Genomic DNA, 144,179 nt, shown 5'->3' on the forward strand with positions numbered 1-144,179 from the left:
CAGGACCTCCTACCACCCTGACAGCCTGCTACCTGCATACAGGACCTCATACCACCCTGACAGCCTGCTACCTGCATACAGGACCTGCTACCACCCTGACCGCCTGCTACCTGCATACAGGACCTCATACCACCCTGACCGCCTGCTACCTGCATACAGGACCTCATACCACCCTGACCGCCTGCTACCTGCATACAGGACCTCATACCACCCTGACCGCCTGCTACCAGCATACAGGACCTCATACCACCCTGACCGCCTGCTACCTGCATACAGGACCTCATACCACCCTGACAGCCTGCTACCTGCATACAGGACCTCATACCACCCTGACAGCCTGCTACCTGCATACAGGACCTCATACCACCCTGACAGCCTGCTACCTGCATACAGGACCTCATACCACCCTGACAGCCTGCTACCTGCATACAGGACCTCATACCACCCTGACAGCCTGCTACCTGCATACAGGACCTCATACCACCCTGACAGCCTGCTACCTGCATACAGGACCTCATACCACCCTGACAGCCTGCTACCTGCATACAGGACCTCATACCACCCTGACAGCCTGCTACCTGCATACAGGACCTCATACCACCCTGACAGCCTGCTACCTGCATACAGGACCTCATACCACCCTGACAGCCTGCTACCTGCATACAGGACCTCATACCACCCTGACAGCCTGCTACCTGCATACAGGACCTCATACCACCCTGACAGCCTGCTACCTGCATACAGGACCTCATACCACCCTGACAGCCTGCGTCCTGCATACAGGACCTCATACCACCCTGACAGCCTGCTACCTGCATACAGGACCTCATACCACCCTGACAGCCTGCTACCTGCATACAGGACCTCATACCACCCTGACCGCCTGCTACCAGCATACAGGACCTCATACCACCCTGACCGCCTGCTACCTGCATACAGGACCTCATACCACCCTGACAGCCTGCTACCTGCATACAGGACCTCATACCACCCTGACAGCCTGCTACCTGCATACAGGACCTCATACCACCCTGACAGCCTGCGTCCTGCATACAGGACCTCATACCACCCTGACAGCCTGCTACCTGCATACAGGACCTCATACCACCCTGACAGCCTGCTACCTGCATACAGGACCTCATACCACCCTGACAGCCTGCTACCTGCATACAGGACCTCATACCACCCTGACAGCCTGCTACCTGCATACAGGACTTCATACCACCCTGACCGCCTGCTACCTGCATACAGGACCTCATACCACCCTGACAGCCTGCTACCTGCATACAGGACCTCATACCACCCTGACAGCCTGCTACCTGCATACAGGACCTCATACCACCCTGACAGCCTGCTACCTGCATACAGGACCTAATACCACCCTGACAGCCTGCTACCTGCATACAGGACCTCATACCACCCTGACCGCCTGCTACCTGCATACAGGACCTCATACCACCCTGACAGCCTGTGTCCTGCATACAGGACCTCATACCACCCTGACAGCCTGTGTCCTGCATACAGGACCTCATACCACCCTGACAGCCTGCTACCTGCATACAGGACCTCATACCACCCTGACAGCCTGCTACCTGCATACAGGACCTCATACCACCCTGACAGCCTGCTACCTGCATACAGGACCTCATACCACCCTGACAGCCTGCTACCTGCATACAGGACCTCATACCACCCTGACAGCCTGCTACCTGCATACAGGACCTCATACCACCCTGACAGCCTGCTACCTGCATACAGGACCTCATACCACCCTGACAGCCTGCTACCTGCATACAGGACCTCATACCACTCTGACAGCCTGCTACCTGCATACAGGACCTCATACCACCCTGACAGCCTGCTACCTGCATACAGGACCTCATACCACCCTGACCGCCTGCTACCAGCATACAGGACCTCATACCACCCTGACAGCCTGCTACCTGCATACAGGACCTCATACCACCCTGACAGCCTGCTACCTGCATACAGGACCTCATACCACCCTGACTGCCTGCTACCTGCATACAGGACCCCCTACCACCCTGACAGCCTGCTACCTGCATACAGGACCTCATACCACCCTGACAGCCTGCTACCTGCATACAGGACCTCATACCACCCTGACAGCCTGCGTCCTGCATACAGGACCTCATACCACCCTGACCGCCTGCTACCTGCATACAGGACCTCATACCACCCTGACAGCCTGCTACCTGCATACAGGACCTCATACCACCCTGACAGCCTGCTACCTGCATACAGGACCCCCTACCACCCTGACAGCCTGCTACCTGCATACAGGACCTCATACCACCCTGACAGCCTGCTACCTGCATACAGGACCTCATACCACCCTGACAGCCTGCGTCCTGCATACAGGACCTCATACCACCCTGACAGCCTGCTACCTGCATACAGGACCTCATACCACCCTGACAGCCTGCTACCTGCATACAGGACCCCCTACCACCCTGACAGCCTGCTACCTGCATACAGGACCTCATACCACCCTGACAGCCTGCGTCCTGCATACAGGACCTCATACCACCCTGACAGCCTGCTACCTGCATACAGGACCTCATACCACCCTGACAGCCTGCTACCTGCATACAGGACCCCCTACCACCCTGGCAGCCTGCTACCTGCATACAGGACCTCATACCACCCTGACAGCCTGCTACCTGCATACAGGACCTCATACCACCCTGACAGCCTGCTACCTGCATACAGGACCTCATACCACCCTGACAGCCTGCTACCTGCATACAGGACCTCATACCACCCTGACAGCCTGCTACCTGCATACAGGACCTCATACCACCCTGACAGCCTGCTACCTGCATACAGGACCTCATACCACCCTGACCGCCTGCTACCTGCATACAGGACCTCATACCACCCTGACAGCCTGCTACCTGCATACAGGACCTCATACCACCCTGACAGCCTGCTACCTGCATACAGGACCTCATACCACCCTGACAGCCTGCGTCCTGCATACAGGACCTCATACCACCCTGACAGCCTGCTACCTGCATACAGGACCTCATACCACCCTGACAGCCTGCTACCTGCATACAGGACCCCTACCACCCTGACAGCCTGCTACCAGCATACAGGACCTCCTACCACCCTGACAGCCTGCTACCTGCATACAGGACCTCCTACCACCCTGACAGCCTGCTACCTGCATACAGGACCCCCTACCACCCTGACAGCCTGCTACCTGCATACAGGACCTCATACCACCCTGACAGCCTGCTACCTGCATACAGGACCTCATACCACCCTGACAGCCTGCTACCTGCATACAGGACCTCATACCACCCTGACAGCCTGCTACCTGCATACAGGACCTCATACCACCCTGACAGCCTGCTACCTGCATACAGGACCTCATACCACCCTGACAGCCTGCTACCTGCATACAGGACCTCATACCACCCTGACAGCCTGCTACCTGCATACAGGACCTCATACCACCCTGACAGCCTGCTACCTGCATACAGGACCTCATACCACCCTGACAGCCTGCTACCTGCATACAGGACCTCATACCACCCTGACAGCCTGCTACCTGCATACAGGACCTCATACCACCCTGACAGCCTGCTACCTGCATACAGGACCTCATACCACCCTGACAGCCTGCTACCTGCATACAGGACCTCATACCACCCTGACAGCCTGTTACCTGCATACAGGACCTCATACCACCCTGACAGCCTGCTACCTGCATACAGGACCTCATACCACCCTGACAGTTTGCTACCTGCATACAGGACCTCCTACCACCCTGACAGCCTGCTACCTGCATACAGGACCCCCTACCACCCTGACAGCCTGCTACCTGCATACAGGACCTCATACCACCCTGACAGCCTGCTACCTGCATACAGGACCTCATACCACCCTGACAGCCTGCTACCTGCATACAGGACCTCATACCACCCTGACAGCCTGCTACCTGCATACAGGACCTCATACCACCCTGACAGCCTGCTACCTGCATACAGGACCTCATACCACCCTGACAGCCTGCTACCTGCATACAGGACCTCATACCACCCTGACAGCCTGCTACCTGCATACAGGACCTCATACCACCCTGACAGCCTGCTACCTGCATAGAGGACCTAATACCACCCTGACAGCCTGCTACCTGCATACAGGACCTCATACCACCCTGACAGCCTGCTACCTGCATACAGGACCTCATACCACCCTGACAGCCTGCTACCTGCATACAGGACCTCATACCACCCTGACAGCCTGTGTCCTGCATACAGGACCTCATACCACCCTGACAGCCTGCTACCTGCATACAGGACCTCATACCACCCTGACAGCCTGCTACCTGCATACAGGACCTCATACCACCCTGACAGCCTGCTACCTGCATACAGGACCTCATACCACCCTGACAGCCTGCTACCTGCATACAGGACCTCATACCACCCTGACAGCCTGCGTCCTGCATACAGGACCTCATACCACCCTGACAGCCTGCTACCTGCATACAGGACCCCTACCACCCTGACAGCCTGCTACCTGCATACAGGACCTCCTACCACCCTGACAGCCTGCTACCTGCATACAGGACCCCCTACCACCCTGACAGCCTGCTACCTGCATACAGGACCTCATACCACCCTGACAGCCTGCTACCTGCATACAGGACCTCATACCACCCTGACAGCCTGCTACCTGCATACAGGACCTCATACCACCCTGACAGCCTGCTACCTGCATACAGGACCTCATACCACCCTGACAGCCTGCTACCTGCATACAGGACCTCATACCACCCTGACAGCCTGTGTCCTGCATACAGGACCTCATACCACCCTGACCGCCTGCTACCTGCATACAGGACCTCATACCACCCTGACAGCCTGCTACCTGCATACAGGACCTCATACCACCCTGACAGTTTGCTACCTGCATACAGGACCTCATACCACCCTGACAGCCTGCTACCTGCATACAGGACCTCATACCACCCTGACAGCCTGCTACCTGCATACAGGACCTCATACCACCCTGACAGCCTGCTACCTGCATACAGGACCTCATACCACCCTGACAGCCTGCTACCTGCATACAGGACCTCATACCACCCTGACAGCCTGCTACCTGCATACAGGACCTCATACCACCCTGACAGCCTGCTACCTGCATACAGGACCTCATACCACCCTGACAGCCTGCTACCTGCATACAGGACCTCATACCACCCTGACAGCCTGCTACCTGCATACAGGACCTCATACCACCCTGACAGCCTGCTACCTGCATACAGGACCTCATACCACCCTGACAGCCTGCTACCTGCATACAGGACCTCATACCACCCTGACAGCCTGCTACCTGCATACAGGACCTCATACCACCCTGACAGCCTGCTACCTGCATACAGGACCTCATACCACCCTGACAGCCTGCTACCTGCATACAGGACCTCATACCACCCTGACAGCCTGCTACCTGCATACAGGACCTCATACCACCCTGACAGCCTGCTACCTGCATACAGGACCTCATACCACCCTGACAGCCTGCTACCTGCATACAGGACCTCATACCACCCTGACAGCCTGCTACCTGCATACAGGACCTCATACCACCCTGACAGCCTGCTACCTGCATACAGGACCTCATACCACCCTGACAGCCTGCTACCTGCATACAGGACCTCATACCACCCTGACAGCCTGTGTCCTGCATACAGGACCTCATACCACCCTGACAGCCTGCTACCTGCATACAGGACCCCCTACCACCCTGACAGCCTGCTACCTGCATACAGGACCTCATACCACCCTGACAGCCTGCTACCTGCATACAGGACCTCATACCACCCTGACAGCCTGCTACCTGCATACAGGACCTCATACCACCCTGACAGCCTGCTACCTGCATACAGGACCTCATACCACCCTGACAGCCTGCTACCTGCATACAGGACCTCATACCACCCTGACAGCCTGTGTCCTGCATACAGGACCCCCTACCACCCTGACAGCCTGCTACCTGCATACAGGACCCCCTACCACCCTGACAGCCTGCTACCTGCATACAGGACCTCATACCACCCTGACAGCCTGCTACCTGCATACAGGACCTCATACCACCCTGACAGCCTGCTACCTGCATACAGGACCTCATACCACCCTGACAGCCTGCTACCAGCATACAGGACCTCATACCACCCTGACAGCCTGCTACCTGCATACAGGACCTCATACCACCCTGACAGCCTGCTACCTGCATACAGGACCTCATACCACCCTGACAGCCTGCTACCTGCATACAGGACCTCATACCACCCTGACAGCCTGCTACCTGCATACAGGACCTCATACCACCCTGACAGCCTGCTACCTGCATACAGGACCTCATACCACCCTGACAGCCTGCTACCTGCATACAGGACCTCATACCACCCTGACAGCCTGTGTCCTGCATACAGGACCTCATACCACCCTGACAGCCTGCTACCTGCATACAGGACCTCATACCACCCTGACAGCCTGCTACCTGCATACAGGACCTCATACCACCCTGACAGCCTGCTACCTGCATACAGGACCTCATACCACCCTGACAGCCTGTGTCCTGCATACAGGACCTCATACCACCCTGACAGCCTGCTACCTGCATACAGGACCTCATACCACCCTGACAGCCTGCTACCTGCATACAGGACCTCATACCACCCTGACAGCCTGCTACCTGCATACAGGACCTCATACCACCCTGACAGCCTGCTACCTGCATACAGGACCTCATACCACCCTGACAGCCTGCTACCTGCATACAGGACCTCATACCACCCTGACAGCCTGCTACCAGCATACAGGACCTCATACCACCCTGACAGCCTGCTACCTGCATACAGGACCTCATACCACCCTGACAGCCTGTGTCCTGCATACAGGACCTCATACCACCCTGACAGCCTGCTACCTGCATACAGGACCCCCTACCACCCTGACCGCCTGCTACCTGCATACAGGACCTCATACCACCCTGACAGCCTGCTACCTGCATACAGGACCTCATACCACCCTGACAGCCTGCTACCAGCATACAGGACCTCATACCACCCTGACAGACACCACAGATGATAGAACAGGCCTGGAGCTATTAGCATCAGCCTTCCAAACACTACAGATGCAGGACCAAGCTTACTGTACAGATAAGGTAACAGGAAAGCTTAGTGTATAGTAATAACAGAGCCAAGCTTACTGTATCGATAAGGTAACAGGACTAAGCTTACTGTATAGGTAAGGTAACAGGACTAAGCTTACTGTATAGATAATGTAATAGGACTGAGCTTACTGTATACTGTAGTTTTAACAGGGATAAGCTTACTGTTAAGATAGGGTAACAGGACTAAGCTTACTGTGTAAAGAAGGTAACAGAACCAAGCTTACTGTATAGATAAGGTAACAGGAACAAGCTTACTGTATAGATAAGGTAACAGAATCAAGCTTACCGTATAGATAAGGTAACAGTACAAGCTTACTGTATAAATAAGGTAACAGGACCAAGCTTACTGTATAGATAAGGTAACAGGACAAGCTTACTGTATAGATAAGGTAACAGGACCAAGATTACTGTATAGACAAGGTATCAGGGCCAAGCTTAGTGTATAGATAAGGTAACAGGACTAAGCTTACTGTTTAGATAAGGTAATAGGACTGAGCTTACTGTATAGTAATAACAGGGCCGAACTTACTGTGTAGATAAGGTAATAGGACTAAGCTTACTGTATAGTTTTAACAGGGACAAGCTTACTGTATAGATAAGGTTACAGGGCCAGGCTTACAGTTTAGATAGGGTAACAGGACTAAGCTTACTGTGTAAAGAAGGTAACAGAGCCAAGCTTACTGTATAGAGAAGGTAACAGGACAAAGCTTACTGTATAGATAAGGTAACAGGACCAAGCATACTGTATAGATAAGGTGACAGGGCCAAGCTTACTGTATAGATAAGGTAACAGGACCAAGCTTACTGTATAAATAAGGTAATAGGACTGAGCTTACTGTATAGTAATAACAGGGCCGAACTTACTGTGTAGATAAGGTAACAGGACTAAGCTTACTGTATAGATAAGGTAATAGTACCAAGCTTACTGTATAATTTTAACAGGGACAAGCTTACTGTATAGATAAGGTTACAGGGCCAAGCTTACTGTTTAGATAGGGTAACAGGACTAAGCTTACTGTGTAAAGAAGGTAACAGAACCAAGCTTACTGTATAGAAAAGGTAACAGGACCAAGCTTACTGTATAGATAAGGTAACAGGACCAAGCATACTGTGTAGATAAGGTAACAGGGCCAAGCTTACTGTATAGATAAGGTTACAGGGCCGAGCTTACTGTTTACATAGGGTAACAGGACTAAGCTTACTGTGTAAAGAAGGTAACAGAACCAAGATTACTGTATAGATAAGGTAACAGGGCCAAGCTTACTGTATAAATAAGGTAACAGGACCAAGATTACTGTATAGATAAGGTTACAGGGCCAAGCTTACTGTATATGTAAGGTTACAGGGCCAAGCTTACTGTATAGAAAAGGTAACAGGGCCAAGCTTACTGTATAGATAAGGTAACAGGACTAAGCTTACTGTATAGATAAGGTAACAGGACCCAGTTTACTGTATAGATAAGGTAACAGGACTAAGCTTACTGTATAGATAAGGTAATAGGACCGAGCTTACTGTATAGTTTTAACAGGAACAAGCTTACAGTATAGATAAGGTTACAGGGCCAAGCTTACTATTTAGATAGGGTAACAGGACTAAGCTTACTGTACAGATAAGGTAACAGGGCCAAGCTTACTGTTTAGATAGGGTAACAGGACTAAGCTTACTGTATAGGTAAGGTTACAGGGCCAAGCTTACTGTATAGATAAGGTAACATGGCCAAGCTGCAGGTAGCAGGCTGTCAGGGTGGTATTATGTCCTGTATGCAGGTAGCAGGCTGTCAGGGTGGCCTTTGTAAAGAAGGTAACAGAACCAAGATTACTGTATAGATAAGGTAACAGGACCAAGCTTACTGTACAAATAAGGTATCACGACCTAGCTTACTGTATAGATAAGGTTACAGGGCCAAGCTTACTGTATACGTAAGGTTACAGGGCCAAGCTTACTGTATAGATAAGGTAACAGGGCCAAGCTTACTGTATAGATAAGGTAACCGGACTAAGCTTACTGTATAGATAAGGTAACATGACTAAGCTTACTGTATAGATAAGGTAACAGGACCCAGTTTACTGCATAGATAAGGTAACCGGACTAAGCTTACTGTATAGATAAGGTAACAGGACCAAGATTACTGTATAGATAAGGTATCAGGGCCAAGTTTAGTGTATAGATACGGTAACAGGACTAAGCTTACTGTATAGATAAGGTAATAGGACTGAGCTTACTGTATAGTAATAACAGGGCCAAGCTTACTGTGTAGATAAGGTAATAGTACCAAGCTTACTGTATAATTTTAACAGGGACAAGCTTACTGTATAGATAAGGTTACAGGGCCAAGCTTACTGTTTAGATAGGGTAACAGGACTAAGCTTACTGTGTAAAGAAGGTAACAGAACCAAGCTTACTGTATAGAAAAGGTAACAGGACCAAGCTTACTGTATAGATAAGGTAACAGGACCAAGCATACTGTGTAGAATAGGTAACAGGGCCAAGCTTACTGTATAGATAAGGTTACAGGGCCGAGCTTACTCTTTAGATAGGGTAACAGGACTAAGCTTACTGTGTAAAGAAGGTAACAGAACCAAGATTACTGTATAGATAAGGTAACAGGGCCAAGCTTTCTGTACAAATAAGGTAACAGGACCAAGATTACTGTATAGATAAGGTTACAGGGCCAAGCTTACTGTATAGATAAGGTAACAGGGCCAAGCTTACTGTATAGATAAGGTAACAGGACTAAGCTTACTGTATAGATAAGGTAACAGGACCCAGTTTACTGTATAGATAAGGTAACAGGACTAAGCTTACTGTATAGATAAGGTAATAGGACCGAGCTTACTGTATAGTTTTAACAGGAACAAGCTTACAGTATAGACAAGGTTACAGGGCCAAGCTTACTGTTTAGATATGGTAACAGGACTAAGCTTACTGTACAGATAAGGTAACAGGGCCAAGCTTACTGTATAGATACGGTAACAGGGTCAAACTTACTGTATGGAAATGGCAACGGAAACAAATGTATAATCTAGATATAACAGAAGTAAGCTTTCTGTATAGATAAGGTAATAGGACTGAGCTTACTGTATAGTAATAACAGGGCCAAGCTTACTGTGTAGATAAGGTAACAGGACTAAGCTTACTCTATAGATAAGGTAATAGTACCAAGCTTACTGTATAGTTTTAACAGGGACAAGCTTACTGTATAGATAAGGTTACAGGGCCAAGCTTACTGTTTAGATAGGGTAACAGGACTAAGCTTACTGAGTAAAGAAGGTAACAGAACCAAGCTTACTGTTTAGAAAAGGTAACAGGACCAAGCTTACTGTATAGATAAGGTAACAGGACCAAGCATACTGTATAGATAAGGTAACAGGGCCAAGCTTACTGCATAGATAAGGTTACAGGGCCAAGCTTACTGTTTAGATAGGGTAACAGGACTAAGCTTACTGTATAGGTAAGATTACAGGGCCAAGCTTACTGTATAGATAAGGTAACAGGGCCAAGCTGCAGGTAGCAGGCTGTCTGGGTGGTATTAGCTCCTGTATGCAGGTAGCAGGCTGTCAGGGTGGCCTTTGTAAAGAAGGTAACAGAACCAAGATTACTGTATAGATAAGGTAACAGGACCAAGCTTACTGTACAAATAAGGTAACAGGACCTAGCTTACTGTATAGATAAGGTTACAGGGCCAAGCTTACTGTATAGGTAAGGTTACAGGGCCCAACTTACTGTATAGATAAGGTAACAGGGCCAAGCTTACTGTATAGATAAGGTAACAGGACTAAGCTTACTGTATAGATAAGGTAACAGGACTAATCATACTGTATAGATAAGGTAACATGACTAAGCTTACTGTATAGATAAGGTAACAGGACCCAGTTTACTGTATAGATAAAGTAACCGGACTAAGCTTACTGTATAGATAAGGTAACAGGACTATGCTTACTGTATAGATAAGGTAATAGGACCGAGCTTACTGTATAGTTTTAACAGGAACAAGCTTACTGTATAGATAAGGTTACAGGGCCAAGCTTACTGTTTAGATAGGGTAACAGGACTAAGCTTACTGTGTAAAGAAGGTAACAGAAACAAGCTTACTGTAAAGAAAAGGTAACAAGACCAAGCTTACTGTATAGAATAGTTAACAGGACTAAGCTTACTGTACAGATAAGATAACAGGACCAAGCTTACTGTATAGATAGGGTAACAGGGCCCAACTTACTGTATGGGAACGGCAACGGAACCAAATTTATAATCTAGATATAACAGAACTAAGCTTACTGTATAAATAAGGTAACAGGGCCAAGCTTACTGTATAGATAAGGTAACAGGGCCAAGCTTACTGTATAGAAACGGTAACAGGACCAAGCTTACTGTATAGATATAACAGGGACAAGCTTACTGTATAGATATAACAGGGACAAGCTTACTGTATAGATAAGGTTACAGGGCCAAGCTTACTGTTTAGATTGGGTAACAGGACTAAGCTTACTGTATAGGTAAGATTACAGGGCCAAGCTTACTGTGTAAAGAAGGTAACATAACCAAGCTTACTGTATAGAAAAGGTAACAGGGCCAAGCTTACTGTATAGATAAGGTAACAGGACTAAGCTTACTGTATAGATAAGGTAATAGGACCGAGCTTACTGTATAGTTTTAACAGGAACAAGCTTACTGTATAGATAAGGTTACAGGGCCAAGCTTACTGTTTAGATAGGGAACCCGGACTAAGCTTACTGTGTAAAGAAGGTAACAGAACCAAGCTTACTGTATAGCAAAGGTAACAGGACCATGCTTACTGTATAGATAATGTAACAGGACCAAGCATACTGTATAGATAAGGTTACAGGGCCAAGCTTACTGTATCGATAAGGTAACAGGGCCAAGCTTACTGTTTAGATAGGGTAACAGGACTAAGCTTACTGTGTAAAGAAGGTAACAGAACCAAGATTACTGTATAGATAAGGTAACAGGACCAAGCTTACTGTATAAATAAGGTAACAGGACCTAGCTTACTGTATAGATAAGGTTACAGGGCCAAGCTTACTGTATACGTAAGGTTACAGGGCCCAGCTTACTGTATAGATAAGGTAACAGGGCCAAGCTTACTGTATAGATAAGGTAACAGGACTAAGCTTACTGTATAGATAAGGTAACATGACTAAGCTTACTGTATAGATAAGGTGACAGGGCCAAGCTTACTGTATAGATAAGGTAACAGGACCCAGTTTACTGTATAGATGAGGTAACAGGACTAAGCTTACTGTATAGATAAGGTAACAGGACTATGCTTACTGTATAGATAAGGTGACAGGGCCAAGCTTACTGTATAGATAAGGTAACAGGACCCAGTTTACTGTATAGATAAGGTAACAGGGCCAAGCTTACTGTATAGATAAGGTAACAGGACTAAGCTTACTGTATAGATAAGGTAACATGACTAAGCTTACTGTATAGATAAGGTGACAGGGCCAAGCTTACTGTATAGATAAGGTAACAGGACCCAGTTTACTGTATAGATAAGGTAGCAGGACTAAGCTTACTGTATAGATAAGGTAACAGGACTATGCTTACTGTATAGATAAGGTAATTGGACCGAGCTTACTGTATAGTTTTAGCAGGAACAAGCTTACTGTATAGAAATGGTAACAGGGCCAAGCTTACTGTTTAGATAGGGTAACAGGACTAAGCTTACTGTGTAAAGAAGGCAACAGAAACAAGCTTACTGTAAAGAAAAGGTAACAAGACCAAGCTTACTGTATAGATTAGTTAACAGGACTAAGCTTACTGTACAGATAAGATAACAGGACCAAGCTTACTGTATAGATAGGGTAACAGGGCCCAACTTACTGTATGGGAATGGCAACGGAACCAAATTTATAATCTAGATATAACAGAACTAAGCTTACTGTATAGATAAGGTAACAGGGCCAAGCTTACTGTATAGATAAGGTAACAGGGCCAAGCTTACTGTATAGAAACGGTAACAGGACCAAGCTTACTGTATAGATATAACAGGGACAAGCTTACTGTATAGATAAGGTTACAGGGCCAAGCTTACTGTTTAGATTGGGTAACAGGACTAAGCTTACTGTGTAAAGAAGGTAACATAACCAAGCTTACTGTATAGAAAAGGTAACAGGGCCAAGCTTACTGTGTAGATAAGGTATCAGGGCTAAGCTTACTGTATAGATAAGGTAATAGGACCAAGCTTATTGTATAGTTTTAACAGGAACAAGCTTACTGTATAGATAAGGTTACAGGGCCAAGCTTACTGTTTAGATAGGGTAACCAGACTGAGCTTTCTGTATAAATAAGGTAACAGGACCAAGATTACTGTTAGATAAGGTTACAGGGCCAAGCTTACTGTATAGGTAAAGTTACAGGGCCAAGCTTACTGTATAGATAAGGTAACAGGACTAAGCTTACTGTATAGATAAGGTAACAGGACCCAGTTTACTGTATAGATAAGGTAACAGGACTAAGCTTACTGTATAGATAAGGTAACAGGACTATGCTTACTGTATAGATAAGGTAACAGTACAAGCTTACTGTATAAATAAGGTAACAGGACCAAGCTTACTGTATAGATAAGGTAACAGGACTAAGCTTACTGTATAGATAAGGTAATAGGACCAAGCTTACTGTATAGTTTTAACAGGAACAAGCTTACTGTATAGTTTTAACAGGAACAAGCTTACTGTATAGATAAGGTTACAGGGCCAAGCTTACTGTTTAGATAGGGTAACAGGACTAAGCTTACTGTGTAAAGAAGGTAACAGAAACAAGCTGACTGTAAAGATAAGGTAACAAGACCAAGCTTACTGTATAGATTAGGTAACAGGACAAAGCTTACTGTACAGATAAGGAAACAGGGCCAAGCTTACTGTATAGATACGTTAAGAGGGCCAAGATTACTGTATAAATAAGGTAACAGGGCCAAACTTACTGTATGGATATAACAGGACAAAATTTACTGTATAGATAAGTTAACAGGACTAAGCTTATTGTAAAGGTAAGGTAACAGGACCTAGCTAACTGTATGGAAATGGTCACAGAACCAAATTTTTAATATATATATAACAGAACTCAGCTTACTGTACAGATAAAGTAACAGGACTAAGCTTATTGTATAGATAGGGTAACAGGGTCAAGCTTACTGCATGGAACTGGTTATAGAACCAAGCTTACTGTATAGAAATGGTAACAGGACCAAGCCTACTGTATAGATAAGGTAACAGGACTAAGCTTACTGTATAGGTAAGGTAACAGGACTAAGCTTACTGTATAGATAGGGTAACAGGGCCAAGCTTACTGCATGGAAATGGTTATAGAACCAAATTTATAATATAGAAATAACAGGACTAAGCTTACTGTATAGATAAGGTAACAGAACTAAGCTTACTGTATAGATAAGGTAACAGGACCAGGCGTATTGTTTAGATATACAGGGACCACACTTACTGTATAGATAAAGTAACAGGACTAAGCTTTCTGAAAGAATTCGATATGAAAATCGTAAATATGCCACCTCCATGCCATGTGGGTGTGGAGGGGGCGTATTGGGGCGCAGTGGCCAGTGTAGTGGGGGTGTAGTGGGGTGTTATCACCTCTGCAAAACTACGCCAGGTCGGACCTGTCGCAGTTTTGTGCACCAGCTCAGTCGCCCGCCAGATACATCTAGAGGGCTGAGCTACGAGGGGGAGCATGGCCGCTATCATATGTCGGTGCTGGGGCACCAGTGCATGAAAGATCTCCCTCATACAGTTCTAAACTCATGCACTCACTTTTATATACTTGTATACACTTATATGCTTACAATTATGCACTCAAACATATCGGGGCTTATTTACTAAGGGTCCGCGGAGCACATTTTCATCGGGTATCCAGACAATTTCGGGGGCAAGGCCGTCGGACAACCCGAAGGATTTAACATTCAAATTGTGTTGCAAGACACGCACTTACATGCACCGTCAAGGAGAAGGTGAACTCTGGCGGACCTCAGCGCAGAAGCGACGGATGCAGGAACTCGGGCGCACGAGCTACGTGAATCGTGCTGGACTTCATCTTCGTTGGCCCGTCCGGATCAGGGATCGCGACAGGACCAGGTAAGTAAACGTGCCCCATAATATACACAAACTCATACAGTATATACACATCCATACATTTATACACACATACAGTTATACACATCCATGCATTTATACACACATACAGTATGTACACATCAAATTTGGACAAATACTGTATACATACAATTATATACAGGTACACGTATACAGCACATCCCATGGACACATGTATACAGAACAGGCACATGGGGGGCTGAACTGGAGGGCTGAGCGCGACGGGACAGAACTGGAGGGATGGGCGGGACAGGACTGGAGGGATGGGCGGGGCGGGACTGGAGGGCTGGACGGGATGGGACGGGATGGGACTGGAGTGATGGGACTGGAGGGCTGGATGGGACGGGACTGGAGGGCTGGACCGGACAGGGCGGGACTGGAGGGCTGGACGGGACTGGAGGGCTGGACGGGACGGGACTGGAGGGCTGGACCGGATGGGATGGGACTGGAGGGCTGGACCGGACGGGATGGGACTGGAGGGCTGGACCAGACGGCATTGGACTGGAGGGCTGGACCGGACGGGATCGGACTGGAGGGCTGCCCGGACAGGACGGGACTGGAGGGCTGGACGGGACTGGAGGGCTGAACGGGACGGGACTGGAGGGCTGGACCGGATGGGATGGGACTGGAGGGCTGGACCGGACGGGATGGGACTGGAGGGCTGGACCAGACGGCATGGGACTGGAGGGCTGGACCGGACGGGATTGGACTGGAGGGCTGGACCGGACGGCATGGGACTGGAGGGCTGGACCAGACGGCATGGGACTGGAGGGCTGGACCGGACGGGATCGGACTGGAGGGCTGGACCGGACGGCATGGGACTGGAGGGCTGGACCGGATGGCATGGGACTGGAGGGATGGGACTGGAGTGATGGGCTGGATGGGTGGGCTGGGCGGGATGGGACTGGAGGGCTGGGCAGAAACGGGACCAGAAAGGAGGGCTGGATGGGACGGAAGGGCAGGGCGGGACAGGACAGGAGGGATGGGACTGGAGGGATGGGCTGGACTGGAGGGATGGGCTGGACTGGACTGAATGGATGGGCGGGACTGGAGGGATGGGGAGGACTGGAGGGATGGACTGGAGGGCTGGGCTGAACTGGAGGGCTGGGCTGAACTGGAGGACTGTACTGGAGGGATGGGTTGGACCGGAGGAATGGGCTGAACTGGAGGGCTGGACTGGAGGGCTGGGCTGAACTGGAGGGCTGGACTGGAGGGATGGGCTGGACTGGAGGGGTGGGATGGACTGGAGGGCTGGACTGGACTGGAGGGCTGGACTGGAGGGCTGGACTGGAGGGCTGGACTGGAGGGATGGGCTGGAGGGATGGGCTGAACTGGAGGATTGGACTGGACTGGAGGACTGGACTGGAGGACTGGACTGGACTGGAGGGCTGGACTGGAGGGCTGGACTGGAGGACTGGACTGGAGGGCATGCTAAATCTCTGTAGGAAACTAACTATCCACTGTGATCCATCAGTTTGTACATTACCCACCAGGCCTTTTGCTACCCATTGATACATTATGTTACACACACAGGTAATTCCTCTCCACACATACAGTTATACACATCCATACATTTATACACACATACAGTATTTACACATCAAATTTGTATACGACAAATACTGTATACATACAAATTATATACATGTATTTGGCGCAGGCGCATGTAGAATGTATACAGTGTATATAGAGCACAGGTACATGTATACAGCACATCCCATGGACACATGTATACAGAACAGGCGCATGGGGGGCTGAACTGGAGGGATGGGCGGGACAGGACTGGAGGGATGGGCGGGGAGGGACTGGAGGGCTGGACGGGATGGGACGGGACTGGGGGGATGGGACTGGAGGGCTGGACGGGACGGGACTGGAGGGCTGGGTGGGACGGGACGGGACTGGAGGGTGGGACGGGACGGGACTGTAGGGCGGGACAGGACAGGAGGGATGGGATTGGAGGGTTGGGCTGGACTGGAGGGATGGGCTGGACTGGACTGGAGGGATAGGCTGGACTGAACTGGACTGGAGGGATGGGCGGGACAGGAGGGATGGGCGGGATGGGAGGGCAGGGCGGGACAGGAGGGATGGGACTGGAGGGATGGGCTGGACTGGACTGGAGGAATGGGCTGGACTGGACTGGAGGGATGGGCTGGACTGGAGGGCTGGGCTAGACTGGACTGGAGGGATGGGTGGGACTGGACTGGAGGGATGGGCTGGACTGGAGGGCTGGGCTAGACTGGACTGGAGGGATGGGCTGGACTGGACTGGAGGGATGGGCTGGACTGGAGGGCTGGGCTAGACTGGACTGGAGGGATGGGTGGGACTGGAGGGATGGACTGGGGGCTAAGCTGAACTGGAGGACTGGACTGGAGGGATGGGCTGGACTGGAGGACTGGACTGGAGGGATAGGCTGGACTGGAGGGATGGGCTGGACTGGAGGGATGGGCTGAACTGGAGGACTGGACTGTACTGGAGGGGTGGACTGGAGGGCATGCTAAATCTCGGTAGGAAACTAACTATCCACTGTGATCCATCAGTTTGTACATTACCCACCAGGCCTTTCGCTACCCATTGATATATCCCTGTTATCCACTGCTCCCTGTGTTATGTTACACACACAGGTAATTCCACTTTTTTAAAATGTTTTGAAATAAAAATTCTTTGTTGCCTCTGTGGTGCTTGGGCTTCACTCTTCACATGATATCGGAGGGGGTGTCTGAGCCCATGCAGACCCCGTCCTACCCACCTGCAGCCGCACTTCTTTTAGATTTGATTAAATACAAAATATTAAAACAATATAATGGAAAAACATCATATGGACAAAAAATACAAGGGGAAGGGAGCGACTGCCTGCGGCGGTGAAGAGAGGCCGCAAGCCACCGGAGAGGAAACGGTAACAGGGGAGGGTTAATTTCGACCCATAGCACCTGCCCCATATTAAAGCGCTACACAGATTGTTCAATTAACTCTTTTTGTGCTTAAACAGACACCAGTCCAGGGGCGATAAGCCCACATTCTCGGGGTAGGTTGTGTATCATGGGGTGTATAATCTAGGGGTAGGTTTTATTTTATTTATTCTGGGGGTAGGTTCTGTATATTTGGGTGTATAAACTAGAGGTAGGTTGTGTATCTTAGGGTGTATATTGTATGGGTCGGTTGTTTATCATTCTGGGGGTAGGTAATGTGTCTTGGGTTGTTTATTCTGGGGGTAGATTATATAGTAATCTTTAGGTAGGTTATCTATCATTCCGGGGGTAGGTTGCGTATCTAGTTGTGTATATTCTAGGGGTAGGTTGTGTATTATTCTGGGGATAGGTTCTGTATCATGGGATGCATACTCTGAGGGTAGATTAAGAATTTATTCTGGGGATACGTTCTGTATCTTGGGGTGTATATTTTGGAGGTAGGTTGTGTATTAATCTGGGGATAGATTGTGTATTCTGGGAGTAGGTTGTGTTTCTTAGGGTGTGTATTATAGGGGTAGGCTGTGTATTATTCTGGGGTAGATTCTGTACCTTTGGGAGTAAATTCTGGAGGTAGGTTGATTTTTTTTTTTTTATTCTGGGGGTAGGTTTTGTATCTTGGGGTGTCTTTATTCTGGGGGTAGGTTTTGTATCTTGGGGTGTCTTTATTCTGGGGGTATGTTGTGTATTATGTTGAGGGTAGGTTCTGTATCTTTGGGTGTCTTTATTCTTGGCGTAGGTTGTGTATTATGCTGGGGGTAGGTTGTGTATATGCTGGGGGTGGGTTGTGTATTATGCTGGGGGTAGGATGTGTATTATGCTGGGGGGTAGGATGTGTATTATGCTGGGGGGTAGGTTGTGTATATGCTGGGGGTAGGTTGTGTATATATGCTGGGGGTAGGTTGTGTATTATGCTGGGGGTAGGTTGTGTATTATGCTGGGGGTAGGTTGTGTATTAATGCTGGGGGTAGGTTGTGTATATGCTGGGGGTGGGTTGTGTATATGCTGGGGGGTAGGTTGTGTATATGCTGGGGGGTAGGTTGTGTATATGCTGGGGGTAGGTTGTGTATATGCTGGAGGGTAGGTTGTGTATATGCTGGAGGGTAGGTTGTGTATATGCTGGGGGGTAGGTTGTGTATATGCTGGGGGTAGGTTGTGTGTATATGCTGGGGGTAGGCTGTGCGTATGCTGGGGGTAGGCTGTGCGTATGCTGGGGGTAGGCTGTGCGTATGCTGGGGGTAGGCTGTGCGTATGCTGGGGGTAGGCTGTGCGTATGATGGGGGTAGGCTGTGCGTATGCTGGGGGTAGGTTGTGTATTATGCTGGGGGTAGGTTGTGCATATGCTGGGGGTGGGTTGTGTATATGCTGGGGGTAGGTTGTGTATTATGCTGGGGGTAGGTTGTGCATATGCTTGGGGTAGGTGTCTTTATTCTGGGGGTATGTTGTGTATTATGTTGAGGGTAGGTTCTGTATCTTTGGGTGTCTTTATTCTTGGTGTAGGTTGTGTATTATGCTGGGGGGAAGGATGTGTATTATGCTGGGGGGTAGGTTGTGTATATGCTGGGGGGTAGGTTGTGTATATGCTGGGGGGTAGGTTGTGTATATGCTGGGGGTAGGTTGTGTATATGCTGGGGGTGGGTTGTGTATTATGCTGGGGGTAGGTTGTGTATTATGCTGGGGGTAGGTTGTGTATTATGCTGGGGGTAGGTTGTGTATTATGCTGGGGGTAGGTTGTGTATTATGCTGGGGGTAGGTTGTGTATTAATGCTGGGGGTGGGTTGTGTATATGCTGGGGGTGGGATGTGTATATGCTGGGGGTGGGTTGTGTATATCCTGGGGGGTAGGTTGTGTATATGCTGGGGGTAGGTTGTGTATATGCTGGGGGTGGGTTGTGTATTATGCTGGGGGTAGGTTGTGTATTATGCTGGGGGTAGGTTGTGTATATGCTGGGGGTAGGTTGTGTATATGCTGGGGGTAGGTTGTGTATTATGCTGGGGGTAGGTTGTGTATTAATGCTGGGGGTGGGTTGTGTATATGCTGGGGGTGGGTTGTGTATATGCTGGGGGTGGGTTGTGTATATCCTGGGGGGTAGGTTGTGTATATGCTGGGGGGTAGGTGTCTTTATTCTGGGGGTATGTTGTGTATTATGTTGAGGGTAGGTTCTGTATCTTTGGGTGTCTTTATTCTTGGCGTAGGTTGTGTATTATGCTGGGGGGTAGGATGTGTATTATGCTGGGGGGTAGGATGTGTATTATGCTGGGGGGTAGGTTGTGTATATGCCGGGGGGTAGGTTGTGTATATGCTGGGGGTAGGTTGTGTATATGCTGGGGGTAGGTTGTGTATATGCTGGGGGTAGGTTGTGTATATGCTGGGGGTAGGTTGTGTATATGCTTGGGGGTAGGTTGTGTATATGCTGGGGATAGGTTGTGTGTATGCTGGGGGTAGGTTGTGTATATGCTGGGGGTAGGTTGTGTATATGCTGGGGGGTAGGTTGTGTATATGCTGGGGATAGGTTGTGTATATGCTGGGGGTAGGCTGTGTGTATGCTGGGGGTAGGCTGTGCGTATGCTGGGGGTAGGCTGTGCGTATGCTGGGGGTAGGTTGTGTATTATGCTGGGGGTAGGTTGTGTATATGCTGGGGGTAGGTTGTGTATATGCTGGGGGTAGGTTGTGTGTATATGCTGGGGGTAGGCTGTGTATATGCTGGGGGTAGGCTGTGTGTATGCTGGAGGTAGGCTGTGCGTATGCTGGGGGTAGGTTGTGTATTATGCTGGGGGTAGGTTGTGCATAAGCTGGGGGTGGGTTGTGTATTATGCTGGGGGTAGGTTGTGCATATGCTGGGGGTAGGTTGTGCATATGCTGGGGGTAGGTTGTGTATTATGCTGGGGGTAGGTTGTTTATTATGCTGGGGGTAGGTTGTGCATATGCTGGGGGTAGGTTGTGTATATGCTGGGGGTGGGTTGTGTATATGCTGGGGGTAGGTTGTGTATTATGCTGGGGGTAGGTTGTGCATATGCTGGGGGTAGGTTGTGCATATGCTGGGGGTAGGTTGTGCATATGCTGGGGGTAGGTTGTGTATTATGCTGGGGGTAGGTTGTGTATTATGCTGGGGGTAGGTTGTGTATTATGCTGGGGGTAGGTTGTGTATTAATGCTGGGGGTGGGTTGTGTATATGCTGGGGGTGGGTTGTGTATATGCTGGGGGTGGGTTGTGTATATGCTGGGGGTGGGTTGTGTATATGCTGGGGGGTAGGTTGTGCATATGCTGGGGGTGGGTTGTGTATATGCTGGGGGTAGGTTGTGTATATGCTGGGGGTAGGTTGTGTATATCCTGGGGGGTAGGTTGTGTATATGCTGGGGGGTAGGTGTCTTTATTCTGGGGGTATGTTGTGTATTATGTTGAGGGTAGGTTCTGTATCTTTGGGTGTCTTTATTCTTGGCGTAGGTTGTGTATTATGCTGGGGGTAGGATGTGTATTATGCTGGGGGGTAGGATGTGTATTATGCTGGGGGGTAGGATGTGTATTATGCTGGGGGGTAGGTTGTGTATATGCTGGGGGTAGGTTGTGTGTATATGCTGGGGGTAGGTTGTGTATTAATGCTGGGGGTAGGTTGTGTATATGCTGGGGGGTAGGTTGTGTATATGCTGGGGGGTAGGTTGTGTATATGCTGGGGGTAGGTTGTGTATTAATGCTGGGGGTAGGTTGTGTATATGCTGGGGGGTAGGTTGTGTATATGCTGGGGGGTAGGTTGTGTATATGCTGGGGGGTAGGTTGTGTATATGCTGGGGGGTAGGTTGTGTATATGCTGGGGGTAGGTTGTGTATATGCTGGGGGTAGGTTGTGTATATGCTGGGGGTAGGTTGTGTATATGCTGGGGGGGTAGGTTGTGTATATGCTGGGGGTAGGTTGTGTATATGCTGGGGGTAGGTTGTGTATTATGCTGGGGGGTAGGTTGTGCATATGCTGGGGGTGGGTTGTGTATATGCTGGGGGTAGGTTGTGTATATGCTGGGGGTAGGTTGTGTATATCCTGGGGGGTAGGTTGTGTATATGCTGGGGGGTAGGTGTCTTTATTCTGGGGGTATGTTGTGTATTATGTTGAGGGTAGGTTCTGTATCTTTGGGTGTCTTTATTCTTGGCGTAGGTTGTGTATTATGCTGGGGGTAGGATGTGTATTATGCTGGGGGGTAGGATGTGTATTATGCTGGGGGGTAGGATGTGTATTATGCTGGGGGGTAGGTTGTGTATATGCTGGGGGTAGGTTGTGTGTATATGCTGGGGGTAGGTTGTGTATTAATGCTGGGGGTAGGTTGTGTATATGCTGGGGGGTAGGTTGTGTATATGCTGGGGGGTAGGTTGTGTATATGCTGGGGGTAGGTTGTGTATTATGCTGGGGGTAGGATGTGTATTATGCTGGGGGGTAGGATGTGTATTATGCTGGGGGGTAGGATGTGTATTATGCTGGGGGGTAGGTTGTGTATATGCTGGGGGTAGGTTGTGTGTATATGCTGGGGGTAGGTTGTGTATTAATGCTGGGGGTAGGTTGTGTATATGCTGGGGGGTAGGTTGTGTATATGCTGGGAGGTAGGTTGTGTATATGCTGGGGGTAGGTTGTGTATTAATGCTGGGGGTAGGTTGTGTATATGCTGGGGGGTAGGTTGTGTATATGCTGGGGGGTAGGTTGTGTATATGCTGGGGGTAGGTTGTGTATATGCTGGGGGTAGGTTGTGTATATGCTGGGGGTAGGTTGTGTATATGCTGGGGGTAGGTTGTGTATATGCTGGGGGGTAGGTTGTGTATTATGCTGGGGGTAGGTTGTGCATATGCTGGGGGTGGGTTGTGTATTATGCTGGGGGTAGGTTGTGCATATGCTGGGGGTAGGTTGTGTATTATGCTGGGGGTAGGTTGTTTATTATGCTGGGGGTAGGTTGTGCATATGCTGGGGGTAGGTTGTGTATATGCTGGGGGTGGGTTGTGTATATGCTGGGGGTAGGTTGTGTATTATGCTGGGGGTAGGTTGTGCATATGCTGGGGGTAGGTTGTGCATATGCTGGGGGTAGGTTGTGTATTATGCTGGGGGTAGGTTGTGTATTATGCTGGGGGTAGGTTGTGTATTATGCTGGGGGTAGGTTGTGCATATGCTGGGGGTAGGTTGTGTATTATGCTGGGGGTAGGTTGTTTATTATGCTGGGGGTAGGTTGTGCATATGCTGGGGGTAGGTTGTGTATTATGCTGGGGGTAGGTTGTGTATTATGCTGGGGGTGGGTTGTATATATGCTGGGGGTAGGTTGTGCATATGCTGGGGGTAGGTTGTGTATTATGCTGGGGGTAGGTTGTGCATATGCTGGGGGTAGGTTGTGTATATGCTGGGGGTAGGTTGTGTATTCTTCTGGGGGTAGGTTGTGCATATGCTGGGGGTAGGTTGTGTATATGCTGGGGGTAGGTTGTGTATATGCTGGGGGTAGGTTGTGTATTATGCTGGGGGTAGGTTGTGCATATGCTGGGGGTAGGTTGTGTATATGCTGGGGGTAGGTTGTGTATTCTTCTGGGGGTAGGTTGTGCATATGCTGGGGGTAGGTTGGGCATATGCTGGGGGTAGGTTGTGTATTATGCTGGGGGTAGGTTGTTTATTATGCTGGGGGGTAGGATGTGTATTATGCTGGGGGGTAGGATGTGTATTATGCTGGGGGTAGGTTGTTTATTATGCTGGGGGTAGGTTGTGCATATGCTGGGGGTAGGTTGTGTATATGCTGGGGGTAGGTTGTGTATATGCTGGGGGTAGGTTGTGTATTCTTCTGGGGGTAGGTTGTGCATATGCTGGGGGTAGGTTGGGCATATGCTGGGGGTAGGTTGTGTATTATGCTGGGGGTAGGTTGTTTATTATGCTGGGGGGTAGGATGTGTATTATGCTGGGGGGTAGGATGTGTATTATGCTGGGGGTAGGTTGTGTATATGCTGGGGGTAGGTTGTGCATATGCTGGGGGTAGGTTGTGTATATGCTGGGGGTAGGTTGTGTATATGCTGGGGGTGTGTATTCTGCTGTGTGTGATGTCAGGACTCTGTGATTGGAGGATGCATGATGTGGGTGTGGTGTATGTAAATCACCTCGGTGTCTCCCTGATGCATGAGTCGTGGGGTCAGGACCTGCCGGGGTATTTGGGTGCAGCAGTCCACGGAGTCTCCTCTCTGTTCTGTGATGTAACACCCTGAGATGATTGCACACAGTAACGACACTGGCGCTGTGACAAGTCCTTGCACAATGTTCTCCTCCCGCCCTGAGCTGCAGCAGCTACTCCCCAGATAATCACTTCCTCCAGGAGAAGCAAACACAGCGAGGCACAGTACAGAGGTAAGAGGCACAGTACAGAGGTAATACACACTATACAGGGGTAAGAGGCACTGTGCAGGGGTAATACACACTATACAGAGGTAAGAGGCACTGTGCAGGGGTAATACACACTATACAGGGGTAATACACACTATACAGGGGTAAGAGGCACTGTGCAGGGGTAATACACACTATACAGGGGTAAGAGGCACTGTGCAGGGGTAATACACACTATACAGGGGTAAGAGGCACTGTGCAGGGGTAATACACACTATACAGGGGTAAGAGGCACTGTGCAAGGGTAATACACACCATACAGGGATAAGAGGCACTGTGCAGGGGTAATACACACTATACAGGGGTAAGAGGCACTGTGCAGGGGTAATACACACTATACAGAGGTAAGAGGCACTGTGCAGGGGTAATACACACTATACAGAGGTAAGAGGCACTGTGCAGGGGTAATACACACTATACAGGGGTAAGAGGCACTGTGCAGGGGTAATACACACTATACAGAGGTAAGAGGCACTGTGCAGGGGTAATACACACTATACAGAGGTAAGAGGCACTGTGCAGGGGTAAGAGGCACAGTACAGAGGTAATACACACTATACAGGGGTAAGAGGCACTGTGCAGGGGTAATACACACTATACAGAGGTAAGAGGCACTGTGCAGGGGTAATACACACTATACAGAGGTAAGAGGCACTGTGCAGGGGTAATACACACTATACAGGGGTAAGAGGCACTGTGCAGGGGTAAGAGGCACTGTGCAGGGGTAATACACACTATACAGGGGTAAGAAGCACTGTGCAGGGGTAATACACACTATACAGGGGTAAGAGGCACTGTGCAGGGGTAATACACACTATACAGGGGTAAGAGGCACTGTGCAGGGGTAATACACACTATACAGGGGTAAGAGGCACTGTGCAGGGGTAATACACACTATACAGGGGTAAGAGGCACTGTGCAGGGGTAATACACACTATACAGGGGTAAGAGGCACTGTGCAGGGGTAATACACACTATACAGGGGTAAGAGGCACTGTGCAGGGGTAATACACACTATACAGGGGTAAGAGGCACTGTGCAAGGGTAATACACACCATACAGGGATAAGAGGCACTGTGCAGGGGTAAGAGGCACTGTGCAGGGGTAAGAGGCACTGTGCAGGGGTAAGAGGCACTGTGCAGGGGTAAGAGGCACTGTGCAGGGGTAAGAGGCACTGTGCAGGGGTAATACACACTATACAGGGGTAAGAGGCACTGTGCAGGGGTAATACACACTATACAGGGGTAATACACACTATACAGGGATAAGAGGCACTGTGCAGGGGTAAGAGGCACTGTGCAGGGGTAAGAGGCACTGTGCAGGGGTAAGAGGCACTGTGCAGGGGTAAGAGGCACTGTGCAGGGGTAAGAGGCACTGTGCAGGGGTAAGAGGCACTGTGCAGGGGTAAGAGGCACTGTGCAGGGGTAAGAGGCACTGTGCAGGGGTAAGAGGCACTGTGCAGGGGTAAGAGGCACTGTGCAGGGGTAAGAGGCACTGTGCAGGGGTAAGAGGCACTGTGCAGGGGTAATACACACTATACAGGGGTAAGAGGCACTGTGCAGGGGTAATACACACTATACAGGGGTAAGAGGCACTGTGCAGGGGTAATACACACTATACAGGGGTAAGAGGCACTGTGCAGGGGTAATACACACTATACAGGGGTAAGAGGCACTGTGCAGGGGTAATACACACTATACAGGGGTAAGAGGCACTGTGCAGGGGTAATACACACTATACAGGGGTAAGAGGCACTGTGCAGGGGTAATACACACTATACAGGGGTAAGGCAGGCACTGTGCAGGGGTAAGGCAGGCACTGTGCAGGGGTAAGGCAGGCACTGTGCAGGGGTAAGGCAGGCACTGTGCAGGGGTAAGGCAGGCACTGTGCAGGGGTAAGGCAGGCACTGTGCAGGGGTAAGGCAGGCACTGTGCAGGGGTAAGGCAGGCACTATACTGGGGTAAGAGGGGCACCGTGCAGGGGTAAGAGGGGCACCGTGCAGGGGTAAGAGGGGCACCGTGCAGGGGCAATACACACTATACAGGGGTAAGGGAGGCACTGTGCTGGGGGACGGGAGGCACCATACAAAGCTAAAACACGCTACACAGAAGAAAGAGGAGCTACAAAGTGGTAATGGAGGCACTATACAAGGGCAATAGACAACATACAGGGGTAAGAGAGGCCCTCTCTATACCTGCAGCCTCTCCCACTGCCTCTCCCTCTCTCTGATGTCCTCTATACCTGCAGCCTCTCCCACTGCCTCTCCCTCTCTGATGTCCTCTATACCTGCAGCCTCTCCCACTGCCTCTCCCTCTCTGATGTCCTCTATACCTGCAGCCTCTCCCACTGCCTCTCCCTCTCTCTGATGTCCTCTATACCTGCAGCCTCTCCCACTGCCTCTCCCTCTCTGATGTCCTCTATACCTACAGCCTCCCCCACTGCCTCTCCCTCTCTGATGTCCTCTATACCTGCAGCCTCTCCCACTGCCTCTCCCTCTCTGATGTCCTCTATACCTGCAGCCTCCCCCACTGCCTCTCCCTCTCTCTGATGTCCTCTATACCTACAGCCTCCCCCACTGCCTCTCCCTCTCTCTGATGCTCTCTATACCTGCAGCCTCTCCCACTGCCTCTCCCTCTCTGATGTCCTCTATACCTGCAGCCTCTCCAACTGCCTCTCCCTCTCTGATGTCCTCTATACCTGCAGCCTCTCCCACTGCCTCTCCCTCTCTCTGATGTCCTCTATACCTGCAGCCTCTCCCACTGCCTCTCCCTCTCTGATGTCCTCTATACCTACAGCCTCCCCCACTGCCTCTCCCTCTCTGATGTCCTCTATACCTGCAGCCTCTCCCACTGCCTCTCCCTCTCTGATGTCCTCTATACCTGCAGCCTCCCCCACTGCCTCTCCCTCTCTCTGATGTCCTCTATACCTACAGCCTCCCCCACTGCCTCTCCCTCTCTCTGATGTGCTCTATACCTGCAGCCTCCCCCACTGCCTCTCCATCTCTGATGTCCTCTATACCTGCAGCCTCTCCCACTGCCTCTCCCTCTCTGATGTCCTCTATACCTGCAGCCTCTCCCACTGCCTCTCCCTCTCTCTGATGCTCTCTATATCTGCAGCCTCTCCCACTGCCTCTCCCTCTCTGATGTCCTCTATACCTGCAGCCTCCCCCACTGCCTCTCCCTCTCTCTGATGTCCTCTATATCTGCAGCCTCTCCCACTGCCTCTCCCTCTCTGATGTCCTCTATACCTGCAGCCTCTCCCACTGCCTCTCCCTCTCTCTGATGTCCTCTATACCTGCAGCCTCTCCCACTGCCTCTCCCTCTCTGATGTCCTCTATACCTGCAGCCTCTCCCACTGCCTCTCCCTCTCTCTGATGCTCTCTATACCTGCAGCCTCCCCCACTGCCTCTCCCTCTCTGATGCTCTCTATACCTGCAGCCTCCCCCACTGCCTCTCCCTCTCTCTGATGTCCTCTATACCTGCAGCCTCCCCCACTGCCTCTCCCTCTCTCTGATGCTCTCTATACCTGCAGCCTCCCCCACTGCCTCTCCCTCTCTCTGATGTCCTCTATACCTGCTGCCTCTCCCACTGCCTCGCCCTCTCTGATGTCCTCTATACCTGCAGCCTCTCCCACTGCCTCTCCCTCTCTCTGATGTGCTCTATACCTGCAGCCTCCCCCACTGCCTCTCCCTCTCTCTGATGTCCTCTATACCTGCAGCCTCCCCCACTGCCTTTCCCTCTCTGATGTCCTCTATACCTGCAGCCTCCCCCACTGCCTCTCCCTCTCTCTGATGTCCTCTATACCTGCAGCCTCCCCCACTGCCTTTCCCTCTCTGATGTCCTCTAAACCTGCAGCCTCCCCCACTGCCTCGCCCTCTCTGATGTCCTCTATACCTGCAGCCTCTCACACTGCCTCTCCCTCTCTCTGATGTCCTCTATACCTGCAGCCTCTCTCTCTCTGATGTCCTCTATACCTACAGCCTCCCCCACTGCCTCTCCCTCTCTCTGATGTCCTCTATACCTGCAGCCTCCCCCACTGCCTCTCCCTCTCTCTGATGTCCTCTATACCTGCAGCCTCCCCCACTGCCTCTCCCTCTCTGATGTCCTCTATACCTGCAGCCTCTCCCACTGCCTCTCCCTCTCTCTGATGTCCTCTATACCAGCAGCCTCCCCCACTGCTTCTCCCTCTCTGATGTCCTCTATACCTGCAGCCTCTCCCACTGCCTCTCCCTCTCTCTGATGTCCTCTATATCTGCAGCCTCTCCCACTGCCTCTCCCTCTCTGATGTCCTCTATACCTGCAGCCTCTCCCACTGCCTCTCCCTCTCTCTGATGCTCTCTATACCTGCAGCCTCCCCCACTGCCTCTCCCTCTCTGATGCTCTCTATACCTGCAGCCTCCCCCACTGCCTCTCCCTCTCTCTGATGTCCTCTATACCTGCAGCCTCCCCCACTGCCTCTCCCTCTCTCTGATGCTCTCTATACCTGCAGCCTCCCCCACTGCCTCTCCCTCTCTCTGATGTCCTCTATACCTGCAGCCTCCCCCACTGCCTCTCCCCCTCTGATGTCCTCTATACCTACAGCCTCCCCCACTGCCTCTCCCTCTCTCTGATGTCCTCTATACCTGCAGCCTCTCCCACTGCCTCTCCCTCTCTCTGATGTGCTCTATACCTGCAGCCTCCCCCACTGCCTCTCCCTCTCTCTGATGTCCTCTATACCTGCAGCCTCCCCCACTGCCTTTCGCTCTCTGATGTCCTCTATACCTGCAGCCTCCCCCACTGCCTCTCCCTCTCTCTGATGTCCTCTATACCTGCAGCCTCTCCCACTGCCTCTCCCTCTCTCTGATGTCCTCTATACCTGCAGCCTCCCCCACTGCCTCTCCCTCTCTGATGTCCTCTATACCTACAGCCTCCCCCACTGCCTCTCCCTCTCTGATGTCCTCTATACCTGCAGCCTTCCCCACTGCCTCTCCCTCTCTGATGCTCTCTATACCTGCAGCCTCCCCCACTGCCTTTCCCTCTCTGATGTCCTCTAAACCTGCAGCCTCCCCCACTGCCTCGCCCTCTCTGATGTCCTCTATACCTGCAGCCTCCCCCACTGCCTCTCCCTCTCTCTGATGTCCTCTATACCTGCAGCCTCTCACACTGCCTCTCCCTCTCTCTGATGTCCTCTATACCTGCAGCCTCCCCCACTGCCTCTCCCTCTCTAATGTCCTCTATACCTGCAGCCTCTCCCACTGCCTCTCCCTCTCTCTGATGTCCTCTATACCTGCAGCCTCCCCCACTGCCTCTCCCTCTCTGATGTCCTTTATACCTGCAGCCTCTCCCACTGCCTCTCCCTCTCTCTGATGTCCTCTATATCTGCAGCCTCTCCCACTGCCTCTCCCTCTCTGATGTCCTCTATACCTGCAGCCTCCCCCACTGCCTCTCTCTCTGATGTCCTCTATACCTGCAGCCTCTCCCACTGCCTCTCCCTCTCTGATGTCCTCTATACCTGCAGCCTCCCCCACTGCCTCTCCCTCTGATGTCCTCTATACCTGCAGCCTCTCCCACTGCCTCTCCCTCTCTCTGATGTGCTCTATACCTGCAGCCTCCCCCACTGCCTCTCCCTCTCTGATGTCCTCTATACCTGCTGCCTCTCCCACTGCCTCTCCCTCTCTGATGTCCTCTATATCTGCAGCCTCTTCCACTGCCTCTCCCTTTCTCTGATGTCCTCTATACCTGCAGCCTCTCCCACTGCCTCTCCCTATCTGATGTCCTCTATACCTGCAGCCTCTCCCACTGCCTCTCCCTCTCTCTGATGTCCTCTATACCTGCACCCTCCCCCACTGCCTCTCCCTCTCTCTGATGTGCTCTATATCTGCAGCCTCCCCCTCTCTCTGATGTGCTCTATATCTGCAGCCTCCCCCACTGCCTCTCCCTCTCTTCTGTCCTCTATATCTGCAGCCTCCCCCACTGCCTCTCCCTCTCTTCTGTCCTCTATATCTGCAGCCTCCCCCACTGCCTCTCCCTCTCTTCTGTCCTCTATACCTGCAGCCTCCCCCACTGCCTCTCCCTCTCTGATGTCCTCTATACCTGCAGCCTCCCCCACTGCCTCTCCCTCTCTCTGATGTGCTCTATATCTGCAGCCTCCCCCACTGCCTCTCCCTCTCTGATGTCCTCTATACCTGCAGCCTCCCCCACTGCCTCTCCCTCTCTCTGATGTCCTCTATACCTGCAGCCTCCCCCACTGCCTCTCCCTCTCTCTGATGTCCTCTATACCTACAGCCTCCCCCACTGCCTCTCCCTCTCTCTGATGTGCTCTATACCTACAGCCTCCCCAACTGCCTCTCCCTCTCTCTGATGTGCTCTATACCTACAGCCTCTCCCTCTCTCTGATGTGCTCTATACCTGCAGCCTCTTCCACTGCCTCTCCCTCTCTGATGTCCTCTATACCTGCAGCCTCTTACACTGCCTCTCCCTCTCTGATGTCCTCTATACCTGCAGCCTCCCCCACTGCCTCTCCCTCTCTCTGATGTCCTCTATACCTGCAGCCTCCCCCACTGCCTCTCCCTCTCTCTGATGTCCTCTATACCTGCAGCCTCCCCCACTGCCTCTCCCTCTCTCTGATGTGCTCTATACCTGCAGCCTCCCCCACTGCCTCTCCCTCTCTCTGATGTCCTCTATACCTGCAGCCTCTCCCACTGCCTCTCCCTCTCTCTGATGTCCTCTATACCTGCAGCCTCCCCCACTGCCTCTCCCCCTCTTATGTCCTCTATACCTACAGCCTCCCCCACTGCCTCTCCCTCTCTCTGATGTCCTCTATACCTGCAGCCTCTCCCACTGCCTCTCCCTCTCTCTGATGTGCTCTATACCTGCAGCCTCCCCCACTGCCTCTCCCTCTCTGATGTCCTCTATACCTGCAGCCTCCCCCACTGCCTTTCCCTCTCTGATGTCCTCTATACCTGCAGCCTCCCCCACTGCCTCTCCCTCTCTCTGATGTCCTCTATACCTGCAGCCTCCCCCACTGCCTCTCCCTCTCTCTGATGTCCTCTATACCTGCAGCCTCTCCCACTGCCTCTCCCTCTCTCTGATGTCCTCTATACCTGCAGCCTCCCCCACTGCCTCTCCCTCTCTGATGTCCTCTATACCTACAGCCTCCCCCACTGCCTCTCCCTCTCTGATGTCCTCTATACCTGCAGCCTCCCCCACTGCCTCTCCCTCTCTGATGCTCTCTATACCTGCAGCCTCCCCCACTGCCTTTCCCTCTCTGATGTCCTCTAAACCTGCAGCCTCCCCCACTGCCTCGCCCTCTCTGATGTCCTCTATACCTGCAGCCTCTCACACTGCCTCTCCCTCTCTCTGATGTCCTCTATACCTGCAGCCTCTCACACTGCCTCTCCCTCTCTCTGATGTCCTCTATACCTGCAGCCTCCCCCACTGCCTCTCCCTCTCTAATGTCCTCTATACCTGCAGCCTCTCCCACTGCCTCTCTCTCTCTGATGTCCTCTATACCTGCAGCCTCTCCCACTGCCTCTCCCTCTCTCTGATGTCCTCTATACCTGCAGCCTCCCCCACTGCCTCTCCCTCTCTGATGTCCTTTATACCTGCAGCCTCTCCCACTGCCTCTCCCTCTCTCTGATGTCCTCTATATCTGCAGCCTCTCCCACTGCCTCTCCCTCTCTGATGTCCTCTATACCTGCAGCCTCCCCCACTGCCTCTCTCTCTGATGTCCTCTATACCTGCAGCCTCTCCCACTGCCTCTCCCTCTCTGATGTCCTCTATACCTGCAGCCTCCCCCACTGCCTCTCCCTCTCTGATGTCCTCTATACCTGCTGCCTCTCCCACTGCCTCTCCCTCTCTGATGTCCTCTATATCTGCAGCCTCTTCCACTGCCTCTCCCTTTCTCTGATGTCCTCTATACCTGCAGCCTCTCCCACTGCCTCTCCCTATCTGATGTCCTCTATACCTGCAGCCTCTCCCACTGCCTCTCCCTCTCTCTGATGTCCTCTATACCTGCACCCTCCCCCACTGCCTCTCCCTCTCTCTGATGTGCTCTATATCTGCAGCCTCCCCCTCTCTCTGATGTGCTCTATATCTGCAGCCTCCCCCACTGCCTCTCCATCTCTGATGTGCTCTATATCTGCAGCCTCCCCCACTGCCTCTCCCTCTCTTCTGTCCTCTATATCTGCAGCCTCCCCCACTGCCTCTCCCTCTCTTCTGTCCTCTATATCTGCAGCCTCCCCCACTGCCTCTCCCTCTCTTCTGTCCTCTATACCTGCAGCCTCCCCCACTGCCTCTCCCTCTCTGATGTCCTCTATACCTGCAGCCTCCCCCACTGCCTCTCCCTCTCTCTGATGTGCTCTATATCTGCAGCCTCCCCCACTGCCTCTCCCTCTCTGATGTCCTCTATACCTGCAGCCTCCCCCACTGCCTCTCCCTCTCTCTGATGTCCTCTATACCTGCAGCCTCCCCCACTGCCTCTCCCTCTCTCTGATGTCCTCTATACCTACAGCCTCCCCCACTGCCTCTCCCTCTCTCTGATGTGCTCTATACCTACAGCCTCCCCAACTGCCTCTCCCTCTCTCTGATGTGCTCTATACCTACAGCCTCTCCCTCTCTCTGATGTGCTCTATACCTGCAGCCTCTTCCACTGCCTCTCCCTCTCTGATGTCCTCTATACCTGCAGCCTCTTACACTGCCTCTCCCTCTCTGATGTCCTCTATACCTGCAGCCTCCCCCACTGCCTCTCCCTCTCTCTGATGTCCTCTATACCTGCAGCCTCCCCCACTGCCTCTCCCTCTCTCTGATGTCCTCTATACCTGCAGCCTCCCCCACTGCCTCTCCCTCTCTCTGATGTGCTCTATACCTGCAGCCTCCCCCACTGCCTCTCCCTCTCTCTGATGTCCTCTATACCTGCAGCCTCTCCCACTGCCTCTCCCTCTCTCTGATGTCCTCTATACCTGCAGCCTCCCCCACTGCCTCTCCCCCTCTTATGTCCTCTATACCTACAGCCTCCCCCACTGCCTCTCCCTCTCTCTGATGTCCTCTATACCTGCAGCCTCTCCCACTGCCTCTCCCTCTCTCTGATGTGCTCTATACCTGCAGCCTCCCCCACTGCCTCTCCCTCTCTGATGTCCTCTATACCTGCAGCCTCCCCCACTGCCTTTCCCTCTCTGATGTCCTCTATACCTGCAGCCTCCCCCACTGCCTCTCCCTCTCTCTGATGTCCTCTATACCTGCAGCCTCCCCCACTGCCTCTCCCTCTCTCTGATGTCCTCTATACCTGCAGCCTCTCCCACTGCCTCTCCCTCTCTCTGATGTCCTCTATACCTGCAGCCTCCCCCACTGCCTCTCCCTCTCTGATGTCCTCTATACCTACAGCCTCCCCCACTGCCTCTCCCTCTCTGATGTCCTCTATACCTGCAGCCTCCCCCACTGCCTCTCCCTCTCTGATGCTCTCTATACCTGCAGCCTCCCCCACTGCCTTTCCCTCTCTGATGTCCTCTAAACCTGCAGCCTCCCCCACTGCCTCGCCCTCTCTGATGTCCTCTATACCTGCAGCCTCTCACACTGCCTCTCCCTCTCTCTGATGTCCTCTATACCTGCAGCCTCTCACACTGCCTCTCCCTCTCTCTGATGTCCTCTATACCTGCAGCCTCCCCCACTGCCTCTCCCTCTCTAATGTCCTCTATACCTGCAGCCTCTCCCACTGCCTCTCTCTCTCTGATGTCCTCTATACCTGCAGCCTCTCCCACTGCCTCTCCCTCTCTCTGATGTCCTCTATACCTGCAGCCTCCCCCACTGCCTCTCCCTCTCTGATGTCCTTTATACCTGCAGCCTCTCCCACTGCCTCTCCCTCTCTCTGATGTCCTCTATATCTGCAGCCTCTCCCACTGCCTCTCCCTCTCTGATGTCCTCTATACCTGCAGCCTCCCCCACTGCCTCTCTCTCTGATGTCCTCTATACCTGCAGCCTCTCCCACTGCCTCTCCCTCTCTGATGTCCTCTATACCTGCAGCCTCCCCCACTGCCTCTCTCTCTCTGATGTCCTCTATACCTGCAGCCTCCCCCACTGCCTCTCCCTCTCTGATATCCCCTATACCTTCAGCCTCTCCCACTGCCTCTCTCTCTCTGATGCCCTCTATACCTGCAGCCTCCCCCACTGCCTCTCCCTCTGATGTCCTCTATACCTGCAGCCTCTCCCACTGCCTCTCCCTCTCTCTGATGTGCTCTATACCTGCAGCCTCCCCCACTGCCTCTCCCTCTCTGATGTCCTCTATACCTGCTGCCTCTCCCACTGCCTCTCCCTCTCTGATGTCCTCTATATCTGCAGCCTCTTCCATTGCCTCTCCCTTTCTCTGATGTCCTCTATACCTGCAGCCTCTCCCACTGCCTCTCCCTATCTGATGTCCTCTATACCTGCAGCCTCTCCCACTGCCTCTCCCTCTCTCTGATGTCCTCTATACCTGCACCCTCCCCCACTGCCTCTCCCTCTCTCTGATGTGCTCTATATCTGCAGCCTCCCCCACTGCCTCTCCATCTCTGATGTGCTCTATATCTGCAGCCTCCCCCACTGCCTCTCCCTCTCTTCTGTCCTCTATATCTGCAGCCTCCCCCACTGCCTCTCCCTCTCTTCTGTCCTCTATACCTGCAGCCTCCCCCACTGCCTCTCCCTCTCTGATGTCCTCTATACCTGCAGCCTCCCCCACTGCCTCTCCCTCTCTCTGATGTGCTCTATATCTGCAGCCTCTCCCTCTCTGATGTCCTCTATACCTGCAGCCTCCCCCACTGCCTCTCCCTCTCTCTGATGTCCTCTATACCTGCAGCCTCCCCCACTGCCTCTCCCTCTCTCTGATGTCCTCTATACCTACAGCCTCCCCCACTGCCTCTCCCTCTCTCTGATGTGCTCTATACCTACAGCCTCCCCCACTGCCTCTCCCTCTCTCTGATGTGCTCTATACCTACAGCCTCTCCCTCTCTCTGATGTGCTCTATACCTGCAGCCTCTTCCACTGCCTCTCCCTCTCTGATGTCCTCTATACCTGCAGCCTCTTACACTGCCTCTCCCTCTCTGATGTCCTCTATACCTGCAGCCTCCCCCACTGCCTCTCCCTCTCTCTGATGTCCTCTATACCTGCAGCCTCTCCCACTGCCTCTCCCTCTCTGATGTGCTCTATACCTGCAGCCCCCCCCCACTGTCTCTCCCTCTCTGATGTCCTCTATACCTGCAGCCTCCCCCACTGTCTCTCCCTCTCTGATGTCCTCTATACCTGCAGCCTCCCCCACTGCCTCTCCCTCTCTGATGTCCTCTATACCTGCAGCCTCCCCCACTGTCTCTCCCTCTCTGATGTCCTCTATACCTGCAGCCTCCCCCACTGCCTCTCCCTCTCTGATGTCCTCTATACCTGCAGCCTCCCCCACTGCCTCTCCTTCTCTGATGTGCTCTATCTGCAGCCTCCCCCACTGCCTCTCCCTCTCTTCTGTCCTCTATACCAGCAGCCTCTGCCTCTCTCTGATGTCCTTAATACCTGAAGACTCTCCTTCTCTGATGTGCTCTATACCTGCAGCCCCCCCCCCACTGCTGCTCACTCTTATTATGTTTTCTATACCTGCAGCCTCCCCCACTGCCTCTCCCTCTCTGATGTCCTCTATACCTGCACTCTCCCCCACTGCCTCTCCCTCTCTGATGTCCTCTAAACCTGCAGCCTCCCCCACTGCCTCTCCTTCTCTCTGATGTCCTCTATACCTGCAGCCTCCCCCACTGCCTTTCCCTCTCTGATGTCCTCTATACCTGCAGCCTCCCCCACTGCCTCTCCCTCTCTCTGATGTCCTCTATACCTGCAGCCTCCCCCACTGCCTCTCCCTCTCTCTGATGTCCTCTATACCTGCAGCCTCTCTCTCTCTGATGTCCTCTATACCTGCAGCCTCCCCCACTGCCTCTCCCTCTCTCTGATGTCCTCTATACCTGCAGCCTCTCCCACTGCCTCTCCCTCTCTGATCTCCTCTTTACCTGCAGTCTCTCCCACTGCCTCTCCCTCTCTGATGTCCTCTATACCTGCAGCCTCTCCCACTGCCTCTCTCTCTCTATGATATCCTCTAGGCCTGCAGCCTCTCCCACTGCCTCTCCTTCTCTGATGTCCTCTATATCTGCAGCCTCCCCCACTGCCTCTCCCTCTCTCTGATGTCTTCTATACCTGAAGCCTCTCCCGCTGCCTCTCCCTCTTATGATGTCCTCTATACCTGCAGCCTCTCCCACTGACTCGCCCTCTCTGATGTCCTCTATACCTGCAGCCTCTCCCAATGCCTCTCCCTCTCTGATGTCCTCTATACCCGCAGCCTCTCACACTGCCTCTCTCTTATGATGTCCTCTATACCTGTAGCCTCTCCCACTGCCTCTCCCTCTCTGATGTCCTCTATATCTGCAGCCTCTCCCACTGCCTCTCCCTCTCTCTGATGTCCTCTATATCTGCAGCCTCTCCCACTGCCTCTCCCTCTCTTCTGTCCTCTATACCAGCAGCTTCTGCCTCTCTCTGATGTCCTTAATACCTGAAGCCTCTCCCACTGCCTCTCCTTCTCTGATATCCTCTATACTTGCAGCCTCTCCCACTGCCCCTCCCTCTCTGATGTCCTCTATACCTGCAGCCTCTCCCACTGCCTCTCCCTCTCTGATGTCCTCTATACCTGCAGCCTCTCCCACTGCCTCTCGCTCTCTGATGTGCTCTATACCTGCAGCCTCTCCCGCTGCCTCTCCCTCTCTCAGATGTCCTCTATACCTGCAGCCTCCCCCACTGCCTCTTGCTCTCTCTGATGTCCTCTATACCTGCAGCCTCTCCCACTGCCTCTCCCTCTCTGATGTCCTCTATACCTAAAGCCTCTCCCACTGCCTCTCCCTCTCTCTGATGTGCTCTATACCTACAGCCTCCCCCACTGCCTCTCCCTCTCTCTGATGTGCTCTATACCTACAGCCTCCCCCACTGCCTCTCCCTCTCTCTGATGTGCTCTATACCTACAGCCTCTCCCTCTCTCTGATGTGCTCTATACCTACAGCCTCTCCCTCTCTCTGATGTGCTCTATACCTGCACCCTCCCCCACTGCCTCTCCCTCTCTCTGATGTGCTCTATACCTGCAGCCTCTCCCACTGCCTCTCCCTCTCTGATGTCCTCTATACCTGCAGCCTCCCCCACTGCCTCTCCCTCTCTGATGTGCTCTATACCTGCAGCCTCTTACACTGCCTCTCCCTCTCTCTGATGTGCTCTATATCTGCAGCCTCCCCCACTGCCTCTCCCTCTCTCTGATGTCCTCTATACCTGCAGCCTCTCCCACTGCCTCTCCCTCTCTCTGATGTCCTCTATACCTGCAGCCTCCCCCACTGCCTCTCCCTCTCTCTGATGTCTTCTATACCTGCAGCCTCCCCCACTGCCTCTCCCTCTCTGATGTCCTCTATACCTGCAGCCTCTCCCTCTCTATGATGACCTCAATACCTGCTGCCTCCTCCACTGCCTCTCCCTCTCTGATGTCCTCTATACCTGAAGCCTCTCTTGCTGCCTCTCCCTCTTATGATGTCCTCTATACCTGAAGCCTCTCCATTTCTCTGATGTCCTCTATACCTGCAGCCTCTCCCTGTCTCTGATTACCTCAATACCTGCTGCCTCCTCCACTGCCTCTCCCTCTCTGTAATGTCCTCTATACCTGCAGCCTCCCCCACTGCCTCTCCCTCTCTGATGTCCTCTATATCTGCAGCCTCTCCCACTGCCTCTCTCTTTCTGATGTCCTCTATACCTGCAGCCTCTCCCACTGCCTCTCCCTCTCTGATGTCCTCTATACCTGCAGCCTCTCCCACTGCCTCTCCCTCTGTGATGTCCTCTATTCCTGCAACCTCTCCCTCTCTCGGGTTAACCTCAATACCTGCTGCCTCTCCCACTGCCTCTCCCTCTCTGATGTCCTCTATATCTGCAGCCTCTCCCACTGCCTCTCCCTCTCTGATGTCCTCTATACCTGCAGCCTCTCCCACTGCCTCTCTCTCTCTATGATATCCTCTAGGCCTGCAGCCTCTCCTTCTCTGATGTCCTCTATATCTGCAGCCTCTCCCACTGCCTCTCTCTTTCTGATGTCCTCTATACCTGCAGCCTCTCCCACTGCCTCTCCCTCTCTATGATGTCCTCTATACCTGCAGCCTCTCCCACTGCCTCTCCCTCTCTATGATGTGCTCTATACCTGCTGCCTCTGCCACTGCTTCGCCCTCTCTATGATGTCCTCTATACCTGCAGCCTCCCCCACTGCCTCTCCCTCTCTGATATCCTCTATACCTGCATACTCTCCCAATGCCTCTCCGTCTCTCTGATGTCCTCTATACCTGCAGCCTCTCCCACTGCCTCTCCCTCTCTGATGTCCTCTATACCTGCAGCCTCTCCCAATGCCTCTCCGTCTCTCTGATGTCCTCTATACCTGCAGCCTCTCCCACTGCCTCTCCCTCTCTCTGATGCTCTCTATACCTGCAGCCTCTCCCACTGCCTCTCCCTCTCTGATGTCCTCTATACCTGCAGCCTCTCCCACTGCTGCTCACTCTTATTATGTTTTCTATACCTGCAGCCTCCCCCACTGCCTCGCCCTCTCTGATATCCTCTATACCTGCAGCCTCCCCCACTGCCTCTCCCTCTCTGATGTCCTCTATACCTGCAGCCTCTCCCACTGCCTCTCCCTCTCTGATGTCCTCTATACCTGCAGCCTCCCCCACTGCCTCTCCCTCTCTGATGTCCTCTATACCTGCAGCCTCTCCCACTGCCTCTCTCTCTGATGCCCTCTATACCTGCAGCCTCTCCCACTGCCTCTCCCTATCTCTGATGCCCTCTATACCTGCAGCCTTCCCCACTGCCTCTCCCTCTCTCTGATGTCCTCTATACCTGCAGCCTCCCCCACTGCCTCTCCCTTTCTCTGATGTCCTCTATACCTGCAGCCTCCCCCACTGCCTCTCCCTATCTGATGTCCTCTATACCTACAGCCTCCCCCACTGCCTCTCCCTCTCTCTGATGTCCTCTATACCTGCAGCCTCTCCCACTGCCTCTCCCTCTCTGATGTCCTCTATACCTGCAGCCTCTCCCACTGACTCGCCCTCTCTGATATCCTCTATACCTGCAGCCTCTCCCACTGCCTCTCCCTCTCTGATGTCCTCTATATCTGCAGCCTCTCCCACTGACTCACCCTCTCTGATATCCTCTATACCTGCAGCCTCTCCCACTGCCTCTCTTATGATGTCCTCTATACCTGCAGCCTCTCCCACTGCCTCGCCCTCTCTGATGTCCTCTATACCTGCAGCCTCTCCCACTGCCTCTCCCTCTCTGATGTCCTCTATACCTGCAGCCTCTCCCTCTGCCTCTCCCTCTCTGATGCCCTCTATACCTGCAGCCTTCCCCACTGCCTCTCCCTCTCTCTGATGCTCTCTATACCTGCAGCCTCTCCCACTGCCTCTCCCTCTCTCTGATGTCCTCTATACCTGCAGCCTCTCCCACTGCCTCTCCCTCTCTCTGATGTCCACTATACCTGCAGCCTCTCCCTCTGCCTCTCCCTCTCTCTGATATCCTCTATACCTGCAGCCTCTCCCACTTTCTATCCCTCTCTGATGCTCTCTATACCTGCAGCCTCTTCCACTGCCTCTCCCTCTCTGATGCTCTCTATACCTGCAGCCTCTCCCACTGCCTCTCCCTCTCTGATGTCCTCTATACCCGCAGCCTCTCCCACTGCCTCTCCCTCTCTCTGATGTCCTCTATACCTGCAGCCTCTCCCTCTGCCTCTCCCTCTCTCTGATATCCTCTATACCTGCAGCCTCTCCCACTTTCTATCCCTCTCTGATGCTCTCTATACCTGCAGCCTCTTCCACTGCCTCTCCCTCTCTGATGCTCTCTATACCTGCAGCCTCTCCCACTGCCTCTCCCTCTCTGATGTCCTCTATACCTGCAGCCTCTCCCGCTGCCTCTCCCTCTCTCTGATGTCCTCTATACCTGCAGCCTCTCCCACTGCCTCTCCCTCTCTGATGTCCTCTATACCTAAAGCCTCTCCCACTGCCTCTCCCTCTCTCTGATGTGCTCTATACCTACAGCCTCCCCCACTGCCTCTCCCTCTCTCTGATGTGCTCTATACCTACAGCCTCCCCCACTGCCTCTCCCTCTCTCTGATGTGCTCTATACCTACAGCCTCTCCCTCTCTCTGATGTGCTCTATACCTACAGCCTCTCCCTCTCTCTGATGTGCTCTATACCTGCACCCTCCCCCACTGCCTCTCCCTCTCTCTATGATGACCTCAATACCTGCTGCCTCCTCCACTGCCTCTCCCTCTCTGTAATGTCCTCTATACCTGCAGCCTCCCCCACTGCCTCTCCCTCTCTGATGTCCTCTATACCTGAAGCCTCTCTTGCTGCCTCTCCCTCTTATGATGTCCTCTATACCTGAAACCTCTCCATTTCTCTGATGTCCTCTATACCTGCAGCCTCTCCCACTGCTTCTCCCTCTCTGATGTCCTCTATACCTGCAGCCTCCCCCACTGCCTCTTGCTCTCTCTGATGTCCTCTATACCTGCAGCCTCTCCCACTGCCTCTCCCTCTCTGATGTCCTCTATACCTAAAGCCTCTCCCACTGCCTCTCCCTCTCTCTGATGTGCTCTATACCTACAGCCTCCCCCACTGCCTCTCCCTCTCTCTGATGTGCTCTATACCTACAGCCTCCCCCACTGCCTCTCCCTCTCTCTGATGTGCTCTATACCTACAGCCTCTCCCTCTCTCTGATGTGCTCTATACCTACAGCCTCTCCCTCTCTCTGATGTGCTCTATACCTGCACCCTCCCCCACTGCCTCTCCCTCTCTATGATGACCTCAATACCTGCTGCCTCCTCCACTGCCTCTCCCTCTCTGTAATGTCCTCTATACCTGCAGCCTCCCCCACTGCCTCTCCCTCTCTGATGTCCTCTATACCTGAAGCCTCTCCATTTCTCTGATGTCCTCTATACCTGCAGCCTCCCCCACTGCCTCTCCCTCTCTGATGTCCTCTATATCTGCAGCCTCTCCCACTGCCTCTCTCTTTCTGATGTCCTCTATACCTGCAGCCTCTTACACTGCCCCTCCCTCTCTGATGTCCTCTATACCTGCAGCCTCTCCCACTGCCTCTCCCTCTGTGATGTCCTCTATTCCTGCAACCTCTCCCTCTCTCGGGTTAACCTCAATACCTGCTGCCTCTCCCACTGCCTCTCCCTCTCTATGATGTCCTCTATACCTGCAGCCTCTCCCACTGCCTCTCCCTCTCTATGATGTGCTCTATACCTGCTGCCTCTGCCACTGCTTCGCCCTCTCTATGATGTCCTCTATACCTGCAGCCTCTCCCACTGCCTCTCCCTCTCTGATATCCTCTATACCTGCATACTCTCCCAATGCCTCTCCGTCTCTCTGATGTCCTCTATACCTGCAGCCTCTCCCACTGCCTCTCCCTCTCTGATGTCCTCTATACCTGCAGCCTCTCCCAATGCCTCTCCGTCTCTCTGATGTCCTCTATACCTGCAGCCTCTCCCACTGCCTCTCCCTCTCTCTGATGCTCTCTATACCTGCAGCCTCTCCCACTGCCTCTCCCTCTCTGATGTCCTCTATACCTGCAGCCTCCCCCACTGCCTCTCTCTCTCTGATATCCTCTATACCTGCAGCCTCTCCCACTGCTGCTCACTCTTATTATGTTTTCTATACCTGCAGCCTCCCCCACTGCCTCGCCCTCTCTGATATCCTCTATACCTGCAGCCTCCCCCACTGCCTCTCCCTCTCTGATGTCCTCTATACCTGCAGCCTCTCCCACTGCCTCTCCCTCTCTGATGTCCTCTATACCTGCAGCCTCCCCCACTGCCTCTCCCTCTCTGATGTCCTCTATACCTGCAGCCTCTCCCACTGCCTCTCTCTCTGATGCCCTCTATACCTGCAGCCTTCCCCACTGCCTCTCCCTTTCTCTGATGTCCTCTATACCTGCAGCCTCCCCCACTGCCTCTCCCTATCTGATGTCCTCTATACCTACAGCCTCCCCCACTGCCTCTCCCTCTCTCTGATGTCCTCTATACCTGCAGCCTCTCCCACTGCCTCTCCCTCTCTGATGTCCTCTATACCTGCAGCCTCTCCCACTGACTTGCCCTCTCTGATATCCTCTATACCTGCAGCCTCTCCCACTGCCTCTCCCTCTCTGATGTCCTCTATATCTGCAGCCTCTCCCACTGACTCGCCCTCTCTGATATCCTCTATACCTGCAGCCTCTCCCACTGCCTCTCTTATGATGTCCTCTATACCTGCAGCCTCTCCCACTGCCTCGCCCTCTCTGATATCCTCTATACCTGCAGCCTCTCCCACTGCCTCTCCCTCTCTCTGATGTCCTCTATACCTGCAGCCTCTCCCTCTGCCTCTCCCTCTCTCTGATATCCTCTATACCTGCAGCCTCTCCCACTTTCTATCCCTCTCTGATGCTCTCTATACCTGCAGCCTCTTCCACTGCCTCTCCCTCTCTGATGCTCTCTATACCTGCAGCCTCTCCCACTGCCTCTCCCTCTCTGATGTCCTCTATACCCGCAGCCTCTCCCACTGCCTCTCCCTCTCTCTGATGTCCTCTATACCTGCAGCCTCCCCCACTGCCTCTCCCTCTCTGATGTCCTCTATACCTGCAGCCTCTCCCTCTGCCTCTCCCTCTCTCTGATATCCTCTATACCTGCAGCCTCTCCCTCTGCCTCTCCCTCTCTCTGATATCCTCTATACCTGCAGCCTCTCCCACTGCCTCTCCCTCTCTGATGTCCTCTATACCTGCAGCCTCTCCCTCTGCCTCTCCCTCTCTCTGATATCCTCTATACCTGCAGCCTCTCCCACTTTCTATCCCTCTCTGATGCTCTCTATACCTGCAGCCTCTTCCACTGCCTCTCCCTCTCTGATGCTCTCTATACCTGCAGCCTCTCCCACTGCCTCTCCCTCTCTGATGTCCTCTATACCTGCAGCCTCTCCCACTGCCTCTCCCTCTCTGATGCTCTCTATACCTGCAGCCTCTCCCTCTCTGATGCCCTCTATACCTGCAGCCTCTCCCACTGCCTATCCCTCTCTCTGATGCCTTATATAACTGCAGCCTCTCCTCCTGCTTGTACTCCTGAGCATTGCTCCTTTCCTGCAGCCTTTTTCTCTGTTTGCAGTCCAAACCCATACAGGGGTGAGATATTATACACTAAACATGCGTAGATATACATATTACACAGAGATGTAGGACGAGCTACATGCATACATGTATACACATATCATACATAGATACAAAGGTAAGACGCTGCTTTTTGTCTGTGTTCCTCCACTCTCTCTTAACCCCCATCTTGTCCGCTGCCCTGATCTCTATTCGTGTCCTATGGATTGTCACAGTCACATCTTAGTGTCATTGTCTCCTATCCTACAGCCACACCATGGACTACAGCAGCACCATCACACGGCTGAGGCGCAGCTTCCGAGACGGGAAAACTCGGCCCCTGCAATTCCGCATCTCACAGCTGGAAGCTCTAGGAAAATTCTTGGAAGAGAATAAAATCCAGATTTTAGAAAGCCTGAAGAAAGATCTGAACAAGGTGAAAAGTCAGGAGGACACTGGGACCAGGAGGACTAAAAATGTCCTTATGTATACAGCCATGTGCGGCCCCCGTGTACATAGCCATGGCCCGCCCCCCCCCCCCCTGTGTGCACGGCGATGGGCTGTCCCGTCCCCCCCTGTGTGCACGGTGATGGGCTGTCCCGTCCCCCCCTGTGTGCACGGTGATGGGCTGTCCCGTCCCCCCCTGTGTGCACGGCGATGGGCTGTCCCGTCCCCCCCTGTGTGCACGGCGATGGGCTGTCCCGTCCCCCCCTGTGTGCACGGCGATGGGCTGTCCCGTTCCCCCCTGTGTGCACGGCGATGGGCTGTCCCGTCCCCCCCTGTGTGCACGGCGATGGGCTGTCCCGTCCCCCCCTGTGTGCACGGTGATGGGCTGTCCCGTTCCCCCCTGTGTGCACGGTGATGGGCTGTCCCGTCCCCCCCTGTGTGCACGGTGATGGGCTGTCCCGTCCCCCCCTGTGTGCACGGTGATGGGCTGTCCCGTCCCCCCCTGTGTGCACGGTGATGGGCTGTCCCGTCCCCCCCTGTGTGCACGGTGATGGGCTGTCCCGTCCCCCCCTGTGTGCACGGCGATGGGCTGTCCCGTTCCCCCCTGTGTGCACGGCCACGGGCCGCCCTCCCCCCTGTTAACCATAAAACAGAATATCATACATGCCGCCATGTAGCGCTGCCACACAGGACTGAAATCACCTGGTGGTGGAGGTGGTGTACAGTCAGGGGCTCCATTGGCAGGACAGACAGCACTTGCTGACCACTCTTTTGCATTTTGCAGCCTTCATTTGAGGCAGAGCTTTCTGAGCTGAGTCTGGTGAAAAGTGAGATCAACCTGGCGCTCAACAACCTGGGCTCCTGGATGAAGGACGAGCACGTGTCCCGGAATATGGTGAGTCTGAGCAGAGGCCACTACAATGCCCAGTGTGTGGGTGTCCTGAAGGCTTGTACCCTGGTCACAGCCGAGGAGACCATGGTCTATGTCCTTGTTACATGTGTGAGCGGAGGAGTTTATCTTGACCTGTTTGTTTGAGAGTGAGATCTGTTTTCTATATTTCGGTATTTTGATCTTGGCTTCAGTTTTTGACTATTCTCCTGTATCTCTGACTCTGTGCAGTTGAATTGTGGGTTTACCTGGATTCTGCTTCTTTCTGACTTGTTTTGTGTTTTCACTTACTGGCCACTGGTTAGGGTGGACCCAGTCAGTAGGCAGGGACAGTCTGGGGGCTCAGTTTTAGGACTCACTATCCTTGTCTGTGTCTGGTCATTAAAGTCTTTACCTCCAGTTCCCTAATAACAGGACACTAGGGACTAGGGGGGTTGGGAATAGAGAAATTCAGCACAAACAATGACAAAGCAATCCCCCTTTAACTTACACATAATATTCTATGACGGTAAGTTTCTAAAGTGGTAAATCTCACAGTGTATGGGGATTAGTCCCTTAGGACTAAGTAAGTGGACTCCCTGGACCACCGCGGGAGATAACAACCTTAGCCGCACCCGGGAGCGGAGTCTAAGTGAACTCCTGGTCTTCGCCAGAGCCCGCCGCAAAGCGGGATGGTCTTGCTGCAGCGGGAGTCACCAGGTCGCTCCGCGGGTGCAACTAGGCCCGCGGCGGCAGCCAAGGTAGGGACACGGGGACCTCTGAAGGACGGCTGGCAGGACCACCACAGGATTGCAGGACCACCATAGGAACACAGAGGCGTATGGAAACACTCAGGAAGGCTTTCACTCCAGTAGAATGACCTGAAGATCCGGCAGGGGATGCTGGGAGTCGCCAGGCTATATGGCCGAGCCAGGAATGCCAGAGCCAATAAGGAGGACGCTGGCCCTTTAAGGCTGGGAGAAGTCTGCGCGCGCCCCCTCTAGTGGCAGGAGCACGCGACTGCATGGAAGAAGCTTGCGGCCTGCAGGCCGGAGCCAGGAGAGGTAAGTGAGAGCTGGGGGAGCGGGGACCGCGGCAGCAAGCACGGGTACACCCTCAATCCGTACCGAGGATTGCGGGTGTAACCGTGACAGTAAACAAGTTTCCAGACATTACCTGTCATCTGGTCATCTCGGTTTGTACCAAACAAATCTGATGCTTCTCAGGGTTCATTAACCCTTTCTACAGTTTTAAACATACATTACAGATAAACCGGGTATATATCACATTGTGCAGTGTAAAATACAATAAGAAGCTACTAACAGTGTATAGAAGAAATAAGTCCACAAAATTCCCCCCTTCTCCAGGGCACTACACCACGTCCTGCCTAGGTACCCCATACGGGGTACGATGTGGGGGCGGGGTGTGATGTGGCCCCCTGGCCAGGGGACGGGGTAAGTTACCGGATACAACATGAGAAGAGGTGAGGTGTTACAGACGTTACATCTGTCATTCTGTCATTGTTGCTCCTGCTGATGGGTCTTTCTGGTTCCAGGTCACAATGATGGACACTGCATTTATCCGGAAGGAGCCATTTGGTGTTGCTCTTATCATTGCCCCCTGGAATTACCCGGTGCATCTGTCTCTGATCCCTCTGGTCGGGGCCATTGCTGCAGGTAAGTCTTCCTCAGTGTGTGGATTATTCCATCACCTACATGGTAACACAAATCCCATATTTCATTAACTTTATATAAAAATAGCATAAATAAAAGACACAAGACAATGTTTTTAATGGAGAAAAATGGCCGCAATGTTTTATTATTGGGTAACCAAGAATAAATATTAATAAATAATTTCCAACATTAAAATAATAATAATAAAACTGTTACTTTAAAACATTAAAACATTCAATCATATAATAAATATATATTAAACTGAGTCTCCCCAGCATGAGCTGGGAGACCGAACCCCCACAAGGCCTAGCCTAAGCAGGCAAGGCCCCCCCAAACAACGCAGCCAATACTCAATTGCGTTCTGCAGGCCGAGAATGAAAATATCTAAACCTACATCTGAAAGATGAACCCAATCTGGTCTATAAAGACCAAGAACAAAGCCTTCCAAATCCTCGTGCCTGTATGAAAACCCCCCTACACAAGGGACATATTTATGCAACACTCTATTAATCCTTTTTCTAATTTTTTCCATAAAATCATATTCCCCGCGCCACATGAGGTGTGGGATTATTTCTGAAAACACTAAAATTGTATCAGGAAGAAGGCATCTTAAAAGGGCAATATCTTTTTTCATCTCCCGTATTAAGTCCAATGTCTTGACCCTACCCAAGTCATTTCCACCTAGATGTATGATCAAAACATGTGGACTGGGACATATTTGCAATAATTTTTTAACTTCTGATATTAATCTTTTCCACCTTAAACCTCTAATACCAAACCATAACACATTAAATAATTCAGGATCAAAAGACAAGTTCTCCGAGTAGCGCCTTCTTCCAGCTCTTTTCTGAGCCCAAAAAATATAGGAGTGACCCACTATCCAAATAACTATCCTGGGACCTAAAAAACTAAATATTATTTGGGAAACAGTAGATTAGGTCTTACATAAGATTTAAAACGACGGGACTCCCATCTACCAATTCGCCTTATCATAGCATCATTAAGGCCTAAACGTGCTGCCTCAGTTGCTGCACCAATTCGATGAAAATTTTAAATCACCTAAACCCATACCCACCGTACATTTCCTTAATATCACATTAAATTGATACACCGTGACATGAGACAAATCCCTATCTAATAATAAAGGACCCTCTAACAGCAAGACAATTCTCCATATTATAAACAGGACATAACTTCTGATCATCTAACCTAAACAAAGTAACCATCTACCCTTACCTTGATGATCTGTCTTAGATTTTCTTAAAAGAAGAGACACAGCAGAAAGCTCCAAACTCACATCTTCAAACCTAAATCCTGAACAAACTGATTTGCTGCTACAAACTAGCTCACTAACACGTAAAGCTGCAAAGAAAGCCAAAACAATCTAAACAAAGTTACTTCAAAATCATCCCAGCACCCTAGGCAAAAATCCAATTAACTGCAACAAAAGGTCCACAGAGACGGGCCTCCTCTTACCTTTTACTATTGATATGCGGTGATGACCTTTTAACATCTGTTTGACTGTAAAATGCTCATTAGGACTTTTATCTACTAACTTAAAGAAAACCGATATACCAGCTAACAATAGAAGAGTATGCTAACTGTCTCACAAACAAATAATAAACTCAAGCACAGATCCTCTTGAAAATAATCAACCGTTAAAGAATTACAAAACGCCACCCATTCCTTCCATGCGGCTGAATAGCCACCACTGTATTAGGAGCTAAAGAACATTTCATTTTGTGGCTAATTAATCCCAGATCAAGCTCCACACATGCGTAGGACAAGGAATACCTTCCAACTCCGCCTCTGGCACCAGTTGATGAAACTTCGTGAACTGAAATCGAGATAATGAGTCAGCTATCACATTTGATACACCCGGCACATATTTTGCTTTCAACCAAATATTAAACTTAAGACAACACAAAACGAGGTGCAGCTTAACAGTCACGTCACATTTAGAAGATAAAGTGTTAACAGCATAAACCACACCTTGATTATCTGAGTGTAACAATATCCTGCCCCATATTACCATTGATACAATAACTGGAAATAATTCAAGTAATACAATATCCCTTACAACCTTATTATGAACCCACGAATCAGGCCATGTTTCTGCTGACCACTGACCATTCCCAAAAGCTGCATAGCCAATGCTCCCTGACGCAGCTGTAGACAAAGACAATGCGGAAGCATCCTCAAACTCATATTGCCAGCAGCTATGTCCATTGAATTTAGACAAAAATTCAGGCCACATGCTCAAATCTTCTTTCAAAGTACGAGACAATCTGATATGGGCATGTGGAGACTTTAAGCCCCGTGTAGAAAGTCTACTATTAAACACCCTGCCCATTGGAATAATTCTAGTGGCAACATTCAATAAACCCAGCAGCGACTGCATCTCCTGTACAGTCACTTTCTTCTTTGCTAAAAACAGAATCAACATTGATTTTATCTTTTCTAGAGATGAGCGAACATACTCGTCCGCGCTTGATGCTGGTTGGAGCATTAGGGTACTCGTAACTGCTCGTTGCTCGGACGAGTATTTCGCCCGCTCGAGAAAATGGCAGCTCCCGCCGTTTTGCTTTTTGGCGGCCAGAAACAGAGCCAATCACAAGCCAGGAGACTCTGCACTCCACCCAGCATGACGTGGTACCCTTACACGTCGATAGCAGTGGTTGGCTGGCCAGATCAGGTGACCCTGGAATAGACTAGCCCCTGCCCGCGCTGCTCGCATCATTCTCTGTCTGGATGCCGCTAGGGAGAGAGCTGCTGCTGGTCAGGGAAAGCGTTAGGGTGTTCTATTAGCTTACTGTTAGGCAGGAGTGATTCTACAAGAACCCAACAGTCCTTCTTAGGGCTACAATAACGTTATACTTTTTTTTTTATTATTTGCTTGTGGCTGGGCTTGCTGGCACTAGTAGTGCAGCTAGTACCATATTGTGAGGAATTAGCAGGGGGAGTTGCTACCGTTGTGTTTAGCTCTTAGTGACGCACATACAGGGGCGGACTGGCCATAAGACCCACCGGGAGAAATCCCGGTGGGCCGACTGGTTTAGGGCCGGTCCGGGGCCGGTCCTGTACTGGTGGGGCCGGTGGGAAAATAAAAACACATTAAACTCACCTCTCCGACGCTCTGACGCTGCTCCCCTGCTTGATTCCAGTCCGGCCGCGGTGACAACAATGTACGCCCCGGCGTCGCACAGACCATGACGTCGTCAAGCAGCTGACGTCATGGTCTGTGCGACGCCGGCTTGTACGGAGCTGTCACCGCGGCCGGACTGGGATCGAGCAAGGGAGCAGCGTCAGAGCGTCGGAGAGGTGAGTTTAATGTGTTTTTATTTTTATGTACTGGCGTGGGGGTGACATTATACCAGGGGCAGGAGCTGTATACCAGAGGCTGTTATTGTATACTGTGGCTATGGGCTGTATTACTGTGGCTGTGGGCTGTATTACTGTGGCTGTGGGCTGTATTACTGTGGCTATGGGCTGTATTACTGTGGCTGTGGGCTGTATTACTGTGGCTATGGGCTGTATTACTGTGGCTGTGGGCTGTATTACTGTGGCTATGGGCTGTATTACTGTGGCTGTGGGCTGTATTACTGTGGCTATGGGCTGTATTACTGTGGCTGTGGGCTGTATTGCTGTGGCTATGGGCTGTATTACTGTGGCTATGGGCTGTATTACTGTGGCTATGGGCTGTATTGCTGTGGCTATGGGCTGTATTACTGTGGCTGTGGGCTGTATTACTGTGGCTGTGGGCTGTATTACTGTGGCTATGGGCTGTATTGCTGTGGCTATGGGCTGTATTACTGTGGCTGTGGGCTGTATTACTGTGGCTGTGGGCTGTATTACTGTGGCTATGGGCTGTATTACTGTGGCTGTGGGCTGTATTACTGTGGCTATGGGCTGTATTACTGTGGCTGTGGGCTGTATTACTGTGGCTATGGGCTGTATTGCTGTGGCTATGGGCTGTATTACTGTGGCTGTGGGCTGTATTACTGTGGCTATGGGCTGTATTACTGTGGCTGTGGGCTGTATTACTGTGGCTATGGGCTGTATTACTGTGGCTGTGGGCTGTATTACTGTGGCTGTGGGCTGTATTACTGTGGCTGTGGGCTGTATTACTGTGGCTGTGGGCTGTATTACTGTGGCTATGGGCTGTATTACTGTGGCTGTGGGCTGTATTACTGTGGCTGTGGGCTGTATTACTGTGGCTGTGGGCTGTATTACTGTGGCTGTGGGCTGTATTACTGTGGCTGTGGGCTGTATTACTGTGGCTGTGAGCTGTATTACTGTGGCTATGGGCTGTATTACTGTGGCTATGGGCTGTATTACTGTGGCTATGGGCTGTATTACTGTGGCTATGGGCTGTATTACTGTGGCTATGGGCTGTATTACTGTGGCTGTGGGCTGTATTACTGTGGCTGTGGGCTGTATTACTGTGGCTGTGGGCTGTATTACTGTGGCTATGGGCTGTATACCAGGGGCTATGGGCTGTATACCAGGGGCTATGGGCTGTATACCAGGGGCTATGGGCTGTATACCTTGTATATTCTTGTACATAGGGGGCAGTATTGTAGTAGTTATATTCTTGTACGTAGGGGGCAGTATTATAGTAGTTATATTCTTGTACATAGGGGGCAGTATTATAGTAGTTATATTCTTGTACATAGGGGGCAGTATTATAGTAGTTATATTCCTGTACATAGGGGCAGTATTATAGTAGTTATATTCCTGTACATGGGGAGCAGTATTATAGTAGTTATATTCCTGTACATAGGGGGCAGTATTATAGTAGTTATATTCTTGTACATAGGGGGCAGTATTATAGTAGTTATATTCCTGTACATAGGGGACAGTATTATAGTAGTTATATTCTTGTACATAGGGGGCAGTATTATAGTAGTTATATTCTTGTACATAAGGGGCAGTATTATAGTAGTTATATTCTTGTCCGTAGGGGGCAGTATTATAGTAGTTATATTCTTGTACATAGGGGACAGTATTATAGTAGTTATATCCCTGTACATAGGGGGCAGTATTATAGTAGTTATATTCTTGTACATAGGAGGCAGTATTATAGTAGTTATATTCCTGTACATAGGGGGCAGTATTATAGTAGTTATATTCTTGTACATAGGGGGCAGTATTATAGTAGTTATATTCTTGTACATAGGGGCAGTATTATAGTAGTTATATTCCTGTACACAGGGGGCAGTATTATAGTAGTTATATACCTGTACATAGGGGGCAGTATTATAGCAGTTATATTCTTGTACATAGGGGGCAGTATTATAGTAGTTATATCCCTGTACATAGGGGGCAGTATTATAGTAGTTATATTCCTGTACATAGGGGGCAGTATTATAGTAGTTATATTCTTGTACATAGGAGGCAGTATTATAGTAGTTATATTCCTGTACATAGGAGGCAGTATTATAGTAGTTATATTCCTGTACATAGGGGCAGTATTATAGTAGTTATATTCCTGTACATAGGGGGCAGTATTATAGTAGTTATATTCTTGTACATAGGGGGCAGTATTATAGTAGTTATATTCTTGTACATAGGAGGCAGTATTATAGTAGTTATATTCCTGTACATAGGGGGCAGTATTATAGTAGTTATATTCTTGTACATAGGGGGCAGTATTATAGTAGTTATATTCTTGTACATAGGAGGCAGTATTATAGTAGTTATATTCCTGTACATAGGGGGCAGTATTATAGTAGTTATATTCCTGTACATAGGGGGCAGTATTATAGTAGTTATATTCTTGTACATAGGGGGCAGTATTGTAGTAGTTATATTCTTGTACATTGGGGGCAGTATTACAATATATTTTACTTAGGGGCAGTAGTATTATTATACTAGTTACATTCTTGTTTATTGGAGAAGGTATTGTAGTATGTTTTTAGTGTACATATATGGCAGTATTAAGTTGTGTGCTCTTAAAATAGAAGTGTTATTCCTTTACAAGGAGGCAGTATGAGTGTCTTTCTCTGTGGTGTACATGTTGATTTAGACCATCTACTAACAGTTTGCATGGAGTTTAGTAACTCCACCCACATAACAAGGCCACGCCTACTTGTTTTGACCCAGCCCACAGAATGGGGCCACTTTTACAGTTTTTTCCAGGGCCACTTTAAATTCCCAGTCCGCCCCTGCGCACATATCCACCTCAAACACCAAAGTGGGAAAATTTATTAGGGGTTTGATTTCAATTAGGCACAGTCTGGCAGTTTCTTTTTATTTTACGTTTATTTTTTTAATAACTCAGTGTCATCTCATCTGGCATAGCAGTGTGCTTTCATACTTGGCTAGAAAATAGCAATCGGAGAATCCAAACGGCTTACTTACGCATACAGTAGCGTTCTATATATTTGATTTCTGGTTGATCTGCTGGTGGCTGTACTTGCTGCAGTGCATCTACTAGCAAATTGTGAGCAATTTGGAGTGAGACTTGCGACCGCTGTGTTTTGCACTTAGTGACGCACATATCCATCGCAAAGACCGAAGTGGGAAAATTTATTAGGGCCCGGGGTTGGATTTCAATTAGGCACAGTCTGCCATTTCCTTTTTTATTTTACATTTATTTTTTCATAACTCAGCGTCATCTCATCTGGCATAGCAGTGTGCTTTCATACTTGGCTAGAAAATAGCCATAGCAATAGGATAGCATCGTTTGGTTTTAAAAACTAAAAAACACACAAAAAAAAAAAAACACAAAAAAAAGTTAAAAAAAAAATTAAAGTTATAACTCTCATTTTCAAAATGTTTAACCCGAGGGCTAGGGGTAGAGGACGAGGGCGGGGACGTGGGCGTCCAACTACTGCAGGGGTCAGAGGCCGTGGTCCTGGGCGGGGTGAGACACCACCTGCTTATGAGGGAGCAGGGGAACGCCGCAGAGCTACACTCCCTAGGTTCATCATGTCTGAAGTTACTGGGACTCGTGGTAGAGCACTGTTGAGGCCAGAACAGTGCGAACAGGTGATGTCGTGGATTGCCGACAATGCTTCGAGCAATTTGTCCACCAGTCAGTCTTCCACGCAGTCCACCCATGTCACCGAAATCGGCACTCCTCCAGCTCCTGCACCTCAGCCTCCTCCCCCCCAGTCTGCCCCCTCCCAGCAAAATTTGCCATTTGAACCGGCATACTCTGAGGAACTGTTTTCTGGACCCTTCCCACAGTCACAAACCACTTGTCCGGTTGCTGATGAGCAATTTTCCGATGCCCAGGTTTTCCACCGGTCGCAGTCTGTGGGTGATGATGACCTTGTTGACGTACTGGAAGAAGTGTGTAAAGAGGTGTCCGACGATGAGGAGACACGGTTGTCAGACAGTGGGGAAGTTGTTGTCAGGGCAGGAAGTCCGAGGGGGGAGCAGACTGAGGGATCGGAGGATGATGAGGTGACAGACCCAAGCTGGGTTGAGAGGCCGGGTGAACACAGTGCTTCTGTGACGGAGGAGAGTCCTCGACCAGAACAGGTTGGAAGAGGCAGTGGTGGGGCCAGACGGAGAGGCAGGGCCAGAGCTGGTGCATCAGCGCCAAATGTGTCAACTAGTGAAGCTCCCGTGGCGAGGGCTCCTGCGGCGAGGGCTAGATTTTCAGAAGTCTGGAGGTTCTTTAAGGAAACACCGGATGACCGACGGACTGTGGTGTGCCACATTTGCCAAACCAGGATCAGCAGGGGTTCCACCACTAATAGCTTAACTACCACCAGTATGCGCAGGCATATGAATGCTAAACACCCCACTCAGTGGCAACAAGCGCGTTCACCTCCGGCCGTACACACCACTGCTCCTTCCCCTGTGTCAGCTGATAGTCAGCCCCCTGCCCAGGACCCTGCCACAAAAACCCCATCGTCGCCTCCACGATCCTCCACAGCATCCACCAGCGTTCAGCTCTCCATACCCCAGACGCTGGAGCGGAAACGCAAATATAGTGCAACCCACCCGCACGCCCAAGCCCTTAATGTGCACATCTCCAGATTGCTAAGCCTGAAGATGCTGCCCTATAGGCTAGTAGAGACCGAGGCCTTTCGCAGCCTCATGGCGGCGGCCGCCCCTCGGTATTCGGTCCCCAGCCGCCACTACTTTTCCCGATGTGCCGTCCCAGCCCTGCACCAGCACGTGTCAGACAACATAATCCGTGCCCTGACCAACGGCGTTTCTGACAAGGTCCACCTGACCACGGACACGTGGACGAGTGCTGCCGGGCAGGGCCACTATATATCGCTGACGGCACATTGGGTTAACTTGGTGGAGGCTGGGACCGAGTCTGACCCTGCGGCTGGTCATATACTGCCGACGCCGAGGATTGCGGGGCCTACCTCGGTCCAGGTGTTTCAGGCCTACTATGCCTCCTCCTCCTCCCACCCCTCCTCCACCTCCTCCTCCGAACGACCATCCGTGGGCATGCCGCCATCAGTCGGTAGCTCTAGGCACAGCAGCAGTGCCGTCGCTAAGCGACAGCAGGCGGAGCTCAAACTGCTGAGCCTAGGTGATAAAAGGCACACCGCCCAAGAACTATTACAGGGCATCACGGCGCAGACTGATCTGTGGCTGGCACCGCTGAACCTGAAGCCAGGCATGGTTGTGTGTGACAACGGCCGTAACCTGGTGGCGGCTCTGCAACTCGGCAGACTGACACATGTGCCATGCCTGGCCCATGTGGTAAATCTGATAGTTCAGCGTTTCCTCAAGACATACCCCAATCTGTCTGATTTGCTCACGAAGGTGCGCCGCATCTGTGCGCATTTCAGGAAGTCCAGCACAGATGCTGCCACTCTCAGGGCAGCGCCGCCTCCAACTGCCCGCTCACCGACTGTTGTGCGACGTGCCCACGAGGTGGAATTCAACATTAACCATGTTATCCAGAGTTTACCAGCAGCGCAGAGCGATTGTAGACTGCCAGATGTCAACTTCCACCAGAACTGGTAGTCAGGTCAGTCACCTTCCTCAAGTCTACAATGAGGAGTGGACGTGGATGTCTGATATCTGTCAGGTGATGAGTAACTTTGAGGAGTCAACACAGATGGTCAGTGGCGATGCCGCCATCATCAGCCTCACCATCCCGCTGCTTGGCCTGTTGAAAAACTCTCTGGTCAGCATGAAGTCGGAAGCTTTGCGCTCCTCACAAGAGACGGGGGAAGAAGATTCCCTTGTTGATAGCCAAAGCACCCTCAGGTCTGTTTCTCAGCACATATCGGGGGAGGTGGAGGTGGAGGAGGATGAGGAGGAAGAGGAGGAGAATGTTGGCGAGACACAAGAGGGGACCATTGTTGAGTCCTTCACTGTTGAGCGTGTATGGGCAGAAGAAGAGGAGTTGGAGGAGTTGGAGGAGGAGGAAATGGACAGTCAGGCCAGTGAGGGGAGTGAATTCTTACGCGTTGGTACTCTGGCGCATATGGCAGATTTCATGCTAGGCTGCCTATCCCGTGACCCTCGCGTTCAAAGAATTTATTCCAGCACCGATTACTGGGTATTCACTCTCCTGGACCCACGGTACAAGCAAAATCTTTCCACTCTCATCCCTGGAGAGGAAAGGAGTGTGAGAATGCATGAATACCAGCAGGCCCTGGTGCACAAGCTGAAACAGTATTTCCCTTCTGACAGCGCTAGCGGCAGAGTGCATAGTTCTGCGGGACAAGTAGCGAGGGAGAGTAGGCGAGCAGGCAGCTTGTCCAGCACTGGCAAGGGTACGCTTTACAAGGCTTTTGCCAGCTTTATGTCACCCCAGCAAGACACTGTCACCTGTCCCCAGTCTCGGCAGAGTAGGGCTGATCTTTACAGAAAGATGGTGAGGGAGTACGTAGCTGACCATACCATCGTCCTAAATGATCACACAGCTCCCTACAACTACTGGGTTTCAAAGCTGGACATGTGGCACGAACTGGCGCTGTACGCCTTGGAGGTTCTTGCTTGCCCTGCCGCTAGCGTCTTGTCCGAGCGGGTTTTCAGTGCAGCTGGTGGCATCATCACCGATAAGCGTACACGCCTGTCGACTGACAGCGCTGACAGGCTGACGCTTATCAAGATGAATAAAGCATGGATTTCTCCTAATTTCCAATCTCCAGCAGGTGAAGGAAGCTCAACCTGAATAATTTATCCACTCCTCCTCCTCCTCATTTTCCTCCTTCTCCTGCTCTTTGTACAGTAAAGCAGAGGAAACTGGCTATTTTTTGACAGGACCCACTGGCTCTAGCTATAGTACTTTATGCATTTAATTTTTATGGAGGGCCACCGACCCGGTCCTCTGTTTTAAACAATTTTTGGGAGTGCCACATACAGGCACTCAATCTATTCAATTTTTCTGGAGGGCCACCTACCTGCTCCTCTGGTTTGAAAACTTTTTTGGACTGCCACATACAGGCACTCAATCTATTCCATTTTTCTGGAGGGCCACCTACCTGCTCCTCTGGTTTGAAAACTTTTTTGGACTGCCACATACAGGCACTCAATCTATTCCATTTTTCTGGAGGGCCACCTACCTGCTCCTCTGGTTTGAAAACTTTTTTGGACTGCCACATACAGGCACTATCCAAATTGAATTGTCTCCATAGCAGCCTCCACACGTTGTCTCCATTGCTACCTCCAAAAGTCGTCCATATAGCTGCCTCCATACATCGTCCCTTTATCAAACGAGGTGTGTCAGGCCGAAATTTGGGTTGTTTTCATGGATTCCACATCAAAGTTGTTAACTTTGTCGCCACCCTGCTGTGTTATCCACAAAATACACTGGCAAACTTTTACCATTTACGGATATTATTTCAGCGCTTCTTGCGCATCTGTTTACATTCCCCTCACCCGCCATATCCTAAACTTATAAGAACACTACTACACTTGATCTTATACAAAAGGTTCTTAGAAGTGCTGTTTGGGGAGTAGCCTAGAGACAGGGGTTTGGATTGGCGAAAGCTCGCCTGGCAGCGGAGCGCCAGCTCCATGCCAAGAACCAACTAACATAGTTTTAACTGCAGCACCTTTAATCTACTACTAGTTCACTGCCTCCATACATGGCCGCCTTATCAAACGTGCTGTGTCAGGCAGAATTTTGGGTTGTTTTCATGGCTTCCACAACAAACTTGTTAACTTTGTCGCCACCCTGCTGTGTAATCCTCAAAATATACTGGCAAACTTTTATCATTTACCAATATTATTTCAGCGCTTCTTGCGCATCTGTTTACATTCCCCTCACCCGTCATATCCCAAACTTATAAGAACGCTACTACACTTAACTTGGTGCAGGCTGGGACCGAGTCTGACCCTGGGGCTGGTCATATACTGCCGACGCAGAGGATTGCGGGGCCTACCTCGGTCCAGGTGTTTCAGGCCTACTATGCCTCCTCCTCCTCCCACCCCTCCTCCACCTCCTCCTCCTCCGAATTACCATCCGTGGGCATGGCGCCAGCAGTCGGTAGCTCTAGGCACAGCAGCAGTGCCGTTGCTAAGCGACAGCAGGCGGTGCTCAAACTGCTGAGCCTAGGTGATAAAAGGCACACCGCCCAAGAGCTATTACAGGGCATTCCACATCAAACTTGTTAACTTTGTCGCCACCCTGCTGTGTTATCCACAAAATATACTGGCAAACTTTTTTCATTTACGGATATTATTTCAGCGCTTCTTGCGCAGATGTTTACATTCCCCTCACCCGCCATATCCCAAACTTATAAGAACAGTCATATTTTAGAAAGAATGGGGAATAAATATAAAGGCATGAGTATCGTGTCACACATCTAAAAAACATTTGAAATAAGATGTAAGACAAGAGATGTGCAAAAAAGACACTGAAAATTTATTGAATATAACATTAAAACAAACTTAAAAAACCCAATGAAGGGTACAAACCACATAACAGTCCCCAGTACAATATAATATAAATAGATGCAGCTAAAAGGTAAGTAGTACAATATTAAAATGCACAATATATGTATCACATACGAGATCGGACCATGACAATAAATGTAGAGTAAACAATAAACATGCATAGGTAGCTGTCATGGACGGTAACACATATAGTGGGTCCAAACCTGAATAAAGTGCAGTGCATAGACATACAAACGGCTACATTACCATAAATAAGCAATTGAACCTGGGGATGGATGGCGTTCATCCATCCCCAGGTTCAATTGCTTATTTATGGTAATGTAGCCGTTTGTATGTCTATGCACTGCACTTTATTCAGGTTTGGACCCACTATATGTGTTACCGTCCATGACAGCTACCTATGCATGTTTATTGTTTACTCTACATTTATTGTCATGGTCCGATCTCGTATGTGATACATATATTGTGCATTTTAATATTGTACTACTTACCTTTTAGCTGCATCTATTTATATTATATTGTACTGGGGACTGTTATGTGGTTTGTACCCTTCATTGGGTTTTTTAAGTTTGTTTTAATGTTATATTCAATAAATTTTCAGTGTCTTTTTTGCACATCTCTTGTCTTACATCTTATTTCAAACTTATAAGAACGCTACTACACTTGATCTTATACAAAAGGTTCTTAGAAGTGCTGTTTGGGGAGTAGCCTAGAGACAGGGGCTTGGATTGGCGAAAGCTCGCCTGGCAGCGGAGCGCCAGCTCCATGCCAAGAACCAACTAACATAGTTTTAACTGCAGCACCTTTAATCTACTACTAGTTCACTGCCTCCATACATGGTCCCCTTATCAAACGAGCTGTGTCAGGCAGAATTTTGGATTGTTTTCATGGCTTCCATGTTAACTTTGTCGCCACCCTGCTGTGTAATCCACAAAATATACTGGCAAACTTTTATCATGTACCGATATTATTTGAGCGCTTCTTGCTCACCTCCTTTGGTTCCTCTCTGCCACCCATTGGTTTGAAGCCTGAGTCCATTTAGGGTATGTCGCCATGCCACTCTCTAGCCTGCCGCTGTTGCCGCTGCCTCTGCATGCCGTCCCCTATAGTGTCAGGGTCAATTATTGGATGTTTTAGATGCTATCTAGCCTCATTCTGTCACTCTGTCATGGCCATGCTATTGCCCATAATTTTGGCATAATGGTGCGATTAAGCAGCCTCAGAGGCATCCATGCATGCTGCCCCTGCTGTTTCCTGTCCATTTCCGCGGTGTTTCCATCCTTTTCTGAGGTTTCCCGGTGTTTGGCCAAGCTTCCCTGTGCAGAGCCTTGGTCGCCTTGAAAAATGCTCAAGTCTCCCATTGACTTCAATGGGGCTCGTTATTCGAGACGAGCACTCGAGCATCGGGAAAAGTTCGTCTCGAATAACGAGTACCCGAGCATTTTAGTGCTCGCTCATCTCTAATCTTTTCCAATTTACAAATTGTCAATCTAAATTCCATCTCAACTGTATCAATGACAATACCTAAAAATTCTAAAGTATGACAAGGAAAAACTCTTTTCATCTGCAATAGGGACACCGAACAACTTCATTAACTCATGAAACAGTAACTTATAACAAATAGATGATTCCGAAGGTCCAATGAACAGAAATCATCCAAGTAGTGTAACGTACTACCCAGAGAGACTTCCCGCTCGACAGACCACTGAAGGAAAGAAGAAAAAGTTTCAAAATAGCTGCAGGACATGGAGAAACCCATCGGCAAACACCGATTATTAAACTGAAATCCCAAAGAATTAAAACCATTAGGGTGAAAGTAACCTAAAAGCAGGTTTTATATCTGCCTTGGAGAGTAATGCCATCCTACCATGCATCATCAAATGAAGCGTATCCCACAGAGGCTCGTCCTTATTCTACTTGGTCATGTAAGACAAATGGTGTATCAATCTGAACTCACCAACTTCTTTTTTAGGTACCATCCCCAAAGGGGATAATCTAAAATTAGCAAAAGGAGAGGAAACAAAAGAAATTCACATTAATAGACTTCAAATTATCCACCCAACAACATCCATGTCCATTAAATTCTGGAACAGGAAAACCAGATGTAAACCCGTCAATAATAAACTTAGCTCTCTCCTGATCTGGATACATTTTTTCCCAGGGGAGCATTTTTTCAGCTTCCCTGGAGTCTATGCTTTGATAGAAGGCTGTTGCTGAGTGGACTGGTTATTCCTTTTATAACACCGGACATAGGGTGGGCGCCTCCACAAAAAGCACATTCATGTTTATATCTGCGATTCGTGAGCCATTTGCATAAAGGCGAAGCAAACCCCTTTTTTGATAGGAGACTGTGTGGAGCTTGTCTGCCTTGTGTGTGGAGCTTGTCTGCCTTGTGCGTGGAGCTTGTCTGCCTTGTGCGTGGAGCTTGTCTGCCTTGTGTGTGGAGCTTGTCTGCCTTGTGCGTGGAGCTTGTCTGCCTTGTGTGTGGAGCTTGTCTGCCTTGTGTGTGGAGCTTGTCTGCCTTGTGTGTGGAGCTTGTCTGCCTTGTGCGTGGAGCTTGTCTGCCTTGTGCGTGGAGCTTGTCTGCCTTGTGTGTGGAGCTTGTCTGCCTTGTGCGTGGAGCTTATCTGCCTTGTGTGTGGAGCTTGTCTGCCTTGTGTGTGGAGCTTGTCTGCCTTGTGTGTGGAGCTTGTCTGCCTTGTGTGTGGAGCTTGTCTGCCTTGTGCGTGGAGCTTGTCTGCCTTGTGCGTGGAGCTTGTCTGCCTTGTGCGTGGAGCTTGTCTGCCTTGTGCGTGGAGCTTGTCTGCCTTGTGCGTGGAGCTTGTCTGCCTTGTGCGTGGAGCTTGTCTGCCTTGTGCGTGGAGCTTGTCTGCCTTGTGTGTGGAGCTTGTCTGCCTTGTGTGTGGAGCTTGTCTGCCTTGTGTGTGGAGCTTGTCTGCCTTGTGTGTGGAGCTTGTCTGCCTTGTGTGTGGAGCTTGTCTGCCTTGTGCGTGGAGCTTGTCTGCCTTGAAGGAGTGGCCCGCTAACCCAAACACCTTTATCCTTTACCCCCCATTGAACTGAGGGATAGACTGCTAACTTTTGCCTAAAAGATTCATCATAACTATACCAAGCCGTACCGCCAAAATTGCGATATGCATCAAGTATAATATCTGCATGTTGGAAAAGACCCATTGCTTTACTTGGGAACTTCTCAGTGAGAATTGCTGAATATATGAAAAAAGCTTGCATCCAATTAAAAATGTTTCTAGGCAAAGTGCGTCTCCTTTCATCATCACTCTCCTTTTTATTATCGTGCTTTAAATGCTCCTTTGAGGATGGTAAGAGAGACATTAAATCCTTAATAGAAGCTGCAAGGTGGAAACCTAATGGAGACACTTCACAAGTTGTGACTTCTTTCAGAGATGTCTCAGCTGCTCCAAAACCATTCTCAACATCAGGCATAACTCCCGCTCCATTCATAGGAGAAGCATTGTGCGACCACACACCCGCTATGGATGCTGTAGCTGCCTGATTTCTCACCCACAGCTGCAGCCTCCTGGCTGGGCGCCCTCTGCTGGCCAGACCTCGCGCTGTTGCTGCTACCATCCAGATCTCCTACCTCAGTACATACCTCCAGCCTGGAGGCGCCCAGCTGAGGCTCCCTGCGTTGCTGTCGCTGTGGTGCCGCCTCCCTGCAGCCTGCTGATGTGGCTCTATGCTGGGTCACCTCCTCCGATGCTGAGGCCCACCTTCCGCCAGCTGGCTCCGCCCCCTCACGACTCTCAGTAGGCAGCCGGCTAGAGGTCCCCTTCTGGGTCCTCTCCCGCTCTTTTTCTATCAGGGGGCGGACTGTAAGCACTCCTGCTCCTCCGCAATCTCTTTGCCGGAAGTTCCGGCTCACCACTGCTTCCGCCTGCTGCCGCCCTCGGCCGCCTCTGTGATGGCCCCGCTTCATCCTCTTCTGGCGCCGGCTCCAAGAGCATTACATCTTCAATGGCTTCACCCGCTGGCGCTATGGAAGATCTTTGCAATGCGCCAGCAGGATCTTCCATTTCTGATGCCGAGCTCCGCAAGCAGGTCTGAGCCATTCTTCTCCTCCTCCTTCCAGGGCTTTCTTCTTCATCAGCTCCCGCAGAAAGTCGTCCATCCTGTCACCGCTGCTCTCTGAAGGTCTTGAAAAACTGGCCCAGAAACCCAGGTGACAGCTCCGTATACTCAGTAAGGGCGGCCAGCTACCAATCAGCTGACCGCCTACTAGATTTCACCTGGAGACAGGAATGCCATTGACCCGGCTGATTACCAATCACAGCTGATCTTGCCTAACCACCAATCAGGTGGCATTATTTTCATGAGGAGAATTGCAATAAACATCACACAAAAAAGAGCGGCAAAATTCAACTCATTAACCCTTTCATGAACAAAAAAACAATATCTCCAGGGATTGTGTTACCATGTATCCCCTTCAAAATAATTTCAGGGGCCCCTATGCATTACATGTGTGTAACCACAGTCATTCCTTCATCCGCCAGGATTGGGATCTGTAACATTAACTTTATTGATTGTGATTGAATAATGATTAGTCATCTGACCTGATCTTTCATTCGTTTCCACCTCCTCATAGTTGGGGCTTAATTTGCATAAAGGACGGTTCAGGTTCTGCCCCTCCCCCAGATTGTATGTTTGCCCATAGCCGCTCCACCTCTTGTTTGGCGTAGTGGTAGTAGTGGTGGTAGTAGTAGTGGTAGTAGTAGTGGTAGTAGTAGTGGTAGTAGTAGTGGTGGTGGTAGTAGTGGTGGTAGTAGTGGTGGTAGTAGTGGTGGTAGTAGTAGTGGTAGTAGTAGTGGTAGTAGTGGTAGTAGTAGTGGTAGTAGTGGTGGTAGTAGTGGTGGTAGTAGTGGTGGTAGTAGTGGTGGTAGTAGTGGTGGAAGTAGTGGTGGAAGTAGTAGTGGTAGTAGTAGGATCACTGACCTCCATATACACATATGGATCCACTTACTGTCCGGTGCCATTAGTGGTGGCTTTTCCTGCAAAGTTTAAGGATCAACAAAATCTTCATCCAATGTCCATCGACCAACGAGATGTCACCAGTCCAGTACAGGAAAACGGGTTACGGCACCGGATCACTAATGTCTAGAAATCCAGTCCTCGGGTAAAGATGTTAGAACTGCAAAATTTAAGACAAAGATCTGTGTTAACTAGCCGTATGGCACAGATGTGTGGGGGGGAGGTAAGTAGAGGGCTCACGGGCTGAGACCTCTTCATACACAGGTGGGGGTTGTTGCATATTGTAGCAAACGCCCACCACTAATAACCGTGATCGGTACTTGCACCAATCACATCTATTAACTCTTCCAGTGCCGCCGGCAGCAATAAAAAGATGGCGCCGCATGGATGCTGCCATCTTGGATCCGATTGTCGTTCCTCCGAACGTCATTGGAGGGGTGGCGATCGGTTTCCATGACGGTTTCTGAAGATTCATGAAGTTACCATAAGCCAGTGGCAAAAATACTGCAAAAATGGCATATACTTTTACTCCATTTTACATCACATAAAAAATGTAATAAAAAGTGACCAAAATGTCGCACAGACCTCACGATGGTAGAAATGAAAACATTGGGGGTCATTTACTAAGGGCCCGATTCGCGTTTTCCCAATGTGGTACCCGAATATTTCCGATTTGCGCCGATTTCCCCTGTATTGCCCTGGGATTTTGGCGCACGCAATCGGATTGTGGCGCATCGGCACCGGCATGCACGCGACGGAAATCAGGGGCGTGGCCGAACGAAAACCCGACGGATTCGGAAAAAGCGCCACATTTAAAAACGGAAAATGTGTCCGTCGGGACACAGTTACCTTCACTCAGCCGCCCTCGGTGATTTCCAGCGCGTTCAGATGCTTTTCAGCGCAGCAGCGCCACCTGGTGGACGGCGGAGGAACTACCTTATTAAATCCCGGCCGGACCCGAATCCAGCGCAGAGAACGGATCGCGAATGGACCGGGTAAGTAAATCTGCCCCATTGGCTCGTTTCACAAAAAATAACCCCTCCCCCAACTCCGTGCACTAAACTATGAAAAAGTTATTAGCGTCAAAATGTTTTTTTCTTTTTCGTACACAATTGTTTAACTTTGGAAAATGAATTAACTGGTTGGCGCCCGGGTCCCGCTGAATGGAGAGGGCTCACAGCAATGCCGCCGGCAGCCTCAAGAGACGACAGCGCATGGGCTCTGCCATCTTGCTTAGGATCGTCGCTCCCCGTGACGTCATCGGGGAGCAGCGATCCGTCTCCATGGACGGATGGGTTTCGTTTTAACCCATTCATTACAATGCGCTAATTGCACATTGTAATGAATGAGGAGGAAAATCCCCATATACTGCCATACTGTAGTATATGATGGGATCGTACAGACACCCTAGGGTTAAAGTCCCCTAGGGAGTCTGAAAAATAGTAATAATAAAAAAAAAAAGTTTAAAAAACCTAAAAATTCAAATCCCCCCCCCTAGAACTGATATTAATATAAATAAACAGTAAAAATCATACACACATTAGGTATCGCCGCGTCCGAAAATGCCCGATCTATCAAAATATATTAGCCTTTTTTCAATGCGTTTAACCCTGTAATGGAAAATGGCGCCCAAAGTCGAAAATGGCACTTTTTTGCCATTTTGAAAAATATTAAAAAATCTATAAAAATTGATCACAAGGTCGTACAGTCCTAAAAATGACATCATTGAAAATATTATCAAATGTCGCAAAAAAGGACACCACCCACAGCTCCGTACAACAAAGTATAAAAAAGTTATTAGCGCCAGAAGATGGCAAAATAAAAAAAAAAATTGTACAGGAGATTTAAATTTTTGTAAATGTATGAAAATATTATAAAACCTTTATACAAATTTGGTATCCCCTTAATCATACCGACCCAAAGAATAAAGCAGACGCGTCATGTGTGGCGCTCAGTGAAAGCCGTAATATCCAAGCCCACAAGAAAATGGCGCAAATGCGTTTTTTCACCATTTTCACTACATTTGGATTTTTTTTCCCGGTTCCCAGTACACGGCATGGAATATTTAATCCCATCACTATGAAGTGCAATTTGTTACGCAGAAAACAAGCCCTCGCACAGCTCTGTACATGGAAAAATAAAAAAGTTATAGATTTTTGAAGGTGGGGCGTGAAAAATGGAAATGAAAAAACAGGAAAGGGCCCGGTCCGGTTAAAACGCAATAAAACCGATAAATCCGGTATCACCGCGATCACACCGAACCACAGAATAAAGCAGATGTGTTATTTGTCGCGCAGAGTAAAAGCCATAACAACTGAGCCCACAAAGAATGTGACGCAAATGTTTTTTCCCAATTTTTCCATGTTTGGAATTTTTTTCCAGTTTCCCACTACATGGCATGGAATAATAAATAATGTGATGGAGAAGTAAAATTTACTTCCAGCACGTGGGCCACAAATGGGTGAGAGGGCGGGTCCAGCACGTGGGCCACAAATGGGTGAGAGGGCGGGTCCAGCACGTGGGCCACAAATGGGTGAGAGGGCGGGTCCAGCACGTGGGCCACAAATGGGTGAGAGGGCGGGTCCAGCACGTGGGCCACAAATGGGTGAGAGGGCGGGTCCAGCACGTGGGCCACAAATGGGTGAGAGGGCGGGTCCAGCACGTGGGCCAGAAATGGGTGAGAGGGTGGGTCCAGCACGTGGGCCACAAATGGGTGAGAGGGCGGGTCCAGCACATGGGCCACAAATGGGTGAGAGGGCGGGTCCAGCACGTGGGCCACAAATGGGTGAGAGGGCGGGTCCAGCACGTGGGCCACAAATGGGTGAGAGGGCGGGTCCAGCACGTGGGCCGCAAATGGGTGAGAGGGCGGGTCCAGCACGTGGGCCGCAAATGGGTGAGAGGGCGGGTCCAGCACGTGGGCCGCAAATGGGTGAGAGGGCGGGTCCAGCACGTGGGCCGCAAATGGGTGAGAGGGCGGGTCCAGCACGTGGGCCGCAAATGGGTGAGAGGGCGGGTCCAGCACGTGGGCCACAGATGGGTGAGAGGGCGGGTCCAGCACGTGGGCCACAGATGGGTGAGAGGGCGGGTCCAGCACGTGGGCCACAGATGGGTGAGAGGGCGGGTCCAGCACGTGGGCCAGAAATCGGCACATAAAAATCTGTCCCTCTCCTACTCAGGGAGAATGATGTGGGCGGAGTTTTATGGTTTATGATTAATATTATCACAATTATTATTCATGTACAGTTTTCTGCATGATTTGTTCTTCTCTATTATAAGACTATTCTTCCTACTTGCAGGGAACTGTGCGGTGCTGAAGCCGTCAGAGATCAGTCAGAACACGGAGAAGCTTCTTGCTGACGGTCTCCCTCGGTACCTGGATAAGGTTGTCTCTCCTGTGTCATTCATCATCTCACCAGAACATCGGGGGTTAATGAGTGAGGGGGTCACTAACCTCCCCCTATTATTATAATTAATAATTCTGTTATTTATATAGCGCACACAGATACCGCAGCGCTGCACAGAGCTTGTCACATCTCCCTGTCCCCAAAGGGTCACAATCTAATCACCTACCAGTATGTATGGAGTGTGGGAGGAAACCGGAGGACCCGGAGGAAACCCACGCAAACACCGAAAGAACATATAAAGTCTTTGCAGATGTTGACCTGGGTGGGATGTGAACCCAGGATCCCAGCAAGGCTGTAGTGCAGACCACTGAGCCACCGTGCTGCCCAATACTGTATAGTGGCAGCAAATCTAATCACTGCATTGTACAGGAACTTCTAATCCAGTCCTCCACAATAAAATATGTATTCAGAGTGTCCCTATATACACTGTATACACAGAGAGGCGTCCCTATAGACACTGTATACACAGAGAGGCGTCCCTATAGACACTGTATACACAGAGAGGTGCCCCTATAGACACTATATACACAGAGAGGCGCCCCTATAGACACTATATACACAGAGAGGCGTCCCTATAGACACTATATACACAGATAGAGGTGCCCCTATAGACGCTATATACACAGATAGAGGTGCCCCTATAGACACTATATACAGAGAGGGGCCCCTATAGACACTATATACAGAGAGGGGTCCCTATAGACACGATATGCACAGATAGAGGTGCCCCTATAGACACTATATACACAGAGAGTCGTCCCTATAGACACTATATACACAGATAGAGGTGCCCCTATAGACACTATATACACAGAGAGGTGTCCCTCTAGATACTAAATACACAGAGAGAGGTGTCCCTATAGACACTATATACACAGAGAGGTGTCCCTATAGACACTATATACACAGAGAGTCGTCCCTATAGACACTATATACACAGATAGAGGTGCCCCTATAGACGCTATATACACAGAGAGGTGTCCCTATAGACACTATATACACAGAGAGGTGTCCCTCTAGATACTAAATACACAGAGAGAGGTGTCCCTATAGACACTATATACACAGAGAGGTGTCCCTATAGACACTATATACACAGAGAGGCGTCCCTCTAGATACTAAATACACAGAGAGAGGCGTCCCTATAGACACTATATACACAGAGAGAGGCGTCCCTATAAACACTGTATACACAGAGAGGCGTCCCTATAGACACTATATACACAGAGAGGCGTCCCTATAGACACTATATACGCAGAGAGGGGCCCTATAGACACTATATGCACAGAGAGGCGCCCCTATAGACACTATTTACACAGAGAGGTGTCCCTATAAACACTGTATACACAGAGAGGCGCCCCTATGGACACTATATACACAGAGAGGTGTCCCTATAGACACTATATACGCAGAGAGGGGCCCTATAGACACTATATGCACAGAGAGAGGCGCCCCTATAGACACTATATACACAGAGAGGCGCCCCTATAGACACTATATACACAGAGAGGCGCCCCTATGGACACTATATACACAGAGAGGCGCCCCTATAGACACTATATACACAGAGAGGCGCCCCTATGGACACTATATACACAGAGAGGCGCCCCTATAGACACTATATACACAGAGAGGCGCCCCTATAGACACTATTTACACAGAGAGGTGTCCCTATGGACACTATATACACAGAGAGAGGCGCCCCTATAGACACTATATACACAGAGAGGCGCCCCTATAGACACTATATACACAGAGAGGCGCCCCTATGGACACTATATACACAGAGAGAGGCACCCCTATAGACTCTATATACACAGAGAGGCGTCCTTATAGACACTATATACACAGAGAGCCGCCCCTATAGACACTATATACACAGAGAGAGGTGTCCCTATAGACACTATATACACAGAGAGGCGTCCTTATAGACACTATATACACAGAGAGAGGCGTCCCTATAGACACTATATACACAGAGAGCTGCCCCTATAGACACTATATACACAGAGAGAGGCGTCCCTATAGGCACTATATACACAGAGAGGCGTCCCTATAGGCACTATATACACAGAGAGAGGCACCCCTATAGACTCTATATACACAGAGAGGCACCCCTATAGACTCTATATACACAGAGAGGCACCCCTATAGACTCTATATACACAGAGAGGCGTCCTTATAGACACTATATACACAGAGAGCCGCCCCTATAGACACTATATACACAGAGAGAGGTGTCCCTATAGACACTATATACACAGAGAGGCGTCCTTATAGACACTATATACACAGAGAGAGGCGTCCCTATAGACACTATATACACAGAGAGCTGCCCCTATAGACACTATATACACAGAGAGAGGCGTCCCTATAGGCACTATATACACAGAGAGGCGTCCCTATAGGCACTATATACACAGAGAGAGGCACCCCTATAGACTCTATATACACAGAGAGGCACCCCTATAGACTCTATATACACAGAGAGGCATCCCTATAGGCACTATATACACAGAGAGTCGTCCCTATAGACACTATATACACAGAGAGGTGTCACTAATTCAGAGGGTTGTGGTCATCCTTAAAGATCTGCATTCTGAGTAGAAGAACTGATTGTGTGGGGTGTCTTATGTCCTCTCTCTCTTCCCGTGACAGGACTGTTTCGCGGTGGTCCAGGCGGGGGTGGACGACACAACTCGTCTTCTGGAAAACAAATTTGATTTTATTTTCTTCACAGGTAAATGGTCAGCACTTGGGGACGTCTCGGGCGTCTTCTCCATGTCTTCCTGGTGCTTCCTGTCTCTAGAGTCCTCCTCGTCCCTTCTTCTACTCTTCAGACTTCTCACTACTTGGAGGCTCAAGGTCCTACATGCCACCAGCTTTCAAATGACCTCTGCCCCTCTTGTGTCATTCTGCAGGTAACCCCCATGTGGGGAAGATTATAATGACCGCAGCAGCAAAGCATCTGACCCCGGTGACCCTGGAACTTGGTGGGAAGAACCCGTGTTACGTCCATGATGAATGTGACATTCCCAACGCAGCGCGGCGCATTGCGTGGTCACGATTCTTCAATGCTGGTCAGACCTGCCTGGCTCCAGATTACGTACTGTGCTCCAACAACATCAAGGACAAGCTACTGAGCGCCCTGAAGACCACCATCCATGAGTTCTATGGGGAGGACCCAAAACTGTCTCCAGACTTTGGCCGAATCATCAGTGATCGTCATTTCAAGCGCGTGTCTGCTCTACTCGCATATGGAAAGATTGTAACGGGAGGACAGACAGATGAAGCTGACAAATACATTGGTAAGATGCAGCGGTTCTGTGTATCAACTGCTCCTCATGGAGGTACGGAGGTACTGAGTGATTGGATCAGTACTGTAGTCTACAGAGGAGATGCTCCTCATGGGGATATGGAGGGCCCTGAGTGATTGGATCAGTACTGTAGTCTACAGAGGAGATGCTCCTCATGGAGGTATGGAGGGCCCTGAGTGATTGGATCAGTACTGTAGTCTACAGAGGAGATGCTCCTCATGGAGGTACGGAGGGCCCTGAGTGATTGGATCAGTACTGCAGTCTACAGAGGAGATGCTCCTCATGGGGATATGGAGGGCCCTGAGTGATTGGATCAGTACTGTAGTCTACAGAGGAGATGCTCCTCATGGGGATATGGAGGGCCCTGAGTGATTGGATCAGTACTGTAGTCTACAGAGGAGATGCTCCTCATGGGGATATGGAGGGCCCTGAGTGATTGGATCAGTACTGTAGTCTACAGAGGAGATGCTCCTCATGGAGGCACAGAGGGCCCTGAGTGATTGGATCAGTACTGTAGTCTACAGAGGAGATGCTCCTCATGGAGGTACGGAGGGCCCTGAGTGATTGGATCAGTACTGTAGTCTACAGAGGAGATGCTCCTCATGGGGATATGGAGGGCCCTGAGTGATTGGAACAGTACTGTAGTCTACAGAGGAGATGCTCCTCATGGAGGTACGGAGGGCCCTGAGTGATTGGATCAGTACTGTAGTCTACAGAGGAGATGCTCCTCATGGAGGTACGGAGGGCCCTGAGTGATTGGATCAGTACTGTAGTCTACAGAGGAGATGCTCCTCACAGAGGTAAGGAGGGCCCTGAGTGATTGGATCAGTACTGTAGTCTACAGAAGAGATGCTCCTCATGGAGGTACGGAGGGTCCTGAGTGATTGGATCAGTACTGTAGTCGACAGAGGAGATGCTCCTCATGGAGGTACGGAGGGCCCTGAGTGATTGGATCAGTACTGTAGTCGACAGAGGAGATGCTCCTCATGGAGGTACGGAGGGCCCTGAGTGATTGGATCAGTACTGTAGTCTACAGAGGAGATGCTCCTCATGGGGATATGGAGGGCCCTGAGTGATTTGATCAGTACTGTAGTCTACAGTGGAGATGCTCCTCATGGAGGTATGGAGGGCCCTGAGTGATTGGATCAGTACTGTATTCTACAGAGGAGATGCTCCTCATGGGGATATGGAGGGCCCTGAGTGATTGGATCAGTACTGTAGTCTACAGAGGAGATGCTCCTCATGGGGATATGGAGGGCCCTGAGTGATTGGATCAGTACTGTAGTCTACAGAGGAGATGCTCCTCATGGAGGTAGGGAGGGCCCTGAGTGATTGGATCAGTACTGTAGTCTACAGAGGAGATGCTCCTCATGGAGATACGGAGGGCCCTGAGTGATTGGATCAGTACTGTAGTCTACAGAGGAGATGCTTCTCATGGAGGTACGGACGGCCCTGAGTGATTGGATCAGTACTGTAGTCTACAGAGGAGATGCTCCTCACGGAGGTACGGAGGGCCCTGAGTGATTGGATCAGTACTGTAGTGTAGTCTACAGAGGAGATGCTCCTCATGGAGGTACGGAGGGCCCTGAGTGATTGGATCAGTACTGTAGTCTACAGAGGAGATGCTCCTCATGGAGGTACGGAGGGCCCTGAGTGATTGGATCAGTACTGTAGTCTACAGAGGAGATGCTCCTCATGGGGATATGGAGGGCCCTGAGTGATTGGATCAGTACTGTAGTCTACAGAGCAGATGCTCCTCATGGAGGTATGGAGGGCCCTGAGTGATTGGATCAGTACTGTAGTCTACAGAGGAGATGCTCCTCATGGAGGTACGGAGGGCCCTGAGTGATTGGATCAGTACTGTAGTCTACAGAAGAGATGCTCCTCATGGAGGTACGGAGGGTCCTGAGTGATTGGATCAGTACTGTAGTCTACAGAGGAGATGCTCCTCATGGAGGTACGGAGGGTTCTGAGTGATTGGATCAGTACTGTAGTCTACAGAGGGGATGCTCCTCATGGGGATATGGAGGGCCCTGAGTGATTGGATCAGTACTGTAGTCTACAGAGCAGATGCTCCTCATGGAGGTATGGAGGGCCCTGAGTGATTGGATCAGTACTGTAGTCTACAGAGGAGATGCTCCTCATGGAGGTATGGAGGGCCCTGAGTGATTGGATCAGTACTGTAGTCTACAGAGGAGATGCTCCTCATGGAGGTACGGAGGTACTGAGTGATTGGATCAGTACTGTAGTCTACAGAGGAGATGCTCCTCATGGAAGTACGGAGGGCCCTGAGTGATTGGATCAGTACTGTAGTCTACAGAGGAGATGCTCCTCATGGAGGTACGGAGGGCCCTGAGTGATTGGATCAGTACTGTAGTCTACAGAGGAGATGCTCCTCATGGGGGTACGGAGGGCCCTGAGTGATTGGATCAGTACTGTAGTCTACAGAGGAGATGCTCCTCATGGAGGTACGGAGGTACTGAGTGATTGGATCAGTACTGTAGTCTACAGAGGAGATGCTCCTCATGGGATATGGAGGGCCCTGAGTGATTAGATCAGTACTGTAGTCTACAGAGGAGATGCTCCTCATGGGGGTACGGAGGGTCCTGAGTGATTGGATCAGTACTGTAGTCTACAGAGGAGATGCTCCTCATGGGGGTACGGAGGGCCCTGAGTGATTGGATCAGTACTTTAGTCTACAGAGGAGATGCTCCTCATGGAAGTACGGAGGGCCCTGAGTGATTGGATCAGTACTGTAGTCTACAGAGGAGATGCTCCTCATGGAGGTAGGGAGGGCCCTGAGTGATTGGATCAGTACTGTAGTCTACAGAGGAGATGCTCCTCATGGAGATACGGAGGGCCCTGAGTGATTGGATCAGTACTGTAGTCTACAGAGGAGATGCTCCTCATGGAGGTATGGAGGGCCCTGAGTGATTGGATCAGTACTGTAGTCTACAGAGGAGATGCTCCTCATGGAGGTACGAAGGGTCCTGAGTGATTGGATCAGTACTGTAGTCTACAGAGGAGATGCTCCTCATGGAGGTAGGGAGGGCCCTGAGTGATTGGATCAGTACTGTAGTCTACAGAGGAGATGCTCCTCATGGAGGTACGGAGGGCCCTGAGTGATTGGATCAGTACTGTAGTCTACAGAGGAGATGCTCCTCATGGAGGTACGGAGGGCCCTGAGTGATTGGATCAGTACTGTAGTCTACAGAGGAGATGCTTCTCATGGAGGTACGGAGGGCCCTGAGTGATTGGATCAGTACTGTAGTCTACAGAGGAGATGCTCCTCATGGAGGTACGAAGGGTCCTGAGTGATTGGATCAGTACTGTAGTCTACAGAGGAGATGCTCCTCATGGAGGTACGGAGGGCCCTGAGTGATTGGATCAGTACTGTAGTCTACAGAGGAGATGCTCCTCATGGAGGTACGGAGGGCCCTGAGTGATTGGATCAGTACTGTAGTCTACAGAGGAGATGCGCCTCATGGAGGTACGGAGGGCCCTGAGTGATTGGATCAGTACTGTAGTCTACAGAGGAGATGCTCCTCATGGAGGTACGGAGGGCCCTGAGTGATTGGATCAGTACTGTAGTCTACAGAGGAGATGCTCCTCATGGAGGTACGGAGGGCCCTGAGTGATTGGATCAGTACTGTAGTCTACAGAGGAGATGCTCCTCATGGAGGTACGGAGGGCCCTGAGTGATTGGATCAGTACTGTAGTCTACAGAGGAGATGCTCCTCATGGAGGTACGGAGGTACTGAGTGATTGGATCAGTACTGTAGTCTACAGAGGAGATGCTCCCTATGGAGGTACGGAGGGCCCTGAGTGATTGGATCAGTACTGTAGTCTACAGAGGAGATGCTCCTCATGGAGGTACGGAGGGTCCTGAGTGATTGGATCAGTACTGTAGTCTACAGAGGAGATGCTCCTCATGGAGATACGGAGGGCCCTGAGTGATTGGATCAGTACTGTAGTCTACAGAGGAGATATGGAGGGCCTTGACTTGATCCTTGTTGTAGACTGACGAGATGGCATATGGAGGGCAATAGGGGCGTGCCACCTGTCTGCTGGCTTCTAGGAGGTATTTCTTGGCCAAAGTTTAAGATTACTGGTCCAACCCATTATCTACAAATTGCAACTCTGACAAAGCTATACAAGCAAAGCATAGGGTGGACATCTACAATCTCCAAAGGTTCTACACTGAGGAAAGTCCTGGGTTAGCTATGAGCCCAGGGTCTAGGGCAGAGTGTCAGCTGCTTCTTCTCGATGCTCAGGTAGACTTGCAGTCTTCTCTTCCAAGCTCTGTGCCCTAACTGCAAGACCCTAGGGGCTGTGGCTTTTCTCTTGATATACCTTCTATTTCGGCTCAAACAATGGCAAAGGGTTCTCTCGTAGATTTACACTAAGCCCCCATTATACACATAATATGGCAGAGAGTTTCTAAGGTGGTAAACAACTTTCCAGACAGCACCTGTCATTCTAAAGGTCAAGCTGTCTTTTTTTCTTTGGAAAAGACTGTTACTATCTCTTCAAAAATATTTCTCTTTAGAGATATATAGTCAGAAATGTCTCTTAATGTTCATTAACCCTTTCTACAGGTCTATCTAGATACAGTAATAATAAACAGAATGTACATAACAAAACACTATAAATTAATGCAAGTTAACCCATGAAGAAAAATACAGTAAAGTGCTGAGTTCTCATTGAGGAAATATTCAAATGTCTGAAGTTCAATGCTTTTCTGCTCCAGGGGAAGACATAGGGGGATAGTTATCATACGCTGGCGCTCGTGCGCCAGCGTATGATAGCCCCGCCGCTGCAATATCGCAGCCCGATACATGAAGAGGCTTCTGCCTCTTCATTTATCCGGCTGCCAGATGCGCAGCGTTTTTTCCTACGCCAGGCAGGGCCTGGCGTAGAAAAAAACGCAGCCGGCTCCAGTCCGGCCGCGCCCCCCGCTCGGCCGGCCGCGCCCCCCCTTCACGCCCCTTCACGCCCCACTGGCGTGAAGGTGGCGGATTGTGAAAAATAATCGCAAAAGCTAGCAATAAGCTAGCATTTGCGATTATTTCAGGGCCTCTGCGCCACTGGCGGTGCGCAGAGGTCCTGATAAATATCCCCCATAGTCACTATATACATACTGGGGGTCATTTACTAAGGGCCCGATTTGCGTTTTCCCGACGTGTTGCCCGAATATTTCCGATTTGCGCCGATTTCCTCTGAATTGCTCCGGGATTTTGGCGCACGCGATCGGTTTGTGGCGCATCGGCCCTAGCATGCACACGACGGAAATCGGGGGGCGTGGCCGAACAATAACCTGACGTATTCGGAAAAACCGCCGCATTTTTAAAAAAAAATGGTCACACGGCCATACTCACATGCACCACGATGAAGACGATGAACTCCGGGGCACCTCGCCGGACTTCGGCGCAGCAGCGACACCTGGTGGACATCGGGCACAGGACCTTCATGAATCGCCGGAAGACCTGAACGCTCGTCAGAGAAGCCGCCGCTGGAACGCGAATGGACCGGGTAAGTAAATGTACCCCACTATATGTACACACTATGCAGTGTTCAGTGGATTTACTTGTAAAAATATTAATTCCTTTACTGCTTAGTTGGGAGACCACAAAACATCATGTGGACCCTGGGCAGCTTAAATTTCCTCAGCTTTAGAGCAAATACAGGAAGAGGTAAGACTTTGTCCACTTCACTGCTGCTGAGGAGGATTCTTGACAAGGGGCTTCAGGACAGAAAATGGCATAACAGTGAAAATAAAAGGGCAAGGAACACTATAGGGGTCTTGTTGTCTCTCCTTTTAAAGGTTGACCATTAGACAATTTAGTATAAATAATCAGAGTTAAAGTGCATTCACACACACGTATGGGGGACGTATATACGGCTGACATATGTACGGCCGATGTATGTGCCCCATACACTTCTATGGGCTCACGGCCCTGTATGGGAGTGGTACGGTACAGCACACGTGCGGACATGTCCTACCTTTTCCTGTGTTACGGCGCCGTGCGCTGTATAGTCCTATGGAGAGGAGTGGGGGTGAGCTGCGCTCATCCCCTGCTCCGCTTCGCAGCGCCAATGTATGCCCGCCGTACTACAGTACGGCGGGCATACATCGTGTGCATGTAGCCTTACTCTTTAAAAGTGACAGATCAACAGCAGCTGAGATAGTTGAGATCTGGAGAGGAGAGAATGGAAACTAGAGGAATGTAGGAAAAAACATGCAAAAACTCGGGAATAGATGGGGCCACACCATGAAGAGATCGCAGCGCCAGCAGGAAAGTGTCACAGTTCTGGTCTATGGTGTTGTTACTTTGTTGTAGGTAGAAGCTATTGCTTGTTTAGCAGGTGCTCTTCGTATGTGCGTAGGTATGTATAAGAGACGCTTACTCCTTCATACCATGACTGGGCCTTTGCAGACGCCGGTTGCAGAGATCTTTCAGGTCTCATGCTGGTTCCTAGATGTTTTGTAGCATCAGATACATTACTGGTCCATGAATGACCACTGGCCACGACTAGAAACATATTTATGATGTTTTCCTCTTATGATGTGAACCTTGTCTCCTCCGTTGCAGCTCCCACTGTCCTCATAGATGTGAAAGATACAGACCCAGTGATGCAAGAAGAGATTTTTGGTCCAATTCTTCCCGTCTTCACAGTGTCTGGGTTTGATGAAGCAGTGAACTTCATTAATGACAGAGAGAAACCCCTGGCTGCTTACGTCTTCTCATCCAACTCCCAGGTCAGTCCATTCTCTTCTCCATGTGATCTGTGACAAGTACAGAGGGTGTCCTAGTCAGTGTGGAGCCTTCTATAAGGTCACATGGACAACGATGGGGGGGGGAATTATTTCATCAGGGGTCTCTCTCACGATGGGTGGGTGCCACAACAAGGTAAGTCTATGTACATTATCAGTGGATCATTGTTCTACTCATTAAAGACCAGATCTGGCTGCAAATACAATCTAGAGTCTGTTCTCGGGATTCAGTGGTGTACGATGGCGGGGGAAAGGAATTTACTGCAGCATTGTGGAGCTGGACAACATCTGACATCATGTAGCTATGTCCTGGCAGGAGAAGACACGTCCTGTACATCCCACCACCAGGGTGTTCTACATATCAGTAACTGAAATGAAGCAAACAAAAAGCAAAACCAGTGTGGGGGTGACCTATCCTGTAGAGTGGTAGAAGATGCCACAACAACTCGACGCTTCTAGACCTAAGGAGACCTCCAAAACCATTAGACCCACTACACCCAGTCTCATAGTTTCCCATCTATTAGCCTCAAAACTAAGCTGAATATTTCTTTACATATCAATATATAGGTAGTGCCATGTGTTCCAACTACAGGAAGTGCGGAGCCCACAGACAAGAAGTGCCAGAAAAGAACCCTAACCCAATGAAGGTTCCATGATGTTAGTGATAATCTGGACACTATCCTGGTGAATGTGTAATAGTACAGCGCAGTTGTCCACAATCTAGTATTGGTGGTCTGTCTTTAGGATGGGCCATCAATACATTGGGGCGCTCACCCACAGCCTCTACACCAGCTATTTGTCCCCTGAAATTTGGAAGGGGGGCTCAGTGTAGATGCAGGCACTCATAAACTGCATCGAGTTCTTCTAGAGGTGAGTGATTGTGCTGAAGTCCTCTGCTAGTAAAGCGTCAACTAAAGATAAAGAAGATTGGAGATAAAAGTGTATTGGCCAAGCTGGAAGAAGACATTTTGGGTCCGAAGAGAAGAATTTTGCCCCAGCCTAAGCTGAGGGCGACCAAGATCCTCTATATGGATGGCAGGAGCCGAGAGAGGCCATGATCCTCTATATGGACAGAAGGAGCCGAGGGCAAAGATTCTCTTTATAGACAACAGAAGCCTAAAGCGGAGATACTGCCCTCTTTCTCCATTCTTCACCATATGAACCCCTCTTTCTCCTTTCTGCACCCCTCATTCTGCAGTTTATTCTCCTGCTCTATGTAGATGTAAGTAACCGGTGGCCTAATTGCATCTACATGTTGCTATTCATCCCTGGGTTATAGGAGCTTTGTGTGTGATGTCATCACAGGTCCTTCTGTCAGAATAAATGTACATCCGTTTCATGGAGGAATAATAACTAATATCTTAGGTGCACAGGAGGGTCGTCCCATCTCTCCATTTATTAAGAAGATAATTTCTAGATTTTGGTAACGGTGGAGAGGCGGACAATATAACATTACTTGACAAATGCAGCTAACCCTAGGCACTAACCCTAGGCACTAACCCTAAGAAGATGTTTTTCTCCAGCTTGGAAATCGGCTCCCACTCATTGACTGGAGTATGGTTGTCCATTTCTAAGGGATATGAGGAATCTCATCGTATTGAACCTTTCCCTGTGATCTGCATCAACGTCTTCTTGTGGGTTCATTCCTCCATCCCTGGGTCAACCTATAATGACCCCGAAATAGATTGGTTGATCAATTGTGTGGAAAGTGAGAGATATCTACAGGCCTATGGAAACCGAGTACTAGAGATACGGAGATGAGATGCTGGGGCAGGTTCTGCTCCTGCCCCATCTCCTGCCTGTGCCCCCTACCACCAAGTAGCAACCTGTGGCCCTTTTCCAATTCATTCCTTTGACTCCAGGCTAATTTCCTGACTTTGTTGTGGGAGAAGTCGTGACTGACTGCAGATTTATTCTGGAGCATCTCTACCAGGTCCTGCAAAGCTCCCAACCAGCCAACCGTATGCGCTGGTCAATTTCCAATGAGTCACATCCCTTGATGTGAGCAGTTGCAAGGATCTGATCTTGAGAAACCACAATATCTCCCCCTCCCGTACAATCCTTCTCCACAGTCTCACATTGTCCTGATCCGGGCACAGGAATAGGAGAATGACCACCACAAGAACAGGAAGATGCAATGACACAGCTCAGTACAATCCTCCTCCGCAGTTCATAACATGAGGTGATAGTGAGATAAGGACATGGATTTCTGAACTCTGACAAGGACAGGCACAGATTGGAGGCCCTGGTGCAGTGAATGGCACAGACTGGATATTGCTTTAAGAACTGATTATAGAGGAGAAAGTTTAGTCATTGGAAAAGCAATTAGTAGGGAGTTACAGTAATAAAGACAGCAGGGAGTCAGAGAAACAACTAGTGTTATAGAGGTTTCCATGGAAAGGGCGGATTCTGGAATTGTCTCTGAGGTGCATGGGTCAGGAGTACGTAAGTGATTGTACGATGTAAAGTAGAGGTCAGAGTCCAGCACAACCCCGAGACGGTGGCCTAACACCTCAGGGTCACGGTGACGCCACAGACTGAGATGAAGAGACTGGAGATATACGGTAGATTAAGGGAAAGAAAGCTGGTGGACAACGGTACCAAATTCTGAAGAGAGATCAAGAAAAGTGAGAAGAGAATAGCCACCTCTGCAATTAGCAGTGAGATCATTGGGTCAGGTTCAGTGGAGTTCATAGTGCAGAAGGGGTTAGGGGCCAAGGAAGGAGTTAACACATTAGATTAGACCAAGTGTTCCATGAGGTCAGAGATAAAGGGTAGATACTGATGTCCATGACTTGCTCCACAGGCATCCGCCCACCCACCGTTAAAGAAAACATATTAGAGCAGAGTGTCAGGATTACTAGAACACTATAAATCGTGACCTCATTACGTGCCTCAATCTCACTTCCTATATAGATTGTGTCCTCACCTCGCCTCACACCTTGATATACCCTCCATATAAATTGTGACCTCGCCTCACGCCTCCATCTACCCTCCATATAGATTGTGTCCTCACCTCGTGTCTCCATCTCCCCTCCATATAGATTGCGTCCTCACCTCGTGTCTCCATCTCCCCTCCATATAGATTGCGTCCTCACCTCGTGTCTCCATCTCCCCTCCATATAGATTGCGTCCTCACCTCGTGTCTCCATCTATCCTCCATATAGATTGTGTCCTCACCTCGTGTCTCCATCTATCCTCCATATAGATTGTGTCCTCACCTCGTGTCTCCATCTACCCTCCGTATAGATTGTGTCCTCACCTCGTGTCTCCATCTACCCTCCATATAGATTGTGTCCTCACCTCGTGTCTCCATCTACCTTCCATATAGATTGCGTCCTCACCTCGTGTCTCCATCTATCCTCCATATAGATTGTGTCCTCACCTCGTGTCTCCATCTATCCTCCATATAGATTGTGTCCTCACCTCGTGTCTCCATCTACCCTCCATATAGATTGTGTCCTCTCCTCGTGTCTCCATCTACCCTCCATATAGATTGTGTCCTCCCCTCGTGTCTCCATCTACCCTCCATATAGATTGCGTCCTCACCTCGTGTCTCCATCCTCCCCTCCATATAGATTGCGTCCTCACCTCGTGTCTCCATCTCCCCTCCATATAGATTGTGTCACCTCGAGTCTCCATCGACCCCCCATATAGATTGTGTCCTCACCTCGTGTCTCCATCTACCCTCCATATAGATTGTGTCCTCACCTCGTGTCTCCATCTACCCTCCATATAGATTGTGTCCTCACCTCGTGTCTCCATCTACCCTCCATATAGAGTGTGACCTCACCTCGTGTCTCCATCTACCCTCCATATAGATTGTGTCCTCACTTCGTGTCTCCATCTACCCTCCATATAGACTGTGTCCTCACCTCGTGTCTCCATCTCCCCCCCTCCATATAGATTGTGTCCTCACCTCGTGTCTTCTCCATATAGATTGTGTCCTCACCTCGTGTCTCCATCTCCCCCCCCATATAGATTGTGTCCTCACCTCGTGTCTCCATCTACCCTCCATATAGATTGTGTCCTCACCTTGTGTCTCCATCTCCCCTCCATATAGATTGTGTCACCTCGTGTCTCCATCGACCCCCCATATAGATTGTGTCCTCACCTCGTGTCTCCATCTACCCTCCATATAGATTGTAACCTCACCTCGTGTCTCCATCTACCCTCCATATAGATTGTGTCCTCACCTCGTGTCTCCATCTACCCTCCATATAGATTGTGTCCTCACCTCGTGTCTCCATCTACCCTCCATATAGACTGTGTCCTCACCACGTGTCTCCATCTCCCCTCCATATAGATTGTGACCTCACCTCATGTCTCCATCTCCCCCCCCCATATAGATTGTGTCCTCACCTCGTGTCTCCATCTCCCCCCATATAGATTGTGTCCTCACCTCGTGTCTCCATCTCCCCTCCATATAGATTGTGTCCTCACCTCGTGTCTCCATCTCCCCTCCATATAGATTGTGCCCTCACCTCGTGTCTCCATCCCCCCTCCATATAGATTGTGTCCTCACCTCGTGTCTCCATCTCCCCTCCATATAGATTGTGTCCTCACCTCGTGTCTCCATCTCCCCCCCATATAGATTGTGTCCTCACCTCGTGTCTCCATCTACCCTCCATATAGATTGTGTCCTCACCTCGTGTCTCCTCCATATAGATTGTGTCCTCACCTCGTGTCTCCATCTCCCCCCCATATAGATTGTGTCCTCACCTCGTGTCTCCATCCCCCCTCCATATAGATTGTGTCCTCACCTCGTGTCTCCATCTACCCTCCATATAGATTGTGTCCTCACCTCGTGTCTCCTCCATATAGATTGTGTCCTCACCTCGTGTCTCCATCTCCCCCCATATAGATTGTGCCCTCACCTCGTGTCTCCATCTCCCCTCCATATAGATTGTGCCCTCACCTCGTGTCTCCATCTCCCCTCCATATAGATTGTGCCCTCACCTCGTGTCTCCATCTCCCCTCCATATAGATTGTGCCCTCACCCCGTGTCTCCATCTCCCCCCCCCCATATAGATTGTGTCCTCACCTCGTGTCTCCATCTACCCTCCATATAGATTGTGTCCTCACCTCGTGTCTCCTCCATATAGATTGTGTCCTCACCTCGTGTCTCCATCTCCCCCCCATATAGATTGTGTCCTCACCTCGTGTCTCCATCTCCCCTCCATATAGATTGTGTCCTCACCTCGTGTCTCCATCTCCCCTCCATATAGATTGTGTCCTCACCTCGTGTCTCCATCTCCCCTCCATATAGATTGTGTCCTCACCTCGTGTCTCCATCTGCCCCCTCCATATAGATTGTGTCCTCACCTCGTGTCTCCTCCATATAGATTGTGTCCTCACCTTGTGTCTCCTCCATATAGATTGTGTCCTCACCTTGTGTCTCCATCTCCCCTCCATATAGATTGTGTCCTCACCTCGTGTCTCCATCTCCCCTCCATATAGATTGTGCCCTCACCCCGTGTCTCCATCTCCCCCCCCCCATATAGATTGTGTCCTCACCTCGTGTCTCCATCTACCCTCCATATAGATTGTGTCCTCACCTCGTGTCTCCTCCATATAGATTGTGTCCTCACCTCGTGTCTCCATCTCCCCCCCATATAGATTGTGTCCTCACCTCGTGTCTCCATCTCCCCTCCATATAGATTGTGTCCTCACCTCGTGTCTCCATCTCCCCTCCATATAGATTGTGTCCCCACCTCGTGTCTCCATCTCCCCTCCATATAGATTGTGTCCTCACCTCGTGTCTCCATCTGCCCCCTCCATATAGATTGTGTCCTCACCTCGTGTCTCCTCCATATAGATTGTGTCCTCACCTTGTGTCTCCTCCATATAGATTGTGTCCTCACCTTGTGTCTCCATCTCCCCTCCATATAGATTGTGTCCTCACCTCGTGTCTCCATCTCCCCTCCATATAGATTGTGTCCTCACCTTGTGTCTCCATCTCCCCTCCATATAGATTGTGTCCTCACCTCGTGTCTCCATCTACCCTCCATATAGATTGTGTCCTCACCTCGTGTCTTCATCTACCCTCCATATAGATTGTGTCCTCACCTCGTGTCTCCTCCATATAGATTGTGTCCTCACCTCGTGTCTCCATCTCCCCCCCATATAGATTGTGTCCTCACCTCGTGTCTCCATCTACCCTCCATATAGATTGTGACCTCACCTCGTGTCTCCATCTACCCTCCATATAGATTGTGACCTCACCTCGTGTCTCCATCTCCCCCCATATAGATTGTGTCCTCACCTCGTATCTCCATCTACCCTCCATATAGATTGTGTCCTCACCTCGTGTCTCCATCTCCCCTCCATATAGATTGTGTCCTCACCTCGTGTCTCCATCTACCCTCCATATAGATTGTGTCCTCACCTCGTGTCTCCATCTCCCCTCCATATAGATTGTGTCCTCACCTCGTGTCTCCATCTCCCCTCCATATAGATTGTGTCCTCACCTCGTGTCTCCATCTACCCTCCATATAGATTGTGTCCTCACCTCGTGTCTCCATCTACCCTCCATATAGATTGTGTCCTCACCTCGTGTCTCCTCCATATAGATTGTGTCCTCACCTCGTGTCTCCATCTCCCCCCCCCCATATAGATTGTGACCTCACCTCGTGTCTCCATCTCCCCTCATTATAGATTGTGTCCTCCCCTCGTGTCTCCATCTACCCTCCATATAGATTGTGTCCTCACCTCGTGTCTCCATCTACCCTCCATATAGATTGTGTCCTCACCTCGTGTCTCCATCTACCCCCCTCCATATAGATTGTGCCCTCAGCTCGTGTCTCCATCTACCCTCCATATAGATTGTGTCCTCAGCTCGTGTCTCCATCTACCCTCCATATAGATTGTGTCCTCACCTCGTGTCTCCATCTACCCCCTTCCATATAGATTGTGTCCTCACCTCGTGCCTCCATCTACCCCCTTCCATATAGATTGTGTGCTCACCTCGTGCCTCCATCTACCCCCTTCCATATAGATTGTGTCCTCACCTTGTGTCTCCATCTGTTCTTGTCTTGATGTGAACCTCTCATTGAATGTCCAGCTCCATGGTAATTATAATAATACTGATGTGTATATAGAAATGTTACAATGAAGATAAGCTTCCGGCCAGTTGCGGTGATCAGTAAAGAATTTCTTCTTGATTGTACATCTGGTGAGATATACGGCTCTCGAGGATTAGATGCTTCTAATATATGTCCATCTTTATAGATTGTCAATCAGTTCCTGGATCGGACAAGCAGCGGCGGCTTCTGCGCCAATGATGGCATCATCCACACAACTAACATCAATCTGCCATTTGGTGGGATTGGTAAGTGCCAATGTCTATGTCTTCTCCTACATGAATCTAGTTCTGCTGTGACTAGCTGTGGTCATGAATACTTGGAATGTAGGTTCTTAATGTCTGTACACATTAGACACATCGGGTCCAACTGAATCAGCATGTTGGACACCATCAGGGGGCAAGAACACAAATTTCCAACACGAGAAAGATGCTAGAACCATAACATTTCACATCATGGCCTTCTAAACCCTCCATGGTCACCACACCATGGCCAGCCAGGGGTACCTATCACTACTCATGTTATACCGGTACAAATACCTCTGCTTGCCTTTGGTGAGAGCCATTGTATGTTTTCTTGCAGGACACAGTGGGATGGGCATGTATCACGGAAAGTTCACCTTTGACACCTTCAGCCATAATCGTGCCTGTCTCCTGCGCAGTGATGGACGAGAGAAGTTAAATGAGATCCGCTACCCTCCATATAGCGAGAGCCGTCTGGGGTTCATCCTCTACTCCATGGAGACCAAGCGCAAGTGGTCCTGTGCGGTCATGTGAGAGGACTTCACTAGGATCCATTGTGTCCCAGCGCTCATGGCCTCCACCTGATGCTACTCATCATGTAACATCTTCTCAATAACCCAGGATCCATATACTATACTGCTTCCTGACCTTCTCCATTGTGGGGTTATACCTTATATTAGTCCTGCAGCAGCATTCTCAGGGTTTCTTCATCCCCTGCAGCAGCGATGTCAGGGTTTGTGCAATGGCACAGCCGCATTCTCAGGGTTTCTCCATCCACCGCAGCAGCATTCTCCGTTTTTATCCATCTCCCGCAGCAGCATTACGAGGGACACCTGCACTGTGTGATAGGGATTTTACTGAGGTTTTATCCTCCTTCTCTCCTGGACAACACATGATGAGGCCTGGACTCTCGGGATCTCCTTTACTGGTGACTCTCTTGCACGTTTTTTTCCTTGACCTGATCTTTATCTCTTGTCTTGTAATAATAAAGTGACCGGTGATGGTCTTCAGAGTCTTTCATGTTGTTTCTACCTTTTTGTCATAGTCTTGTAATCTATCTTATGTTTTCAGTATAGGGTAGTAGAAGTAGTCGTCGTCTCAGCCTAGTCTGGTCCATTGGCTGTAGAGAGATCGTGGCCTCCCCAATGCTCTAGAGCTTATAGTTCATACACTACCTGGAGTCTCCTCACTGTAGAGGGTGACACTGGGGTGTGGTGGGTGCTGTGTAAGGATACATCCTGGAGTCTCCTTACTGTAGAGGGTGACACCGGTGTGGGGTGGGTGCTGTGTAATGATATATCCTGGAGTCTCCTCACTGGGGTGTGGTGGGTGTGGTGGGTGCTGTGTAATGATACTTTCGGGAGTCTCCTCACTGTAGAGGGTGACACCGGTGTGGGGTGGGTGCTGTGTAAGGATACATCCTAGAGTCTCCTCCTCACTGTAGAGGGTGACACTGGTGTGGGGTGGGTGCTGTGTAATGATACATCCTGGAGTCTCCTCACTGTAGAGGGTGACACTGGGGTGTGGTGGGTGCTGTGTAATGATACATCCTGGAGTCTCCTCACTGTAGAGGGTGACACCGGTGTGGGGTGGGTGCTGTGTAATGATACATCCTGGAGTTTCCTCCTCACTGTAGAGGGTGACACCGGTGTGGGGTGGGTGCTGTGTAATGATACATCCTGGAGTCTCCTCCTCACTGTAGAGGGTGACACTGGTGTGTGGTGGGTGCTGTGTAATGATACATCCTGGAGTCTCCTCCTCACTGTAGAGGGTGACACTGGGGTGTGGGGTGGATGCTGTGTAATGATACATCCTGGAGTCTCCTCCTCACTGTAGAGGGTGACACTGGTGTGGGGTGGGTGCTGTGTAATGATACATCCTGGAGTTTCCTCCTCACTGTAGAGGGTGACACCGGTGTGGGGTGGGTGCTGTGTAATGATACATCCTGGAGTCTCCTCCTCACTGTAGAGGGTGACACTGGGTTGTGGGGTGGGTTCTGTGTAATGATACATCCTGGAGTCTCCTCCTCACTGTAGAGGGTGACACCGGTGTGGGGTGGGTGCTGTGTAGTGATACATCCTGGAGTCTCCTCCTCACTATAGAGGGTGACACCGGTGTGGGGTGGGTGCTGTGTAGTGATACATCCTGGAGTCTCCTCCTCACTATAGAGGGTGACACCGGTGTGGGGTGGGTGCTGTGTAATGATACATCCTGGAGTCTCCTCCTCACTGTAGAGGGTGACACTGGGGTGGGGTGGGTGCTGTGTAATGATACATCCTGGAGTCTCCTCCTCACTGTAGAGGGTGACACTGGGGTGTGGTGGGTGCTGTGTAATGATACATCCTGGAGTCTCCTTACTGTAGAGGGTGACACCGGTGTGGGGTGGGTGCTGTGTAATGATACATCCTGGAGTCTCCTTACTGTAGAGGGTGACACCGGTGTGGGGTGGGTGCTGTGTAATGATACATCCTGGAGTCTCCTCCTCACTGTAGAGGGTGACACCGGTGTGGGGTGGGTGCTGTGTAATGATACATCCTGGAGTCTCCCCACTGTAGAGGGTGACACCGGTGTGGGGTGGGTGCTGTGTAAGGATACATCCTGGAGTCTCCTCCTCACTGTAGAGGGTGACACTGGGGTGTGGTGGGTGCTGTGTAATGATACATCCTGGAGTCTCCTTACTGTAGAGGGTGACACCGGTGTGGGGTGGGTGCTGTGCAATGATACATCCTGGACTCTCCTCCTCACTGTAGAGGGTGACACTGGGGTGTGGTGGGTGCTGTGTAATGATACATCCTGGAGTCTCCTCCTCACTGTAGAGGGTGACACCGGTGTGGGGTGGGTGCTGTGTAATGATACATCCTGGAGTCTCCTCCTCACTGTAGAGGGTGACACCGAGGTGTGGTGGGTGCTGTGTAATAATAAATCCTGGAGTCTCCTCCTCACTGTAGAGGGTGACACCGGTGTGGGGTGGGTGCTGTGTAATGATACATCCTGGACTCTCCTCCTCACTGTAGAGGGTGACACTGGGGTGTGGTGGGTGCTGTGTAAGGATACATCCTGGAGTCTCCTCCTCACTGTAGAGGGTGACACTGGGGTGTGGTGGGTGCTGTGTAATGATACATCCTGGAGTCTCCTTACTGTAGAGGGAGACACCGGTGTGGGGTGGGTGCTGTGCAATGATACATCCTGGACTCTCCTCCTCACTGTAGAGGGTGACACTGGGGTGTGGTGGGTGCTGTGTAATGATACATCCTGGAGTCTCCTCCTCACTGTAGAGGGTGACACCGGTGTGGGGTGGGTGCTGTGTAATGATACATCCTGGACTCTCCTCCTCACTGTAGAGGGTGACACTGGGGTGTGGTGGGTGCTGTGTAATGATATATCCTGGAGTCTCCTCCTCACTGTAGAGGGTGACACCGGTGTGGGGTGGGTGCTGTGTAATGATACATCCTGGAGTCTCCTCCTCACTGTAGAGGGTGACACTGGGGTGTGGGGTGGGTGCTGTGTAATGATACATCCTGGAGTCTCCTCCTCACTGTAGAGGGTGACACTGGGGTGTGGGGTGGATGCTGTGTAATGATATATCCTGGAGTTTCCTCCTCACTGTAGAGGGTGACACCGGTGTGGGGTGGGCGCTGTGTAATGATACATCCTGGAGTCTCCTCCTCACTGTAGAGGGTGACACTGGGGTGTGGGGTGGGTGCTGTGTAATGATACATCCTGCAGTCTCCTTACTGTAGAGGGTGACACTGGGGTGTGGTGGGTTCTGTGTAATGATACATCCAGGAGTCTCCTCCTCACTGTAGAGGGTGACACTGGGGTGTGGGGTGGGTGCTGTGTAATGATATATCCTGGAGTCTCCTCCTCACTGTAGAGGGTGACACCGGTGTGGGGTGGGTGCTGTGTAATGATACATCCTGGAGTCTCCTCCTCACTGTAGAGGGTGACACTGGGGTGTGGGGTGGGCGCTGTGTAATGATATATCCTGGAGTTTCCTCCTCACTGTAGAGGGTGACACTGGAGTGTGGGGTGGGTGCTGTGTAATGATACATCCTGGACTCTCCTCCTCACTGTAGAGGGTGACACTGGTGTGGGGTGGGTGCTGTGTAATGATACATCCTGGAGTCTCCTCCTCACCATAGAGGTTGACACTGGTGTGTGGTGGGTGCTGTGTAATGATATATCCTGGAGTCTCCTCCTCACTGTAGAGGGTGACACTGGTGTGGGGTGGGTGCTGTGTAATGATACATCCTGGAGTCTCCTCCTCACTGTAGAGGGTGACACTGGTGTGGTGTGGGTGCTGTGTAATGATACATCCTGGAGTCTTCTCCTCACCATAGAGGGTGACACCAGTGTGGGGTGGGTGCTGTGTAATGATACATCCTGGAGTCTCCTCCTCACTGTAGAGGGTGACACTGGGGTGTGGTGGGTGCTGTGTAATGATACATCCTGGACTCTCCTCCTCACTGTAGAGGGTGACACCGGTGTGGGGTGGGTGCTGTGTAATGATACATCCTGGAGTCTCCTCCTCACTATAGAGGGTGACACTGGGGTGTGGTGGGTGCTGTGTAATGATACATCCTGGAGTCTCCTCACTGTAGAGGGTGACACTGGGGTGTGGGGTGGGTACTGTGTAATGATACATCCTGGAGTCTTCTCCTCACTGTAGAGGGTGACACTGGGGTGTGGTGGGTGCTTTGTAAAGATACATCCTGGAGTCTCCTCCTCACTGTAGAGGGTGACACTGGGGTGTGGTGGGTGCTGTGTAATGATATATCCTGGAGTCTCCTCCTCACCATAGAGGGTGACACTGGTGTGTGGTGGGTGCTGTGCAATGATACATCCTGGAGTCTCCTCCTCACCATAGAGGGTGACACTGGGGTGTGGTGGGTGCTGTGTAATGATACATCCTGGAGTCTCCTCCTCACTGTAGAGGGTGACACTGGGGTGTGGGGTGGGTGCTGTGTAATGATACATCCTGGACTCCCCTCCTCACTGTAGAGGGTGACGACGGTGTGGGGTGGGTGCTGTGTAATGATACATCCTGGAGTCTCCTCCTCACTGTAGAGGGTGACACTGGGGTGTGGGGTGGGCGCTGTGTAATGATACATCCTGGAGTCTCCTCCTCACTGTAGAGGGTGACGACGGTGTGGGGTGGGTGCTGTGTAATGATACATCCTGGAGTCTCCTCCTCACTGTAGAGGGTGACGACGGTGTGGGGTGGGTGCTGTGTAATGATACATCCTGGAGTCTCCTCCTCACTGTAGAGGGTGACACCGAGGTGTGGTGGGTGCTGTGTAATGATACATCCTGGAGTCTCCTCCTCACTGTAGAGGGTGACACTGGGGTGGGGTGGGTGCTGTGTAATGATACATCCTGGAGTCTCCTCCTCACTATAGAGGGTGACACCGGTGTGGGGTGGGTGCTGTGTAATGATACATCCTGGACTCTCCTCTTCACTATAGATGGTGACACCGGTGTGGGGTGGGTGCTGTGTAATGATACATCCTGGACTCTCCTTACTGTAGAGGGTGACACCGGTGTGGGGTGGGTGCTGTGTAATGATACATCCTGGAGTCGCCTCCTCACTGTAGAGGGTGACACTGGGGTGTGGTGGGTGCTGTGTAATGATACATCCTGGAGTCTCCTCCTCACTGTAGAGGGTGACACTTTTGTGTGGTGGGTGCTGTGTAATGATACATCCTGGAGTCTCCTCCTCACTGTAGAGGGTGACACTGTTGTGGGGTGGGTGCTGTGTAATGATACATCCTGGAGTCGCCTCCTCACTGTAGAGGGTGACACTGGGGTGTGGTGGGTGCTGTGTAATGATACATTCTGGAGTCTCCTCCTCACTGTAGAGGGTGACACCGGTGTGGGGTGGGCGCTGTGTAATGATATATCCTGGAGTCTCCTCCTCACTGTAGAGGGTGACAACGGTGTGTGATGGGTGCTGTGTAATGATACATCCTGGAGTCTCCTCCTCACTGTAGAGGGTGACACCGGTGTGGGGTGGGTTCTGTGTAATGATGCATCCGGGAGTCTCCTCCTCACTGTAGAGGGTGACACTGGGGTGTGGGGTGGGTGCTGTGTAATGATACATCCTGGAGTCTCCTCCTCACTATAGAGGGTGACACCGGTGTGGGGTGGGTGCTGTGTAATGATACATCCTGGAGTCTCCTCCTCACTGTAGAGGGTGACACTGGGGTGTGGTGGGTGCTGTGTAATGATACATCCTGCAGTCTCCTCCTCACTGTAGAGGGTGACACTGGGGTTTGGGGTGGGTGCTGTGTAATGATACATCCTGGAGTCTCCTCCTCACTGTAGAGGGTGACACCGGTGTGGGGTGGGTGCTGTGTAATGATACATCCTGGAGTCTCCTCCTCACTGTAGAGGGTGACACCGGTGTGGGGTGGGTGCTGTGTAATGATACATCCTGGAGTCTCCTCCTCACTGTAGAGGGTGACACCGGTGTGGGGTGGGTGCTGTGTAATGATACATCCTGGAGTCTCCTCCTCACTGTAGAGGGTGACACTGGGGTGTGGTGGGTGCTGTGTAATGATACATCCTGGAGTCTCCTCCTCACTGTAGAGGGTGACACTGGGGTGGGGTGGGTGCTGTGTAATGATACATCCTGGAGTCTCCTCCTCACTGTAGAGGGTGACACTGGGGTGTGGTGGGTGCTCTGTAATGATACATCCTGGAGTCTCCTCCTCACTGTAGAGGGTGACACTGGGGTTTGGGGTGGGTGCTGTGTAATGATACATCCTGGAGTCTCCTCCTCACTGTAGAGGGTGACACCGGTGTGGGGTGGGTGCTGTGTAATGATACATCCTGGAGTCTCCTCCTCACTGTAGAGGGTGACACCGGTGTGGGGTGGGTGCTGTGTAATGATACATCCGGGAGTCTCCTCCTCACTGTAGAGGGTGACACTGGGGTGTGGGGTGGGTGCTGTGTAATGATACATCCTGGAGTCTCCTCCTCACTGTAGAGGGTGACACCGGTGTGGGGTGGGTGCTGTGTAAGGATACATCCTGGAGTCTCCTCCTCACTGTAGAGGGTGACACTGGGGTGTGGTGGGTGCTGTGTAATGATACATCCTGGAGTCTCCTTACTGTAGAGGGTGACACCGGTGTGGGGTGGGTGCTGTGCAATGCTACATCCTGGACTCTCCTCCTCACTGTAGAGGGTGACACTGGGGTGTGGTGGGTGCTGTGTAATGATACATCCTGGAGTCTCCTCCTCACTGTAGAGGGTGACACCGGTGTGGGGTGGGTGCTGTGTAATAATACATCCTGGACTCTCCTCCTCACTGTAGAGGGTGACACTGGGGTGTGGTGGGTGCTGTGTAATGATACATCCTGGAGTCTCCTCCTCACTGTAGAGGGTGACACCGGTGTGGGGTGGGTGCTGTGTAATGATACATCCTGGAGTTTCCTCCTCACTGTAGAGGGTGACACTGGGGTGTGGTGGGTGCTGTGTAATGATACATCCTGGACTCTCCTCCTCACTGTAGAGGGTGACACCGGTGTGGGGTGGGTGCTGTGTAATGATACATCCTGGAGTCTCCTCCTCACCATAGAGGGTGACACTGGTGTGTGGTGGGTGCTGTGTAATGATACATCCTGGACTCTCCTCCTCACTGTAGAGGGTGACACCGGTGTGGGGTGGGTGCTGTGTAATGATACATCCTGGAGTCTCCTCCTCACTGTAGAGGGTGACACCGGTGTGGGGTGGGTGCTGTGTAATGATACATCCTGGAGTCTCCTCCTCACTATAGAGGGTGACACCGGTGTGGGGTGGGCGCTGTGTAATGATATATCCTGGAGTCTCCTCCTCACTGTAGAGGGTGACACTGGGGTGGGGTGGGTGCTGTGTAATGATATATCCTGGAGTCTCCTCCTCACTGTAGAGGGTGACACTGGGGTGTGGTGGGTGCTGTGTAATGATACATCCTGGAGTCTCCTCCTCACTGTAGAGGGTGACACTGGGGTGTGGTGGGTGCTGTGTAATGATACATCCTGGACTCTCCTCCTCACTGTAAACGGTGACACTGGGGTGTGGCGGGTGCTGTGTAATGATACATCCTGGAGTCGCCTCCTCACTGTAGAGGGTGACGACGGTGTGTGGTGGGTGCTGTGTAATGATACATCCTGGAGTCTCCTCCTCACTGTAGAGGGTGACACTGGGGTGTGGGGTGGGTGCTGTGTAATGATACATCCTGGAGTCTCCTCCTCACTGTAGAGGGTGACACTGGGGTGTGGTGGGTGCTGTGTAATAATAAATCCTGGAGTCTCCTTACTGTAGAGGGTGACACCAATGTGGGGTGGGTGCTGTGTAATGATACATCCTGGACTCTCCTCCTCACTGTAGAGGGTGACACTGGGGTGTGGTGGGTGCTGTGTAATGATACATCCTGGAGTCTCCTTACTGTAGAGGGTGACACTGGGGTGTGGTGGGTTCTGTGTAATGATACATCCAGGAGTCTCCTCCTCACTGTAGAGGGTGACACTGGGGTGTGGGGTGGGTGCTGTGTAATGATATATCCTGGAGTCTCCTCCTCACTGTAGAGGGTGACACCGGTGTGGGGTGGGTGCTGTGTAATGATACATCCTGGAGTCTCCTCCTCACTGTAGAGGGTGACACTGGGGTGTGGGGTGGGTGCTGTGTAATGATACATCCTGGAGTCTCCTCCTCACTGTAGAGGGTGACACTGGGGTGTGGGGTGGGCGCTGTGTAATGATATATCCTGGAGCCTCCTCCTCACTGTAGAGGGTGACACTGGGGTGGGGTGGGTGCTGTGTAATGATACATCCTGGAGTCTCCCCACTGTAGAGGGTGACACCGGTGTGGGGTGGGTGCTGTGTAAGGATACATCCTGGAGTCTCCTCCTCACTGTAGAGGGTGACACTGGGGTGTGGTGGGTGCTGTGTAATGATACATCCTGGAGTCTCCTTACTGTAGAGGGTGACACCGGTGTGGGGTGGGTGCTGTGCAATGATACATCCTGGACTCTCCTCCTCACTGTAGAGGGTGACACTGGGGTGTGGTGGGTGCTGTGTAATGATACATCCTGGACTCTCCTCCTCACTGTAGAGGGTGACACCGGTGTGGGGTGGGTGCTGTGTAATGATACATCCTGGAGTCTCCTCCTCACCATAGAGGGTGACACTGGTGTGTGGTGGGTGCTGTGTAATGATACATTCTGGACTCTCCTCCTCACTGTAGAGGGTGACACCGGTGTGGGGTGGGTTCTGTGTAATGATACATCCTGGAGTCTCCTCCTCACTGTAGAGGGTGACACTGGGGTGTGGTGGGTGCTGTGTAATGATACATCCTGGAGTCTCCTCCTCACTGTAGAGGGTGACACCGGTGTGGGGTGGGTGCTGTGTAATGATACATCCTGGACTCTCCTCCTCACTGTAGAGGGTGACACCGGTGTGGGGTGGGTGCTGTGTAATGATATATCCTGGAGTCTCCTCCTCACTGTAGAGGGCTACACCGGTGTGGCGGGTGCTGTGTAATGATACATCCTGGAGTCTCCTCCTCACTGTAGAGGGTGACACCGGTGTGGGGTGGGCGCTGTGTAATGATACATCCTGAACTCTCCTCCTCACTATAGAGGGTGACACCGGTGTGGGGTGGGTGCTGTGTAATGATATATCCTGGAGTCTCCTCATCACTGTAGAGGGTGACACTGGGGTGTGGCGGGTGCTGTGTAATGATACATCCTGGAGTCTCCTCCTCACTGTAGAGGGTGACACTGGGGTGTGGTGGGTGCTGTGTAATAATAAATCCTGGAGTCTCCTTACTGTAGAGGGTGACACCGGTGTGGGGTGGGCGCTGTGTAATGATATATCCTGGAGTCTCCTCCTCACTGTAGAGGGTGACACTGGGGTGGGGTGGGTGCTAATGATACATCCTGGAGTCTCCTCCTCACTGTAGAGGGTGACACCGAGGTGTGGTGGGTGCTGTGTAATGATACATCCTGGAGTCTCCTCCTCACTATAGAGGGTGACACCGGTGTGGGGTGGGTGCTGTGTAATGATACATCCTGGAGTCTCCTCCTCAGTGTAGAGGGTGACACTGGGGTGTGGTGGGTGCTGTGTAATAATAAATCCTGGAGTCTCCTTACTGTAGAGGGTGACACCGGTGTGTGGTGGGTGCTGTGTAATAATAAATCCTGGAGTCTCCTTACTGTAGAGGGTGACACCGGTGTGGGGTGGGTTCTGTGTAATGATACATCCAGGAGTCTCCTCCTTAATGTAGAGGGTGACACTGGGGTGTGGGGTGGGTGCTGTATAATGATATATCCTGGAGTCTCCTCCTCGCTGTAGAGGGTGACACCGGTGTGGGGTGGGTGCTGTGTAATGATACATCCTGGAGTCTCCTCCTCACTGTAGAGGGTGACACTGGGATGTGGGGTGGGTGCTGTGTAATGATACATCCTGGAGTCTTCTCCTCACTGTAGAGGGTGACACTGGGGTGTGGTGGGTGCTGTGTAATGATACATCCTGGAGTCTCCTCCTCACTGTAGAGGGTGACACTGGGGTGTGGGGTGGGCGCTGTGTAATGATATATCCTGGAGTCTCCTCCTCACTGTAGAGGGTGACACCGGTGTGGGGTGGGTGCTGTGTAATGATACATCCTGGAGTCTCCTCCTCACTGTAGAGGGTGACACTGGGGTGTGGGGTGGGTGCTGTGTAATGATACATCCTGGAGTCTCCTCCTCACTGTAGAGGGTGACGCTGGGGTGTGGTGGGTGCTGTGTAATGATACATCCTGGAGTCTCCTCCTCACTGTAGAGGGTGACACTGGGGTGTGGGGTGGGCGCTGTGTAATGATATATCCTGGAGTCTCCTCCTCACTGTAGAGGGTGACGACGGTGTGGAGTGGGTGCTGGGTAATGATACATCCTGGAGTCTCCTCCTCACTGTAGAGGGTGACACCGAGGTGTGGTGGGTGCTGTGTAATGATACATCCTGGAGTCTCCTCCTCACTATAGAGGGTGACACCGGTGTGGGGTGGGTGCTGTGTAATGATACATCCTGGACTCTCCTCTTCACTATAGATGGTGACACCGGTGTGGGGTGGGTGCTGTGTAATGATACATCCTGGACTCTCCTCTTCACTATAGAGGGTGACACTGGGGTGTGGTGGGTGCTGTGTAATGATACATCCTGGAGTCTCCTCACCGTAGAGGATGACACTGGGGTGTGGTGGGTGCTGTGTAATGATACATCCTGGAGTCTCCTCCTCACTGTAGAGGGTGACACCGGTGTGGGGTGGGTGCTGTGTAATAATACATCCTGGAGTCTCCTCCTCGCTGTAGAGGGTGACACTGGGGTGTGGTGGGTGCTGTGTAATGATATATCCTGGAGTCTCCTCCTCACTGTAAAGGGTGACACTGGGGTGTGGGGTGGGCGCTGTGTAATGATACATCCTGGAGTCTCCTCCTCACTGTAGAGGGTGACACCGGTGTGGGGTGCGTGCTGTGTAATAATACATCCTGGAGTCTCCTTACTGTAGAGGGTGACACCGGTGTGGGGTGGGTGCTGTGTAATGATACATCCTGGAGTCGCCTCCTCACTGTAGAGGGTGACACTGGGGTGTGGTGGGTGCTGTGTAATGATACATCCTGGAGTCTCCTCCTCACTGTAGAGGGTGACACTGGTGTGGGGTGGGTGCTGTGTAATGATACATCCTGGAGTCGCCTCCTCACTGTAGAGGGTGACACTGGGGTGTGGTGGGTGCTGTGTAATGATACATCCTGGAGTTTCCTCCTCACTGTAGAGGGTGACACTGGGGTTTGGGGTGGGTGCTGTGTAATGATACATCCTGGATTCGCCTCCTCACTGTAGAGGGTGACACTGGGGTGTGGTGGGTGCTTTGTAATGATACATCCTGGAGTCTCCTCCTCACTGTAGAGGGTGACACCGGTGTGGGGTGGGTGCTGTGTAATGATACATCCTGGACTCTCCTCTTCACTATAGATGGTGACACCGGTGTGGGGTGGGTGCTGTGTAATGATACATCCTGGACTCTCCTTACTGTAGAGGGTGACACCGGTGTGGGGTGGGTGCTGTGTAATGATACATCCTGGAGTCGCCTCCTCACTGTAGAGGGTGACACTGGGGTGTGGTGGGTGCTGTGTAATGATACATCCTGGAGTCTCCTCCTCACTGTAGAGGGTGACACTTTTGTGTGGTGGGTGCTGTGTAATGATACATCCTGGAGTCTCCTCCTCACTGTAGAGGGTGACACTGTTGTGGGGTGGGTGCTGTGTAATGATACATCCTGGAGTCGCCTCCTCACTGTAGAGGGTGACACTGGGGTGTGGTGGGTGCTGTGTAATGATACATTCTGGAGTCTCCTCCTCACTGTAGAGGGTGACACCGGTGTGGGGTGGGTGCTGTGTAATGATACATCCTGGAGTCTCCTCCTCACTGTAGAGGGTGACAACGGTGTGTGGTGGGTGCTGTGTAATGATACATCCTGGAGTCTCCTCCTCACTGTAGAGGGTGACACCGGTGTGGGGTGGGTTCTGTGTAATGATGCATCCGGGAGTCTCCTCCTCACTGTAGAGGGTGACACTGGGGTGTGGGGTGGGTGCTGTGTAATGATACATCCTGGAGTCTCCTCCTCACTATAGAGGGTGACACCGGTGTGGGGTGGGTGCTGTGTAATGATACATCCTGGACTCTCCTCCTCACTGTAGAGGGTGACACCGGTGTGGGGTGGGCGCTGTGTAATGATATATCCTGGAGTCTCCTCCTCACTGTAGAGGGTGACACCGGTGTGAGGTGGGTGCTGTGTAATGATACATCCTGGAGTCTCCTCCTCACTGTAGAGGGTGACACTGGTGTGGGGTGGGTTCTGTGTAATAATGCATCCGGGAGTCTCCTCCTCACTGTAGAGGGTGACACTGGGGTGTGGGGTGGGTGCTGTGTAATGATACATCCTGGAGTCTCCTCCTCACTGTAGAGGGTGACACCGGTGTGGGGTGGGTGCTGTGTAATGATACATCCTGGAGTCTCCTCCTCACTGTAGAGGGTGACACCGGTGTGGGGTGGGTTCTGTGTAATGATGCATCCGGGAGTCTCCTCCTCACTGTAGAGGGTGACACTGGGGTGTGGGGTGGGTGCTGTGTAATGATACATCCTGGAGTCTCCTCCTCACTGTAGAGGGTGACACCGGTGTGGGGTGGGTGCTGTGTAATGATACATCCTGGACTCTCCTCTTCACTATAGATGGTGACACCGGTGTGGGGTGGGTGCTGTGTAATGATACATCCTGGACTCTCCTTACTGTAGAGGGTGACACCGGTGTGGGGTGGGTGCTGTGTAATGATACATCCTGGAGTCGCCTCCTCACTGTAGAGGGTGACACTGGGGTGTGGTGGGTGCTGTGTAATGATACATCCTGGAGTCTCCTCCTCACTGTAGAGGGTGACACTTTTGTGTGGTGGGTGCTGTGTAATGATACATCCTGGAGTCTCCTCCTCACTGTAGAGGGTGACACTGGGGTGTGGTGGGTGCTGTGTAATGATACATCCTGGACTCTCCTCCTCACTGTAGAGGGTGACACTGTTGTGGGGTGGGTGCTGTGTAATGATACATCCTGGAGTCGCCTCCTCACTGTAGAGGGTGACACTGGGGTGTGGTGGGTGCTGTGTAATGATACATTCTGGAGTCTCCTCCTCACTGTAGAGGGTGACACCGGTGTGGGGTGGGTGCTGTGTAATGATACATCCTGGAGTCTCCTCCTCACTGTAGAGGGTGACACCGGTGTGGGGTGGGTTCTGTGTAATGATGCATCCGGGAGTCTCCTCCTCACTGTAGAGGGTGACACTGGGGTGTGGGGTGGGTGCTGTGTAATGATACATCCTGGAGTCTCCTCCTCACTATAGAGGGTGACACCGGTGTGGGGTGGGTGCTGTGTAATGATACATCCTGGACTCTCCTCCTCACTGTAGAGGGTGACACCGGTGTGGGGTGGGCGCTGTGTAATGATATATCCTGGAGTCTCCTCCTCACTGTAGAGGGTGACACCGGTGTGGGGTGGGTGCTGTGTAATGATACATCCTGGAGTCTCCTCCTCACTGTAGAGGGTGACACTGGGGTGTGGTGGGTGCTGTGTAATGATACATCCTGGAGTCTCCTCCTCACTGTAGAGGGTGACACTTTTGTGTGGTGGGTGCTGTGTAATGATACATCCTGGAGTCGCCTCCTCACTGTAGAGGGTGACACTGGGGTGTGGTGGGTGCTTTGTAATGATACATCCTGGAGTCTCCTCCTCACTGTAGAGGGTGACACTGGGGTTTGGGGTGGGTGCTGTGTAATGATACATCCTGGAGTCTCCTCCTCACTGTAGAGGGTGACACCGGTGTGGGGTGGGTGCTGTGTAATGATACATCCTGGAGTCTCCTCCTCACTGTAGAGGGTGACACCGGTGTGGGGTGGGTGCTGTGTAATGATACATCCGGGAGTCTCCTCCTCACTGTAGAGGGTGACACTGGGGTGTGGGGTGGGTGCTGTGTAATGATACATCCTGGAGTCTCCTCCTCACTGTAGAGGGTGACACCGGTGTGGGGTGGGTGCTGTGTAATGATACATCCTGGAGTCTCCCCACTGTAGAGGGTGACACCGGTGTGGGGTGGGTGCTGTGTAAGGATACATCCTGGAGTCTCCTCCTCACTGTAGAGGGTGACACTGGGGTGTGGTGGGTGCTGTGTAATGATACATCCTGGAGTCTCCTTACTGTAGAGGGTGACACCGGTGTGGGGTGGGTGCTGTGCAATGATACATCCTGGACTCTCCTCCTCACTGTAGAGGGTGACACTGGGGTGTGGTGGGTGCTGTGTAATGATACATCCTGGAGTCTCCTCACTGTAGAGGGTGACACTGGTGTGGGGTGGGTGCTGTGTAATGATACATCCTGGAGTCTCCTCACTGTAGAGGGTGACACTGGGGTTTGGGGTGGGTGCTGTGTAATGATATATCCTGGAGTCTCCTCCTCACTGTAGAGGGTGACACCGGTGTGGGGTGGGTGCTGTGTAATGATACATCCTGGAGTCTCCTCCTCACTGTAGAGGGTGACACTGGGGTGTGTGGTGGGTGCTGTGTAATGATACATCCTGGAGTCTCCTCCTCACTGTAGAGGGTGACACCGGTGTGGGGTGGGTGCTGTGTAATGATATATCCTGGAGTTTCCTCCTCACTGTAGAGGGTGACACTGGGGTGTGGTGGGTGCTGTGTAATGATACATCCTGGACTCTCCTCCTCACTGTAGAGGGTGACACCGGTGTGGGGTGGGTGCTGTGTAATGATACATCCTGGAGTCTCCTCCTCACCATAGAGGGTGACACTGGTGTGTGGTGGGTGCTGTGTAATGATACATCCTGGACTCTCCTCCTCACTGTAGAGGGTGACACCGGTGTGGGGTGGGTGCTGTGTAATGATACATCCTGGAGTCTCCTCCTCACTGTAGAGGGTGACACCGGTGTGGGGTGGGTGCTGTGTAATGATACATCCTGGAGTCTCCTCCTCACTATAGAGGGTGACACCGGTGTGTGGTGGGTGCTGTGTAATGATACATCCTGGAGTCTCCTCCTCACTGTAGAGGGTGACACTGGGGTGTGGTGGGTGCTGTGTAATGATACATCCTGGACTCTCCTCCTCACTGTAGAGGGTGACACTGGGGTGTGGGGTGGGTGCTGTGTAATGATACATCCTGGAGTCTCCTCCTCACTGTAGAGGGTGACACTGGGGTGTGGTGGGTGCTGTGTAATAATAAATCCTGGAGTCTCCTTACTGTAGAGGGTGACACCGGTGTGGGGTGGGTGCTGTGTAATGATACATCCTGGACTCTCCTCCTCACTGTAGAGGGTGACACTGGGGTGTGGGGTGGGTGCTGTGTAATGATACATCCTGGACTCTCCTCCTTACTGTAGAGGGTGACACTGGGGTGTGGTGGGTGCTGTGTAATGATACATCCTGGAGTCTCCTTACTGTAGAGGGTGACACTGGGGTGTGGTGGGTTCTGTGTAATGATACATCCAGGAGTCTCCTCCTCACTGTAGAGGGTGACACTGGGGTGTGGGGTGGGTGCTGTGTAATGATATATCCTGGAGTCTCCTCCTCACTGTAGAGGGTGACACCGGTGTGGGGTGGGTGCTGTGTAATGATACATCCTGGAGTCTCCTCCTCACTGTAGAGGGTGACACTGGGGTGTGGGGTGGGTGCTGTGTAATGATACATCCTGGAGTCTCCTCCTCACTGTAGAGGGTGACACTGGGGTGTGGGGTGGGCGCTGTGTAATGATATATCCTGGAGTCTCCTCCTCACTGTAGAGGGTGACACTGGGGTGGGGTGGGTGCTGTGTAATGATACATCCTGGAGTCTCCCCACTGTAGAGGGTGACACCGGTGTGGGGTGGGTGCTGTGTAAGGATACATCCTGGAGTCTCCTCCTCACTGTAGAGGGTGACACTGGGGTGTGGTGGGTGCTGTGTAATGATACATCCTGGAGTCTCCTTACTGTAGAGGGTGACACCGGTGTGGGGTGGGTGCTGTGCAATGATACATCCTGGACTCTCCTCCTCACTGTAGAGGGTGACACTGGGGTGTGGTGGGTGCTGTGTAATGATACATCCTGGAGTCTCCTCCTCACTGTAGAGGGTGACACCGGTGTGGGGTGGGTGCTGTGTAATGATACATCCTGGACTCTCCTCCTCACTGTAGAGGGTGACACCGGTGTGGGGTGGGTTCTGTGTAATGATACATCCTGGAGTTTCCTCCTCACTGTAGAGGGTGACACTGGGGTGTGGTGGGTGCTGTGTAATGATACATCCTGGACTCTCCTCCTCACTGTAGAGGGTGACACCGGTGTGGGGTGGGTGCTGTGTAATGATACATCCTGGAGTCTCCTCCTCACTGTAGAGGGTGACACTGGTGTGTGGTGGGTGCTGTGTAATGATACATCCTGGACTCTCCTCCTCACTGTAGAGGGTGACACCGGTGTGGGGTGGGTGCTGTGTAATGATACATCCTAGAGTCTCCTCCTCACTGTAGAGGGTGACACTGGTGTGTGGTGGGTGCTGTGTAATGATATATCCTGGAGTCTCCTCCTCACCATAGAGGGTGACACTGGTGTGTGGTGGGTGCTGTGTAATGATACATTCTGGACTCTCCTCCTCACTGTAGAGGGTGACACCGGTTTGGGGTGGGTGCTGTGTAATGATACATCCTGGAGTCTCCTCCTCACTGTAGAGGGTGACACCGGTGTGGGGTGGGTGCTGTGTAATGATACATCCTGGAGTCTCCTCCTCACTGTAGAGGGTGACACTGGGGTGTGGTGGGTGCTGTGTAATGATACATCCTGGAGTCTCCTTACTGTAGAGGGTGACACCGGTGTGGGGTGGGTGATGTGTAATGATACATCCTGGACTCTCCTCCTCACTGTTGAGGGTGACACCGGTGTGGGGTGGGTGCTGTGTAATGATATATCCTGGAGTCTCCTCCTCACTGTAGAGGGCTACACCGGTGTGGGCTGGGCGCTGTGTAATGATACATCCTGGAGTCTCCTCCTCACTGTAGAGGGTGACACTGGTGTGGCGGGTGCTGTGTAATGATACATCCTGGAGTCTCCTCCTCACTATAGAGGGTGACACCGGTGTGGGGTGGGCGCTGTGTAATGATATATCCTGGAGTCTCCTCCTCACTGTAGAGGGTGACACTGGGGTGTGGTGGGTGCTGTGTAATGATACATCCTGGAGTCTCCTCCTCACTGTAGAGGGTGACACTGGGGTGTGGGGTGGGTGCTGTGTAATGATACATCCTGGAGTCTCCTCCTCACTGTAGAGGGTGACACTGGGGTGTGGTGGGTGCTGTGTAATAATAAATCCTGGAGTCTCCTTACTGTAGAGGGTGACACCGGTGTGTGGTGGGTGCTGTGTAATGATACATCCTGGAGTCTCCTCCTCACTATAGAGGGTGACACTGGGGTGTGGGGTGGGTGCTGTGTAATGATACATCCTGGACTCTCCTCCTCACTGTAGAGGGTGACACTGGGGTGTGGTGGGTGCTGTGTAATGATACATCCTGGAGTCTCCTCACCGTAGAGGATGACACTGGGGTGTGGTGGGTGCTGTGTAATGATACATCCTGGAGTCTCCTCCTCACTGTAGAGGGTGACACTGGGGTGTGGTGGGTTCTGTGTAATGATACATCCAGGAGTCTCCTCCTCACTGTAGAGGGTGACACTGGGGTGTGGGGTGGGTGCTGTGTAATGATATATCCTGGAGTCTCCTCCTCACTGTAGAGGGTGACACCGGTGTGGGGTGGGTGCTGTGTAATGATACATCCTGGAGTCTCCTCCTCACTGTAGAGGGTGACACTGGGGTGTGGGGTGGGTACTGTGTAATGATACATCCTGGAGTCTTCTCCTCACTGTAGAGGGTGACACTGGGGTGTGGTGGGTGCTGTGTAATGATACATCCTGGAGTCTCCTCCTCACTGTAGAGGGTGACACTGGGGTGTGGGGTGGGCGCTGTGTAATGATATATCCTGGAGTCTCCTCCTCACTGTAGAGGGTGACACCGGTGTGGGGTGGGTGCTGTGTAATGATACATCCTGGAGTCTCCTCCTCACTGTAGAGGGTGACACTGGGGTGTGGGGTGGGTGCTGTGTAATGATACATCCTGGAGTCTCCTCCTCACTGTAGAGGGTGACACTGGGGTGTGGTGGGTGCTGTGTAATGATACATCCTGGAGTCTCCTCCTCACTGTAGAGGGTGACACTGGGGTGTGGGGTGGGCGCTGTGTAATGATATATCCTGGAGTCTCCTCCTCACTGTAGAGGGTGACGACGGTGTGGGGTGGGTGCTGGGTAATGATACATCCTGGAGTCTCCTCCTCACTGTAGAGGGTGACACCGAGGTGTGGTGGGTGCTGTGTAATGATACATCCTGGAGTCTCCTCCTCACTGTAGAGGGTGACACTGGGGTGGGGTGGGTGCTGTGTAATGATACATCCTGGAGTCTCCTCCTCACTATAGAGGGTGACACCGGTGTGGGGTGGGTGCTGTGTAATGATACATCCTGGACTCTCCTCTTCACTATAGATGGTGACACCGGTGTGGGGTGGGTGCTGTGTAATGATACATCCTGGACTCTCCTCTTCACTATAGAGGGTGACACTGGGGTGTGGTGGGTGCTGTGTAATGATACATCCTGGACTCTCCTCCTCACTGTAGAGGGTGACACTGGGGTGGGGTGGGTGCTGTGTAATGATACATCCTGGAGTCTCCTCACCGTAGAGGATGACACTGGGGTGTGGTGGGTGCTGTGTAATGATACATCCTGGAGTCTCCTCCTCACTGTAGAGGGTGACACCGGTGTGGGGTGGGTGCTGTGTAATAATACATCCTGGAGTCTCCTCCTCACTGTAGAGGGTGACACTGGGGTGTGGTGGGTGCTGTGTAATGATATATCCTGGAGTCTCCTTACTGTAGAGGGTGACACCGGTGTGTGGTGGGTGCTGTGTAATGATACATCCTGGAGTCTCCTTACTGTAGAGGGTGACACTGGGGTGTGGTGGGTGCTGTGTAATGATACATCCTGGAGTCTCCTCCTCACTGTAGAGGGTGACACTGGTGTGGGGTGGGTGCTGTGTAATGATACATCCAGGAGTCTCCTCCTCACTGTAGAGGGTGACACTGGGGTGTGGGGTGGGTGCTGTATAATGATATATCCTGGAGTCTCCTCCTCACTGTAGAGGGTGACACCGGTGTGGGGTGGGTGCTGTGTAATGATACATCCTGGAGTCTCCTCCTCACTGTAGAGGGTGACACTGGGGTGTGGGGTGGGTGCTGTGTAATGATACATCCTGGAGTCTTCTTCTCACTGTAGAGGGTGACACTGGGGTGTGGTGGGTGCTGTGTAATGATACATCCTGGAGTCTCCTCCTCACTGTAGAGGGTGACACTGGGGTGTGGGGTGGGCGCTGTGTAATGATATATCCTGGAGTCTCCTCCTCACTGTAGAGGGTGACACCGGTGTGGGGTGGGTGCTGTGTAATGATACATCCTGGAGTCTCCTCCTCACTGTAGAGGGTGACACTGGGGTGTGGGGTGGGTGCTGTGTAATGATACATCCTGGAGTCTCCTCCTCACTGTAGAGGGTGACACTGGGGTGTGGTGGGTGCTGTGTAATGATACATCCTGGAGTCTCCTCCTCACTGTAGAGGGTGACACTGGGGTGTGGGGTGGGCGCTGTGTAATGATATATCCTGGAGTCTCCTCCTCACTGTAGAGGGTGACGACGGTGTGGGGTGGGTGCTGGGTAATGATACATCCTGGAGTCTCCTCCTCACTGTAGAGGGTGACACCGAGGTGTGGTGGGTGCTGTGTAATGATACATCCTGGAGTCGCCTCCTCACTGTAGAGGGTGACACTGGGGTGTGGTGGGTGCTGTGTAATGATACATCCTGGAGTCTCCTCCTCACTGTAGAGGGTGACACTTTTGTGTGGTGGGTGCTGTGTAATGATACATCCTGGAGTCTCCTCCTCACTGTAGAGGGTGACACTGTTGTGGGGTGGGTGCTGTGTAATGATACATCCTGGAGTCGCCTCCTCACTGTAGAGGGTGACACTGGGGTGTGGTGGGTGCTGTGTAATGATACATTCTGGAGTCTCCTCCTCACTGTAGAGGGTGACACCGGTGTGGGGTGGGTTCTGTGTAATGATGCATCCGGGAGTCTCCTCCTCACTGTAGAGGGTGACACTGGGGTGTGGGGTGGGTGCTGTGTAATGATACATCCTGGAGTCTCCTCCTCACTATAGAGGGTGACACCGGTGTGGGGTGGGTGCTGTGTAATGATACATCCTGGATTCTCCTCCTCACTGTAGAGGGTGACACCGGTGTGGGGTGGGCGCTGTGTAATGATATATCCTGGAGTCTCCTCCTCACTGTAGAGGGTGACACCGGTGTGGGGTGGGTGCTGTGTAATGATACATCCTGGACTCTCCTCCTCACTGTAGAGGGTGACACCGGTGTGGGGTGGGCGCTGTGTAATGATATATCCTGGAGTCTCCTCCTCACTATAGAGGGTGACACCGGTGTGGGGTGGGCGCTGTGTAATGATACATCCTGGAGTCTCCTCCTCACTGTAGAGGGTGACACTGGGGTGTGGGGTGGGTGCTGTGTAATGATACATCCTGGAGTCTCCTCCTCACTGTAGAGGGTGACACTGGGGTGTGGTGGGTGCTGTGTAATGATACATCCTGGAGTCTCCTCCTCACTGTAGAGGGTGACACTTTTGTGTCGTGGGTGCTGTGTAATGATACATCCTGGAGTCGCCTCCTCACTGTAGAGGGTGACACTGGGGTGTGGTGGGTGCTTTGTAATGATACATCCTGGAGTCTCCTCCTCACTGTAGAGGGTGACACTGGGGTTTGGGGTGGGTGCTGTGTAATGATACATCCTGGAGTCTCCTCCTCACTGTAGAGGGTGACACCGGTGTGGGGTGGGTGCTGTGTAATGATACATCCTGGAGTCTCCTCCTCACTGTAGAGGGTGACACCGGTGTGGGGTGGGTGCTGTGTAATGATACATCCGGGAGTCTCCTCCTCACTGTAGAGGGTGACACTGGGGTGTGGGGTGGGTGCTGTGTAATGATACATCCTGGAGTCTCCTTCTCACTGTAGAGGGTGACACCGGTGTGGGGTGGGTGCTGTGTAATGATACATCCTGGAGTCTCCCCACTGTAGAGGGTGACACCGGTGTGGGGTGGGTGCTGTGTAAGGATACATCCTGGAGTCTCCTCCTCACTGTAGAGGGTGACACTGGGGTGTGGTGGGTGCTGTGTAATGATACATCCTGGAGTCTCCTTACTGTAGAGGGTGACACCGGTGTGGGGTGGGTGCTGTGCAATGATACATCCTGGACTCTCCTCCTCACTGTAGAGGGTGACACTGGGGTGTGGTGGGTGCTGTGTAATGATACATCCTGGAGTCTCCTCCTCACTGTAGAGGGTGACACCGGTGTGGGGTGGGTGCTGTGTAATAATACATCCTGGACTCTCCTCCTCACTGTAGAGGGTGACACTGGGGTGTGGTGGGTGCTGTGTAATGATACATCCTGGAGTCTCCTCCTCACTGTAGAGGGTGACACCGGTGTGGGGTGGGTGCTGTGTAATGATACATCCTGGAGTTTCCTCCTCACTGTAGAGGGTGACACTGGGGTGTGGTGGGTGCTGTGTAATGATACATCCTGGACTCTCCTCCTCACTGTAGAGGGTGACACCGGTGTGGGGTGGGTGCTGTGTAATGATACATCCTGGAGTCTCCTCCTCACCATAGAGGGTGACACTGGTGTGTGGTGGGTGCTGTGTAATGATACATCCTGGACTCTCCTCCTCACTGTAGAGGGTGACACCGGTGTGGGGTGGGTGCTGTGTAATGATACATCCTGGAGTCTCCTCCTCACTATAGAGGGTGACACCGGTGTGTGGTGGGTGCTGTGTAATGATACATCCTGGAGTCTCCTCCTCACTGTAGAGGGTGACACTGGGGTGGGGTGGGTGCTGTGTAATGATACATCCTGGAGTCTCCTCCTCACTGTAGAGGGTGACACTGGGGTGTGGGGTGGGTGCTGTGTAATGATACATCCTGGAGTCTCCTCCTCACTGTAGAGGGTGACACTGGGGTGTGGTGGGTGCTGTGTAATAATAAATCCTGGAGTCTCCTTACTGTAGAGGGTGACACCGGTGTGGGGTGGGTGCTGTGTAATGATACATCCTGGACTCTCCTCCTCACTGTAGAGGGTGACACTGGGGTGTGGTGGGTGCTGTGTAATGATACATCCTGGAGTCTCCTTACTGTAGAGGGTGACACTGGGGTGTGGTGGGTTCTGTGTAATGATACATCCAGGAGTCTCCTCCTCACTGTAGAGGGTGACACTGGGGTGTGGGGTGGGTGCTGTGTAATGATATATCCTGGAGTCTCCTCCTCACTGTAGAGGGTGACACCGGTGTGGGGTGGGTGCTGTGTAATGATACATCCTGGAGTCTCCTCCTCACTGTAGAGGGTGACACTGGGGTGTGGGGTGGGTGCTGTGTAATGATACATCCTGGAGTCTCCTCATCACTGTAGAGGGTGACACTGGGGTGTGGGGTGGGCGCTGTGTAATGATATATCCTGGAGTCTCCTCCTCACTGTAGAGGGTGACACTGGGGTGGGGTGGGTGCTGTGTAATGATACATCCTGGAGTCTCCCCACTGTAGAGGGTGACACCGGTGTGGGGTGGGTGCTGTGTAAGGATACATCCTGGAGTCTCCTCCTCACTGTAGAGGGTGACACTGGGGTGTGGTGGGTGCTGTGTAATGATACATCCTGGAGTCTCCTTACTGTAGAGGGTGACACCGGTGTGGGGTGGGTGCTGTGCAATGATACATCCTGGACTCTCCTCCTCACTGTAGAGGGTGACACTGGGGTGTGGTGGGTGCTGTGTAATGATACATCCTGGAGTCTCCTCCTCACTGTAGAGGGTGACACCGGTGTGGGGTGGGTGCTGTGTAATGATACATCCTGGACTCTCCTCCTCACTGTAGAGGGTGACACCGGTGTGGGGTGGGTGCTGTGTAATGATACATCCTATAGTGTCCTCCTCACTGTAGAGGGTGACACTGGTGTGTGGTGGGTGCTGTGTAATGATATATCCTGGAGTCTCCTCCTCACCATAGAGGGTGACACTGGTGTGTGGTGGGTGCTGTGTAATGATACATTCTGGACTCTCCTCCTCACTGTAGAGGGTGACACCGGTGTGGGGTGGGTGCTGTGTAATGATACATCCTGGAGTCTCCTCCTCACTGTAGAGGGTGACACCGGTGTGGGGTGGGTGCTGTGTAATGATACATCCTGGAGTCTCCTCCTCACTGTAGAGGGTGACACCGGTGTGGGGTGGGTGCTGTGTAATGATACATCCTGGACTCTCCTCCTCACTGTTGAGGGTGACACCGGTGTGGGGTGGGCGCTGTGTAATGATACATCCTGGAGTCTCCTCCTCACTGTAGAGGGTGACACTGGTGTGGCAGGTGCTGTGTAATGATACATCCTGGAGTCTCCTCCTCACTATAGAGGGTGACACCGGTGTGGGGTGGGCGCTGTGTAATGATATATCCTGGAGTCTCCTCCTCACTGTAGAGGGTGACACTGGGGTGTGGTGGGTGCTGTGTAATGATACATCCTGGAGTCTCCTCCTCACTGTAGAGGGTGACACTGGGGTGTGGGGTGGGTGCTGTGTAATGATACATCCTGGAGTCTCCTCCTCACTGTAGAGGGTGACACTGGGGTGTGGTGGGTGCTGTGTAATGATACATCCTGGAGTCTCCTTACTGTAGAGGGTGACACTGGGGTGTGGTGGGTTCTGTGTAATGATACATCCAGGAGTCTCCTCCTCACTGTAGAGGGTGACACTGGGGTGTGGGGTGGGTGCTGTATAATGATATATCCTGGAGTCTCCTCCTCACTGTAGAGGGTGACACCGGTGTGGGGTGGGTGCTGTGTAATGATACATCCTGGAGTCTCCTCCTCACTGTAGAGGGTGACACTGGGGTGTGGGGTGGGTACTGTGTAATGATACATCCTGGAGTCTTCTCCTCACTGTAGAGGGTGACACTGGGGTGTGGTGGGTGCTGTGTAATGATACATCCTGGAGTCTCCTCCTCACTGTAGAGGGTGACACTGGGGTGTGGGGTGGGCGCTGTGTAATGATATATCCTGGAGTCTCCTCCTCACTGTAGAGGGTGACACCGGTGTGGGGTGGGTGCTGTGTAATGATACATCCTGGAGTCTCCTCCTCACTGTAGAGGGTGACACTGGGGTGTGGGGTGGGTGCTGTGTAATGATACATCCTGGAGTCTCCTCCTCACTGTAGAGGGTGACACTGGGGTGTGGTGGGTGCTGTGTAATGATACATCCTGGAGTCTCCTCCTCACTGTAGAGGGTGACACTGGGGTGTGGGGTGGGCGCTGTGTAATGATATATCCTGGAGTCTCCTCCTCACTGTAGAGGGTGACGACGGTGTGGGGTGGGTGCTGGGTAATGATACATCCTGGAGTCTCCTCCTCACTGTAGAGGGTGACACCGAGGTGTGGTGGGTGCTGTGTAATGATACATCCTGGAGTCTCCTCCTCACTGTAGAGGGTGACACTGGGGTGGGGTGGGTGCTGTGTAATGATACATCCTGGAGTCTCCTCCTCACTATAGAGGGTGACACCGGTGTGGGGTGGGTGCTGTGTAATGATACATCCTGGACTCTCCTCTTCACTATAGATGGTGACACCGGTGTGGGGTGGGTGCTGTGTAATGATACATCCTGGACTCTCCTCTTCACTATAGAGGGTGACACTGGGGTGTGGTGGGTGCTGTGTAATGATACATCCTGGAGTCTCCTCACTGTAGAGGGTGACACCGGTGTGGGGTGGGTGCTGTGTAATAATACATCCTGGAGTCTCCTCCTCGCTGTAGAGGGTGACACTGGGGTGTGGTGGGTGCTGTGTAATGATATATCCTGGAGTCTCCTTACTGTAGAGGGTGACACCGGTGTGTGGTGGGTGCTGTGTAATGATACATCCTGGAGTCTCCTTACTGTAGAGGGTGACACTGGGGTGTGGTGGGTTCTGTGTAATGATACATCCAGGAGTCTCCTCCTCACTGTAGAGGGTGACACTGGGGTGTGGGGTGGGTGCTGTATAATGATATATCCTGGAGTCTCCTCCTCACTGTAGAGGGTGACACCGGTGTGGGGTGGGTGCTGTGTAATGATACATCCTGGAGTCTCCTCCTCACTGTAGAGGGTGACACTGGGGTGTGGGGTGGGTGCTGTGTAATGATACATCCTGGAGTCTTCTCCTCACTGTAGAGGGTGACACTGGGGTGTGGTGGGTGCTGTGTAATGATACATCCTGGAGTCTCCTCCTCACTGTAGAGGGTGACACTGGGGTGTGGGGTGGGCGCTGTGTAATGATATATCCTGGAGTCTCCTCCTCACTGTAGAGGGTGACACCGGTGTGGGGTGGGTGCTGTGTAATGATACATCCTGGAGTCTCCTCCTCACTGTAGAGGGTGACACTGGGGTGTGGGGTGGGTGCTGTGTAATGATACATCCTGGAGTCTCCTCCTCACTGTAGAGGGTGACACTGGGGTGTGGTGGGTGCTGTGTAATGATACATCCTGGAGTCTCCTCCTCACTGTAGAGGGTGACACTGGGGTGTGGGGTGGGCGCTGTGTAATGATATATCCTGGAGTCTCCTCCTCACTGTAGAGGGTGACGACGGTGTGGGGTGGGTGCTGGGTAATGATACATCCTGGAGTCTCCTCCTCACTGTAGAGGGTGACACCGAGGTGTGGTGGGTGCTGTGTAATGATACATCCTGGAGTCTCCTCCTCACTGTAGAGGGTGACACTGGGGTGGGGTGGGTGCTGTGTAATGATACATCCTGGAGTCTCCTCCTCACTATAGAGGGTGACACCGGTGTGGGGTGGGTGCTGTGTAATGATACATCCTGGACTCTCCTCTTCACTATAGATGGTGACACCGGTGTGGGGTGGGTGCTGTGTAATGATACATCCTGGACTCTCCTCTTCACTATAGAGGGTGACACTGGGGTGTGGTGGGTTCTGTGTAATGATACATCCTGGAGTCTCCTCACCGTAGAGGATGACACTGGGGTGTGGTGGGTGCTGTGTAATGATACATCCTGGAGTCTCCTCCTCACTGTAGAGGGTGACACCGGTGTGGGGTGGGTGCTGTGTAATAATACATCCTGGAGTCTCCTCCTCGCTGTAGAGGGTGACACTGGGGTGTGGTGGGTGCTGTGTAATGATATATCCTGGAGTCTCCTCCTCACTGTAGAGGGTGACACTGGGGTGTGTGGTGGGTGCTGTGTAATGATACATCCTGGACTCTCCTCCTCACTGTAGAGGGTGACACCGGTGTGGGGTGGGTTCTGTGTAATGATACATCCTGGACTCTCCTCCTCACTATAGAGGGTGACACCGGTGTGGGGTGGGCGCTGTGTAATGATACATCCTGGAGTCTCCTCCTCACTGTAGAGGGTGACACTGGGGTGTGGGGTGGGTGCTGTGTAATGATACATCCTGGAGTCTCCTCCTCACCATAGAGGGTGACACCGGTGTGTGGGGTGGGTGCTGTGTAATGATACATCCTAGAGTCTCCTCCTCACTGTAGAGGGTGACACCGGTGTGGGGTGCGTGCTGTGTAATAATACATCCTGGAGTCTCCTTACTGTAGAGGGTGACACCGGTGTGGGGTGGGTGCTGTGTAATGATACATCCTGGAGTCGCCTCCTCACTGTAGAGGGTGACACTGGGGTGTGGTGGGTGCTGTGTAATGATACATCCTGGAGTCTCCTCCTCACTGTAGAGGGTGACACTTTTGTGTGGTGGGTGCTGTGTAATGATACATCCTGGAGTCTCCTCCTCACTGTAGAGGGTGACACCGGTGTGGGGTGGGTGCTGTGTAATGATACATCCTGGAGTCGCCTCCTCACTGTAGAGGGTGACACTGGGGTGTGGTGGGTGCTGTGTAATGATACATTCTGGAGTCTCCTCCTCACTGTAGAGGGTGACACCGGTGTGGGGTGGGTGCTGTGTAAGGATACATCCTGGAGTCTCCTCCTCACTGTAGAGGGTGACACCGGTGTGTGGTGGGTGCTGTGTAATGATACATCCTGGAGTCTCCTCCTCACTGTAGAGGGTGACACCGGTGTGGGGTGGGTGCTGTGTAATGATACATCCTGGAGTCTCCTCCTCACTGTAGAGGGTGACACCGGTGTGGGGTGGGTTCTGTGTAATGATGCATCCGGGAGTCTCCTCCTCACTGTAGAGGGTGACACTGGGGTGTGGGGTGGGTGCTGTGTAATGATACATCCTGGAGTCTCCTCCTCACTATAGAGGGTGACACCGGTGTGGGGTGGGTGCTGTGTAATGATATATCCTGGAGTCTCCTCCTCACTGTAGAGGGTGACACCGGTGTGGGGTGGGTGCTGTGTAATGATACATCCTGGAGTCTCCTCCTCACTGTAGAGGGTGACACTGGGGTGGGGTGGGCGCTGTATAATGATATATCCTGGAGTCTCCTCCTCACTGTAGAGGGTGACACCGGTGTGGGGTGGGTGCTGTGTAATGATACATCCTGGAGTCTCCTCCTCACTGTAGAGGGTGACACCGGTGTGGGGTGGGTGCTGTGTAATGATACATCCGGGAGTCTCCTCCTCACTGTAGAGGGTGACACTGGGGTGTGGGGTGGGTGCTGTGTAATGATACATCCTGGAGTCTCCTCCTCACTGTAGAGGGTGACACCAGTGTGGGGTGGGTGCTGTGTAATGATACATCCTGGAGTCTCCCCACTGTAGAGGGTGACACCGGTGTGGGGTGGGTGCTGTGTAAGGATACATCCTGGAGTCTCCTCCTCACTGTAGAGGGTGACACTGGGGTGTGGTGGGTGCTGTGTAATGATACATCCTGGAGTCTCCTTACTGTAGAGGGTGACACCGGTGTGGGGTGGGTGCTGTGCAATGATACATCCTGGACTCTCCTCCTCACTGTAGAGGGTGACACTGGGGTGTGGTGGGGGCTGTGTAATGATACATCCTGTAGTCTCCTCCTCACTGTAGATGGTGACACCGGTGTGGGGTGGGTGCTGTGTAATGATACATCCTGGAGTCTCCTCCTCACTGTAGAGGGTGACACCGGTGTGGGGTGGGTTCTGTGTAATGATACATCCTGGAGTTTCCTCCTCACTGTAGAGGGTGACACTGGGGTGTGGTGGGTGCTGTGTAATGATACATCCTGGACTCTCCTCCTCACTGTAGAGGGTGATACTGGGGTGTGGGGTGGGTGCTGTGTAATGATACATCCTGGAGTCTCCTCCTCACTGTAGAGGGTGATACCGGTGTGGGGTGGGTGCTGTGTAATGATACATCCTGGAGTCTCCTCCTCACTGTAGAGGGTGACACCGGTTTGGGGTGGGTGCTGTGTAATGATACATCCTGGAGTCTCCTCCTCACTATAGAGGGTGACACCGGTGTGGGGTGGGCGCTGTGTAATGATATATCCTGGAGTCTCCTCCTCACTGTAGAGGGTGACACTGGGGTGGGGTGGGTGCTGTGTAATGATACATCCTGGAGTCTCCTCCTCACTGTAGAGGGTGACACTGGTGTGGGGTGGGTGCTGTGTAATGATACATCCTGGAGTCTCCTCCTCACTGTAGAGGGTGACACTGGGGTGTGGGGTGGGTGCTGTGTAATGATACATCCTGGAGTCTCCTCCTCACTGTAGAGGGTGACACTGGGGTGTGGTGGGTGCTGTGTAATAATAAATCCTGGAGTCTCCTTACTGTAGAGGGTGACACCGGTGTGGGGTGGGTGCTGTGTAATGATACATCCTGGACTCTCCTCCTCACTGTAGAGGGTGACACTGGGGTGTGGGGTGGGTGCTGTGTAATGATACATCCTGGAGTCTCCTCCTCACTGTAGAGGGTGACACTGGGGTGTGGTGGGTGCTGTGTAATAATAAATCCTGGAGTCTCCTTACTGTAGAGGGTGACACCGGTGTGGGGTGGGTGCTGTGTAATGATACATCCTGGACTCTCCTCCTCACTGTAGAGGGTGACACTGGGGTGTGGTGGGTGCTGTGTAATGATACATCCTGGAGTCTCCTTACTGTAGAGGGTGACACTGGGGTGTGGTGGGTTCTGTGTAATGATACATCCAGGAGTCTCCTCCTCACTGTAGAGGGTGACACTGGGGTGTGGGGTGGGTGCTGTGTAATGATATATCCTGGAGTCTCCTCCTCACTGTAGAGGGTGACACCGGTGTGGGGTGGGTGCTGTGTAATGATACATCCTGGAGTCTCCTCCTCACTGTAGAGGGTGACACTGGGGTGTGGTGGGTGCTGTGTAATGATACATCCTGGAGTCTCCTCCTCACTGTAGAGGGTCACACGGGTGTGGTGGGTGCTGTGTAATGATACATCCTGGAGTCTCCTCCTCACTATAGAGGGTGACACCGGTGTGGGGTGGGTGCTGTGTAATGATACATCCTGGACTCTCCTCCTCACTGTAGAGGGTGACACCGGTGTGGGGTGGGCGCTGTGTAATGATATATCCTGGAGTCTCCTCCTCACTGTAGAGGGTGACACTGGGGTGGGGTGGGTGCTGTGTAATGATACATCCTGGAGTCTCCTCCTCACTGTAGAGGGTGACGACGGTGTGGGGTGGGTGCTGTGTAATGATACATCCTGGAGTCTCCTCCTCACTGTAGAGGGTGACACCGAGGTGTGGTGGGTGCTGTGTAATGATACATCCTGGAGTCTCCTCCTCACTGTAGAGGGTCACACTGGGGTGTGGTGGGTGCTGTGTAATGATACATCCTGGACTCTCCTCCTCACTGTAGAGGGTGACACCGGTGTGGGGTGGGCGCTGTGTAATGATATATCCTGGAGTCTCCTCCTCACTGTAGAGGGTGACACTGGGGTGGGGTGGGTGCTGTGTAATGATACATCCTGGAGTCTCCTCCTCACTGTAGAGGGTGACGACGGTGTGGGGTGGGTGCTGTGTAATGATACATCCTGGAGTCTCCTCCTCACTGTAGAGGGTGACACCGAGGTGTGGTGGGTGCTGTGTAATGATACATCCTGGAGTCTCCTCCTCACTGTAGAGGGTGACACCGGTGTGGGGTGGGTGCTGTGTAATGATACATCCTGGAGTCTCCTCCTCACTGTAGAGGGTGACACCGGTGTGGGGTGGGTGCTGTGTAATGATACATCCTAGAGTCTCCTCCTCACTGTAGAGAGGGACACCGGTGTTGGGATGGGTGCTGTGTAATGATACATCCTGGAGTCTCCTCCTCACTGTAGAGGGTGACACTGGGGTGTGGTGGGTGCTGTGTAATGATACATCCTGGACTCTCCTCCTCACTGTAGAGGGTGACACCGGTTTGGCGCCATTTTTCTGGCCATTGTGAGAGTTTTATACCACAAAAACATGTGATGCTCCAGATTCTCAACCAGCTGAAAGGAAGGTCAGTTCTATAGCTTCTCTCATCAGCCAAACTGTTTTCAGCTGTGCTAGCATGCTAGAACAAGGGTTTTCTAAATACACATTAGAGTCTTACACAATTAGCAAACACAAACATTAAAACATTAAACCACCGGATTGGTGGTAGTTGGAAATGGGCCTATATACACCAATAAACATATTAAGAAATACGCTTTTCTTTTTTTTTTTTTTTTTTAAAAGGAAATTTGTAAGTGAGAGTTAGTGTAAATGGTAAATAAGAAGAAATGTCACATAGAAACAATAACATAACTAAATGGATAATCCTATATTACATGGACACGGGAATATATGGGAAAAGATGGGATTTGGGAAGCAGTTTATTGCATGGATAAAACTGCTTACAATAGAGCCTCCGCTAGAGTCAGCATAGATGGTAAAGCATCAGCAGCATGGCAGTTGTATAGGGGAACTAGGCAGGGGTGCCCTTTTCGCCCCTATTAATTGCAGTGGCATTAGAACCATTAGCATGTTGCATCAGGGCATCCAGAGGGTTAAAGGGATTTATGTGGGGACAAAAGGAAGTGAGGCTCCTGTCGTACGCTGATGATCTGCTCTTATTCTTGGATAATGCGGAAAGAAGCTTAAAAGTAGTAATAGAGTTACTAGAAACATTTGGAAAATTCTCAGGAATTAAAATAAATTGGGGGAAGTCGTCATAAACTGCCGTCGGTAAACTGTTTAGAGAACCTTCCTGTGGTAGGAAAGATGCGTTATCTGGGAATTATGGTTAGTAAAGATCCAAAAGAATACTTAATGTTAAAACACTAATTTCAAAAATAAAGAAAAAGATGACAACTGGGAAAAAAATGAACCTCTCGTTGGCTGCGAGGACATAGTCTTTAAAATGATGATTTTTGTTTTTCTACCAGAACTGCCCAGTGGTTCTTCACAAAAAAAATTTCGGGACATTAAACTCCCTGTTACAAGATTTCATATGGAATGGGAAAGGGGCACGAATTAAGTTAGAGAAACTATACACGCGAATAGAAAAGGGGGACTACAATCCCCGACCTCGTGAGCTACTTATTGGCTGCACAATGGGTAAATATTAATGATTGGGATAAGGAAATAATAAATTATATAATAGGGAGTAAATAGGATTTCGTTAAGGTTTATGACATATGGGGAATATTGGAAACGGGGGTTTTTCACCAGGTAGAATTTAAAGCCCAATTTCCTAGTTGTGCTTTAATGCAGTGGGTATGGGAAATGATTAAATCCAAAACAGAGGGTAAAGGTTATTCAAGGATATCACCGTGGTGGGGATTTAAAAAATGTATGGTAGTTCCGACGAGCCAAACGAAGGTTTTAATAGAGAGAGGGTTACTATTTATGCATCAGGTTATGATAAGGGGAACTTTGAAGTCTTATGAAGCTTTGGCTGCAGATTTTGGTTTGGAGTCAAGGGATTGTTTTTTTTATGCCCAATTGAGGAACGCCTTCAGTGTGAACCAAAGGGGAGACTACAGGGGTGAAGCGCCACGTCCAGTAGAAGCACCGTGTTCTCGGCAGCTCAGGAAAAAAGGCTTAATGTCTAAAGTATATAAGGTATTGGTAACAGATGAGAATATACCCCCCGTAAAGAAAGGCAATGAGAAATGGAAGACAGATATACCGGACCTAACAGTAGCAGAGTGGGTGGATTTACTGGGAACAATTAATAAAATTACCAAAAATTTGTCCCACACTGTTTCATAACTGTATACAGGGCCAGATTATAGGCGGGGCTCGAGCCCCGGGGTCCTCACCATCTTGCCCCCCCTAGGGGCCCCAACCAGATCGTGCCTCCCGCTACCCCCCTCATGAGCCGCAACCCGCCCGCTGCCTCCCGGCCATCTCTATGAACGACCGTGCCGCCTCCCAGCTCATCCACCCCCCTGCATGGACTCCCCGCCCACCCATCCTTCTGCCTTCTTAGCCACCCGCACTTCGGCACAGGCGACTCCACCTCCGCGCAGGCCCCCCCTCCACTCCCCTCCTCCGGCACAGGTGATGGTTTCATGGCCTGCCCATCCCGGCGCCGTGCATGCCCGAGCCGGCCCACAAAACAAGCGACACCGCTCGACCCCGCCCCCTGCTCACCACCGCTACCCGCCACCCGCTCAAACCTCCACCACCCCCACCCGCCCCCCGCTCCAGCAAGCACCACCAACCCCCCATTGCCGGCCAAACAGAAGAACAAAAACAACCACCCGCCCAAACAGACACCCGGTCATCATAAAAGGTAAGTATATACATATGTATTTATCTGTGTGTATTTATGTATATACAGTGTGTATATGTGTATATACAGTGTGTATATGTGTATATACAGTGTGTATATGTATATATACAGTGTGTATATGTATATATACAGTGTGTATATGTGTATATATGTATATACAGTGTGTATATGTGTATATACAGTGTGTATATGTCTATTTATGTATATACAGTGTGTATATGTCTATTTATGTATATGCAGTGTGTATATGTGTATTTATGTATATACAGTGTGTATATGCGTATTTATGTATATACAGTGTGTATATGCGTATTTATGTATATACAGTGTGTATATGCGTATTTATGTATATACAGTGTGTATATGCGTATATATGTATATACAGTGTGTATATGCGTATATATGTATATACAGTGTGTATATGCGTATATAGGCATCTACTGTGTATATATGTAGGAAACAATTGCGACTCCGTAAGATAAAGTCAAGTGAATTTATTCCACCTTAGTGATGCGACGTTTCGTCTTTTCAATCAAGACAATTGATTGAAAAGACGAAACGTCGCATCACTGAGGTGGAATAAATTCACTTGACTTTATCTTACGGAGTGCTGCTTCATCGCGTTTTTTTCCTGGATGTATGGGTCGTGTCGGACCCTCTTCTGAAGACCTGCACCCAATTTTTTCCTTTTACACGGTGCTGCTCCTTTGCCCTACTTTGGTTTGTGTATATATGTATATACTGTGTATATATGTATATACTGTGTATATATGCATCTACTGTGTATATATGCATCTACTGTGTATATATGTATATACTGTGTATATATGCATCTACTGTGTATATGTATATATATGCATCTACTGTGTATATGTGTATATATGCATATACTGTATGTGTGTACATTTATAGATATATATATATATATATATATATATATATATATATATATATGTGAATGATGTGGTTTTTGTATATGCTATGTATATGCTATGTATATGGTATGTATGTATATGCTGTATATACTGAATGTGTGTGTGAATTTCCCGTATGTGTGTGTATATGCTGTATCACCGAATGTGTGTGTATTTGCTGTATGTGTGTATATACTTTATGAGTTTGTATATACTCTGTGTATTAGTGTATAAATGTATATGAGTGCATAAATGTGTGTGTATAGGTCTATACTTGTGATAATATATGGGTGCAAGTATTCGAGTGTAGAACTTTATGTGTGTGTATATAAGTATATAAAGGCGTGTATGTATCAGTGTATAAATGTGTGTAATTGTATAAACATGTCTGTATAATGGTTCTGTGAGACACTGAAGGGTTTTAACTGTGGATGGGCGGTATCTTTCCCCTAGGTTTTCATACTATGCGAGGCCTGAGTGCTGAGGTTGTGTTGTCCAGCACCTTGGACACAGGTGATGGGAGCAGCCTAATCAGCCTGCATAAAGCCGCTGAGCAGAGCTGAGAGTGTGGTCTCTCTCTGAAAGGAGGCTGGAGAGCACACAGCCCTGACCTCTGTGCCTGGAGCAGCGACTTATTTTATGTACTAGTGGTGAGTTAGAGAATCACTGTATAGTTAGCACCCTGACGGGTAGGATTTTGTTTGTTTTATGCCTGAATGTAAAGGCTGTTTTATTTTGCTGCTGCAATAAACGCAGGCGAGACCTGTTTTGGACTTTACCTTGGTGTCACTGTCTTGAACTGCATCCCAACACCCCGCTACCTCAGACTCTACTGGGCCAAATCTCCCACAGTACATTGATAAGAACGTATGGGGGATCTGGCCGCAAATTTGCTACTGGATATACTTCCCTCTAAGGCGTCTATAGCGCCTGGGCTCGGTACAGTGAGCACCACGAGTACTTACTGTTTCGTGCTGTGGCCGCAAACTATCTATGGTTGTAAGAACGACCATGCGGCTCTATTCTCTATGGAGAGGGGAGGGGTGAGCCGCGATCACCTCTCCTCCTCTCCACATTGCCCGACGTGTGCCTGCCAGGCTATAGTCTGGCCACCACACGTTTATGTGAATGCAACCAACATGTTTATATTTTTTTAAGGGAAAGGGGGAACCAGTGCAGAAATCTGCTATAGGGCCCAATCTCTCCTAGTAACACCACTGCATGGGACTGCATGGCTGTGCGGGCTGAGGTGTATGTTACATGGGACTGCATGTCTGGTGTGGCTTAGGTGTATGTTACATGGGACTGGTATCTGGTACGGGTGAAGGATGTAAAGATGTGTGACTGAGGATGAGGCGGCTGTATGTAGCTGTGTTACTGGGGATGAGATGGCTGTATGTAGCTGTGTTACTGGGGGTGAGGTGGCTGTATGTAGCTGTGTTACTGGGGATGAGGCGGCTGTATGTAGCGGTGTTACTGGGGATGAGGCGGGTGTATGTAGCTGTGTTACTGGGGGTGAGGCGGCTGTATGTAGCAGTGTTACTGGGGATGAGGCGGCTGTATGTAGCTATGTTACTGGGGATGAGGCGGCTGTATATAGCTGTGTTACTGGGGATGAGGCGGCTGTATGTAGATGTGTTACTGGGGGTGAGGTGGCTGTATGTAGCTGTGTTACTGGGGATGAGGCGGCTGTATGTAGCTATGTTACTGGGGATGAGATGGCTGTATGTAGCTGTGTTACTGGGGATGAGGCGGCTGTATGTAGCTGTGTTACTGGGGATGAGGCGGCTGTATATAGCAGTGTTACTGAGGATGAGGCGGCTGTATGTAGGTGTGTTACTGAGGATGAGGCGGCTGTATGTAGCTGTGTTACTGGGAGCGAGGCGGCTGTATGTAGATGTGTTACTGGGGATGAGGCGGCTGTATATAGCTGTGCTACTGGGGGTGAGGTGGCTGTATGCAGCTGTGTTACTGGGGATGAGGCGGCTGTATGTAGCTGTGTTACTGGGGGGCAAGGTGGCAGTATGTAGATGTGTTACTGGGGATGAGGCGGCTGTATATAGCTGTGTTACTGGGGATGAGGTGGCTGTATGTAGCTGTGTGACTGGGGGTGAGGCGGCTGTGTGTAGCTGTGTTACTGGGGGTGAGGCGGCTGTATGTAGCTGTGTTACTGGGGGGCAAGGCGGCAGTATGTAGATGTGTTACTGGGGATGAGGCGGCTGTATATAGCTGTGTTACTGGGGATGAGGTGGCTGTATGTAGCTGTGTGACTGGGGATGAGGCGGCTGTATGTAGATGTGTTACTGGGGGTGAGGTGGCTGTATGTAGCTGTGTTACTGGGGATGAGGCGGCTGTATGTAGCTATGTTACTGGGGATGAGATGGCTGTATGTAGCTGTTACTGGGGATGAGGCGGCTGTATGTAGCTGTGTTACTGGGGATGAGGCGGCTGTATATAGCAGTGTTACTGAGGATGAGGCGGCTGTATGTAGGTGTGTTACTGAGGATGAGGCGGCTGTATGTAGCTGTGTTACTGGGAGCGAGGCGGCTGTATGTAGCTGTGTGACTGGGGGTGAGGCGGCTGTATGTAGCTGTGTGACTGGGGGTGAGGCGGCTGTATGTAGCTGTGTTACTGGGGATGAGGCGGCTGTATGTAGCTGTGTTACTGGGGATGAGGCGGCTGTATGTAGCTGTGTTACTGGGGATGAGGCGGGTGTATGTAGCTGTTTTCCTGGGGATGAGGCGGCTGTATGTAGCTGTGTTACTGGGGTGAGGCGGGTGTATGTAGCTGTGTTCCTGGGGATGAGGTGGGTGTATGTAGCTGTGTTCCTGGGGATGAGGCGGGTGTATGTAGCTGTGTTCCTGGGGATGAGGCGGGTGTATGTAGCTGTGTTCCTGGGGATGAGGCGGGTGTATGTAGCTGTGTTCCTGGGGATGAGGCTGGTGTATATAGCTGTGTTCCTGGGGATGAGGCGGGTGTATGTAGCTGTGTTCCTGGGGATAAGGCGGGTGTATGTAGCTGTGTTCCTGGGGATGAGGCGGGTGTATGTAGCTGTGTTCCTGGGGATGAGGCGGGTGTATGTAGCTGTGTTACTGGGGGCGAGGCGGGTGTATGTAGCTGTGTTCCTGGGGGCGAGGCGGGTGTATGTAGCTGTGTTCCTGGGGGCGAGGCGGGTGTATGTAGCTGTGTTACTGGGGGCGAGGCGGGTGTATGTAGCTGTGTTCCTGGGGATGAGGCGGGTGTATGTAGCTGTGTTCCTGGGGATGAGGCGGGTGTATGTAGCTGTGTTCCTGGGGATGAGGCGGGTGTATGTATCTGTGTTCCTGGGGATGAGGCGGGTGTATGTAGCTGTGTTCCTGGGGATGAGGCGGGTGTATGTAGCTGTGTTCCTGGGGATGAGGTGGGTGTATGTAGCTGTGTTACTGGGGGTGAGGCGGCTATATGTAGCTGTGTTACTGGGGGTGAGGCAGCTGTATGTAGCTGTATTACTGGGGGTGAGGCGGCTGTATGTAGCTGTGTTACTGGGGATGAAGCGGCTGTATGTAGCTGTATTACTGGGGGTGAGGCGGCTGTATGTAGCTGTGTTACTGGGGGCGAGGCGGGTGTATGTAGCTGTGTTACTGGGGGCGAGGCGGGTGTATGTAGCTGTGTTACTGGGGGCGAGGCGGGTGTATGTAGCTGTGTTACTGGGGGCGAGGCGGGTGTATGTAGCTGTGTTACTGGGGGCGAGGCGGGTGTATGTAGCTGTGTTACTGGGGGCGAGGCGGGCGTATGTAGCTGTGTTACTGGGGGCGAGGCGGGCGTATGTAGCTGTGTTACTGGGGGCTAGGCGGGCGTATGTAGCTGTGTTACTGGGGGCGAGGCGGGTGTATGTAGCTGTGTTACTGGGGGCGAGGCGGCTGTATGTAGCTGTGTTACTGGGGGCGAGGCGGCTGTATGTAGCTGTGTTACTGGGGGCGAGGCGGCTGTATGTAGCTGTGTTACTGGGGATGAGGCGGCTGTATGTAGCTGTGTTACTGGGGATGAGGCGGCTGTATTTAGATGTGTTACTGGGGGTGAGGCGGCTGTATGTAGCTGTGTTACTGGGGATGAGGCCGCTGTATTTAGATGTGTTACTGGGGGTGAGGCGGCTGTATGTAGCTCTGTTACTGGGGGCGAGGCGGCTGTATGTGGCTGTGTTACTGGGGGCGAGGCGGCTGTATGTAGCTGTGTTACTGGGGGTGAGGCAGCTGTATGTAGCTGTATTACTGGGGGTGAGGCGGCTGTATGTAGCTGTGTTACTGGGGATGAGGCGGCTGTATGTAGCTGTGTTACTGGGGGTGAGGCAGCTGTATGTAGCTGTATTACTGGGGGTGAGACGGCTGTATGTAGCTGTGTTACTGGGGTGAGGTGGCTGCATGTAGCTGTGTTACTGGGGGGCGAGGCGGCTGTATGTAGCTGTGTTACTGGGGATGAGGCGGCTGTATGTAGCTGTGTTACTGGGGGTGAGGCAGCTGTATGTAGCTGTATTACTGGGGGTGAGGCGGCTGTATGTAGCTGTGTTATTGGGGGGCGAGGCGGCTGTATGTAGCTGTGTTACTGGGGATGAGGCGGCTGTATGTAGCTGTGTTACTGGGGGTGAGACGGCTGTATGTAGCTGTATTACTGGGGGCGAGGCGGGTGTATGTAGCTGTGTTACTGGGGGCGAGGCGGGTGTATGTAGCTGTGTTACTGGGGGTGAGGCGGCTGTATGTAGCTGTATTACTGGGGGCGAGGCGGGTGTATGTAGCTGTGTTACTGGGGGCGAGGCGGGTGTATGTAGCTGTGTTACTGGGGGTGAGGCGGCTGTATGTAGCTGTATTACTGGGGGCGAGGCGGGTGTATGTAGCTGTGTTACTGGGGGTGAGGCGGCTATATGTAGCTGTGTTACTGGGGGTGAGGCGGCTGTATGTAGCTGTATTACTGGGGGCGAGGCGGGTGTATGTAGCTGTGTTACTGGGGGCGAGGCGGGTGTATGTAGCTGTGTTACTGGGGGTGAGGCGGCTGTATGTAGCTGTATTACTGGGGGCGAGGCGGGTGTATGTAGCTGTGTTACTGGGGGTGAGGCGGCTATATGTAGCTGTGTTACTGGGGGTGAGGCGGCTGTATGTAGCTGTATTACTGGGGGTGAGGCGGCTTTATGTAGCTGTGTTACTGGGGATGAAGCGGCTGTATGTAGCTGTATTACTGGGGGTGAGGCGGCTGTATGTAGCTGTGTTACTGGGGGTGAGACGGCTGTATGTAGCTGTATTACTGGGGGCGAGGCGGGTGTATGTAGCTGTGTTACTGGGGGCGAGGCGGGTGTATGTAGCTGTGTTACTGGGGGTGAGGCGGCTGTATGTAGCTGTATTACTGGGGGCGAGGCAGGTGTATGTAGCTGTGTTACTGGGGGTGAGGCGGCTGTATGTAGCTGTGTTACTGGGGATGAGGCGGCTGTATGTAGCTGTGTTACTGGGGGTGAGGCGGCTGTATGTAGCTGTGTTACTGGGGATGAAGCGGCTGTATGTAGCTGTATTACTGGGGGTGAGGCGGCTGTATGTAGCTGTGTTACTGGGGGTGAGACGGCTGTATGTAGCTGTATTACTGGGGGCGAGGCGGGTGTATGTAGCTGTGTTACTGGGGGCGAGGCGGGTGTATGTAGCTGTGTTACTGGGGGTGAGGCGGCTGTATGTAGCTGTATTACTGGGGGCGAGGCAGGTGTATGTAGCTGTGTTACTGGGGGTGAGGCGGCTGTATGTAGCTGTGTTACTGGGGGTGAGGCAGCTGTATGTAGCTGTATTACTGGGGGTGAGGCGGCTGTATGTAGCTGTGTTACTGGGGATGAGGCGGCTGTATGTAGCTGTGTTACTGGGGATGAAGCGGCTGTATGTAGCTGTATTACTGGGGGTGAGGCGGCTGTATGTAGCTGTGTTACTGGGGATGAGGCGGCTGTATGTAGCGGTGTTACTGCTGGGATAGTGGAAAGGAAGCAGGAGGACGTGTGTGTATGCTACACTTAGTGGGGGCCTCCATCATATTTTGCGCCCAGGGGCCCCCACCATCCTTGATCCGGCCCTGACTGTATATAACACACAGAGTACACTACAAACCAAAAGGATTGAACCAATTTGGGAATAAGAAGGAAGAAAAATGTCCTAGGTGTGACCTGTTCGATGCAGATCTTGTTCACATGCTGTGGCATTGTCCAGAGCTGTATCGTCACTGGCTAGGAGTAATAGACACATTGCAGTCAGTATTTAAGTGCGATATTCCATGGAATATTCAGGTGTGTGTATTAGGCTCAAGACTGGGTATTTTAGGACCACCAAGTCATACCAATTATATACTAAAAGGTCTTTTTTTTAGCAAGAAAGTTAATTTTACATTTTTGGAAGACTAGGGAACCACCCAAGGTGAAGGAATGGGAAGGGTTAGGGGTAGACCTTCTGTGTTATGCAGAGCGGCAGGAAGTATTGGAGAGAGGCAGTAATCAGGAAGACGTCTCCGAGGAATGGATAAAAAGATCATGTTAACCCTTTTTCTTCTTCTTTTTTTTCTGTTGTTTAAACCTTTTTTTGTTTTTTTCTCTTTGTTGGTCGATAGAAAATGATTTAAAGAATAATGATGAAAGATAAAATGTTTTGTATGTTTTTTATTGTAATGTGTTTTTTAGCTACAATAAAAGTTACAAAAAAAAAAAAAAAAAAGCAAACACAAACATTAAAACATTAAACCACCGGATTGGTGATAGTTGGAAATGGGCCTAAATACTCCAATAAACATATTAAGAAATGCGCTGTATTATACAGAACAGAACCAGAACCAAGCTTACTACATAGATATGTTACCAGAATCATGCCTACTACATATACAGTGCCACAACCAATCGTATTATATAGATACAGAACCAGAACCAAGCTTACTACATAGATATGTTACCAGAATCATGCCTACTACATATACAGTGCCACAACCAATCATATTATATAGATACAGAACCAGAACCAAGCTTACTACATAGATATGTTACCAGAATCATGCCTACTACATATACAGTGCCACAACCAATCATATTATATAGATACAGAACCAGAACCAAGTTTACTACATAGATATGTTACCAGAATCATGCCTACTACATATACAGTGCCACAACCAATCGTATTATATAGATCCAGAACCAGAACCAAGCTTACTACATAGATATGTTACCAGAATCATGCCTACTACATATACAGTGCCACAACCAATCGTATTATATAGATACAGGACCAGAACCCAGCTTACTACATGGATATGTTACCAGAATCATGCCTACTACATATACAGTGCCACAACCAATCGTATTATATAGATATAGAACCAGAACCAAGCTTACTACATGGATATGTTACCAGAATCATGCCTACTACATATACAGTGCCACAACCAATCGTATTATATAGATATAGAACCAGAACCAAGCTTACTACATGGATATGTTACCAGAATCATGCCTACTACATATACAGTGCCACAACCAATCGTATTATATAGATCCAGAACCAAGCTTACTACATAGATATGTTACCAGAATCATGCCTACTATATATATAGTGCCACAACCAATCGTATTATATAGATCCAGAACCAAGCTTACTACATAGATATGTTACCAGAATCATGCCTACTACATATACAGTGCCACAACCAATCATATTATATAGATACAGAACCAGAAACAAGCTTATTACATAGATATGTTACCAGAATCATGCCTACTATATATATAGTGCCACAACCAATCATATTATATAGATACAGAACCAGAACCAAGCTTACTACATAGATATGTTACCAGAATCATGCCTACTACATATACAGTGCCACAACCAATCGTATTATATAGATACAGAACCAGAACCAAGCTTACTACATGGATATGTTACCAGAATCATGCCTACTATATATATAGTGCCACAACCAATCGTATTATATAGATACAGAACCAGAACCAAGCTTACTACATAGATATGTTACCAGAATCATGCCTACTACATATACAGTGCCACAACCAATCGTATTATATAGATACAGGACCAGAACCAAGCTTACTACATAGATATGTTACCAGAATTATGCCTTCTACATATATAGTGCCACAACCAATCGTATTATATAGATACAGGACCAGAACCAAGCTTACTACATAGATATGTTACCAGAATCATGCCTACTATATATATAGTGCCACAACCAATCATATTATATAGATCCAGAACCAAGCTTACTACATAGATATGTTACCAGAATCATGCCTACTACATATACAGTGCCACAACCAATCGTATTATATAGATCCAGAACCAGAACCAAGCTTACTACATAGATATGTTACCAGAATCATGCCTACTACATATATATAGTGCCACAACCAATCGTATTATATAGATACAGAACCAGAACCAAGCTTACTACATGGATATGTTACCAGAATCATGCCTAGTACATATACAGTGCCACAACCAATCATATTATATAGAACCAGAACCAAGCTTACTACATGGATATGTTACCAGAATCATGCCTACTATATATATACAGTGCCACAACCAATCGTATTATATAGATACAGGACCAGAACCAAGCTTACTACATAGATATGTTACCAGAATCATGCCTACTATATATACAGTGCCACAACCAATCGTATTATATAGATACAGGACCAGAACCAAGCTTACTACATAGATATGTTACCAGAATCATGCCTACTATATATACAGTGCCACAACCAATCGTATTATATAGATACAGAACCAAGCTTACTACATGGATATGTTACCAGAATCATGCCTACTATATATATACAGTGCCACAACCAATCATATTATATAGATACAGAACCAGAACCAAGCTTACTACATAGATATGTTACCAGAATCATGCCTTCTACATATACAGTGCCACAACCAATCGTATTATATAGATACAGAACCAGAACCAAGCTTACTACATAGATATGTTACCAGAATCATGCCTTCTACATATATAGTGCCACAACCAATCGTATTATATAGATACAGAACCAAGCTTACTACATGGATATGTTACCAGAATCATGCCTACTATATATAAAGTGCCACAACCAATCGTATTATATAGATACAGAACCAGAACCAAGCTTACTACATAGATATGTTACCAGAATCATGCCTACTATATATACAGTGCCACAACCAATCATATTATATAGATCCAGAACCAAGCTTACTACATAGATATGTTACCAGAATCATGCCTACTACATATATAGTGCCACAACCAATCGTATTATATAGATACAGAACCAAGCTTACTACATAGATATGTTACCAGAATCATGCCTACTATATATAAAGTGCCACAACCAATCGTATTATATAGATACAGAACCAGAACCAAGCTTACTACATAGATATGTTACCAGAATCATGTCTACTATATATACAACCAATCGTATTATATAGATACAGGAGCAGAACCAAGCTTACTACATAGATATGTTACCAGAATCATGCCTACTATATATATAGTGCCACAACCAATCTTATTATATAGATCCAGAACCAAGCTTACTACATAGATATGTTACCAGAATCATGCCTTCTACATATACAGTGCCACAACCAATCATATTATATAGATACAGAACCAGAACCAAGCTTACTACATGGATATGTTACCAGAATCATGCCTACTACATATATAGTGCCACAACCAATCGTATTATATAGATACAGAACCAAGCTTACTACATAGATATGTTATCAGAATCATGCCTACTATATATGAAGTGCCACAACCAATCGTATTATATAGATACAGGACCAGAACCAAGCTTACTACATAGATATGTTACCAGAATCATGCCTTCTACATATACAGTGCCACAACCAATCATATTATATAGATACAGAACCAGAACCAAGCTTACTACATGGATATGTTACCAGAATCATGCCTACTATATATAAAGTGCCACAACCAATCGTATTATATAGATACAGAACCAGAACCAAGCTTACTACATAGATGTGTTACCAGAATCATGTCTACTATATATACAACCAATCGTATTATATAGATACAGGAGCAGAACCAAGCTTACTACATAGCTATGTTACCAGAATCATGCCTACTATATATACAGTGCCACAACCAATCGTATTATATAGATACAGGACCAGAACCAAGCTTACTACATAGATATGTTACCAGAATCATGCCTACTATATATACAGTGCCACAACCAATCATATTATATAGATACAGAACCAGAAACAAGCTTACTACATGGATATGTTAAAAGAATCATGCCTTCTACATATACAGTGCCAAAACCAATCATATTATATAGATACAGAACCAGAACCAAGCTTACTACATGGATATGTTACCAGAATCATGCCTACTACATATATAGTGCCACAACCAATCGTATTATATAGATACAGAACCAAGCTTACTACATAGATATGTTACCAGAATCATGCCTACTACATATAAAGTGCCACAACCAATCGTATTATATAGATACAGAACCAAGCTTACTACATGGATATGTTACCAGAATCATGCCTACTATATATATACAGTGCCACAACCAATCATATTATATAGATACAGAACCAGAACCAAGCTTACTACATAGATATGTTACCAGAATCATGCCTTCTACATATACAGTGCCACAACCAATCATATTATATAGATACAGAACCAGAACCAAGCTTACTACATGGATATGTTACCAGAATCATGCCTACTACATATATAGTGCCACAACCAATCGTATTATATAGATACAGAACCAAGCTTACTACATGGATATGTTACCAGAATCATACCTACTACAAATACAGTGCCACAACCAATCATATTATATAGATACAGAACCAGAACCAAGCTTACTACATAGATATGTTACCAGAATCATGCCTACTATATATACAGTGCCACAACCAATCATATTATATAGATCCAGAACCAAGCTTACTACATAGATATGTTACCAGAATCATGCCTACTACATATATAGTGCCACAACCAATCGTATTATATAGATACAGAACCAAGCTTACTACATAGATATGTTACCAGAATCATGCCTACTATATATAAAGTGCCACAACCAATCGTATTATATAGATACAGAACCAGAACCAAGCTTACTACATAGATATGTTACCAGAATCATGTCTACTATATATACAACCAATCGTATTATATAGATACAGGAGCAGAACCAAGCTTACTACATAGCTATGTTACCAGAATCATGCCTACTACATATACAGTGCCACAACCAATCGTATTATATAGAACCAGAACCAAGCTTACTACATGGATATGTTACCAGAAGCATGCCTACAACATATACAGTGCCACAACCAATCATATTATATAGATACAGAACCAGAACCAAGCTTACTACATAGATATGTTACCAGAATCATGCCTACTATATATACAGTGCCACAACCAATCATATTATATAGATCCAGAACCAAGCTTACTACATAGATATGTTACCAGAATCATGACTTCTACATATATAGTGCCACAACCAATTGTATTATATAGATACAGAACCAAGCTTACTACATAGATATGTTACCAGAATCATGCCTACTATATATAAAGTGCCACAACCAATCGTATTATATAGATACAGAACCAGAACCAAGCTTACTACATAGATATGTTACCAGAATCATGTCTACTATATATACAACCAATCGTATTATATAGATACAGGAGCAGAACCAAGCTTACTACATAGCTATGTTACCAGAATCATGCCTACTACATATGCAGTGCCACAACCAATCGTATTATATAGAACCAGAACCAAGCTTACTACATGGATATGTTACCAGAAGCATGCCTACTACATATACAGTGCCACAACCAATCATATTATATAGATACAGAACCAGAACCAAGCTTACTACATAGATATGTTACCAGAATCATGCCTACTATATATATACAGTGCCACAACCAATCATATTATATAGATACAGGACCAGAACCAAGCTTACTACATAGATATGTTACCAGAATCATGGCTACTAAATATACAACCAATCGTATTATATAGATACAGGACCAGAACCAAGCTTACTACATAGATATGTTACCAGAATCATGCCTACTACATATACAGTGCCACAACCAATTGTATTATATAGAACCAGAACCAAGCTTACTACATAGATAGATATGTTACCAGAATCATGCCTAATATATATACAGTGCCACAACCAATCGTATTATATAGATACAGAACCAGAACCAAAATTACTACATGGATATGTTACCAGAATCATGACTACTACATATATAGTGCCACAACCAATCGTATTATATAGATACAGAACAAAGCTTACTACATGGATATGTTACCAGAATCATGCCTACTACATATTTAGTGCCAAAACCAATCGTATTATATAGATACAGGACCAGAACCAAGCTTACTACCTAGATATGTTACCAGAATCCTGCCTACTAAATATACAACCAATCGTATTATATAGATACAGGAGCAGAACCAAGCTTACCACATAGATATGTTACCAGAATCATGCCTACTATATATACAGTGCCACAACCAATCATATTATATAGATACAGAACCAGAACCAAGCTTACTACATGGATATGTTACCAGAATCATGCCTACTATATATAAAGTGCCACAACCATTAGTATTATATAGATACAGAACCAGAACCAAGCTTACTACATAGATATGATACCAGAATCATGCCTACTATATATACAGTACCACAACCAATCATATTATATAGATACAGAACCAAGCTTACTACATAGATATGTTACCAGAATCATGCCTACTACATATATAGTGCCACAACCAATCGTATTATATAGATACAGAACCAAGCTTACTACATAGATATGTTACCAGAATCATGCCTACTATATATAAAGTGCCACAACCAATCGTATTATATAGATACAGAACCAGAACCAAGCTTACTACATAGATATATTACCAGAATCATGTCTACTATATATACAACCAATCGTATTATATAGATACAGGAGCAGAACCAAGCTTACTACATAGATATGTTACCAGAATCATGCCTACTACATATACAGTGCCACAACCAATCGTATTATATAGAACCAGAACCAAGCTTACTACATGGATATGTTACCAGAAGCATGCCTACTACATATACAGTGCCACGACCAATCATATTATATAGATACAGAACCAGAACCAAGCTTACTACATAGATATGTTACCAGAATCATGCCTACTATATATACAGTGCCACAACCAATCATATTATATAGATACAGGACCAGAACCAAGCTTACTACATAGATAGATATGTTACCAGAATCATGCCTACTATATATACAGTGCCACTACCAATCGTATTATATAGATACAGAACCAGAAGCAAGCTTACTACATGGATATGTTACCAGAATCATGCCTACTACACATACAGTGCCACAACCAATCGTATTATATAGATACAGAACCAAGCTTACTACACAGATATGTTACCAGAATCATGTCTACTATATATACAACCAATCGTATTATATAGATACAGGAGCAGAACCAAGCTTACTACATAGATATATTACCAGAATCATGCCTTCTATATATACAGTGCCACAACCAATCGTATTATATAGATACAGAACCAGAACCAAGCTTACTACATGGATATGTTACCAGAATCATGCCTACTACATATATAGTGCCACAACCAATCGTATTATATAGATACAGAACCAGTACCAAGCTTACTACATAGATATGTTACCAGAATCATGCCTACTACATATATAGTGCCACAACCAATCGTATTATATAGATACAGGACCAGAACCAAGCTTACTACCTAGATATGTTACCAGAATCCTGCCTACTAAATATACAACCAATCGTATTATATAGATACAGGAGCAGAACCAAGCTTACCACATAGATATGTTACCAGAATCATGCCTACTATATATACAGTGCCACAACCAATCATATTATATAGATACAGAACCAGAACCAAGCTTACTACATGGATATGTTACCAGAATCATGCCTACTACATATATAGTGCCACAACCAATCGTATTATATAGATCCAGAACCAAGCTTACTACATAGATATGTTACCAGAATCATGCCTACCAAATATATAGTGCCACAACCAATCGTATTATATAGATAAAGGACCAGAAGCAAGCTTACTACATATATATGTTACCAGAATCATGCCTACTACATATAAAGTGCCACAACCAATCGTATTATATAGATACAGAACCAGAACCAAGCTTACTACATGGATATGTTACCAGAATCATGCCTACTACATATATAGTGCCACAACCAATCGTATTATATAGATACAGGACCAGAACCAAGCTTACTACATAGATATGTTACCAGAATCATGCCTACTACATATACAGTGCCACAACCAATCGTATTATATAGATACAGAACCAGAACCAAGCTTACTACATAGATATGTTACCAGAATCATGCCTTCTACATATACAGTGCCACAACCAATCATATTATATAGATACAGAACCAGAACCAAGCTTACTACATGGATATGTTACCAGAATCATACCTACTACAAATACAGTGCCACAACCAATCGTATTATATAGATCTAGAACCAAGCTTACTACATGGATATGTTATCAGAATCATACCTACTACAAATACAGTGCCACAACCAATCGTATTATTTAGATCCAGAACCAAGCTTACTACATAGATATGTTACCAGAATCATGCCTACTATATATACAGTGCCACAACCAATCGTATTATATAGATAAAGGAACAGAATCAAGCTTACTACATGGATATGTTACCAGAATCATGCCTACTACATATACAGTGCCACAACCAATCATATTATATAGATTCAGAACCAAGCTTACTACATAGATATGTTACCAGAATCATGCCTACTACATATACAGTGCCACAACCAATCGTATTATATAGATACAGAACCAGAACCAAGCTTACTACATAGATATGTTACCAGAATCATGCCTACTACATATACAGTGCCACAACCAATCGTATTATATAGATCCAGAACCAAGCTTACTACATAGATATGTTACCAGAATCATGCCTACTATATATACAGTGCCACAACCAATCGTATTATATAGATTCAGAACCAAGCTTATTACATAGAAATGTTACCAGAATCATGCCTACTATATATACAGTGCCACAACCAATCGTATTATATAGATTCAGAACCAAGCTTATTACATAGAAATGTTACCAGAATCATGCCTACTATATATACAGTGCCACAACCAATCGTATTATATAGATACAGGATCAGAACCAAGCTTACTACATAGATATGTTACCAGAATCATGCCTACTACATATATAGTGCCACAACCAATCGTATTATATAGATACAGGACCAGAACCAAGCTTACTACATAGATATGTTACCAGAATCATGCCTAGTACATATAAAGTGCCACAACTTATCGTATTATATAGATACAGAACCAGAACCAAGCTTACTACATGGATATGTTACCAGAATCATGCCTACTACATACATGGTGCCACAACCAATCATATTGTATAGATACAGGATCAGAACCAAGCTAACTACATAGATATGATAACAGAATCATGCATACTATATATACAGTGCCACAACCAATCGTATTATATAAATACAGAACCAGAACCAAGCTTATTACATAGATATGTTACCAGAATCATGCCTTCTACATATACAGTGCCACAACCAATTGTATTATATAGATCCAGAACCAAGCTTACTACATAGATATGTTACCGGAATCATGCCTACTACATATACAGTGCCACAACCAATCGTATTATATAGATACAGAACCAGAACCAAGCTTACTACATAGATATGTTACCAGAATCATGCCTACTACATATACAGTGCCACAACCAATCGTATTATATAGATCCAGAACCAAGCTTACTACATAGATATGTTACCAGAATCATGCCTACTACAAATACAGTGCCACAACCATTCGTATTATATAGATTCAGAACCAAGCTTATTACATAGAAATGTTACCAGAATCATGCCTACTATATATACAGTGCCACAACCAATCGTATTATATAGATACAGGATCAGAACCAAGCTTACTACATAGATATGTTACCAGAATCATGCCTACTACATATATAGTGCCACAACCAATCGTATTATATAGATACAGGACCAGAACCAAGCTTACTACATAGATATGTTACCAGAATCATGCCTAGTACATATAAAGTGCCACAACTAATCGTATTATATAGATACAGAACCAGAACCAAGCTTACTACATGGATATGTTACCAGAATCATGCCTACTACATACATGGTGCCACAACCAATCATATTGTATAGATACAGGATCAGAACCAAGCTAACTACATAGATATGATAACAGAATCATGCATACTATATATACAGTGCCACAACCAATCGTATTATATAAATACAGAACCAGAACCAAGCTTATTACATAGATATGTTACCAGAATCATGCCTTCTACATATACAGTGCCACAACCAATTGTATTATATAGATCCAGAACCAAGCTTACTACATAGATATGTTACCAGAATCATGCCTACTATATATACAGTGCCACAACCAATCGTATTAAATAGATAAAGGAACAGAACCAAGCTTACTACATAGATATGTTACCAGAATCATGCCTACTACATGTAAAGTGCCACAAACAATCGTATTATATAGATACAGAACCAGAACCAAGCTTACTACATGGATATGTTACCAGAATCATGCCTACTACATATATAGTGCCACAACCAATCGTATTATATAGATACAGAACCAAGCTTACTACATAGATATGTTACCAGAATCATGCCTACTATATATACAGTGCCACAACCAATCGTATTATATAGATCCAGAACCAGAACCAAGCTTACTACTTAGATATGTTTCCAGAATCATGCCTACTATATATACAGTGCCACAACCAATCGTATTATATAGATAAAGGACCAGAACCAAGCTTACTACATAGATATGTTACCAGAATCATGCCTACTATATATACAGTGCCACAACCAATCGTATTATATAGATACAGAACCAGAACCAAGCTTACTACATGGATATGTTACCAGAATCATGCCTACTACATATACAGTGCCACAACCAATCATATTATATAGATTCAGAACCAAGCTTACTACATGGATATGTTACCAGAATCATGCCTACTATATATACAGTGCTACAACCAATCGTATTATATAGATACAGGACCAAGCTTACTACATGGATATGTTACCAGAATCATGCCTACTACATATACAGTGCCACAACCAATCATATTATATAGATACAGGATCAGAACCAAGCTAACTACATAGATATGATACCAGAATCATGCATACTATATATACAGTGCCACAACCAATCGTATTATATAAATACAGAACCAGAACCAAGCTTATTACATAGATATGTTACCAGAATCATGCCTTCTACATATACAGTGCCACAACCAATTGTATTATATAGATCCAGAACCAAGCTTACTACATAGATATGTTACCAGAATCATGCCTACTATATATACAGTGCCACAACCAATCGTATTAAATAGATAAAGGAACAGAACCAAGCTTACTACATAGATATGTTACCAGAATCATGCCTACTACATATAAAGTGCCACAACCAATCGTATTATATAGATCCAGAACCAGAACCAAGCTTACTACATAGATATGTTACCAGAATCATGCCTACTATATATACAGTGCCACAACCAATCGTATTGTATAGATCCAGAACCAGAACCAAGCTTACTACTTAGATATGTTACCAGAATCATGCCTACTATATATACAGTGCCACAACCAATCGTATTATATAGATACAGGACCAGAACCAAGCTTACTACATAGATATGTTACCAGAATCATGCCTTCTATATATACAGTGCCACAACCAATCGTATTATATAGATACAGGACCAGAACCAAGCTTACTACATAGATATGTTACCAGAATCATGCCTTCTATATATACAGTGCCACAACCAATCGTATTATATAGATCCAGAACCAAGCTTACTACATAGATATGTTACCAGAATCATGCCTACTATATATACAGTGCCACAACCAATCATATTATATAGATACAGGATCAGAACCAAGCTAACTACATAGATATGATACCAGAATCATGCATACTACATATACAGTGCCACAACCAATCATATTATATAGATCCAGAACCAAGCTTACTACATAGATATGTTACCAGAATCATGCCTACTATATATACAGTGCCACAACCAATCATATTATATAGATACAGGATCAAAACCAAGCTTACTACATAGATATGTTACCAGAATCATGCCTACTATATATACAGTGCCACAACCAATCATATTATATAGATACAGTATCAGAACCAAGCTTACTACATAGATATGATACCAGAATCATGCATACTACATATACAGTGCCACAACCAATCATATTATATAGATACAGAACCAGAACCAAGCTTACTACATGGATATGTTACCAGAATCATGCCTACTATATATACAGTGCCACAACCAATCGTATTATATAGATATAGGACCAGAACCAAGCTTACTACATAGATATGTTACCAGAATCATGCCTACTACATATAAAGTGCCACAACTAATCGTATTATATAGATCCAGAACCAGAACCAAGCTTACTACATAGATTTGTTACCAGAATCATGCCTACTATATATACAGTGCCACAACCAATTATATTATATAGATACAGAACCAGAACCAAGCTTACTACATGGATATGTTACCAGAATCATGCCTACTACATATATAGTGTCACAACCAATCGTATTATATAGATATAGGACCAGAACCAAGCTTACTACATAGATATGTTACCAGAATCATGCCTTCTATATATAGAGTGCCACAACCAATCGTATTATATAGATCCAGAACCAAGCTTACTACATAGATATGTTACCAGAATCATGCCTACTACATATACAGTGCCACAACCAATCGTATTATATAGATACAGGACCAGAACCAAGCTTACTACATAGATATGTTACCAGAATCATGCCTACTACATATACAGTGCCACAACCAATCGTATTATATAGATACAGGACCAGAACCAAGCTTACTACATGGATATGTTACCAGAATCATGCCTACTACATATGCAGTGCCACAACCAATCGTATTATATAGATCCAGAACCAGAACCAAGCTTACTACTTAGATATGTTTCCAGAATCATGCCTACTATATATACAGTGCCACAACCAATCGTATTATATAGATAAAGGACCAGAACCAAGCTTACTACATAGATATGTTACCAGAATCATGCCTACTATATATACAGTGCCACAACCAATCGTATTATATAGATACAGAACCAGAACCAAGCTTACTACATGGATATGTTACCAGAATCATGCCTACTACATATACAGTGCCACAACCAATCATATTATATAGATTCAGAACCAAGCTTACTACATGGATATGTTACCAGAATCATGCCTACTATATATACAGTGCTACAACCAATCGTATTATATAGATACAGGACCAAGCTTACTACATGGATATGTTACCAGAATCATGCCTACTACATATACAGTGCCACAACCAATCATATTATATAGATACAGGATCAGAACCAAGCTAACTACATAGATATGATACCAGAATCATGCATACTATATATACAGTGCCACAACCAATCGTATTATATAAATACAGAACCAGAACCAAGCTTATTACATAGATATGTTACCAGAATCATGCCTTCTACATATACAGTGCCACAACCAATTGTATTATATAGATCCAGAACCAAGCTTACTACATAGATATGTTACCAGAATCATGCCTACTATATATACAGTGCCACAACCAATCGTATTAAATAGATAAAGGAACAGAACCAAGCTTACTACATAGATATGTTACCAGAATCATGCCTACTACATATAAAGTGCCACAACCAATCGTATTATATAGATCCAGAACCAGAACCAAGCTTACTACATAGATATGTTACCAGAATCATGCCTACTATATATACAGTGCCACAACCAATCGTATTGTATAGATCCAGAACCAGAACCAAGCTTACTACTTAGATATGTTACCAGAATCATGCCTACTATATATACAGTGCCACAACCAATCGTATTATATAGATACAGGACCAGAACCAAGCTTACTACATAGATATGTTACCAGAATCATGCCTAGTACATATAAAGTGCCACAACTAATCGTATTATATAGATACAGAACCAGAACCAAGCTTACTACATGGATATGTTACCAGAATCATGCCTACTACATACATGGTGCCACAACCAATCATATTGTATAGATACAGGATCAGAACCAAGCTAACTACATAGATATGATAACAGAATCATGCATACTATATATACAGTGCCACAACCAATCGTATTATATAAATACAGAACCAGAACCAAGCTTATTACATAGATATGTTACCAGAATCATGCCTTCTACATATACAGTGCCACAACCAATTGTATTATATAGATCCAGAACCAAGCTTACTACATAGATATGTTACCAGAATCATGCCTACTATATATACAGTGCCACAACCAATCGTATTAAATAGATAAAGGAACAGAACCAAGCTTACTACATAGATATGTTACCAGAATCATGCCTACTACATGTAAAGTGCCACAAACAATCGTATTATATAGATACAGAACCAGAACCAAGCTTACTACATGGATATGTTACCAGAATCATGCCTACTACATATATAGTGCCACAACCAATCGTATTATATAGATACAGAACCAAGCTTACTACATAGATATGTTACCAGAATCATGCCTACTATATATACAGTGCCACAACCAATCGTATTATATAGATCCAGAACCAGAACCAGAACCAAGCTTACTACTTAGATATGTTTCCAGAATCATGCCTACTATATATACAGTGCCACAACCAATCGTATTATATAGATAAAGGACCAGAACCAAGCTTACTACATAGATATGTTACCAGAATCATGCCTACTATATATACAGTGCCACAACCAATCGTATTATATAGATACAGAACCAGAACCAAGCTTACTACATGGATATGTTACCAGAATCATGCCTACTACATATACAGTGCCACAACCAATCATATTATATAGATTCAGAACCAAGCTTACTACATGGATATGTTACCAGAATCATGCCTACTATATATACAGTGCTACAACCAATCGTATTATATAGATACAGGACCAAGCTTACTACATGGATATGTTACCAGAATCATGCCTACTACATATACAGTGCCACAACCAATCATATTATATAGATACAGGATCAGAACCAAGCTAACTACATAGATATGATACCAGAATCATGCATACTATATATACAGTGCCACAACCAATCGTATTATATAAATACAGAACCAGAACCAAGCTTATTACATAGATATGTTACCAGAATCATGCCTTCTACATATACAGTGCCACAACCAATTGTATTATATAGATCCAGAACCAAGCTTACTACATAGATATGTTACCAGAATCATGCCTACTATATATACAGTGCCACAACCAATCGTATTAAATAGATAAAGGAACAGAACAAAGCTTACTACATAGATATGTTACCAGAATCATGCCTACTACATATAAAGTGCCACAACCAATCGTATTATATAGATCCAGAACCAGAACCAAGCTTACTACATAGATATGTTACCAGAATCATGCCTACTATATATACAGTGCCACAACCAATCGTATTGTATAGATCCAGAACCAGAACCAAGCTTACTACTTAGATATGTTACCAGAATCATGCCTACTATATATACAGTGCCACAACCAATCGTATTATATAGATACAGGACCAGAACCAAGCTTACTACATAGATATGTTACCAGAATCATGCCTTCTATATATACAGTGCCACAACCAATCGTATTATATAGATACAGGACCAGAACCAAGCTTACTACATAGATATGTTACCAGAATCATGCCTTCTATATATACAGTGCCACAACCAATCGTATTATATAGATCCAGAACCAAGCTTACTACATAGATATGTTACCAGAATCATGCCTACTATATATACAGTGCCACAACCAATCATATTATATAGATACAGGATCAGAACCAAGCTAACTACATAGATATGATACCAGAATCATGCATACTACATATACAGTGCCACAACCAATCATATTATATAGATCCAGAACCAAGCTTACTACATAGATATGTTACCAGAATCATGCCTACTATATATACAGTGCCACAACCAATCATATTATATAGATACAGGATCAAAACCAAGCTTACTACATAGATATGTTACCAGAATCATGCCTACTATATATACAGTGCCACAACCAATCATATTATATAGATACAGTATCAGAACCAAGCTTACTACATAGATATGATACCAGAATCATGCATACTACATATACAGTGCCACAACCAATCATATTATATAGATACAGAACCAGAACCAAGCTTACTACATGGATATGTTACCAGAATCATGCCTACTATATATACAGTGCCACAACCAATCGTATTATATAGATATAGGACCAGAACCAAGCTTACTACATAGATATGTTACCAGAATCATGCCTACTACATATAAAGTGCCACAACTAATCGTATTATATAGATCCAGAACCAGAACCAAGCTTACTACATAGATTTGTTACCAGAATCATGCCTACTATATATACAGTGCCACAACCAATTATATTATATAGATACAGAACCAGAACCAAGCTTACTACATGGATATGTTACCAGAATCATGCCTACTACATATATAGTGTCACAACCAATCGTATTATATAGATATAGGACCAGAACCAAGCTTACTACATAGATATGTTACCAGAATCATGCCTTCTATATATAGAGTGCCACAACCAATCGTATTATATAGATCCAGAACCAAGCTTACTACATAGATATGTTACCAGAATCATGCCTACTACATATACAGTGCCACAACCAATCGTATTATATAGATACAGGACCAGAACCAAGCTTACTACATAGATATGTTACCAGAATCATGCCTACTACATATACAGTGCCACAACCAATCGTATTATATAGATACAGGACCAGAACCAAGCTTACTACATGGATATGTTACCAGAATCATGCCTACTACATATGCAGTGCCACAACCAATCGTATTATATAGATCCAGAACCAGAACCAAGCTTACTACTTAGATATGTTTCCAGAATCATGCCTACTATATATACAGTGCCACAACCAATCGTATTATATAGATAAAGGACCAGAACCAAGCTTACTACATAGATATGTTACCAGAATCATGCCTACTATATATACAGTGCCACAACCAATCGTATTATATAGATACAGAACCAGAACCAAGCTTACTACATGGATATGTTACCAGAATCATGCCTACTACATATACAGTGCCACAACCAATCATATTATATAGATTCAGAACCAAGCTTACTACATGGATATGTTACCAGAATCATGCCTACTATATATACAGTGCTACAACCAATCGTATTATATAGATACAGGACCAAGCTTACTACATGGATATGTTACCAGAATCATGCCTACTACATATACAGTGCCACAACCAATCATATTATATAGATACAGGATCAGAACCAAGCTAACTACATAGATATGATACCAGAATCATGCATACTATATATACAGTGCCACAACCAATCGTATTATATAAATACAGAACCAGAACCAAGCTTATTACATAGATATGTTACCAGAATCATGCCTTCTACATATACAGTGCCACAACCTATTGTATTATATAGATCCAGAACCAAGCTTACTACATAGATATGTTACCAGAATCATGCCTACTATATATACAGTGCCACAACCAATCGTATTAAATAGATAAAGGAACAGAACCAAGCTTACTACATAGATATGTTACCAGAATCATGCCTACTACATATAAAGTGCCACAACCAATCGTATTATATAGATCCAGAACCAGAACCAAGCTTACTACATAGATATGTTACCAGAATCATGCCTACTATATATACAGTGCCACAACCAATCGTATTGTATAGATCCAGAACCAGAACCAAGCTTACTACTTAGATATGTTACCAGAATCATGCCTACTACATATATATAGTGCCACAACCAATCGTATTATATAGATACAGAACCAGAACCAAGCTTACTACATAGATATGTTACCAGAATCATGCCTTCTACATATACAGTGCCACAACCAATCGTATTATATAGATACAGAACCAGAACCAAGCTTACTACATGGATATGTTACCAGAATCATGCCTACTATATATACAGTGCCACAACCAATCGTATTATATAGATACAGGACCAGAACCAAGCTTACTACATAGATATGTTACCAGAATCATGCCTTCTATATATACAGTGCCACAACCAATCGTATTATATAGATACAGGACCAGAACCAAGCTTACTACATAGATATGTTACCAGAATCATGCCTTCTATATATACAGTGCCACAACCAATCGTATTATATAGATCCAGAACCAAGCTTACTACATAGATATGTTACCAGAATCATGCCTACTATATATACAGTGCCACAACCAATCATATTATATAGATACAGGATCAGAACCAAGCTAACTACATAGATATGATACCAGAATCATGCGTACTACATATACAGTGCCACAACCAATCATATTATATAGATCCAGAACCAAGCTTACTACATAGATATGTTACCAGAATCATGCCTACTATATATACAGTGCCACAACCAATCATATTATATAGATACAGGATCAAAACCAAGCTTACTACATAGATATGTTACCAGAATCATGCCTACTATATATACAGTGCCACAACCAATCATATTATATAGATACAGTATCAGAACCAAGCTTACTACATAGATATGATACCAGAATCATGCATACTACATATACAGTGCCACAACCAATCATATTATATAGATACAGAACCAGAACCAAGCTTACTACATGGATATGTTACCAGAATCATGCCTACTATATATACAGTGCCACAACCAATCGTATTATATAGATATAGGACCAGAACCAAGCTTACTACATAGATATGTTACCAGAATCATGCCTACTACATATAAAGTGCCACAACTAATCGTATTATATAGATCCAGAACCAGAACCAAGCTTACTACATAGATTTGTTACCAGAATCATGCCTACTATATATACAGTGCCACAACCAATTATATTATATAGATACAGAACCAGAACCAAGCTTACTACA

The 144,179-nt window shown here is 49.1% G+C and overlaps 1 protein-coding gene across 1 annotated transcript; it reads left to right on the forward strand.

Annotated features, from left to right (window-relative positions):
* The first annotated feature begins 24,398 nt into the window (after positions 1–24,398).
* Positions 24,399–85,469, forward strand: LOC140109487 (aldehyde dehydrogenase family 3 member B1-like). Its single transcript, XM_072132015.1, has 10 exons — positions 24,399–24,649; positions 44,098–44,263; positions 45,059–45,169; positions 46,698–46,818; positions 66,930–67,015; positions 69,696–69,777; positions 69,959–70,345; positions 76,948–77,114; positions 84,360–84,459; positions 84,794–85,469. The coding sequence occupies exons 2-10, from the start codon at positions 44,105–44,107 to the stop codon at positions 84,985–84,987; spliced, it is 1,407 nt and encodes a 468-aa protein (XP_071988116.1). The 5' UTR covers positions 24,399–24,649; positions 44,098–44,104; the 3' UTR covers positions 84,988–85,469.
* Positions 85,470–144,179: the final 58,710 nt, after the last annotated feature.

Source organism: Engystomops pustulosus, unplaced genomic scaffold, assembly GCF_040894005.1.
Source record: "Engystomops pustulosus unplaced genomic scaffold, aEngPut4.maternal MAT_SCAFFOLD_201, whole genome shotgun sequence".
Lineage (NCBI taxonomy): Eukaryota > Metazoa > Chordata > Amphibia > Anura > Leptodactylidae > Engystomops > Engystomops pustulosus.

What these genes read in the sequence shown, in the direction of transcription:
- LOC140109487 (XM_072132015.1), top strand. Translation starts at nt 44,105, where the DNA reads ATGGACTACAGCAGCACCATCACACGGCTGAGGCGCAGCTTCCGAGAC. An exon ending in AGCACGTGTCCCGGAATATG is followed by an intron (nt 45,170 to 46,697) that starts GTGAGTCTGAGC and finishes TTCTGGTTCCAG; the next exon opens with GTCACAATGATGGACACTGC. An exon ending in TCTGCCATTTGGTGGGATTG is followed by an intron (nt 84,460 to 84,793) that starts GTAAGTGCCAAT and finishes GTTTTCTTGCAG; the next exon opens with GACACAGTGGGATGGGCATG.